The following is a 144,179-nucleotide window of genomic DNA, read 5'->3' as shown; positions in this document are numbered from 1 at the left end:
TCGATAAGACTCATACTTGGCTCATCTATCATCACCTCGTGTATACGAGTCATATATAATTTAGATTGACAAAACGTTCGGTTGGGTGGCTCTGCCCCAAGTCCACAACCAGACAAGGAACAGGAGATAGGGAGAAATTACACATCCTAAATCTTGTTAAGTTTAAATTATATACCACTCTCGTGTATATACTTAGCAGCGATAGATTAACCTAACGAGTTCTTATTCTCTATTCTTGAACTTGACCTACGGTACAGTGATTTTCCTATGAGATCTATTGGGGTACTGCGGTGGTTACTGACTTCTAAGACTACTTCGGTGCCTTTCGTTTCAAGTTTCCTGTCTACTGAGTAGGCTAGAAGGGCGTGGTACTTTCGCATGGGTACTTCTGAAGTTTTGAAATGAGAGATGACATAAGGGTTTGCGTTATGGATTGGAAGAATTTCATCTTATGGATGATTAAGGAAAAAGTTCTTTTACACAGCATAATAATTTTGCATGGTAAGGACCAAGCCAAACCATGTCAGATGAAGATGTCAGAACTTTTTCGACGAAACAGATATTAAGTCGTTCTGGGAGGAATGATTACTAGGATGATGAACTATCCTATGTACATAAGTTTTCAACACTTCTTGTTTTATTCTGTTATTATCGCTACGAACCCCTTTTTGATTTGAAATTGGCAGGTACTACCAATACGAGGGTTCTGATAATTTGAAATTATGAACTTTCATGAAATGATCCTTACTAGGTCTCTCTATAATCACTTGGTGTATACAAGTCATGTATAATTAAGATTGGTAAGACCTTTGATTGAGCAACCCTGCCTTAAATCCACAACCAAACAAGGAACAGGAAATGAGGCGGGATTACTCACTCTAAGTCTACAAATCTTAATTATAAATGACCCTTATGTATACACTAAGTCATCATAGCTTACCTGTTAGGGTTTCAAATTTTATATGAATGCTGTGATTTAATTTGAACGGAAGAGTAATCATAATTATAGATCATTATTGGGGTTTGGAAGCGTACCAAAAATACAGCAGGGTTCTTTGATGCTTTCCCATGCATTGGGGTCAAACTCCTCCTGCTCCCCCATCGTTCTTCTCTGTTGGACAATCCCTCTTGTAATGTCCTATTTCACCACAAAGGTGACATATTGGAATGGTTCCAACATTGGTAGTTGAAGTGATGAACTCAACCGGAGTTCTATAGATGCGGGTGGTGTGCCCCTTCATGTTGCATCTATTGCAATACAGCTCTTGATAAACTCCATGATGATGGTAGTTGCACATGCTGCAGTGTGGGAGGTTTCCTAAGTACGACGTGTTCGGTGCTGGAATAACAGGGCTGATGGGGTATTGACTGCCCCAGTTCGTTGCCCTCTGTTAGGTTTTTGAGTTGAACAACCCTCTTTCTTGTTCTTGAACTTTCGTTTCAGGATATTAGGCTTAAGGTTCGAAGTGTCCTTACAAATAGGTACTCGTTGCTGTACTTGGTCCGATAGCATTACCACTAACATTTGCGTTGTTAGCATTAAGGTGTGCCATGACAGCTGCTACAACTGCTGTGACTGCAGCTTGAAACGTAGCCGCATCTATTTGAAGGATTGGTGTTTTGCTGGTGGGTTGGTTATGTTTCTTCGGAGGGCATGATTCTGTTACATGATAAGAAAATGAGCTCGTGAGCGACTATCGTTGGCTCTAGATGCATTCTAATCATTTGTATCTACATATAAATCTTTCGTTTTGTTATACTGTTCTCAATGATTCGACCTGCATCCCTATGATGCAGTCCTGGTAAGGAGCAGAAATAAGTTTCTAGAATAAACCGAGTGTCATCCGAACTAAGTTACCTTCGATTGGTGGATATCGTTTTCCAACTTTCAAAAAGATTTGAAAACAATTCATAACAGTGTCTACATAAAATAGACTTATGAATTTGAGAAGTAATCACTTTCAATTGAGATTTCGTGATCCGATTTATTGTTATTAGCCGTGACAGGAAAAGAAGATAAGCTCAAAACCTATCGTGAGTGGTATAAATACTAACTCACTAGGTTGTATCATTTATTAGTTATTACTTAGATGAAAAGGCGCTCGAACACTTCACATGAATCACACGTGGTTTTCCTCTGTTCTCTGTTCTATTCTGGGCGGTAATGATTTGTTCTCTCCTGGTATTTATATGATGTCCTTCTCCTCCGTAGGTATATTGAATTCCTGAGCTATCTTACTTCCGATTCTGACACTGATCCCCATTACTTCGTAATGAAGATTTTGAATCTCAGAAGTTCATGCGAATCTCTCATTGGTGTCCTTAATAGGGTAAGGACACTAAATGATTTCTATAGTTTCTTTATTTCTCATCTGTTCCTTTCTCAAAATTCTCCTAATGAAATTCTGTTGGATCCTCCTTGACTCTTCTATTGATTGCTGGAGTGATTACATCTATCTAAGGGGTTTATACGAGAATGGGAATGTCTAAAGAATCTATGAGAAAATTTAAATTTTTACGAAGGTGATCCTTTCTAGTCCTTCTATAATCACATGGTGTGTACCGATTATATATAATCCAGATCAAATAGACCTTCGAATAAGTAATCCTACTCTAAAACCACATCCAAACAAAAGTAGAGTGAAAATCACATATTCTAAGTCTGTAAAATCTCAACTATATATAACCTTAACGTATTCACTTAGTAATTATAGACTTACCAGAAAAGATTTTTTTAACATTTCCCCAAAGTTATTTATGTTATCTAAAATACTTCCATGGTATTTTAATTATAAGTTTGATTCTTGGACTTCTAGATATAAGAAGTTGATAAGTTTTCAGTTTTCTTGTTATAGCATCCTAAAATACTCCTATAGTACTTTAACCTTTATGTTTGGTTCTAGAATTCTTCTGGTACCTAGGTAAGTTTTAGACTTGTTGCAAAACTGCAATCACTCCCAAACACATGTTGGTCATATCTCAAATGAATATAGTTGATCAGGCTATATTGATCCCATATATGATTACATAACTGTCCAGGTTTAACTGTAATGTCCAACATCCAAATACTTTTGTTTTGTTCTTCTTGTGATTCTAGTATATATATTCTGCATGTACTTATACTTTTATAAAATATTGTTATATTTTTAAAGTATAACTCTTGGTCAGAGTGTTTTTATCCCAATGGGTTTATAGTTGTATATCTTTTATGACTGATATACTGAGTTCACTATAAACACTACTCTGATACCAATCTATCACACCCCCAAACCAGAACGGCGGAAACGTTCGGGGGCGGAGGACTTCATGTAAGTATCACAACACATGCAATATAGTAATCAAAGTACAAACAACCATTGCATTAATACGTATAAGTTTTACATAAGTGTTTAAACATTACATATTCAAACATCAAAGTAGATACAGTAGAAGACAAGAGTCGTAGTACGGTACTAGGTAGTCTTCTCAAAAGCTTCGGGAATGTACCTGTCTACTGGATTCCTGAGAATACGAGTTATTTTGAAAGAGTAGATTAACATTTAAGCTGGTGAGTTCATAAGTATTTTAGTTATATAAAGTATACTCTAAGTTCTTGGAAAAGTTCGCTGGTTCCTCCAGAAAATCCTATATTTCCTGATGTGATAAAATGATAACCTCAACAGTTCCCTCTGCAATTACTTAGTTTATACTAGTTATATATAACCTAATATCGAATGGACAGTTAAATGGGTGTATCTGCCCTAAGCCCACAACCAAACAAGGAACAGGAAGTAAGGCGGAAGTCACACATTTCACTGTCAATCAGATATTACTTATATATAACTCTGATGTATAAACCAAGGAATTATAGAATTAGCCACTAAAGGTCCTTTATGTTATACTAGTTTAAAGAGAGTGAATGATTAAGTTCCATCTGATAAGTAGTTTTAAATCCCCATAAAACCGTTTCTGAATAGTAGTTTTAAATCCCCATAAAACCGTTTCGAAATAGTAGTTTTAAATCCCCATAAAACCGTTCCATTTGTAAAAGTAGTTTAATCCCATAAACCGTTCCTTTTGTAAAAGTATTCTTAGTTATATCCGTTCTACAGTTTCTATTTCAGTTTGTATTATTACCCCGTGATTGCTAACCCTGGTACGTTGTATTTGTACCCCTGTTAATGCAAACCCGGTATGATGTATTATTACCCCGTGATTTGCTAACCCTGGTACGTTGTATTTGTACCCCTATTAATGCAAACCCGGTATGATGTATTATTACCCCGTGATTTGCTAACCCTGGTACGTTGTATTTGTACCCCTGTTAATGCAAACCCGGTATGATGTATTATCTTTTCTTACTGTTTTAAAAAAAGTATATTACTACGTAGATTAATCGTTGTTTTCTCCATGTGAGTTCTATTAACCATACTAATATGACTGATGTGCCTGATGCGACGTTCTTCAGGCGTCGGAAACGATATGACATTTGTCACCCTAGGCCTGCCGGCCAAACTCTAGCGAACAGTTAAGGTGCGGGATTGTCAGTCCCGTATAGATCTATACACAAATTCACGCTCTTCCTCCAGGAGATTCTGGTTAATAAGTCGGGGCTTAAGGTCGTACTTAGATAAGTACACCATGAAGTGTCTCACAAATTTATTGCTTCAACAAGATTACGAGTAATACAGTGGAAAAAGCCTTTTAACAGTAATGATGAAACTTTTCCATATATAAGTTTAAGATGATTGATATTGAGAATTGACCCATAAATTATACCTATTACAATTTATATGTTCTATCTGATTAGCATGATTTCTCATGGATGAACACCTTTGCTCAGCATGATACAAAGGTAACGATACGGAATGTAGTAACCTTTTATATTCCCATATGTATAACGTATATAATTAAGAAGGAAACGACCGTCGGACAATTAACCTCACCTCAAATCCACATCCAAATTAGGAAAAGGAGATAAGGCAACTCTTTAGTCGTAAGCCCTTTAAGTTTTATTTATATACTTATACATATATGAATATGATATTGATAATTATCATTTGAAACAGTTTATAAAACCTTTTTTCAAAGAATTTAACAGGATTAAAAGAGTTTACATGACTTTAAAGATTTAACATGGCTTTAAGTTATTTTGGAAGTATTTGGTAATCCTTAAAAGCATAAGGAAACCCTTTGTGTGATTATTATCACATAAAATTATTAACACAATTTAGACTGTGTTCAACTTGTATCCCCCCCTAAAAAGCATTTAAAACCATTTAAAAAGGTATATTATAGGGGTATGAACTCACTTGATAAGTGGTGATTTGGGCAGCGTTTCGTTTCTATAAATGATCTTTCTCGAAGAAACCGCGAGTTTTTGAGTAAAAACCGGGCTTTAAGCGGGCAACACTTCGACTGGAAAGAAGTTAGCTTCTCGAGAATTTTGGGGCCTCGGGGCTTGCTTCGGGTTTTAGATATGATACCGGGGCTTTGGGGGGTTGTAAGAAAGTTTAGGGAGGTGAAAGAAGTGAAAAAGGAGCAAAAATGGTGTAAAAATGGTGAAGGAACCGGAGAGTCTCGCACCCTTTATATAGGTGCGAGGGTTCGGCCGAGGAGATGAGTCACCGGACACGCGGCAGTCAGCAGCGAAATTTCCCGGTTTTCAATATTTTTCGATTTTTGTGCCCAAAACTTGCAAAATTCATAACTTTTGCATACGAGCTCCGTTTTCGACGTTCTTTATATGCACGCGTAGGTAAAATTATACTCTACGACTTTCGTTTAGACTTCATCGGCTAATTTTGACTTTATTTTTAATATTATTATTTTTAACAGGCCGGGACAGGAAATCCGTTAAAAATTCATAACTTTTTTATTCGAAGTCCGTTTTCATCTGTCTTTTTACCGTTCTACTACTATTGACGAGACCTTCGATTCTCTATATAGGTGCGAGGGTTCAGCCGAGGAGATGAGTCACCGGACACGCGGTAGTCAGCAGCGAAGGCCACGAGGCCGAAGTTCGGACGCGAGACAGGTAGGCGAGGCGTGTGTCGGATCCGGGTGTGGCGGTTACTGTTCATGCGAAGGATGTCGGATGACCATTGGACCGCGACTTCGGTCTAATCAGAAGGTGACACGGGGCATTACCGGGGAAGCCTCGCATGCGAGGTGATGTGGCCGAAGGGTGACCATGCGAAATTTCCCGGTTTTCAATATTTTTCGATTTTTGTGCCCAAAACTTGCGAAATTCATAACTTTTGCATACGAGCTCCGTTTTCGACGTTCTTTATATGCACGCGTAGGTAAAATTATACTCTACGACTTTCGTTTAGACTTTCGTTTAGACTTCGTCGACGTTCTTTATTTCGAGTTTTTAGTTGTATATTGCTATACTGAAACTTAGAAAAATCATAACTTCCTCATACGAAGTCAGTTTTTGACGTTCTTTTTATGAAAGTTCTCGGTTTAACATATTCTATAACTTTCATTTAGATTGTTATGGCTAAAAAGCCTTTTATTGAAAAGTCACTTTTTACACTGAACAATGTTTTGCCGGTTTTGTCGCGGATCTTCGATTGGTCATAACTTCTTCGTTATAACTCGAATTTCAGTGTTCTTTATATTTTTGGAAACCTTGTTACAATCTCTACCACTTTGTTCATCCCAATTACGATTATTGATCAGTTTATTTTTGACCTAAATTTGACTGGTGTTACAAAAGGGACCAAAAAAATTCTTGTAATGTTGTTGTATAAGCTCCCACTTGAGTAAACACTCATTGCTTGCAAAAATATGAAAAATTCTCGAAGGCTAAAATTCAGCAACTGTCGCTAAAAGTCCAACAACCCTTTGTAAACAACATTAGCGACACTTTTTAGAAAATGTCACTGAAAATCCTGCACACCTTTTAGACTTGAAAATTGCTCTTTTGTCTTCAAAAATGGTTCCAACTTGATTTCTTGTTACATTTTTGTACAAATATATAAATTCTAAAAACTAATCTATTACTTTACAAAAATAACCAAGAAAAGCTAATCTATTTAATTATTACATACCATATGAATAAATAAATTATTACAACCATTTTATAAAAAAATAACCAACACAACAACATAACAACACATTGGTCCTTGGCTAGTTTATGCACATCATATACATCAACATACACATAAAACAACCTTTATTTTTCTAACACAACTTTAAATGACAAAAGATGCATGAAACTTTTGTCACATAAAAAAAATAACAATTATAAAGTTGTCATAGAAAATATGTATGAACTTATTTTTATACTAAAACAAGCTATCCATATTCTCCAAAAACTAAGATTTCGAAAAATCAAAAATCTAGCCAAACTTGCAAGGCGGCTCTGATACCAATTGTTGGGTTTTAGTTCAAAAAATAGTTTCATAAACTTGCAAAATATGGCAACGGAAGATTTTAATTTTTGAGATAACATAAACATTTTATAACCACCAAGGATCTTCTTGAAAGTTATAAAAATATTAAACACCAACCAAAGGAAGGATGAAGAAATAACAACCTTTGTAGTTCTTTGGGTCCTCTTGGAAGGCTTGGAAGTTGATGAAGAATGTGGAACCTTTGAGTCACCAAAAATGACTCAACTTGATGTAGATGCTAATCCAAAACTCTTAAACCCTTAAGCTTTAAGTTCATAACCAATATGAACTTAAAGAGGGCATGAAGATGCAAATGTTATTCAAGTTTTCTAACCAAAAATAAGAGAAAGAGAGGGAGATAAGAGGTTTCTGCCATATACCTCAAGGAAGGAATGAGAGAAGAAGCCAAGTGCAATCCCTCTTATTTATATGCATAAAGTGAAGTTAATAACCATTATTTCCTTCAACTTTAGACAAACTTGTCCCCATGTCATAATACTGTCCATGCATGCTTCTAAAGCATGATTTCTTTTGATTAAACAAATCAAAACCCATCACTAGCATGCTTGTAAGCATGCTCACGTTTTTTTGTATAAAAAAGAAGTCAAAATGGTAAAGTTTATAAACTCTTTTATAAAATATAAACCTTAACTTTTTTGTAAAAGACAAAAAGTCCTTATGGTCCAAAATGTTGTACATGACTTAATAAATCATACCATATGATATATTATGTGACTTGCTAATGAAAATTAACTATTTCCTAGAAATAAATAATTACCAATTTAATTATATGAGTTTTATTGAATATTTATTAAAATCAATTTCCAATAAATAATCAATTGTATCAAGTTGTTGTTAGTGTGACCCATTAGTATCATATGTTATTTAGCAATATCACTTTAATATGACTCTTGAGCATACTAGATCTTTCACTAGGATCGGGATGCTGACCTCGTACGCTCAACGTACCCTTCGGTACGCCCTATGTACGAGGCTGCTTGCCAACCTCTTAAATAAGTGCTTAATCCCTTAAGCACCTACGTCCAAACTTCAGATCTAGGTCACATAAGATGCTCTAAACCATAAAGTTTCCAAATTTATGGTCTAGCATGGCCATTAAGTCCTTAACACCAAAAACCCTAGTCTCTTAACGCATTAAGACCATCTAGCACTTGCATGGAGGGAAACTAGTGACCAAGAACCCAACTTTAAGACTCAACTCCCCTTAAAACCTCTGAAAGGATAACTCAAATGCATTGGAGTACCTTCTACTCACAAAGACTTAGTTTGGGACCAAAAAGGAAACAACTTGAGAAAAAACTAGATCCAAGAGATTTCTTCATCAAGTTAGAAACTTTTTACATCCACAAGGTGCACAAGGGGGACTAAATGGTAGATCCAAAGCCTTGAGCGAAACACCACCACTTCAATGTTCTTCCTTCTAATCCTAAAGCTCCAAATGGCACCAAAAATGGCTCAGCAAGCTTCATAATGCACAAACACTCTTTAGGGTTTCAAAATGTGGAGGGAGGCTGAAGGTAAGAAGGTGCATGGGGCCATAAATGTGTTTAAAAAGAACGCCTAAAAATAGATGTTACAACTCTCCCCCACTTGAAGTGGACTTCATCCTCGAAGTCTGCCACCGCAACTAGATCTCGGTAGTGCTCCCGCATCTCCGCCTCCTGCTCCCACGTCCATTCGGAACCCATCCGATGTTGCCACTGGACCTTAACCAGTGACACTTCCTTGTTGTGCATAAACTTCTTCTCCCGATCTAAAATCGCAACCGGTCTCTCCACATAATTCTGGCGATCATCAACCTGAATGTCATCCAGAGGGATAATTGCGGACTAATCGGCCACACACTTCCGAAGCTGAGACACATGGAAGGTGTTATGAATCTGACTGATCTCATCGGGCAAATCCAACCAATATATGACCTTGACCTCCCAGGCTAAAATCCTGAAAGGCCCAATGAATCTGGGGCCCAGCTTGCCCCGCTTCCTGAATCAGATGACACCTTTGCAAGATGACACCTTCAGAAGCACCAAGTCTCCCACCTAAAACTCGAGATCCGAACGCCGCCGATATGCATAACTCTTCTGCCGGCTCTGCGCGAACCACAACCTATCGTGCACCTTCTGAATCAACTCCATAGTCTTGACTACAACCTCTCTACTACCCATGACTCGATGCCCGACCTCCCCGTAGCAAACCGGATCCCTACACTTCCTTCCATACAACATCTCAAATGGTGGCCGATTAATACTGGCATGATAACAATTGTTGTAGGAGAACTCGGCCAATGGGAGGTAAGTATCCCAACTCCCTCCAAAATCCAACACACAAGCCCGAAGCATATCTTCGAGCAACTGAATCGTCTGCTCGCTTTGGCCATCGGTCTGAGGGTAGTATGTTGTACTAAAATGCAACTGAGTACCCAACTCATCATAGTCATTCCTCCAAAACCTGGATGTGAAACGAACATCCCAGTCCGAGACCACTGAAACTGGCACCCCGTGCCGAACTACAACCTCCCGGACGTAAATATCAGCTAGCTTCTCTGTGGATATGCTCTCGACAATCGGTATGAAATGTTTACTCTTGGTCAAACTATCAACAATGACCCAGATGGAATCAAAACCCCATGCCGTCATTGTAAAATTTTTAATGAATTCCATGGTGATCTCCTCCCACTTCCACATGGGAATGAGTAAAGGATGCATCTTGCCGTGGGGTCTCTGATGCTCGGCCTTGACCTTCCGGCAGGTCAAACACTGCTCAACAAACGAATCTGTCTCCCTTTTCATACATGGCTACCAATAGCTCAACCTCAGATCCCTGTACATCTTCGTGGCCCCTGGGTGAATAGAAAAATTTGACTTATGCGCCTCCTCTAGAACCGTCTGCCTCACCCAACCCGAAGCCAAAACCCAAAACCTACCACACTGAGTCAACAATCCTCGACTGTCCCTGAAAAATAAGGGAATCTATCCTCTGATCCACCCGGTTTTCCAATTTTCCTTTCTCAATCTCTCCGCCCGAGCCTTCTTAATCAAGTCTATCAAAGGCGAAGTGACAGTCATCCGCAAATAGATATCATGGATAGACGAACACACGACTTTGCGGCTCAATGCATCAGCCACCACATTGGCCTTCCCGCGGTGGTACAGGATCTCGCAATCGTAATCCTTTACCACATCCAACTATCTCCGCTGCCGCATATTCAGATTTGGCTGGTCCATCAAATACCTCAAGATTTTGTGGTCAGTGTAGATAGTGCATCGAACCCCATAGAAAGAGTGTCTCTAAATCTTGAGGGTAAAAACCATAGCCCCAACTCCAAATCATGTGTAGGGTAGTTCGCCTCATGAGGCTTCAACTACCTTGAGGCGTAAGCAATCACTTGACTCCTCAACATAAGAACCGCTCCCAGTCCTGAAATAAAGGAATCACAATAAACCATGAAGTCATCCAGGCCCTCTGGGAGCGCACGAATCGAGGCCTCACACAGTCTCTGCCTCAGAGTCTCAAAAGCCAACTGCTGATCAGGCCCCCACTGAAAAGTCACGTTCTTCTTTGTCAAACAAGTCAAAGGCACTGCGATCTTGGAGAAATCCTAGATAAATCTCTGGTAGTACCCAACGATACCTAAGAAACTCCGAATCTTAGATGCGGTACTTGGAACCTCCCATCGCATCACGAACTCGATCTTGTCCGGGTCTACTACTATACCCTTTTGATTGATGATGTGCCCCAAAAATTACATCTCGCGCAACCAGAACTCGCACTTGGAGAACTTGGCATAAAGCGTCTCCCTCCTCAGGGTCTCCAGTACCTCTCTCAAGTGCTCCTCATGCTGCTTCCTGGTATTGGAGTAGACCAGGATATCATCGATAAATACAATCACAGACCGATCCAGTATCAGCCTGCATACCCAGTTCATGAGGTTCATGAATGCTGCTGGTGCATTGGTGATCCTGAATGACATCACCACAAACTCATAATGACCATAATGAATTTTGCAGGCTATCTTTTGCAGATCATCCTCCCTGACCCTCATCTGATGGTACCCTGATCACAAATCAATCTTGGAGAACCAAGATGCACCCCGAAGTTAGTCGAAAAAATTGTCAATCCTCGGGAGTGGGTAACGGTTCATCACTATTAGATTTTTCAACTCCCGGTAGTCGATGCACATTCTGTGTGAACCGTCCTTCTTTTTTCACAAACAGAATTGGGGCTCCCCACAGAGAACTGATTAGATGAATAAAACCATTGTCTAGTAGCTCCTGAGGCTGCCTAGACAACTCCTTCATCTAAGGTGGCGCCAAGAGAGACGGTGCCCTGGCTATCGGAGCCGCACCAGGTACCAGATCAATCCGAAACTCAATTTGCCTCTCGGGAGGCACTCATGGTACTCCTCAGGAAACACATTGGGGGAAATCTCGAACAATGGGCACCCCACTGAAATCTGTTGTCTCCTCACCCCAAGTGTCCGCAACATATGCTATAAACCCATAACCACCCTGCTGCAAATACCTCCTGGCCCTTGTAGCTAAACAGAGAGTTGGACCATACGAAGCTCTCTCGCCATGAATGACGAGTTGTCCCCTACTTGGGGTTCAAACTATCATCAACTACTGCTTGCAATAAATTATGGCCCCATTAGGGCCCAATCAATCCATCCCGATGATAACCTTCGATCCTCTCAAGGGAATCGACACTAAATCGATAGAGAACCTATCGCTGAACAGATTTAGGACACATCCATGGAAAACCCTCGAAGCACTCACAGTATGGTCATCCGTGATCTCAACCTCTAGAGGACAATCCAAAGCCTCGGAAGCATCACAAAACTTCTTGCTGAGTGCAAGAGACACAAAGGATCGGGTATCCCTTGAATCACAAAACATGGGAAAACAAACCATTTACCAAAAATGTCCCTATACAGAATCAAGCATAAATATGAGCATGAAATAAAGAAAGAAATAGAAGGTAGAGATAAGATACATACCCGTACCCACATCTGGTGTTGCACGGGCCTCAGCGGTGGTCAGCTGAAATCCCCTGCTCTTCACCATAGAGGTCCCCACGTTGCCCTGGCGGCCATTAGTAATCCTCAATGTGGCTGGCGCAGGCACCTCCACAGCCTCCCTGTCATTCTCGAGTAATCAGCCTTTTTATGGCCGGTCTGATTGCAATGGAAGCAAATCAGTGTGCTCCTGGAGCAATCCTTACTAATATGACCAGTCAGCCCACACCTGTAACAACACTAACCCGCTGACCGAAACGCCCCACTATGTTGCTGGCCACATTTTCCGCAGCGACCCTGGACCTATTGGCCCCTAGAATGTGAATAAGAAACCTTGGGCTTCTTGCTATGGACTACCACAGTCTGCACCAACTCCGACTTGCGCTTCATTCAGAGCTCCAGCTCAATCTCTCACTCACGGGCCCTCTCAATCATTTCATTTAGGGTCTTGCACCATGACAAGCTCACAAACTCCCTGATGTCATCTCTCAACATGTCATGATACCTCGTCTTCTTCATCTCCTCATCCGCAGCGTACTGCAGAACAAACAAAGCCTTATCTCGGAACATGGCGGTGATCTCCGCCACAGTCTCGGTGGTCTGGCAAAGGTCCTGGAACTCCCTCGCCAACTGCTGCACCTCGATAGGCGGTGCAAACTCCCTCTGAAATCTCTGGACAAAGTCCTCCCCGGTCATCACTGCCACTGCCGCTGTCCCAACAGCGCGACTAACCTCCTCCCACCAGTCTAATGCCCTGTCCCTCAACAGGTAGGATGGAAATCCCACCTTTGCCCCCTTAGGGCAAAAGCTCTTCTGCTGAGCATTCTCCATGTCAGCGATCCAGCGACAGCTAGCGATGGGGTCCTTAGCCCCAAAAAACTCAGGAGCTCCACAGACCTTGAACTCCCAGAATGAGGGAACCCGAGCTCCAATTTGTCTGGCATAAATCTTGACTCAAAAAGTCTTGAGCCTTCTATCTATAAGTTCCATAATCCCCTCCTTGATGGTACCAAACAACACAGGGGTTTCATTTAGGATACCATGAGTGACCTAAGCCGAAATGAATTCGTGTAGAAGCTTATCAATTGGTTCTGTGCCAGTGCCAGAACCTGATCCAGAACTAGAGCCACAATCTCCTTGAGTGATCATCACCATCCTCTAACTGAAACACACCATAAAACAATCATAAAAGGACTCGAGGGGACTCCTCTACACAGGCATTTTTAGAGTTTCTAGAGCTGCACTAATCTCAGATACAGGTCCCGTGCTTCTAGTAGTATGATCCTAATACTACCTTTCACACCTACCTATACCTTCCTCAAGGTCAGTCCTGATTCCTCTAAGTCACCATATTGAAACCATAAACTAGACCTATGCCATACGACAAACCTTGATGGGTTTTGAGCATTCTAAAACTCCTATGGTGTACATGCAACCCTAGAAACCTTGGATCTATGTTTTCTCTAATATTCATGAAAATTTATTTTTCCAAGGTTCTCATCCTATAGCATGGCATGGGGTACTTGTAATATAAAAACTAGTAGAATGACATACCTTTCTTGTAGCTTGGATTCCTCAAGACCTTGTGAGCCTAGCACCCCAAATGTGATGCCTCAAATGTTTCACATAACACCACAACTCTTGGAATAACTTGAGAGAAGAACACTTTGATCACAAAATCGGCTAGCCCTCCTTGTCTTGTAATAGTGGCCGATTTTGCTCCATATGAGATTGCTTATATAGTGTGTCACATTTAGGGTTACTCCATGTAAACCCTAATGTGCATGGCTTTTCATTTCCCCCATGATCCATGGGTTTTAACCTCCATGGAGTATCCATGGAGCATCCAATGGGTCCTAGCCCAATCTAGTGAATCATGAACCATAAGCCCACTATATAAGAATGAATGATTTACATAATCAATCCTCATATATTTAATTAATCTCTTTTGATCACAAAATTAATTCCAAATTAATTCTTGATCAATACTAATTAAATAATACTATTTCATATTAATATATTAGAACTTATAATATATTAACAAACCATAAGTGTCATTTTCTCATTATGTCTATCCAATTGTTGAGATGCCGAGCAACCCAAATGGAGCATGCCAAGCCGGGTCAAGTACATACCAAATATAGTTATGGACTTAGACACCTTATCAAAGAGTCTCCCACTTGGATAAGTCTATTAACTATACTTGCAAGTATGACTTCAGGAACCGACCAGCAATCGTAGCTCTTTCAAAGCCTCGCGGAACTAAGATGATGATGCGCCATTTAAAATAAATGATCATATAATCCTCTGTTCTAGATATCAGCCGGAAAAATACATGGAACAATGTCGTACTTGTTGTCCAGCAGTTAGTTTCCTGATTTCCGATTTGTTTGACATAGAACTAAACTGAACACATCAATTTGGTTCTGACCGGGCCCGATACATAGGTCAAAACAGTATCATCGAGGGGCCCAGATCGCTTCTAATCCTCTAAGGACTAGAAGGAACAGATAAACTTTGACTCATATGCTTGTACTAACTACTTGTTGAATCATACACAAAAGCACGTTTTATAACATCAAGTTACCGATGCGTTTTCGTACAATCAATGCACAACCAACTCATAATCAACAACTCATATATCTAGGTTTGAAGACTTATATGATATTACTGTCTCACGATCACTCGAGATAAATTCCATGAAGTGATATAAGTGAGTGTGGGTTGAATCCAATACTCAGAACTTAAGAGCACTCATGAATGTTGTAGCAACTTTTGCTATGTCTAACATCTTAGACATCTACAAGCCCAGTTCATGACAATCTTGATTCATATCTACTTCCAACATATGACTGACTGTGGAGAGTTTGAATAAAGTAACTATTCTGGAAGTCAACACATGCAAAATTGAAACAATAGTAAACAATTGACACAAGATAGCAACACTTTACTTATAAAAAAAACAACTTTTACTTAATCATCAAATGTCAATTACATTTTACAAGTTTCAGAAAAACTATCTAATATGTAAAACCAATATCATCCTTTAGCCCGATGCACCTCGCATGCTGCAAATGCTTAGCCCTACACAGTCCCTTCGTGAGGGGATCCGCTGGGTTCTCATCCGATGATACCCTCCTCACCACGAGGAGTCCTTCTTGTATCTGATGTCTAATGAAATGTTATTTTCTGTCGATGTGCCTGGATCTGTTGTGATCCCTTGGTTCCTTAGCTAAGGCAACTACACCCTCGTTATCACAGAAAATCTCCATAGGCTCCTTAATAGCTGGTACAACTCCAAGGTCTCCAATGAAGTTCTTTAGCCATATTGCCTCCTTTGCTGCCTCGCTTGCCGCTATATACTCTGATTCACAAGTTGAATCAGCCACTGTTTCCTGTTTGGAACTTTTCCTAGTGATTGCTCCTCCATTTAGGGTAAAGACCCAGCCCGACTGAGAGCGAAAATTATCCCTATTAGTCTGGAAGCCAGCATCACTATACCCCACTACTCTCAAGTCATCACTCCCACCAAGGGTAAGGACCCAGTCCCTAGTCCTTCGTAGGTACTTAAGAATATTCTTCACCTCAGTCCAGTGAGCCTTGCCCGGATTCCCTTGATATCTGCTGACCATGCTCAAAGCAAAAGCCACATCAGGGCGAGTACAAGTCATAGCATACATGATCGAGCCTACAGCGGAAGCATATGGTACTCGACTCATCTCAGCTATCTCAGCCTCTGTACTCAGCTCTGAGTCTTACTCAGTTTGGCGTTATTCTGGATCGGTAAGTCACCTTTCTTGAAATCCTGCATGCTAAACCTTTTTAGCACCTTATCCAAGTAGGTACTCTGACTAAGTCCAATTAGTCTCTTACTCATTTCTCTCAATATCCTTATCCCTAGGATATAGGCAGCTTCTCTAAGGTCCTTCATAGCAAAACACTTCCCAAGCCAGGATTTAACCTCCTGCAAGGTTGGGATGTCATTTCCTATGAGTAGTATGTCATCCACATACAATACCAAAAAGCTAACTATACTCCCACTAGCCTTAACATATACACAGGACTCATCTTCGCTCCTCGAAAAACCAAACGCTTTGACTTTCTCATTGAAACAAAGATTCCATCTGCGAGATGTTTGTTACAATCCATAGATGGATTTCTCAAGATTACACACTCTATTAGGGTGCTTTGCATCGAAAAAACCCTCTGGCTGACTCATGTAAACATCCTCAGCCAACTTTCCATTAAGGAAAGCGGTTTTGACATCCATTTGCCATATTTCGTAATCATGAAATGCAACTATGGTTAGCAAAACCCTAATATACTTAATCTTTGCTACTGGTGAGAACGTCTCATCATAGTCAACTCCCGGAGTTTGAGTAAAGCCCTTCGCAACCAGTCGCGCTTTAGAAGTGTGTACATTTCCATCCATGCCGGTCTTCTTCTTGAAGATCCATTTGCACCCGACCGTCTTACGACCCGGTACATTGTCAACCAAGTTCCAAACTTGATTGTCATTAACGGACTGAATCTTGCTGCCCATGGCCTCTTTCCATTTGGCGGACTCAGGGCCTGCCATGGCTTCCTCAAAATTTGTTAGGCTCATCCAAATTTACCAGTGTCCTATCACTGATAAATTCATCACCTTCCGCAGTAATATGAAAACCATAGTAATGCTCATGTGGATTCCTAACTCTTGTGGAACGCCTCAGAGGTACGAACTCATCAACAGGAGTTTCCTCCTCAGGTTGATTGCTAGGGTTTGAGGTTCCTTCACCGCTTGACTCTTGAAGTTCTTCAAGGTCAATTTTGATGGGTTTTGAGCACTACATCATTCCTATGGTGTACATGCAAACCCTAAAGCTTTGGACCTAGTTTGTCTAATGAACATGCAATTGAATTTATCCAAAGCTATAAACCCTAGATCTATCATACTATGAACTGAATTAAGGGTTTAGAAATTACCTTTTGATTGTTATGTAGTAATAACAATCTATTCCTCCTTGTAATTGGCTTCTAAAAGTTTAGTGTCACAAATGTCACACCTCTAATGGCTCACAAACACCAAGAGCAAGAGGATGAAGAAGGAGAAGAGGAGAGGCACCCAAAAACGTCTAGAAACCCTAAGGAGTCAGTTAGCCACGTTTTTTGGTGCCCTAGGGGTGCTTAAATATGTGAGGCTATTAGGGTTATCTAACAAGGAAACCCTAATTTGACTGCTTAGGCCCTAAGCAGCCCATGGACTCCCTACTTAGAGTCCTTGGACGATTTCTAATGGGTTTCACCATAGAATTCGTCCACTCCTCTAATATGGAGTCCATTAGCCCAATATTCAACTATCACACAATTGATAGTTCTAGTCCCCTAAGTTTAATTAATCTCTTTTAGCCACAAAATTAATTCTTAATTAATTATTGACTAATATTAATTAAACAATATGATTTCTACTTTAATATATTATTCTCATAATATATAAATAAATCATAATTAATCCTCTCTTTCCATAATTCATCCTATCAAGTTGCTTTGGTGAAGACAACCCAAAAGGACCATGCAACATCGGGTCAAGTACATACCAAAATAGTTATGGACTTAGACACTAATCCAACAGTCTCCCACTTGGATAAGTCTAATAACTATTCTGCGTATGACTTCAGATCCTGATCCGCAATCGTAGCTTTCAAAAACCGCTGTCAACTCTGATCTTATCAGAAGTGTGTCCTTTAGATAAGAGATCATATATTCCTCCATTCTAGATATCGTATAGACTGACACATGGATTTAAATCATTCTCTCTGTCTATATATTGTTTCCCGACTTCCGATTTATGACGACTGGCAACAGACTACAATTGAACACATCAACTTAGTCCTGGCTTGGCCAAGCGCTTAGGGTGTCATCACTAAATCATAGAGGGGCCCACAAATATCGCTTTTATCCCACTTTGGGTAAAAGGAACAGATAAACTTCGACTCAATGCTCGCTTGCACTCACTCACCGAATGACACACAACAATACGTTTTATAACACCAAGTTACTGGTGCGTTTACGTATTATCAATGTGCAACCGACTCGCAAGATACAACTCACACATCTCGGTTTTAAGAATATAAGATATTTATCGTCTCACCAATCACTCGTGATAAAATCCATGAAGCGATCCAAGTGAGCATGGGTTTATTCCAATACTCTAATCTTATAGCAGCACTCATGAACCCTGCAACAAACTTTTGCTATGTCTAAAATACTTTAGACAATCTACAGTCAGATTCATGACAGTCTTCTTTCATTCATACTTCCAAAGAATGAGCGACTGTGGAGGGTTTGAATAATCTTATTATTCGGGAAGTCAAAACATGCAAAGTGAAACACAAGAATAATACTAATCCTATATGGCCTCTAACCTTTGAGTATAAATAAAACATTTTATTTAATCACCATATTGATTACTCATCATTTGTTGTTTCGGGTAATCAACTTCTTACTTGAATTATAACTACAATTGTCCCATGCTCTTAGCATGCACACTATGTTTACCTATGGTCCTTACTTTGTGAAATAGTATAATTAAATAACATTTTCAATCACACTCATTTCACAATTCCTAATCCATTAGTGTAAGAATAAAAAATTCTCGCCACTACTAGAATATGTTAGATTCTAACATTTTATGCAACAGTCCTTTCGTAATGTCACGGCACAAAAGTCACAAAGACTCGGCCAATGAAATTACAAAATACTCTATTGGAAATTGTTACAAGACAGTTCGATAGTCATGAAGTCTCATATTCAAAGTACATTCCTTTAAACATCCTTATTGCATAAAAGTTTCTAATCTAGACATTTATTCTCGATATCCAACTCCCAATATGGAAACATTTCCATATTTTCTATATGACAACTCATTCTAAATAGAATCTTATCTATTCATAATAATGTCAATATGGTCCATCTATGACTATACTTTCAACTGTCCACAAGCGACCAATCCTTGGCAAACCTTAGATTGTCCTTGGCAGTTGTTTAATTATTTTAGTAAAAAACGGTTCTATTTCCTTTTTCCCTCTAAATGCCCTAGGCATTTGGAAATTTTAGAACGGTCGAATATAACAGCATATGCAATTGATTCTATACTCAAAGCGTATGGGATACAATTCATAATGAAAAACGTGATACATTACCAGTTTCTTACTATAATATTGTCATAATATTTCTATTTGCCGTGTTCTCGAAATTCGAACTATGAAGAGGGATGCCGTAATCATAATCGAACTTTGAGAATGCAAATAATAAATATACGCTTGACTAAATTCAATTAAAATTTCTCGATCTAAGCTTTTAGATTGGAAACGAAGTATAACATTCTCTCCCTTAATTATAGCAAAAACAAATTTTCAACCCCTGCAACTTTGCAAAGTGAAACTTTTTGTTTTTCTATAATTAATATTGCCAACTTGCAATACTTAAATAATAATCATGCTCCCACTAACATGATGATTATATCCATTCCAGCACAACATTTATGCTCCCACTAGCTTTGACATGTATTTAGAAACCAGCTAAACTTCTAGAAAACAATACTTAGTGACTTCCAAAGTTTATTGTTTCTAATACGATATGCTTCCATAAGCCTTTATCTAAGCTTCTCAAAATCACACACCTTTCCTTAGATATCTCACATGTGTGTCCAAACTAATTCAGAACTTATTTTACTAAGTCCCAAATGTTCATACTAATTGCCAAATCTCACAATTCGAACTATGAACAGGGATGCCGTAATCATAATCGAATTTGAGAATGCAATTTACATAATCGCTATCTTCTTAAAATCTCTCTTAGTGAAAGCGTTTCCTCACAATCATTTTCATGAAGGAGAGAAACCTTATGACACTTAGATTTTATGGTGTATGTGTTCCTATCCATGTGAATTTGCCATAACCATAATCGAAAGATAATGTTTGTGACAAATTTAAACTCTTATGGACAGAACTTGTTCATTCTTAATTTCTTGCCATCAAGGGTCCCACCATTGCTTCCAAGTTATCTAGTAGCTCACCTATGCCAGTCAATGTAATTTCATTGAACAAGGTGCTTGCCTTATGCAGTCTATTGAGAACTCGTAGAACTCATATGCATAATCACTCAACAGGATTGGCACAGAAAAAGAATTTTGTCAACACGATAGGTTACAAACCTCAAGTCGTGTGCTAGTGTTTAATAGGTTTACTCTTGATTAGTTCTTCAATCTTTTCAAGATTTTCAGACTCCCACTGACCTCTTGACATATTAGATTCTCTTATCAAGAAACATTTCTTGATAAACAAATATCCAAGAGTTAGTGTGTGTCTATATCAAGACAAAACATTACACACATTTGGTCTTAGTTGGTCCTTGTCTTCTCCAAGACATCACAACTTACCAATTCAAACGTGCAAGAGTAAGAAAAACAATTTTCTACTTCACATTTGATGAGTGTGTTAAAAATTCTTAAGATGTGTCACTCAATTCACAATCTTGGAGTACGACTCTAAGACTTGATTTTTGGAACGAAGTATGACTCATCGTTTTGATTTAACCATTTCAACAATTTCCGATTCCTCTTCTTAGCCATACTAGTGCACTAAGATGTCTGTAACACCGAGTTCATGGTATGATTTTATTTAAGTTTTTATCCTAATTTTGCCACGAACTCGGCGAGTCTGCGTCCCGACTCGCCGAGTAGCAGCAGGGTGGACACGGGATTTGAGCGGTGAACTCGGCGAGTCGATGCATGGACTCGGCGAGTCCACCTGTCTAATGAACTCTATTTCAGACATTGCACCCTATTTTACCCATTCTAAAACACCCATTTCGTCCCATTCTCTTCCAGAAGAACTGTAGAGCGAACCCTAGCCCATTTTGATCCTTGTGAGTGATTTTGGCTTGGTGAAGGAAGTTTGAAGCTTAAGAGAAGAAGGAGGAAGTTGGAGGGTGCAAGGAAGTGTGGTAGATCCGAAATCTACCCTGGGAGAAGCTCCTAACCAGGTAAGAAAGCTCCTTCTTGATCTTTAGTATAATAGATTCCCTTTTTGTCCCTTATATGTGGATTGCAAGACCTTAAACCTCTCAAACTCCGTGTGTTTATGCCCTAGGAGCTTAGATTTATGGTTTGGAACCATTGCATGTCTCAGAATTGGCCAGAATGGGTGAAGAGTCGAAGGGTACTCGGTGAGTGCCAAAGTGCACTCGGCGAGTTCCATGAAGATGGCCTTAGACTCGGCGAGTTGGATAAACAACTCGGCGAGTCCTATGAAGATTGCCTGGTACTCGGCGAGTCGTTCTTCAAACTCGGCGAGTCCCTTGAATATAGCCTTGAACTCGGCGAGTGTTCTTCAAACTCGGCGAGTCATATGAACTGTCACTAGGATAAGAAGGGTTTAAGTGTAGGAGGTCCAACCCTTCGTAGTCGCACGTGGAATTAGCAATTTAACGTGTAGCTATAGTCCCATAATCTCCAAATCTCCAAGGTTGATGTTCTGATGGAAGATTGGAGCGAATTGTGAGATCTGTTCGTCGGACTCGGCGAGTCCCCCCTTGGACTCGGCGAGTCCAGTCGCGGGTTTGTTAGTTGTCCCCGTTTAGCGAGTCAGGCTGACTCAGTGAGTGGGAACAGGGACCCGATGAGTCAGAGTCGGGCTAGACGTAGAAGGACTCGGCGAGTCGCTATATGGACTCGGCGAGTCCAGTCAATCAGAGAGTTGACTTTGACCAAGAAGTTGACTTTGACCAGTCATTTGACCTAAGGGGTATTTATGAGTACCTAATCCATGATTACAGATTTATTGCCGGAGGGTTACCGGTGCGGCAGCCAGGCATAGGTTGAGCGGGTTTTCAGCAGCTACCCTCGAGGTGAGTTACCTTCCAGTAGCGGTGGGTCTACGGCCACAATGCCGGCCCACCAGTAGGAGTTGTATGTTGGATGATTGTCTTTGTGATATCATCTAGGTTTGCTACTACCAGATATGTTATGTGCTAGTATGATATGATGTTATATGCTAGTAGCAGTAGGGGAGATAGTCCCCAGGGTTTCCGGTCGATAGGGCCGAAAGGGGTAGTCATACCCAGTCATGTTAGACAGATTATGGTTATGTGATATATGTTATGTGGGAGTAGTAGAGGGGTGAAATAGTCCCCAGTATCCGGTCGAAAGGACCGAAGGGGAGGCCAGCACCCAGATATGCTGGGCAGTATCCGGTCGAAAGGACCGAAGGGGTAGGTCGGGCACCTAGATATGCCTGACAGAATCTGTATGTTATGTGATTGTATGGTGTGTGGTACGATGGGGGGAACTCACTAAGCTTCATGCTTACGTTTTATAGTTTTGTTTTCAGGTACTTCTTCAGCTAGGGGAAAGGAGCCGGCGCGGTAGCGGCATATCACACACTTCTCATGTTTTCCGCACTATGGATTTTCTGGGATGTACTCTGAATATTTTACTATGATGTTACCGGTTCTCAGACATAAATTAATATTATGAATGTTTTGTAACGATGTTTTTATGAATTAACCTAATTTAAAAATGAAAATTTTTAGCTGGTATTTTTGGGATGTTACAATGTCCTTAGAGGATCAATTGTGATATGGTTCTTAATCAATAAGATGATCAAAAAATTTGATACAAAAGTACTCTCCCTTCTTCTTAGATTTGAGAAACCTTTTATCTTTTTGCCTTCATTGATTCTTCTTATTCGTTCTGCTATTCATTGAAACGTTTCAATGATTCAGAATTACACTTAATCTTGTAAGTATAACCACATTTACTAGACTTTTAGTAAATTATGACGAATAGTCTTATTGTTATTTGTGGTGGACTTGACTAGTGCACAACATTATGTAATTAGTCCTTTAGTCCTTCGCTTGACTCACATACTTGTGTGATCAAGGAATTAGTCTTAATTTCCTAAGTACCAAGATTTCCAAACATCACATGATTCAAATCATATGATTCCAAGTTTCTATCCAATTGAAACTTAGGTGATGGGAATCTTTTCTTACTTAGAAAATTTTGACATTACCATAAATAACATAACTAAGAATCACATCCATTTATAGAAATACACAAACATCAATTTTTTCACAACGATTTCATTGCAAGGATATATATAATAAGACAAATCAAAATTTATTTTATTCATAAAGGCAGCGGAAAACATGTCCTTACAATGCAAAATCAACTGAAAAACTATGTAATCAAATATTCCTAACAACTCTATCATAACTTTCTAAGCTCAAAATCTGATCTTTGAATACATGCGATCGTGATCCATTTCTTCGTGATCAGACTCATCTTCCTCTTCCATCAAGCTTCCTCTCTTTTCTCTAATCCTGCAAAACATTAAAATGTAATCTTATCACATTATGTGTTAAGAATCAATGAATAGGAACTTAATGGAGTTAGATTGTGGATATTACCTGAGGTAGAGCCATACTTCTTGACTCTCCCATATCTTATATTCTTTAGGTCCTCTGCGCAGCTTCGTAGCCAAAGCCCCTTCTCTTGGCAGCAGAAACAAGTGGCTTCTTCTGGAGTGACCACGGAAGCATGGTTGGTTGAATTACCAGACAAATATGCTCCATTACTTTGCCAAATCATTTCTGATTCAGCAGCAATAAGCATGTAAGTTAGGTCAATGAGGGTCGCGTCAAAATCCATCATATAATACTCTCTTACGAACTTATCATATGATTTAGGGAGTGATTGAAGAACCCAGTCTACAACCAACTTCTTTGGAAAAAATGCACCCAATATTGTCAACCTATCGATGTGTGATTTCATCCCTAGGACGTGAGCACACACGGATTTTCCATCTTCATGTTTCATTGCCAACAGGGCTTGAGTGATTTTGAACTTTTCAATTCTTCGATCTTGTGGGTTTGGGAGAACAACAGGAGGAGGTGGAGGAAGTGAAACCAAGCTAGTCCACAATGCAGGGATTGATCTTTCACCTTCATTGTGTAACAGACTTTCACTTTGAGCAGGAAAACCTTTTCCATGGGATTCGGGAAGACCACGGTTAGATTCAGACATCTACAAAACGGGAGAAAAAAAACAAGTTAGTTGATCGATTGAGTCCTTAATAAATCACCCAAATGAGATATTAAGGATAGGACCCAACACAATATTCTACAACTTGGGAGAGGGATGCCGTAACCCAAATTGCATAACATTTGAAGGTAAGTGAATGACGATTCACTAATTTTCCACCATGAAAAACGAAAAAGAGATTAGATTTTAAATGTATTGAAAAAACTCCTAGATCCTTTGAGATTCATCGAACTTTTCAATGGCATGTTTAAATCTCGATATGCCCCTCGATTTGTGACTGGGATGCCGAGGATCACAAAACAGGGTGCGAATAACCATGCAAATATACATGGTGCCCCCAATGTTATAGTCACCTATTCGATGTGCCGGTTAACCACACACGCTCCACCGAACTATGACAAACATTGAGTCACCCTTTGCTACCTTTGCTCAGAACCATTTAGTGTGCCGGTTAACCACACACCCTCCACTAACGTCTTCGCAAGGGTACAAAGTGTAATTTCATGGAATTGCATCAATTCACTTTTACCTAAAGCAACTAAGATTGGGAATTTTGTAAAAACATTTAGTTACTTTATACTTCATATACTTTTAATGGAAAGGGTTTGCCCTATCCTACCCATTCGGCTAACGACCCTCCACCAATCAAGGAAGCGGTGGGTGAGAGTAGACACCCATTAAACGGCCATTTTATAGGCCATAACCTTATACCCCTCTTATAGATCGGCTTTATGAATGAGGCCTACTAACGGTAAGACTAGCAGTTTAAGTTATACATATATAATATTAGACTTTTAATGTTATATATAGTATAAGGGTGTATTTTACACTTTTAAAATACTAGGTGGTCTAATTTAATAAATTATACTTTTAATTAAATTAAATGTAAACCATATCACTATGGATTTATTAACTCTCTTTTAATTATATACTTAATTAATTTAATAAAAACCATAAGGGTGCAATTTGAATTTTTTCAAATATTAGGGTTTTAGAATTTAAAATTTCAAAAATTAAACTTTTAATCAAACAATTTTAAATTCCAAAACTTGAGGACAAGTCTTGAAACATTTCAAAACATTAGGGTTTAGAATTTAAATATTTCAAAATTAAACTTTTAATCAAAAATTTAAATTCCAAAACTTGAGGGCAAGTTTTGAAACTTTTCAAAACATTATCAAGAATATTCTAGATCAACAATTCAAATAAGGCAATTAACAATTAATTATGGTTATCTAATTTTGACCTAGTCCAATTACTTGCAAGATAATTCACCAAATAACTTAAATAATTAAACCTTATCTTATAAGGCAACAAATATTTGATTAATTGGCAATTATCTACTATTTTTGGCAAGGATAATCACCCAATATCATAAAAATCCGAATATTATCAATAAAAATCGTTTTGGTAAGTATCCCATAGCAAAAAGAGCACAAAATCCCGATTTTCCCTGTGTCTGACCCTTGGACTCGCCGAGTCAGGGACTGGACTCGCCGAGTTGACCTGACTCGCCGAGTTCATCCACTGACTCGCCGAGTCAGTCAGGCAGAGAGCAAAAAATTCGATTTTCAGGCAATAAATGATCAAATATGCATCAAATTCATTAACAAACAGCCCTAGGCTCTGATACCACTGATGGGTTTTGAGCACTACATCATTCCTATGGTGTACATGCAAACCCTAAAGCTTTGGACCTAGTTTGTCTAATGAACATGCAATTGAATTTATCTAAAGCTATAAACCCTAGATCTATCATACAATGAACTGAATTAAGGGTTTAGAAATTACCTTTTGATTGTTATGTAGTAATAACAATCTATTCCTCCTTGTAATTGGCTTCTGAAAGCTTAGTGACAAATGTCACACCTCTAATGGCTCACAAACACCAAGAGCAAGAGGATGAAGAAGGAGAAGAGGAGAGGCACCCAAAAACGTCTAGAAACCCTAAGGAGTCAGTTAGCCACGTTTTTTGGTGCCCTAGGGGTCCTTAAATATGTGAGGCTATTAGGGTTATCTAACAAGGAAACCCTAATTTGACTGCTTAGGCCCTAAGCAGCCCATGGACTCCCTCCTTAGAGGCCTTGGACGATTTCTAATGGGTTTCCCCATAGAATTCGTCCACTCCTCTAATATGGAGTCCATTAGCCCAACATTCAACTATCACACAATTGATAGTTCTAGTCCCCTAAGTTTAATTAATCTCTTTTAGCCACAAAATTAATTCTTAATGAATTATTGACTAATATTAATTAAACAATATGATTTCTCATTTAATATATTATTCTCATAATATATAAATAAATCATAATTAATCCTTTCTTTCCATAATTCATCCTATCAAGTTGCTTTGGTGAAGGCAACCCAAAAGGACCATGCAACATCGGGTCAAGTACATACCAAAATAGTTATGGACTTAGACACTAATCCAACAAATTTGCCTCCCACTGTTTCCTTGGCTTATGAACTCTCTCTCTCTCTCTATCTCTCTCTCTCTCTCTCTCTCTCTCTCAAAAGACCCCTCTCCTTGCCACAAAGACCACATTCTCATTGGGTCTGTAGAAGAGATAACCAAAAGATTTCTGTAGGTAGCCGATGAAAATACACCACTCACTACGATGTTCGAGCTTGTCCTGAGTCTCACGTCTCACGAAAGCCTCGCAACCCCAAATCTTGATGTGGTCTAAATTGGGAACTTTCCCAGTCCACTTCTCGTGAGGTGTTTTGGCAACCTTCTTGGTAGGGACTAGATTAAGGATATGGGCGGCAGTCTCCAAGTGTTACCCCTAGGATGAGATTGGTAACGAAGCTCGACTCATCATGGAATGAACCGTGTCCAACAAGGTTCGATCGCGCCTCTCAGCCACATCATTAAGCTGTGGTGTTCTAGGAGGTGTCAATTGTGAAACAATTCTACATTCCTTAAGATGGTCAAGGAACTCTGTATTAAGATACTCTCCTCCTCGATCGGATCGGAGCATCTTAATGTTCCTGCCCAACTGATTCTCCACTTCCTTTTTAAACTCTTTGAACTTTTCATAGGTTTCCTACTTATGCTTGATTAAGTAGACATAACCATATCTACTGTAATCATCAGTAAAAGTCACATAGAAGCGGTTAGCATCCCTAGTGGCGGTTCTGAAGGGTCCACATACATCTGTGTGTATGAGGTCCAATAAACGTTCACCCCTAGCACAAGTACCAGTGAAGGGTGACTTTGTCATTTTTCCAAGAAAACAAGACTCACAACTATCATCTGACTTTAAGTCAAATGACTCCAAGACTCCAACCTTCTGGAGTTGGCCTATTCACTTCTTGTTAACATGTCCAAGACGACAATGCCACAAGGATGACTTATCCAAACTAGTGGAAGAATCGATATACAACACATTATTTCCTAAGTTATCTACAACCGACACAGTTTCATATACACCATCACAAGATAATGCTTGAAAATAAAGACCATTATTATAAAAAGCATTAATACCACCACATTCATTATCAAATGAAAAAGTAAACCCTTGTTTGTTCAAACCGTGAAAAGAAATAATATTTCTCGCCATTTTTGACGAGTAACAACACTTATTCAAATCTAACACTAACCCACTACTTAGCAACAAAGAATAAACTCCAATCTTGGTGACAAGTGAAGCTTTCCTATTCCCCATGATCAAGTTTATCTTTCCGTGCTCCACATCCTCACTTCTTCTTAGGCCATGCAAATCAGAACATATATGAATACCGCAACTTGTATCAAGAACCCAAGACGTAGTATGTGGTGAGTTATTAAACAATATAGTGTAAATACCTGCATGGGTAGGCTTGACCTTCCCATCCTTAAAATCTTGCAGGTACTTGGGGCAGTTTCGTTTCTAGCGCCCCTTTTCCTAACAATAGAAGCATTGAGCTTCCTTTGGGTTGGAAGAAGGAGTGACAGAACCACCTTTGGTTCCACTTGAAGAGGAGCCATCAAGAGACTTTCCCTTGTACCCTTCGAAGGGGTCTTCCTCTTCTTACCTCTACTTTTTCCGATTGCCAGAACAGGGGCGGCGGTAAAAGTAGGAGTGGTAACAACCGATTTGCCTTTAAGACCAGTTTCAGCGGTCTTCAAACGCCCTTTATGTTTGCTAAGTGTGACCTCCTCCTTGTTCATGTGATAGGTCATTCGGAACTGATCATAACAAGTAGGTAAGGAGTGCAATATGATATCAATAGCCAACTCCTCGGGGAAGTTCACATTCAACTTCAGCAAACGGTCCACAAACCTTTGCATTTTCTGCATGTGGCCCGTGATGGGTTCACCATCCTTCATTCAGGTTGTTATCATGGAAGAGATGATTTCATACCTCTCTTAACGAGCACTCTGATGGTATCTGTCCATCAGGTCCATGTGCATCTCAAAAGGGTAAAAGTCCTCATAGGACTTCTGGAGTTCAGCTGTCCTTGTGGCCAACATGATACATGCCACCTTGGTGGCATCTCTCTCATGAGTCCTAAAGTCACCGATCTCTTGTGGAGTAGCAGTAGACTCATCAATTTCTTTCAGCTCCTTGTTGAGGACATATTCCTTGTCCTCGTAATGCGTGACCATCCTGATGTTCCTGATCCAATCATTAAAATTTGAACCATCAAAGATGACTCTCCCATAAAGCTTCATGAGAGAGAAGGAGCCGGTAGGGTTTGATCCAGAAGCAGCATTGTTGGAAGACATCTGAAAAGAAGAAAGACAAGTTTAGATTAGATATAGAATCCTTAATAAGACACCCAAATGTAATATTAAGGCTAGGACCCAACACAATACTTCATAACTTCAAAGAGGGATGCCGTAATCCAAGCTATGAAATATTTGAAGGTATGTGAATCACGATTCACCAATTTCCACCATGAAAAACGAAATAAATTATTAGGTTTTAATTGGATTGAAACTCCTAGATTCTTTTGAGATTCATTGAACTTTTCAATGGCATGTTTAAATCTCGATTGTGCCCTCTCAAGTTTATGACTGGGATGCCGAGGATCACAAACAAGGTGTGAATAATCATGCAAATTTACTTGGTACCCTTAATCTTTATCACCTAATCAATGTGCCGGTTACGAACACGCGCTCCACCGATCTATGATAAACATTAAGTCACCCTTTTCCACTCTTACTAGTCCATGTTAGTTTGCCGGTTACCCACACACGCTCCACCAACGACTTGGTAAGGTATAAAGTGTAATTTCATGGGATAGCACCAATTTCACAATTTACTAAAGTAACTAAGATTGGGAATTTATAAAGGTTTAGTTACTTTATATATTTCATTATACTTTTAATGAGAATTACAGACCTTGTCTTACCCGTTCGGCTAACGACCCTCCACCAGTCAAGGAAGCGATGGGTGAGAGTGGACACCCATTAAGCTGCCATTTTATAGGCAACAACCTTATACCCCCCTTATAGACCGGCTTCGTGAATGAGATCTACTAACGGTAAGATTGACTTGATCTTATACATATATATATATATATATATATATATATATATATATATATATATATTATTAACTTATAATACTATAAAGTATAAGGGTTGAATTTTAACTTTTAAAACTCTAGGGTTTGGAATTAAAGTTTTCTAAAGTAACTTTACAAATTCCAAAACTTGAGAGCAAGTTTTGAAACTATTCAAAACCTTTCATATTCATAACTTATGAGTTTAATGGTTTATTGAAATGAAGACTCTTCACTTTATGTAACCTATGGCTCTTTAATGACAATTTAAAGAAGTGACTTTTGGTAATCCATAACTTGAGGACAAATTATGGACTCCATCAATATCATTTAGATCAAGAATTACATCATCAAACAAATTGCAAATAATTCCTATGATCTTCCTAAAACTCATAAGCATGAACATTCATATCAAATATTTCAAGAATCACATAAACATATATAAAAATTGAAAAATTGATAATAACCATTGAAAATGGATTAGCATAATCATTACACCAACAAAAACAGGTTTTATAAGTCCAAAACAGTTTAGGGTAATGATTCTAGTCCATTTCCAACAGCAAAACTCGAAATTCTGCATACAGGGGCTCCTACTCGCCTAGTGCAAGAAGCTATTCGACAAGTAGGATGCATTTTCACTTGGAATCGTCGAGTCCCCCCATGGACTCGGCGAGTTCACTGAACAGTGAGCAGAAAATCGATTTTCCAAGCAGTTTGCATCAAATAGAAAGAAAACAAGCCTAGGCTCTGATACCACTGATGGGTTTTGAGCATTCTAACATTCCTATGGTGTACATGCAACCCTAGAAACCTTGGATCTATGTTTTCTCTAATATTCATGCAAATTTGATTTTCCAAGGTTCTCATCCTAACTAGCATGGCATGGGGTACTTGTAATATAAAAACTAGTAGAATGGCATACCTTTTTTGTAGCTTGGATTTCTTAAGACCTCGTGAGGCTAGCACCCTAAATGTGATTCCTCAAATGTTTCACACAACACCACAACTCTTGGAATAACTTGAGAGAAGAACACTTTGATCATAAAATCAGCTAGCCCTCCTTGTCTTGTAATAGTGGCCGATTTTGCTCCATATGAGGTTGCTTATATAGTGTGCACATGTAGGGTTACACCATGTAAACCCTAATGTGCATGGATTTTCATTTCCCCCATGATCCATGGGTTTTAACCTCCATGGAGTATCCATGGAGCACCCAATGGGTCCTAGCCCAATCTAGTTAATCATGAACCATAAGCCTACTATATAAGAATGAATGATTTACATAATCAATCCTCATATATTTAATTAGTCTCTTTTGATCACAAAATTAATTCCAAATTAATTCTTGATCAATACTAATTAAATAATACGATTTCATATTAATATATTAGAACTTATAATATATTAACAAACCATAAGTGTCCTTTTCTCATTATGTCTATCCAATTGTTGAGATGCCGAGCAACCCAAATGGACCATGCCAAGCCGGGTCAAGTACATACCAAATATAGTTATGGACTTAGACACCTTGTCCAACAAACCTATCCTAGACTCCCCTAGGAATCCTCAACTCCCACTACTCGCAATAAGAAAAACCATAATCAACTCTACTGGTTGCCCTATGCATGTAAGTTATACACAAAGTAGGATCACATAGACTGTCAAATAATGATTCTACCCTAAGTCCACAACCAAACAAGGAACAGTAAATGAGGTCAAATCGATCATCCAAGGGCTATACAATCCTAATTGTATACAACTTTGAAATCATACACTTAGAAAATAACTAAGCCGATATTAATTCCAAATAATACATAGTATCAAGTTCCACTAGGCTATAAGGCATCATACAAATCAGGTAATTCTATCATATGATTCGTGAAGGTATCCTTATGTCACACCCCAAAACCGGAACGACGGAAACGTTCTGGGGCGGAGGACGTCATACGTAGTATCACAACAATTGTATCATAGCAAGTATAGTAAACACAACCAGACATTGAATACTTATGTGAAAAAGGTTTACATTGTTCATTACATAGTTTTGTTCATAATAAAAGTACAATAGTAAAGACGTGACTCTAACACTCCAACTTCTCCGAACTCCTGGAAGTACCTGTCTACTAATGCCCTGAGAATACAAGCAATTTAAAATATCAGCATAAAGCTGGTGAGTTCATAAGCGTTTAAATTCTGGTGAAAGAAATGTTTCTTTGATCCTTTGAAAAGTGTTTCCCAAGAAAATCCTATATTTTCTTATAAAAGATATTTGATTATCCGTTAGTTGTATGTTAAACAGTCTGTTTATGTAAGGTTGAGTTATCCCAGGAAAATCCTATATTTTCCTTGAAAGTTGATAGTTGGTTATCTGTTCTTGTCTGAGGTGTACAAGTATCTACAATACTTGTATTCGTTAGATATAGTTTCCTTGAAAAACCCTGTTTCTTCTCTGTGAGGTGTATTAGCCTTATTACATAAATAAAACTAATAAATAAGTGGTGAACTAAATCCTAAGGGTATTATTAATACTTTCTAGTAATCAAATCGGTTATTACTTTGAGGTTAGTTCACTCGTTTCCTTATTACAAAAGTAAGTTCTGTTATCTAGGTTGTGAGTGTCATAACCGTACTTAGACTTGATATGGCACGTAACGGGGCCAATATCTTTTTATAACTTTTGTCACCCTTGACCTGACGGTTCTGCTGTAGCTAGCAGCGAGGTGAAGGATAGTCAGTCCCGTATAGATCTATACACAACAGTCACGGTCTCCCTACAAGAGATTCTGGTTACAAGTGGTAGTCCTACACTCTCGAATACGGGGGAGTGTTACCAAGGACGTGTCTCCAACTTTAGACTAACAATTTGCATGTAATAATACCGAAAATCCTGTTTATGTTTTGTATAAATCCTTTATAAAATATCACATTTTATGATAAAATTCACAAGTTCATTGCTTTAGTTTTGAAAACTGTTTCTATGAGTTGATTTCTTAATCGTTTGGTAAAACTGTTTTCTGTGTTAAAAGCATACAGAACATATAATTATTTTAAACAAATAATATACTTTGAGCACAAGTTTCCTTGTACTTTTGCTTGTATTCCCCCCTTAAAACATGAAAACCTCGGAAAAAGCGTACGAGTATGAACTCACTGTTTGACGTGGGATTCGAGTGTAAGTTGCTAGGAATTGCTGAGTGTCAAATAAAGCCTTGGGCACAAACGGATCCTATTTAGCATGTAAAAGTACATATATGCATTAGGTGAGGGCTTAATACTATTAGTTATGGAAGGAAATCATCCTAGGGACCAGAAAACACTTAAAACTAAGTGTTAGAATCACATATGATTTGAAAATGGGGAGTTTGCGGTCGTAAAAGGAGTGTACGGTCAAGGCTTTGCGGCCCAATAGGGTTTACGGCCCATATGTTTACGGCCCAAGTGTTTACGGTCCATGGGTTTACGGCCCATGGGTTTACGGTCCATGGGTTTACGGCCCATGGGTTTACGGCCGTAAACACTTGGCGAAAAGTGTGATTTTCTGTGTTTCAAGGTCCTGTCTAGCCTTCTGGAAGTGTTCTAAGCCTCGTGCCCAGCTCAAGGAAGAGTTTAAAGGTCAGTAATCGACCAAAAATAGAGTTTACGGCCATTGAAGGGTGTACGGCCGTAAACACTCAGTTCATGCGTTTCAGGTCGATTTTTAGGCGAAAATCGATGGTTTCTAGTAGATAATAAGTACATATGGTAGTTACTTACTGTTAAGAAGCTTGGAATGAGGTTTTTAGCCACCAAGAACTAGTGTGTGTTCTTGGTGTTCTTGGTGAGAGAGAAAATCTAGTAAAAGATGAGATTTAGGAGATGAGACATGGATTCATCACTAGAATAAGGATAGAAACACAATCAAAGTGAAGAATTACTTACATTCTTGAGGATCCTTGAGCAAATTCGAAGTTTGTCGAGTGAGAGAGAGAGAGAGAGAGTAGAGAGAGAAAGCTCCTGGAGTGTGTAAAGTGAGAAATGAAGGCCACTCATCCCTTATATAGGGGTGAGTTTACGGGCAAGGGGTGAGGTGGAGGGTTTACGACCGTGAATAGGGTTTACGGTCGTAAACAGAGTTTACGGTCGTAAACAGAGTTTGCGGCCGTAAACTCCTCTCGAAGGGTTGTTTGGCCCGGATGCTATGATTTGAATTAGAAAACCTCGTTTTTGAATCCAAAACTCGATTGAACTGAGCTTAGAAAATTGCGTTAGACCAAAAATAATACTAACGTGAACGGAAATAAATCCGAATTGATTTATTTAAAACGTGAAGTCCTTCCCAAACTAAGGAATTTGACGGAATTAAATAAAACCCAAGTTTTATTAACGGAAACTGGGTAAGGATAACGGAAAAAGTATCGGATTATCACATCATCCGCCCATTAGAGGGAATTTCGTCCCGAAATTCGAACATAGAATACAAATCATGGATTAGGAAAGAGATGCGGATACTTCTGTTTCATCTGATCTTCGCGCTCCCAAGTGAATTCAGGTTCTCGTTTGGTATCCCAGTGAACTTTCACTATCCGGATACGACTTTCGTTTCGTGCGCTTGAACTTTCTGGTCCATGAGTTCAAATTATTCCTACACGAAGTGTAGACTCTCGTTTAAATCGATATTGTCGAGGGGAATCGCAAGTGTCTCATCGGACATACACTTATCTAGGTTCGACACGTGAAAGACGGGATGTATGTTGCTAAGTTCTCTAAGTAAACTAGCTATCCCGGTCGGAGGTAATGATTTCAGGTATACCATGAAAACGGATTACTTCTTGAAGGTAGACATAGGTGAGTCTCTCCTTCTTGTATTCGGGCTCTCGCCATATGTTTCAGCGGATCTTCACTATTGTACCTGCTGGTTCTGATTCATACTCTTCGTATGGATACCCTCGGATTTCGAAGACAGATGAATTTTCGAACTTCGCATCTAGTTTGCTGTTACGAGCGACGAGAGTTTTGCGATCAAACGATTTAAGACAACAGGGTTTGGTATAATATAGACTCAGTCGGACTAAACAGGACGACGTCGTAGAATCGCGTGTTAAGTTGGAAGGATCGCTTTGTTAGAACATTGATGCCCTTGGGTGAATGTCTATGGTGTTTTCTGTGTTTGACTCGCAGTTAACAGGTACTACCAACACGAGGGTTATGATGTTTTGAAGCTATGAACTTTCATGTAATGGTTCTTACTAGATCTCTCTATGATTGTTTGGTGTACACAAGCCAAGTATAACTACAACTGAACCTAACGTATTCACTAAGCTATCATAATTTACTCATTAGAGCTTTAAATCTTATAAGAACATCGTGATTCAATTTGGACGAGGAAGTAATCACGATTATGCGTAATTATTGGGGTTTGTGAAAACATACCAAAACATAGAAGGGTTCTTTGATGTTTCCTCATTCCCTGAGGTTAGACTCCTCCCGTTTCCTTATTGTTCTTCTCTGTTGGGCAGTCTCTATTGAAATGTCCCGTTTCGCCACATGCACCGCACACTCGAACTATGCTAGCATTGGTAGTGCAAGTGATGTGTTGAGTTGGGGTCTGTACGGAACAAGTTTCCTGGCCATCCTTAATCCTTGGACAATTTCTTTTGTAATGTCCGGGTTCACCACAATTGTAGCAAACCTGGCCCATCTGTATGCCAGGAATCGAGGTGTTTGGCTATGCAGGTGCCCTGCAGCATCGCGTGGTGTGTCCTTGCCTATTGCAGTTCTCACATCGAAGTTCGCAGCACTTTCCTACGTGGTGGAAGTTGCATATCTCGCAATATGGAAGTTTTCCAGCATATTGCCGCGCTGGCATTGACATTGGTTGTGCGGATGTGGCGGTTGTAGAAGTTATCTCGAGTTGTTGTTTCTTGGCAAGTTTCTGAGACGACTTGTTCGTCCTCTCGGACCAAAATTTCTGTTTGGCGCCCTTAGGTTTGGGGGTTGGAATGTTCTCTTGGACAAGCCGTTGTTTATTTCCTGGTGTGTTGTTACAGCTTGAGGCGTGGAAATCGTTCCCATTCCCATTTAGGTTGTTAGTGTTAATAACAGCTAAGGCGGCTGCTACGGCTGTTGTGACAGCAACTTGAAACGTGACCGAGTCCATTTGGAGGGCTGGTGTCTTACTGGTGGGTTGGTTATGTTTCTTCGGAGGCATGATCTGCTACATGTCAAGAGAAGAAGTTTGTGAGCCATAATGGTTGTCTCTGGATGTATCCTAAATGTTTATCTATGCATTAAGATTTCCCGCTTTTGCTATCTGACTCTCATTGATTCGACCTACATCCCCATGATATGGTCCTAGTAAGAATAGAAAATGATTTGAACACAATAAAGTTTACATACAATAAACTTACTAACTCCTTGTTGTTCAGATCATTGCGCTGGCTGGATAACTTTCACATTTTCATCGGCTCTAGACGATATGGAGATTTAGCTATAAGGGTAGTTACGGGGATCAAGTCGATACGGGATTCAACTTGACACTCGGAAGAAATCCCTGGAATATCTTTGGGGAAGTTATCAGGAAGGTTGAAGACTTCGGGGATGCTCTCGAGGTCTTTAACTTTTTGTGCCTCATCAACCACATGAGCCAGGAATGCATGGCACCCCTTTTGCAGATACTTTTAGGCCTTGGCGTAGGAAATGATACAAAGGTTTGAACAAATTTTTTTTATCACTATAACCAGGAAGGATCTCGTTAGAGGGAAAGATTGAGACGAATTGCTTCCTCGAAGCAAATGATATCAGCACAATTTGGGGCTCAACCATCCCGTGCTGACTAGGACATCGAAGTTTTTCATGAAAACTGATATGAAATTGATGGGGAAAAGGAATGATCGTCTAAGTACATCTTATGATACATGCTTTGAGGACAAAACAGTGATAGGACCTTGATAAGGTTGCTTAATTTTCATGCTATCGATCTAAGGTATACTTTTGACAAAGATCATCTCTAACTGAAATATGGTTGTTGCCATCTTGACCGAAACTGAGATTGCACATATTTCGGAACTCTTGACCTAAAATAGGCCTAAGTTACTCCAACAGGGAAAGAATCTTAGCAACATGAAGGACATAGATGTTTACAGGGAAGATCTATTTAGAATATAGACATGAAAGTCATTCCTTAGGCCAAAAAGGAAGAACGAGTAGAGCATTCTGCTATTAGCGACGAGTACTCCTCGAGCGAAACCTTAATTCGGCCAGCTGGCGTTCCACACCAAGAAGGCGTCTCCCGTATTCTGACTGGCATGCTCGGAGCTCTATGACTTCGGCTCGGGTTGTAGATAACTCCCGCTGCAGAGCTTCATTGTTCCTTGCAGCTCTCGCATGAGAATTCTCAAGGCGACGAATGCGGTCCGTGTTGGCGTTCGAATCCGCTTCGAGCTCCATAGTTCGCTGAAGGGTTGCCACGCCCAGTTCCTCATTGCGAGCCACTCGGCGTATCAGGATTAGAAGGGCCCTGTCCGTGGGGCCTCCTTCGTTCAAATTATAGAAGTTGTGGTTTCTGTCGTATGGGAGGGGTTGGTCTTGCTCGTGGCTCCACCTATTCAAACTCCCGACCCATATAGGAGTTGGACCTTGGAATCCAACTTGAGGGTTAGGATTTGGTATTGGGGTCACTTGAGGTAGGTTCTCGACTTCGGGTTCCGAGTCAGCCTCTTTAGAAAATGGTTCGGCAAAGTCATCGTCCAAAGGAATTTTATGGTTTCCTTCTGACTCTGGCTCGATCCATCCGCCATCTCCTTGGTTGGGAAAGTACGGGTCGCTAGGGAGATGGAACCCAGTCATGCTATCTACGTGAGGTGATGGTAAAGAGATAGTTAATAGGCAGGGAATCTATAATACTTCCAATGTATTATAGTTACATGATTGATTCTCCTGGGTAAGTTTCTGGTTCGGTCGTTTTTGCATCCTAAAATACTCCTATAGTATTTTAATCATTATGTTCGGTTCTAGAACTCTTCTTGTATTTAGGTAAGTTTTAGGCTTGTTGTAACACTACAGTCACTCCCAAGCACATGTTGGTCATGTCTCGAATGAATATAGTTGATCAGGCTATATTGACCCTAGACATGATTACATAACTGCCCAGGTTTAACCGCAACGTCCCAACATCCAAATACTTTTGTTTTGTTCTACCTATGACACGAATTCTGGTACTCGGGTATACTTGTATTCTTTTTGTAAAAAATACTTGTATTTTAAAAGTATACTTTTAGTTCAGAGAACTTCGGCCCCTTTGTGTTTATAGTTGTATACCATGTAAGGTTCGGTATACTTAGTTCACTATAAACAATAGCTCTGATACCAATCTGTCACACCTTAAAACCGGAACGGCAGAAACGTTCTGGGGCGGAGGACGTCATACGTAGTATCACAACAATTGTATCATAGCAAGTATAGTAAACACAACCATACATTGAATACATATGTGAAAAAGGTTTACATTGTTTATTACATAGTTTTGTTCATAATAAAAGTACAATTGTAAAGACGTGACTCTAACACTCCAACTTCTCCGAACTCTTGGAAGTACCTGTCTACTAATGCCCTGAGAATACAAGCAGTTTAAAATATCATCATAAAGCTGGTGAGTTCATAAGCGTTTAAATTCTGGTGAAAGAAATGTTTCTTTGATCCTTTGAAAAGTGTTTCCCAAGAAAATCCTATATTTTCTTATAAAAGATGTTTGATTATCCGTTAGTTGTATGTTAAATAGTCTGTTTATGTAAGGTTGAGTTATCCCAGGAAAATCCTATATTTTCCTTAAAAGTTGATAGTTGTTTATCTGTTATTGTCTGAGGTGTACAAGTATCTACCATACTTGTATTCGTTAGATATAGTTTCCTTGAAAAACCCAGTTTGTTCTCTGTAAGGTGTATTAGCCTTATTACATAAATAAAACTAATAAATTAGTGGTGAACTAAATCCTAAGGGTATTATTAATACTTTCTAGTAATCAAATCGGTTATTACTTTGAGGTTAGTTCACTCGTTTCCTTATTACAAAAGTAAGTTCTGTTATCTAGGTTGTGAGTGTCATAACCGTACTTAGACTTGATATGACACGTAACGGGGCCAATATCTTTTTATGACTTTTGTCACCCTTGACCTGACGGTTCCGCTGTAGCTAGCAGCGAGGTGCAGGATAGTAAGTCCCGTATAGATCTATACACAACAGTCACGCTCTCCCTACAAGAGATTCTGGTAACAAGTGGTAGTCCTACACTCTCGAATACGGGGGAGTGTTACCAAGGACGTGTCTCCAACTTTAGACTAACAATTTGCATGTAATAATACCGAAAATCCTGTTTATGTTTTGTATAAATCCTTTATAAAATATCACATTTTAGGATAAAATTCACAAGTTCATTGCTTTAGTTTTGAAAACTGTTTCTATGAGTTGATTTCTTAATCGTTTGGTAAAACTGTTTTCTGTGTTAAAAGCATACAAAACATATAATTATTTTAAACAAATAATATACTTTGAGCACAAGTTTCCTTGTAGTTTTGCTTATATTCCCCCCTGAAAACATGAAAAACTTAGAAAACGCGTAGGGGTAAGAACTCACTGTTTGACGTGGGATTCGAGTGTAAGTTGCTAGGAATTGCTGAGTGTCAAATAAAGCCTTGGGCACAAACGAATCCTATTTAGCATGTAAAAGTACATATATGCATTAGGTGAGGGCTTAACACTATTAGTTATGGAAGGAAATCATCCTAGGGACCAGAAAACACTTAAAACTAAGTGTTAGAATCACATATGATTTGAAAATGGGGAGGTTGCGGTCGTAAAAGGAGTGTACGGTCAAGGGTTTGCGGCCCAATAGGGTTTACGGCCCATATGTTTACGGCCCAAGTGTTTACGGTCCATGGGTTTACGGCCCATGGGTTTACGGTCCATGGGTTTACGGCCCATGGGTTTACGGCCGTAAACACTTGGCGAAAAGTGCGATTTTCGATGTTTCAAGGTCCTTTCTAGCCTTCTGGAAGTGTTCTAAGCCTCGTGCCCAGCTCAAGGAAGAGTTTAAAGGTCAGTAATCGACCAAAAATAGAGTTTACGGCCATTGAAGGGTGTACGGCCGTAAACACTCAGTTCATGCGTTTCAGGTCGATTTTTAGGCGAAAATCGATGGTTTCTAGTAGATAATAAGTACAGATGGTAGTTACTTACTGTTAAGAAGCTTGGAATGAGGTTTTTAGCCACCAAGAACTAGTGTGTTCTTGGTGTTCTTGGTGAGAGAGAAAATCTAGTAAAAGATGAGATTTAGGAGATGAGACATGGATTCATCACTAGAATAAGGATAGAAACACAATCAAAGTGAAGAATTACTTACATTCTTGAGGATCCTTGAGCAAATTCGAAGTTTGTCGAGTGAGAGAGAGAGAGAGAGAGAGTAGAGAGAGAAAGCTCCTGGAGTGTGTAAAGTGAGATATGAAGGCCACTCATCCCTTATATAGGGGTGAGTTTACGGCCAAGAGGTGAGGTGGAGGGTTTACGGCCGTGAATAGGGTTTACGGTCGTAAACAGAGTTTACGGTCGTAAACTGAGTTTGCGACCGTAAACTCCTCTCGAAGGGTTGTTTGGCCCGGATGCTATGATTTGAACTAGAAAATCTCGTTTTTGAATCCAAAACTCGATTGAACTGAACTTAGAAAATTCCGTTAGACCAAAAATAATACTAATGTGAACGGAAATAAATCTGAATTAATTTATTTAAAACGTGAAGTCCTTCCCAAACTAAGGAATTTGACGGAATTAAATAAAACCCAAGTTTTATTAACGGAAACTGGGTAAGGATAACGGAAAAAGTTTCAGGTTGTCACACCTTAGCCCTACTCTAGCATACAACTCTTATATCAAACGTACTACTCAGAAAACATAAATTGGGTAATTTGGGAACCACTTACTTGAGCTCGATCGATCGCACGCATCACACCCCTATTTTCTTAAATAAAACCCTTTTTAAAATTTTAAATTCATTATTATTAAAGAAAACTATCATTTCCTCAGTTTGAGTTCTGACACACCCGAAAGTGTGCCCGAGTCCCTCAAACCAAGGCTCTGATACCAACTTGTAACATCCCAAAAATACCAAGTAAAATTTACATTTTTAATTAGGTCAAAGCCATTAGTTTTCATTCATTGATTACATCAAAACCATCATTCATTACAGTATTCCAAAACATCAGAGTACAAATACATCAAGTGCGGAAATCATGTGGGGAGGATGTTGTGCCATCACGCCGGGCCCTTCCCTTTTGAACTGGAAGTACCTAAAACCATAAAAATAATCTGTAAGCATAAACCTTAGTGAGCTTCCCAAATTACCACATACATCATACATATCTTATAACAACATGTTGTTGTGTCAGGTCCGTATCAACCCCTGGGTCCGTATTAACCCAAAATAACAACATATAGCTGTGTCGGGTCCGAATCAACCCCTGGGTCCGTATCAACCACGAGTCCGTAATGACTCCGACCCCATGTTGCTCAATACATAAATATTGAAAACACACAAATGGAATCATACGATAACATACACTTCTACTCATACGATATAATGAGTCGGACTTGGTGCCTTTGGCCTACTTAAGGTGGTAGGAAGACTCACCTCACAAAAAGATGAAAAGCTAAACTGACACGCTGCTCTGAAATCCTCACTACCGGTCACCTTTATGAACAACAGTAACCAAAACTCAGACTACCATTCGAATACCTAAAATACCCTTAGGTCAAACCCTAGTCAAAATCCAGGTCAAAGTCAACCGATTCAAGCGGGCTGACTCAGCCAGTATGCGGGGCGTACTCCTCGTGTACACGGGGCGTACCTCGCAGTTGACTGAGGATCGGGGCGCTAACCGCATACGCTCAGCGTACTTTTCGGTACGCCCTGTGTACGAGGCTGCTTGCCAGCCTCCTAAATAAGTGCTTAATCCCTAAAGCACCTACGTCCAAACTTCAGATCTAGGTCACATAAGATGCTCTAAACCATAAAGTTTCCAACTTTATGGTCTAGCATGACCATTAAGTCCTTAAAACCAATAATCCTAGTCTCTTAACCCATTAAGACCATTTAGCACTTGCATCGAGGGAAAGTAGTGACCACAAACCCAACTTTCTGACTCAACTTCCCTTAAAACCTCCGAAAAGACAACTCAAATGCATTGGAGTACCTTCTACTCACAAAGACTAAGTTTGGAACCAAAAAGGAAACAACTTGATCAAAAACTAGATCCAAGATATTTCTTCATCAAGTTTGAAACTTTTTACCTCCACAAGGTGCACAAGGGGGACTAAATGCTAGATCCAAAGCCTTGAGTGAAACACCACCACTTCCATGCTCTTTATTCTACTCCAAAAGCTCCAAATGACACCAAAAATGGATCAACAAGCTTCAAAATGCACAAAAACTCTTTAGGGTTTCGAAATGAGGCGGGAGGCTAAGGGTAAGAAGGTGCATGAGGCCATAAATGTGTTTAAATAGGGTTAAAACCCTAAAACTTAGGGGTTTCACCCTGGCTTCGTATGCCCTGTGTACCCGCGCATGCATGTTGTTCTAAGGCGTTCTGGAGTATGCTTAGCGTATGAGGGTGTACGCCCCGCGTACTCCAACAACTCCGAAATTACGAATTTACTATCGGGGACTAAATTGCAATTAGGGCATAACTCAAGGGTTAAAACGAATGCCTAAAAAAATAGATGTTACAGTAATTTATGTATGTTGTTTAGCATAGGATTTATGAGAGTTTCCCTAGTGGAATGACTTAGAGGATTCATGATGATTTTTGAGGAAAGTACAGACAGGTGTGGAAGGTAGTATTGGGACCGTACTACTGGAAGCACATAATTTATACTTGAATCAAGGAGAGTCATGGAAATTCTAAGGAGCTTATAACATGAGGGATTTTATCAAGTATGTTCTAATCTTTTGTATGGTTGCCTTTCAGTATGGTGGTGATTACATGAGTTTTTGGTACTAGTTCCGGCTCAGGTGTGGATGCCGAACTAATTGATGCGACCCATGTGATTACGGATGGGACTTAGAACCGGAAAACTGGACCGGAACCGGAACCGGAACTGGAACCGGAACCGGAACCGGAACCGTTAGAACCGAAATATGTAGAACTGGTCCGGGTCCTGGGTTTAAAGAATGGATTTATCCGAGTTCCGGGTAATCCAGGTTTTGGGTCCTTCGGTTCCGGGTAAACCCGGTTTAAGAACCGGAACCGTGTTAGGAATCGGAACCGGTTTTAGGGGCCGGAGCCGGTTTCTATGAAAAGTTTAAAACATGCATATCTCATCCGTTTGAAGTCGGATTGACATGAAGTTTTTTTCCAGAGTGTAGTTTATAGTTTGTACATGATTTTAGACTATAATTGTGTCATTTTTCGTTTCATATTAATTGACTAACAATCCTCCAAAGTCGGGATATCAAAGCTGTGAATTTTCTATTTTCAGCTTTATTTTTATATTTTGTGAAATTTTAAAAATGCATATTTAATTCGTTTGAAGTTGGATTATCATGAGGTTTATTGAAAAGTGTAGATTAGAGTTTGTACATGATTTTAGACTATAATTTTGTTATTTTTGGTTTAATATTCATTGACTTACAGTCCCCCAAAGTCGGGATATCAATGCTGTGAATTTTCTATTTTTCAACATTATTTTTATATTTTTTGAAAGTTTAAAAGTGCATATCTAATTCGTTTGAAGTCGGATTATCATGAGGTTTTTTTGCAATGTGTAGTTTAGAGTTTGTACATGATTTTAGACTATAATTTTGTTATTTTTGGTTTAATATTCAATGACTTAAAGTCCCCAGAATTTGGGATATCAAAGTTGAAAATTTGCAAAGTTCAACCACTAAGTAATTACCAAAAAATTTCGGATTTCCCGGGTTTTTTGGTTCAAGACCCACTTTACCTAGTTCCACCCGACCCACTTTAATGATTCTGGGTTTTCCGGTTCTAGACCCACTTTACCCGGTACCTTACCCGGAACCGAACCGGAACCCGTTCCTATATACCGGTCCGCTTTCCGGTCCTACAATATCCCATTAACCGGTTCTCGAGTTTTCCGGGTCTGGATCTATTGGTCCGTGTTTGGACCCACTCTCATCCCTACCTGTGATGTTCGGTACCATCAATGAGGGGATTATGGAGTTGCTGGATGAGCGCTTATGGGCCTTTCATGCAGAGATAGTAGCATGTCATTTTGGGGCAAACGCTCTCACCTTTAAGGAGGTTAAAGCTCATGGGGCCCCAAATTTCTTTGAGAAGAAGGACCCTATTGCCAGCAGATGGTGGATTGCAAACATGGAGAGCACTTAGCAGACGAGTTTCAGCCCTGAGGGATCGAGGGTAAGGTTTACATCTTGCCTTTTGAGGGATGGAGCTCGTGACTGGTGGGACGAGGTTGGTCATGCTTTTGGAACGGAGGCCGTAGAGGCCCTGAACTAGACATATTTTGTTACCAGGTTTAGATTTGCGTTTGCGCCAGCTATCGAGGTGCAAAAGCTGGCGAGAGAGTTTCAGGATCTACGTCTGACGACGAAGACTGTGGCGGAGATCACCGCCAAGTCAAGGGAGAGAGCTTTGCTGGTTCCGCAGTATGTTGCAGATGGAGAGATGAAGAAGATGATATACCATGATATGCTTGAAGGGATTTTGGTAAACAAACAAAAATAAAACCCTTAACTTTTCATGCAACCTAAATAGAATCTATGTTTTCTCTATTGAACCTATAGCTAAGAACATCAAAAGGAACCCTAGAAACCCTAGGATATTTTCAAAAAATAGAGGAGAGAATTTTAGGATTACATACATTTTATTTGTTATAGCAAACAACTAGCACTACTAGAAAAACAGCCTTTTACGACACGCAATGCGTGTCATAAAACGCTCAGACGACATGCAAATGCGTGTCAAGGAAGGCCCTGTCATAACGAGAGACGACACGCTTTTGCGCGTCGTCTATTTATGACGCGCATTTACGACACATAAAGGAAGGCCCTGTCATAAAGGAAGATGACACGCATTTGAGTGTCGTAACCTTACGACGCGCGTTTAGGACACGCATTGCGTATCATTAAAGCCCCTGTCATAAATGAAAATGACACGTATTTGCGTGTCATAATTTTAAATGTTTTAAATATATATATATATATATATATATATATATATATATATATATATATATATATATATATATATTTGATAGAATTACTAATTTTCAAATTAAACAACAGATTGAAATTATCATAATACAAAATAAAATACCATACATAAGAATGTTAATTTATTTTAAAAAAATATCACATGTCAAACAAATTACCTAACATTACATGTCAAACAACACTGCATGTCAACACTAATAACACTTAAAAAGATGCTTTTCCTGCATTTGGAGCACCCACTATTCCTATATCAGCAACCAACTTTAGGTCCAATTCCAACCATCGGTAAAAGAACAACATTGTAAAAGAACAACATTAGAAGATCAACATTTGCTTGATTTGATGATTCAACATTAGTTGCCCTTGGACCTATTCCTGTTAAAAAGATACATATGAGAATATATAGATAGCTTATGTGAAGGCAAATTGAGTTAACTTACCATCATGAATATGTATATTAATGTGCCTTGGGATACTTCCAATTCTAATAGGACTAGATGCCCCAAGATGTGCATTTGCATGACTATCAAAAAGAGAATTGGTTTGTAGAGGAAAAGGCTGCAAGGAGATTGTGGATTCATTATTCATTAAAGAAACAAACATATTGTTACCTTCTCCACTTAACCTCTTTAAAAAGCTTCTTTTATAAAACTACAAACAACATATAATAAGTTAGTTGCAATCATTGAAAAAAGAAAAAAACAGAAATTGTGAATGATGACCTGAATGGCATATTATAAGCAGTTTTACTCCACCTATGGAGTCCAACAACTCTTTAACTTTGCTTGCATGCTCTAAACAGAATATTCTAGGTCTTAAATACCCATTACTCATGTTCCATCCATTGTCAACATTCACTTTAGATGAACATGTTGAAGCTTCAAGAGACTCATCCTTGGCATCATCCTTCATTGGCATGTTATCAAACAACACTTCTGGTGATGGTTGTATAACAGACATGAAAGGATAACCAAGAACACCACAAGCTACACATGGTAATGTCTCTGCCATTGAAATACATTTAAAGAATATTACCAATTTACCCTTCCTGTTATATTTGGAATAACTCTTTCTAGCTTCATATGTCAAAAGACTTGTACAGATTTCTAGCTGACCTTGGAATAAATGACATGGTAAGCAGGTAAAGCAGCTGTTGATGTGAAAGCATAGGAAGAAAATTCATGGTAGCTCTGCGCACTGCAGCCTCTTTAGCCATTGAAAGCCACTTTGGGGTTCCAAAATTACCAGCTTCCCCACAATTAAAACCTTCAAAGACAGTGATTTGATATTAGAGTCTATAAAAGTATAAATGTTTATCGAATAACCAAACATTTTATTTTAAAATGTAGCAAATTAAATGTTACAATTTCCATAACACGAAACAAACTACAAGGTCTTTATCCACTAAAATCAACAAAACATACAAATTGCAAACAAGAAATAAAACCTCAAATTTTGTTGCATCAATGTTCAAACACTTACCCACAAAGAACACTAGTTGTCCATCAAACAGCCTTGCGATATTCTGCCCACACCTCTTTGTAAATCTGTGCACATCTGGATTCGTCTCTTCTCTCTCGCCAGATCAGCAGAATCAGAAGATAAATTGGATAAAAATATGGAACTGGAGAACTGCAATCACATGCTTCATATTATAATATCATATACAGTAGTTGACTTTTCAAGTCAAAACAAATAAATTTAAATTTAAGTAGAATGGTATAATAAAGAAATAAACTTAAATTGTTGCAAATTTACCTAATCCCATAGGGTAAGCTGAAGGATTGTGCCAATAACAGATCTCCAAGGTAATTGCAGTGCCTTGCTATTCCCCTTCATAAATAATAATTAAAAAAATATATTATTGTGCATTTAAAAAGGTAGTAGGAATGAAACAACTAATGATTAGAAACTAAAATACTGATGAAATTGAAAACACATAAACATGAAGCATTATTTCATAAAAGTCGAAGAAATTTCTTCAAACATTTTTATGAATCAACTCAAACTGCAAATAATCTCTGTAGGGGTATTTTCAAAGATATGGTATTAATGTCTATAAAAGTATAAATATACCATGGCTGAATCCTATGTGATAAGCCCTTGGAAAGGTCACTACAAATTCACCAGGGTTCTGTACTAACCTGCAAGCATGAAACTGAAGAAATTTCTTCAAACATTTTTATGAATCAACTCAAACTGCAATGATATAATCAATGAATAACTTGTATATAATCAAAGAAAAAACTGAGTGTCGACCTAAATTTCCACCTCTTCCTAGTTTCTACTCTATTCTTTTCTTCCTCCTCCAATATCATTAGTCTCTGCAACAAACTGGATATACATGAACACTCGAGTAAAGTGGGTAAAATCAGAAAGCAGAAGGACCAATTTTGTAATTTATATAAATGAAAAAAAGTATAAACAACCAATTTTGTAATTTAATCTTTATGATTGAAGTCATTGAGATTCAAATTCATTAACATTTCATCTAGATACTCTTTCTTTCTCATGTAACACCCTTGTTTCCAAAGTAGACTTTAAAAGCTTGTTCAGTAGACTTTTCTTTTTGGAAACCTGTAACTCAACTCTATTAGGTCTGTTTCTTCTCTAGATTGAATAAACAGTCTCAAAGAGACTAAAATGACCATTTTACCCTTAAATACTTAATTCTTACCAAAATGACATAAAATGCATTCGATTAAAGGGTAAAAACTTACGTGTGGAAGGTCTTTTTTCATCATCTCTGCAAAATATGTTTCATTTTCACCCTCATTAATATAGTCAAGCTCCTCAAAGAAACGTGCAGCCCATTCATCAACTAACCCAACAACATCCAAAGATATCTTTAAATTGAAAGAAACAAATAGTCAAATAACATTAAGCACTTGTTTTCTAGCCTCAGATAATCAAGAAAAATAGAACATGTTATGTGGAGCTGAATTTTGACAAATATTACCTGAGGAAAACGTCGAAGAGCCAATCCTAAGTTCCTTATGATGAATAACTCAACAGTTACTGTTTCAAGTACATAAGGCCTTTGTACCTTAACAGCAACCAAATCCCCCATTTTCATTTAATCTACCCTTATACACCTTTCCAAGTGAGGTTGCTGCTATAGGAGAAGTTGTGAGCTCTGAACTAATTGAATTCTCTTGATCACCTGATAAATATGCCTCAGAAATTGACCCTTCAGATGGTAGCACAAAGAACTTTGGTGAAAAGGGGCATAGAATCAAAGGGAACTGATGAACATAAGCCATCAATTTAGGTCCTCCATCATAACTATCTTTAGAACTAGAAAAAGGTTAGGATTTAGGGGTATCAGCTTCACGGGGGGTAAGCTGCAACCACCCTTCATCTTCAAAGATGGGATTCTCCTTAGGTTTGTTGCTATTTTTGTGTATAGAGTTTTGATTTTTTTTATTCTTGAGTTCCTCGTAATCTTGGACAAGTAAGATTTGATATTCATGATAACCATCTGGTCCTAAAGGTGAATCCAGGTAAGCTGAGTGACCTGTCTGCAATAGCAAGAGAAAAGATTGAAATTGAAGTCCATTCAACAATAAGAAATAAAAGCAGAAAGGATGATGATCAGGTGAAGTTATCAAAAGTTGTGAAATATCTAATATTTGGGATCATTGAAGAAAGAAACTTAAGGGTTTGCTTAGTTGGATGGGATTCTGGTACTCTAAGGTTGCATTTGTTACACTACACGTGATGGAACAAGTTTAATAATGAGGGTGAGGAGGGAATTCACGTCTTTATCAAAAAGATATCAGAGCAAGCATCAATAAGTTCAAATAATTACAATAGCAAGGAAAGATATAATGATAGAATAGCGCCTCTGAGATAGATATGTATATAGTGCACTGGGAAGCACATTGAAGTGTGGTTAGACAGCGTAAAATGTATCGATGTGCATCACTTAGAAAGCGACAAGTGAAGAATACTACTTTTGTGAGGTCATCATTCTTCTGATTCCAATCAATCGCCTAAAAACAGAAAGCAAAAAGAGTCATGGAATTATTCTTCATGTCCAAAAGTATTACCATAATGAAGAAAGAGAAGGAAAAGAAAGCATGATAAGAGTTCCAACATTAGTCAGGGCATTAGCACCATAGCCTCTTCTAGAAGTGCCATGGCAATGTCTGGCCTAATGCTCAATGCTTGCCCACGTTTGACGTATGCAGGACCCAAAGAGGTTACAATTTTCCTCAACTCAATTGCCCGAGAAACTTCATTCTGATCAACATAACAAAAAAAAAACAAAGAAGTAAGAATAAAGGAAGCAGAAAAAACTCACAATCTATACATGTACATATCGATTGACAGTTCTAACTTCTTATTTATAAAAATTAAGAACTGATTGAAATGAAGAAAAAGGGATGGATTGCGAATAAGACCTCTACAAGGGGAGATTCAACATCGTCGGCAGCAAAATTAGAATCATTTAGATTTTGAAATGAAGAAAAAGTGATTTTGACGGCTCTTGACGTTCTAGGATCGGCTTCCTTGGGCTTTGGTTCAGTTGCGAGAGCACGAGTCACACCATTCCATCACTTAACCCTAACAATGCTCAGAAAGGAATGGTGACTGGCGGTGAATATGGTACTGCAATCGTTAGAAGCTAACGAGCGAGCAGCTGCTTCCATGGCAGAATTTGTGAGACTTGCCATGGGCATAGTGAAATCGTTACGCTCTTACCAAAATGCCCAAATAGTGAATTAAATACAGCCGATTAGGGAAGGAAAGATGTGAAAGCGTAAAAGGCAAGACTTAGGGTTCCGTTGGGTTTGCTAAAATTAAAGGGTCGGAAAAATTATAAAACGGTGACAAGGTGCACCAGAGCACCGACACCAACACGCTCGACAATGTGGCATTTTCTAATTTTTTGGGTTTCTAATCAAAGCAGGGAGGTCGATAGATGTTTTCAGACTGAAATCGTAGATTAGAGAGCCAAAGAGGAGAGAATCACAGAAGACGTGAAGTGTGGATTGAGTTTTTAGGGTTCAATGGTGGTGGCGATGGCTTAGGGTTTACAGAGAGAAGGAAGAGAGATACAGAGAAGAGAGTATAGAAGCAGAAGCGGGGTAGTTCAAAATTTTAGAATTTGAGAGGATTTTATTTTCCCCCGTTAAAAACGCGGGTTCCAGTACAAAAATTATAAAGCGACACTTGTAGATGACACATATTTAAAGATAAGCGCCTTCCGTGTTTGTATTTTTTTTTTCTTTTGGACATTAATTTTAGGGCACGCAAAAATGCGTGTCCTCTATCCTTCAAATTTTGCGAAACTGACATTATTTTTTAGGGCACGCACAAATGCGCGTCCTCTATAAGCGAGTGTCATTGTTTGTGCGTCATTAAATGGCTGTTTTCTAGTAGTGTAGAAATTCACTTTGAAAATCTTCTGGAAGCTATCACCACAAATGTTGTGCCTCTAATGGAATCACACCCAAGCTAGCAAGAGGATAACATAAGAGAGAGGAGAAGAGAGAAGCAATTTTCATCCAAGGCTTGTAGAGGGGAGGAGTGGACGAAATCAAAGGGATATGGGTTTCTTATATAGTTGAAGATACTTGAGGCCAAAGCTAGGGTTTAAAGGATAAGCCCTAGATTCCCTTGCTTGGTGACCAAGGAGCCCAACCCCCCTTATCCAAGGGGCCTTGGACGAAATCATCTAGGCCTTACCCTAGATGATTTTCGTCCACCTCATTCCATGAGGTTCTAGAGCCTTCCTTCCTCAACTATCAATAAATAACCAAACAGTCCCTATACTTTTAATTAATCCAATTAATCCCAAAATTAATTCCAATTATTTTTTGATTAATTATTAATTAAATAATATGATTTCTAATTAATATATAATTTTCATAACACATTAATAAACCATTTATGTAATTTATTATTCACATAATAAATTAATCTCTCTCTCTAAAAGTCATCATATCCAATTGCTAGGTTTGAGGGTAACCCAAAAGGATTGTGCTACTATCAACTCAAGTATATACCAATTTTAGTTATGGGCTTAGACACCAAATCCAACAATGTTGAGGGTTGACATCAGGGAGTTTGTTAGAATTTTGGGATGCAAGACTTTTGAGGATATGACAGACAAGGCTCAGGAGCGGGATATTGAGTTGTAGCTTCAGGCAGCTGAGGGCCCAGGGAAGAGGCCCAAGACTTTTGATTCGCGATCTAGAAGCTAGCAGGGCCGTGCCGTTGTGGAAAGTCTGGTAAATCGCACGATGGATTCTGTCAATCAGTGGGTTCGAGCTGCTACAGGTGCGGTAAGACCAATCATATTAGCCGAGATTGTCCTCAGGGATTGGATCTGATTTTCTTTCATTGCAATCAGACGGGCCACAAAAGGCGACTATCCGAGGTTATCAGGAGGAGTGGTGGTGGAAACCGCTCCAGGTACCTTGAGGATCACATATGTCCGCCATGGTAAGGCGGAGGCTCCGGTGGCGAAGAACCGAGATTTTCAGTTCACGGCCGAGGAGGCCCGAGCAACACTAGATGTTATCACTGGTATGCATCCCTCTTATATTTTTCTTTCTCTAATTAATTGTGGTTATGTATTATTTCTTTATAATTAGGGATGTTTCTAGTTAATGGTCTGTCTGCTCAAGTTCTTTTCGATTAAGGTGTTACTCGATCTTTTGTATCTCTTGCGCTTAACAAGAAGTCTGGTGACGCTTCAGGAGAATTGGATTCCCCATTGGGGGTGGAGATTTTTTATGACAATAGTGTGCGAGCTCCGGGATTTCATCGGGGTTGCCTTATAGAGTTATTCCACGAGAAGTATCTGATAGATCTGGTCCTTATTCCTCTGCGAGGGACAAATAATATTGTGGGCATGGATTGGTTAACACAGAATGGGCTATGATTGATTCTAAGCATCAGTTGGTGAGATTTCGAACCATAAGTGGGGGACAACTGGTTATTCATGGTGAGGGAACTCATCGAGGACCAACTATTTGCTCAGCTGCGAGGGCTAGGAGGTATCTTCTGTAGGGATGCTTTGGATTTTTGGTATATGTTATGGATACTCGGGTTATGGAGAAGAATACTATGGATGATGAATTTATTGTTCGGGAGTTCTCTTATGTGTTTCCTAAGGATTTGCTGGTAGTTCCTCCTAAGAGGTATGTGGAGTTCCAGATTGATTTGGTTCCGGGTGTGGCCCCGATAGCCAAGTCACCGCTTAGCACCACTGGAGATGCAGGAGTCATCCATACAGTTGTAAGAGCTGTTTTACAAAGGGATTTATTAGGTTGAGTAGTTCACCTTGGGGATCACCAATTCTATTTGTGATGAAAAAGGATGGGTCTCATCGCATGTTTATCGATTATCAGGATTTGAACAAGGTGACGATGAAGAGCCGTTATCCACTCTTGATGACTGACAATTTCTTTCATCAGCTACAGGGTGCATATGGGTTTTCCAAGATTTATTTGAGGTATGGTTATCAGCAGATAATGGTCAGGGATCAAGATGTGAAGAAGATGACCTTCAGGATTTGTTATGGCATCTACAAGTTTTTGGTGATGCCTTTTGGGCTCACCAATGCACCGACATCGTTAATGGATCTCATGAACTGGGTGTGCAGGCCGATGTTGGACCGATCATTGATTGTGTTTATTGATGACATTTTGATCTACTCTAAGACAAAGGAGCAACCTGATGAGCATATGATAGAGGTTCTCGAGACTTTAAGGAGAGAGATACTTTTTGCAAAGTTCTCTATATGTGAGTTCTGGTGGCGCGAGGTTTAGTTCTTGGGTCATCTCATTAACCAATCCGACATCTTAGTCGACCCGGCCAAGATTGATGAAGTGGGAGGTTCTGATGTCTCCATTCGAGATTTGAAGTTTCATGGGGTTAGCAGGGTATTATCAGAGATTTATTCAGGATTTCTCCAAGATTATGGTCCCTTTGACCCAACTGATAAAGAAGAATGTCACTTTTCGGCGGAGGCCTGAGAAACATGCGACATTTGATCAAGGAGGCTCAGGTTGAGGGTTTGAAGAAGGAGAATTGGAAGAAGGAAAAGATCAGGGGTTAGATTCCTTTATTTGTCAAAGATATTCTAGGCTTATTGACTCGGTGAGGTAGGGTTTGGGTTCCTTTTTCTAGTGGGGTTAGGTAGACTTTGTTGGAGGAAGCACACAAGTCAAAATTTTCGATCCATCCAAGCGCCACAAAGATACATAGTGACATGAAACTTAGCTATTGGTGGCCCTGTATGAAGAGAGAGATAACATGGTACGTAGAGCGGTGCTTGACTTGCAGGAAAGTCAACGCCGAACATTAGAGACCCCACAGAAGGATGAAACCATTACCCATTCCCATGTGGAAATGGGAGGAGTTCAATATGGATGTCATCACGGAGTTTCAAAGGATGGTACACGGGGTTGATTCTATATGGGTTATTATTGACCGGTTGACCAAGCACGCCCGTTTCATTTCGATTCAGGAGAGTTCGTCCCCTGAATAGTTATATGAGATCTACATAACGGAGTTCGTCCGATGAGCTTTGGAGCTCTTGGGATTAGGAGTTAAGAGCTTCATCCATTAAGTTTTCCCTGTATAGTTTGCACGGTGTGGTGACTTGCTTGCCATGGAGTGGAGATTGGTCCAGTCACGACTATGTTGTCTGGGTTCTACCACAACATGGTAAACGGTTTTTGATCGGGATCAAGTTGAATGACCATGGCATGGCCATTGGTTGGCCACGACATGGAAGCTAGCTAGAGTTGACTTTGACTGTTGACTTTTGATATGGGTTGATTTTAGTCAAATGGCTAGTTTTAGAAGGTAGACTAAGAGTTTACCTTATATGATTCATTAGGAGGTGTGTATCATCCACATTTCGACCGTGTGAGCCTGTTAGCTGTTGACTGTGTTTGTGAGGTGAGTCTCCTTAGTATACTATGTAGGATGCTAGTTGTATTTGTGACTTTTGCATGGAAGATCAAGGTTTGGCCCCTGTTATTTGTATGAAAGAATAGGTTTTGGCCCCTAGAATTTGCATGGAAGACCATGGTTTAGCTCTTCAGTTGTATGTAAGACCAGGATTTGCCCCTAGCACTTATACATGTAAAGACAATGAGTAGGCCCATGACAGGAAGTGATGGTAAGACTAAGATTTAGCCCGTAGCATTCACTTGGGATGACATAGACTCGTTATGTTATGTAATAGGTATGTGGTATTTTGGGGAACTCACTAAGGTTTGTGCTTACGGTTGTATTTTTTAAATGTTTTAGGTACTTCTGGTTCTAAGGGAAAGGGCCCGACCTGAACGCACTGCATCCTCCAGAGATTTATTCCACACTACTTATTTGATACACTATGATGTTTTTGAGAATTTTATATACATTGGTTGGTATTGATTAAATGGTTGTATGGTTTGGATATTTGAAATAAAAAAAACTTTGCTTCGTATTTTATGGACGTTACAAGTCTGAACTTCCCTTGGTAATGCATGGAGTTCTGCATTACATCTTTAGAATGCCTATCATGAAATGACGCACCAGAATCAAAGACCCATGTTTCAATTGCGTTTTCAGCTGAACAAATAAGTGTGTCACCTTGAAAATCGGATACCATATTTCTCTCCATTTGGCCTTTATCTGCCATGAAGTTTGGGCACTGGTTTTTTAGATGACCACTCTCTTTGTAGTTCCAACAGGTAATGTCCTTCCTGTTATTCTGTCTACCTCTCCTTCTCGACTTCGATCTTCCACTACACTCACCTGCTCTGTTGGACTCCCTTCCTTCTTTCTTTAGTACTCCGAAGACTACTGGAAGCTTCTCTGATACTCCGTCTGTGCACATCCTCACCAAGGATTAAACTGAGAATGCCTTCGAATGTCATCTTAACACCTCTTGCTGAGCTGCTAATGGTCATCACTGTACCAGACCAACTATCAGGAAAATATGATAATAGTAACAAGTTCTTGACTTCATCTTCAAATTTAATCTCAACCGACATCATCATTGATAGGATTGAATTAAATTCATTAACATGATTAGTCATAGAGGCACCCTTATTCATCTTCAGATTTACTAACTATCGAATCAAGTGAATCTTATTCGCCGCTGAAGGTTTTTCATACATGTTAAATAATGCACTGATCAACCCAAGAGTAGTCTTCACATTGACAATATTCTAAGCTACATTCTGTCACACCCCAAAACTGGAACGGCGACATCGTTCGGGGGTGGAGGACGTCATGTACAGTATCACAACAATGCAAAGTAGTAAACAAGCAACAACATCATCCATTGCCTTAATAATATAATTTTAATACAAGTGTGTTCTGTCAAGTTAAATAGACACCAAAATATGAATCAAAATAAAAGATGAGTCTTAAACGAGCTCCATCTTCTCAAAACCTGGCATCGGTACCTGTCTACTGGTGACCTGAGAATACAAGTTATTTTGAAAGAGTTTATCAGCTTTAAAGCTGGTGAGATCATAAGTATTTTAGTGTCTGTATTTGTATGAAAGTGCTTGTAAGTATGTGATGTGTAAGTATGTAAAAGCTCGTGAATGTTTGAAAAAGGTTTGAATCTCCTAGAAAACCCTATGTTTCCTACTAAAAGTAGCCCTCTACCAAGGCATCAAGTAACTGTGGGTGTGTCTCTTGTAAGAGCGTGTATTTTCCCAAATCTGACTATCATTTACCAAAAATATAGTTTTTACATTATTGTATATTGTGAAGATCACAAAGTGAATGCAATGGTAAAATGAAATAGTACTGTAGTATTGTATTAAGTAACTACTGCTGTACTAACTACCTTAAACCAATTGTAATTTAAAGTACTTATGTGATCGGCCTGTATCCTGCTACCGACTATAGAACGCGACGATGTAAGACGTCGGAAGAAATGACATTTGGCACCCGTAGACTTGCAAGTCCCACTGTAGCGAGCAACAAGGTGTAGGATAATCAATCCAGTATAGATCTATACACAAACTCATACGCTCTCCATTTAAGGAGATTCTGGATACAAAACGGGCCATGACAGGTGATGCCATGGCCCGTTACGTGGCTCACATAACTGTAATCGTATTCCTGTATATGTAATGGATGTACTACCTGTATTGTGTTTTCTCTCCCTGTCTAGCATGTATTGTAATGTACTGTGTGTACTAGCTGTATTGTGTGTTCTCTATCTGTCTAGCATGTATTGTAATGTACTGTGTGTACTAGCTGTATTATGTGTTCTCTCTCGGTCTAGCATGTATTGACTCATGTATGAACTGACTCATTGTAACGATTCATTGTTCTAGTAATAGTATTAGTAACTTCCTAAACTACGCCTATTGTAGTTTACTAGTAATAATGTCTAACTGTATGAGCATGTGTGTATACCCTTGCTACCCAAAGGTATTGAACTGAATGAAATAAGGAACCTTTATATCTATATACATATACATAATATATAACTAGGATTCAAACGACCTTCGGACAAATAATCGATACCCTAAGTCCACAACCAAACGAGGAACAGGAGGTAAGGTGAGTTATCAGTTCTAAGTCCTTTCAATCCTACTTATATAACCATATCTATAAAGATATACATTTAGCGGGATATAAGTGTAAAAGAGTTTAAGTAAAAGTGTTTGACATGTAAAACTGTTTGGTAAAACAGTTTGGAAAGTAAGAATTCCACTTGTTTGGTAGTTATTACTCACATGTGATTGATATAATAACTATAATAGATCAACTTGTATCCCCCCATAAAAGCATTTAAAAACATTTAAAAGGTTAATTAAGGGGTATGAACTCACCTATAGTGAGTGGTTTGGATGAACGGAATGTATAGGATGCTAGGTGTCAAGTGAAGACTTGAGCACACACAAGGATCCTAGTTAACATATAATGACACATATATGTATCCAATTAGTTATAAAACAAGTAATTAACCAAGTTAAGACATCCTAAGACATGTAAAACACTTGATTTAAGTGCTATAAGTCCTAAGGATTGCATCTAAGAGTGGTAGGACCTTGCATTTGAGTTTAGGGTTCAAGGGTGAACTTTCTTGGAGTTTACGGTTTTGTGACCATCACCCTTTGAGTTTACGGTCGTAAACCCATGAGTTTACGGCCGTAAACTCATGGTACTTGACTATTTTGTGTTTTGAAGCCATTAAGATCGTAAGAAGCATTCCTACTTCATGTTTAAGCCTTAGGAAGAGATTAGGGCACCATTTCACTCCTTTAGGGAGTTTACGGTCCTTGGACCACTTCTCTTTGGGTTTACGGCCGTAAACCCAAATGGTTTATGGTCTTTTGATGTTTTCAAGTACTAAGCACATCAAGGAAGGGGTATAGGCTAGTTTCCAAGGCTTGGTAAGGGACTAGGGCCACTTTGGCCCCTTTGTTAGGGTTTACGGTCCAAGAACATCTTGGACTGTAAACACCTTTGATCTTGATTCTTGGGTGCTTTCTTGATGATTAGAAGTGTAACAAGTCTTATAATACACTAGGGTAAGAGTACTTACTAGGTAGAAGCTTGAAAAGGTGCTAAAAGTCCAAGAACACTAGTGTGTGTTCTTGGTGTTCTTGGTGAAACTTGAAGATCTACACTTTTGGAATGATTTCACGGATGGAATCATGTAAGATCACTAGATTAAGTAATATATCAACTTTTTAGGGATAGAAACACTTACAAAGTTGAAGATCTTGAAGAAAAGTCGGATGATACTTGAGAGAGAAATGGGTTTTGGATCTTGAAAATGTGAAAAGTGGTAAATAATGACTAAGTGTCATATTTATACCCCCTTTTAGGGTTTACGGCCGTAAACACCTTTGTTTAGGCCGTAAACTCCAAACTCTTGGAGTTTTAGAATATTATTGTTGCACAATAAACCCTAGGGCATCCTCTCTCATGTTATCTCCTAAAGTACTAACTTTAAAACACTCAAGCTTTTTCCAAAAACCTTGAAAGTTAGTAGAAACTGTTCTGACTTCTATTGAATCGAATGGTTGTACAGAATAGAAATTTCGGGTTGTCACATCATCCCCCCGTTAGAAGGAATTTCGTCCCGAAATTAGAATTTAAGGAAATAAGTAGTTACAAATAACTAAGTAAAAAGACGAGGATATTTCAGTTTCATCTGATCCTCTCGCTCCCAAGTGAATTCAGGTCCTCGCTTAGCGTTCCAGCGAACCTTCACTATCGGGATACGACTTTGTTTCATTTGCTTGACCTCCTGGTCCATGATCTCTACTGGTTCTTCCACGAAGTTGAGGCTCTCGTTGATCTCGATCTCGTCGAGTGGGATTACAAGAGTCTCGTCGGACAGACACTTTTTCAAGTTCGAGACGTGGAAAGTAGAATGTACGTTACTGAGTTCGCGTGGTAAGTTAAGTTTGTAAGCTACAGGGCCGAGTCTTGCGAGAATCTCGAAAGGCCCTATGTACCTTGGATTTAGCTTTCCACGCTTTCCGAAGCGGATCAAGCCCTTCCATTGTGAGACCTTCAATAGAACACAGTCGCTCACCTGGAATTCCAAAGGTTTCCTTTGTTTATCAACGTAGCTTTTCTGTCGGTCTCTAGAGGCTTTCAATCGTTCACGAATCTGAACGATCTTCTCTGTCGTTTCCCGAATGATCTCCGGACCTGTGAGAGTGCTTTCAGGAACTCGTCCTTTAGCTAACTGGGTATCACCCACCTCAGCCCAGCACAGAGGGGATCTGCACTTTCGGCCATAGAGGGCCTTGAATGGAGCAACCTTTATGCTCGTGTGATAACTGTTGTCGTAGGAAAATTCGACAAGGGGTAAATGAGTATCCCATGCTTTCCCAAAGTCGATCACACAGGCTCGCAACATATCTTCCAAGTTTTGGATAGTCCTCTCACTTTGCCCGTCTGTCTGTGGATGGTAGGCTGTACTCATGTCTAGCCTAGTTCCTAGGGAACTTTGTAGCGACTGCCAGAACCTTGAAATGAATCTACTATCTCTGTCCGAGATAATGGATATGGGAACACCGTGCAGTCGTACAATCTCCCTAATGTAAGTTCTTGTAAGCTTCTCCATCTTGTCTGTTTCCTTGAATATACTATTCTCAAAAGACTATCCATATAAATTGTGTCGGTGAAGTGCAACCCAAATCGACCATGCCGGGTCGGGTCAAGTACATACCAAATATAGTTGTGGACTTAGACATTAATCCAACATGCTCCCACTTGGATAAGTCTAAAACTATTATTAAGTATGACTTCAAAAACCAACTGGCAATCGTAGCTCTTAAAGCTGCTGTCGAACTCTGATCTTGTCAATGAACTCTGACCTTTGTCAATGACTTGTTCATTAGATAAGGGATCATATATTCCTCCATTCTAGATATCATATGGAATGAGACATGGATTATAATCATTCTCTCTATCCATTTGTTGTTTCCCGATTTTCGATTTATGATGACTGACTGATTGAACAAATCAAGTCAGTCCTGGCTTGGCCAAGCACTCACATGTGTCATCGCTAAATCATTGAGGGGCCCACAGATATCGCTTTTATCCCGAAGGTAAAAGGAATGGATAAAGTTCGACTCATATGGCTTGTTCTACTACTTGTTGAATCATACACAAATGCACGTTTTATAACCTCGAGTTACCAATGCGTTTTCGTGCAATCAATGTATAACCAACTCATAGTAACAACTCATATCTCTAGGTTTGAAGAATATAAGATATTATCGTCTCATGATCACTCGTGATAAAATCCATGAAGTGATTCAAATGAGCGTGGGTTGAATCCAATACTCAGAACTTATGAGCACTCATGAGTGTTGTAGCACCACTTTGTCCACTAACTTGGACCTCTACAAACCAACCCATGACAGTCTTGATTCATATCTACTTCCAACATATGACCGACTGTTGATGGTTTGAATAACTTAATCATTCAGGAAGAGTGACTTAGTTATTCTGGAAGTCAAAACATGCAAAGTGAAACACAAGAATAAATGAATCAAATATGGTATCAAACCCTATGAATATAAATAAACATTTTTATTTATCACCATACTGATTACTCATTATTCATTGTTTCGGTTTTATCAACTTTATACTTGAATTAAAAACACTAGTTGTCCCATGCTCCAAGCATGTACACTATGTTTTTCTTAAACAATAGCTTTGCCATACACCAAGTATGCACTCTATGTTTGTCTATGATCCTTACTTTGTGAAATAAACCAATTGAACATAATTTCAATGATTCTAATTTCACACTCCCAAATCCTTATCGAAAAATGTGAGAATTTCAAATTCCTATCATTTATCGAAATCTGTTTAGATTTTAAACTTATATGCACTGACCCTCCTGTAATGAATATGTACAAAGGCATAAAGACTTGTCAACAGTCATTATAAGGTATTCCAATGGAGATCAACTCCATGGAAACTAAGTCTCATATTCAAAGTACATTGCTTTGGACATGCTTCTTGCATTAAGTTTTCTAATCTTACACATATAACTTCCACCTATGGAGACAACTCCATATTCTCATTTTGACTATCACTTCTGAATAAGAGATGCCTCTTTTCAGAATATGTCAATATGGTCCTTCCAAAATTAGCACTATACTTCCAACTGTCCCTGAGCAACCAATCTTTGGTAAACCTCAGATTGTCCTTGACAATTGCTTAATCATTTTAGTCATATCCAATTCTAGACCTTTTCCCTTCTTAATGCCTCTGGGCATTTGGAAAAATTTAGAAATGACAAATATTATAGCACATGCAATCGATCCTGTACCCAAATCAAATGGTACACGATTCATGATGTCTCACATAAAGACATGATTCTAGACCAGTCTTTTGCTACAGTATTTTTATTTGCCATGTTTTCAAAATTTGACTATGAAGAGGGATGCCGTAATCATAATCGAATTTTGAGAACGCAATATATAGAATTTCCTTAAGTTGAACCAATCCAACATGAAATTCATATATATATTCTTGACTAAGGATGATTAAGGTCTCAATCTAAGCCTTTAGAACTGAAATGAAGTATATCCTCTCCCTTAATTATAGCAAAACAACTTTTTCAATCCCTGCAGCCTCACGAATTGAAAGTTTTGTTTTCTATAATTAACATTGCTAACTTGCAACACTAACAATAATTATCATGCTCCCACTAACATGATGATTATTAGCATAACACTTATGCTCCCACTAGCTTTGACATGTACTCAGAAATCAGCTGGACTTCTAGAAATCAATACTTTATTGACTTTCTTACCAAAGTTCAGATTTTTGATACGAGATGCTTTGATAAAACTTTATCAAAATCATACACCTTTCCTTAGATAGCATGCATGTGTGTCTAAACAATTTCAGAACTATGAAAAGGGATGCCGTAATCATAGTCTCAATTGTTTAGACCTTTTGCCATCTGCTTCAAATCTACTTGGTGGAAGTGTTTCCTCACCATCATTTTCATGAATCGGAGAGAAACCTTATGACCCTTAGATTTTATGGTGTATGTGTTCTTATCCATGTGAATCGTCAAAACCATAGTCACAAGACAAGGATAATGACAAATCCAAACTCATATGGACTGCACTTATGCAATCTTAACTTCTTGCCACTTGGCAGTACAGGGTCTGCCATTGCTTCCAAGTTGTTATGCAACCAATTGAGAACTTTCAAAACTCCTATGCAAAGCCAACTTTAACTGGAATGGGCACAGAATATGTCAACACGATAGGTTATAAACCTCAAGTTGTGTGCTAGTGAAGAACCTCAGGTTTTATTCTTGATTAGTTCTTGAAATTCTTTTTAGGATCTTTAAGACTCCCACTATCCTCTTGACATATAAGACTATCTTGCCAAATATTCAAGAGATAGTGCAGATTCTTTATCAAGACAAACACTTCACACAATTGGCCTTAGTTGGTCTTTGTTTTATCCAAAACATTACAACTTACCAATTTCAAATGTACAAGAGTAGGACACTTTTACTCTTACATTTGACAATTGTTTTAAACCTTTCTTTAAGATATGTCACTCAAGTTACAATCTTGGAGTATGACTCTAAGAAGTGTTTTGGAACGAAGTATGACTCATCTTCCTGATCTAACTTTTTCAACAATTCATGACTCCTCTTCTTAGTCATAATAATGCACTAAGATGACCTTTAGAGGACTAATTGTGATATGATTTCTAAATCATTAAGATGATCACAAACATGATACTAAAGTACTCTCCCATCTTTTCAGATTTGAGAAACTTTTATCTTTCTGCCTAATTTGATTCTTCCCATTCGTTTTGCCATACATTGAGACTTTTCCAATGTTTCAGAATTATACTTAAACTTGTAAGTATAACCATATTTACTAAACTTTAGTAAATCAAATAGTCTTAACGAGCTTTGTGGTGGACATGACCAGTGCACAAGAATGTGTACTCGATCCCTTTAGTCCTTCACTTGACTCACACATCCATGTGAACAAGTAATTAGTCTTGATTTTCCAATGCTTGAAAGTTCTCATTCATCATACTATTCAACTTGCATGATTCCAAGTTTCGGTCCAATTGAAACTTGGGTGATGAGGAACTTTCCTGATTTGGTAAATTTAGACACTACCACAAATGAAAGAATCAAATCCATTTTCCAATATTGCTGTCAGTGGAATCATATAAGCAACAATTTTCCACAAATACCATTGTAAGGATACTTCAAATAAATAAAATTAAACAATTTTCTTTTATTTTAAAACTTTGCGAAAAAACTTATCCTTACAATCCACATGGAAAATTGTTGTTATCTATTCCTTAGCAATATATCATAACTTCTTAAGCAACTGCTCAAAATTCTGATGCGATCGAAATCCACCTTCGCGATCAGAATCAGCATATACTTCCTTTAAAATTTCTCTCTATTCTTTGATTCTTAAAACATCAACATGTGACCCAGTCACATCATGTAATGAGGATCTCAGAATAGAACTTAACAGAGTTAGATAATGGGCTCTACCTGATGTAGAGTCAAACTTATTGACTTTAACATCCTTAGGTAAATTTGGCAGCTTTGCAATCAACGCCCCTTCCATTGACAAACTAAACATATGGACCCTTTGGTAATGGGACTATCTCAGACTTCGCCTTTCTCTTTACCATTTGGTAAACCAGGTTGACTATGGTCAATCCCTTTCCATTGGGAAGAGAATGCTTTTTCTGGATTTCCAGTGTCACCATTGTCACTGTCCATAAAGTTTTTGGGAAGTTGATCTTCTAATCAAATTTGCTTTACTATCGTTCCAAATCATTGCTGATTCAGCAGCACCAAGCAAATAGATATGATCATTAAGGTTCATGTCATAGTCTGTTTCATAGTAGTCCCAAAGGAACTCACTATGTGACTTAGAAAGTGATTGAACATCCAACTAACTCAAGACTTTGACACCCAACTCTCCCGGCTTGTCAATATGTGACTTCATCTCTAAGATGTGATCACACATAGACCTTGCTTGCCATTAGGGCTTGAGTGACCTTGAACTTGTGGGTTAGGGAGAATAATTGGAGGAGGTGGAGGAAGAGAAGTATGACTTCCATGCGCCAAACTCGGGAAGTCATATTCATTAAGAAAGCTTGGTTTGGGAAGATCATTGTTGTCTAAACCAGACATCAACAATGGGAGAAATTCACGTAAAGTTGATTTAAGTCCTTAATATAACACCCAATATGATATATTAAGGCTAGGACCCAACAAACTATTTTATAACTTGGAAGAGGGATGCCGTAATCGAAGCTATAAAATATTTGAAGGTAGGTGAATGACGATTCACCAATTTCCACCAAGATAAACGAAATGTATTATTAGGTTTTAATTGGTTTTCAAACTCCTAGATTCTTTTGAGATTCATTGAACTTTTCAATGGCATGTTTCAATCTCGAGTGTGCCCTTCAGGTTTTGTGACTGGGATGCCGAGGATCACAAAACAAGGTGTGAAGTAACCATGCAAATATACTTGGTACCCTTAATATTTACCTCTCAATCGATGTGCCGGTTAACCACACACGCTCCAACGATACTATGATAAACATTAAGTTACCCTTTGCCTACCTATTAAGTCCAGGTTAGTGTGCCGGTTAACCACACACGCTCCACTAACAGCTTAGACAAAGTGCAAAGTGTAATTTCATGGATTAACACCTTATTCACATTTTCCTAAGTAACTAAGATTGGGAATTTATAAAAGGTTTAGTTACTTAGTATTTATCATTAATACTTTTAATGAAGGGAGAATTATAGTCCTTGTCCTACCTGTTCGGCTAACGACCCTCCACCAGTCAAGGAAGCGGTGGGTGAGAGTGGACACCCATTAAACTGCCATTTTATAGGCAGTAACCTTATACCCCCTTATAGACCGGCTTCGTGAATGAGGCCTACTAATGGTAAGACGACTTGCTCTTATACATATAATATATTAAACTTTTAATATTATAATAGTATAAGGGTGTATTTTAGACATTTAAAATACTTGGTGGTTTAATCTATTAATTAAACTATACTCTTAATTTAATTAAATTTAAACCATGTCATTATGGAATTATTAATTCTCTTTTAATTAAACACTTTAATTATCTATTAATAAAGTCCATAAGAGTTAATTGAATTATTCAATAAAAACATCATAATTCCAATTATTAAATTCAAAATTCAAACCATTTAATTAATTGTTTAAGTTATGAACCAAAGAGTTTTAGAATTCAATTATTTTTTTTTATCATAAAAAAACTTTTTCCAAATTCCAAAACTTGAGGGCAAGTTTTGTAACTCTTGAAAACTTTTGGATTTCATAACTTATGGAGTTAAATACTTGTTTTATGATGAAACTTTTCATGTTCCATAACTTAAGAACAAGTTATGGAATTCTTTAAAACATTAAGACTAAGTTTTGTAACTCCATAAAAAACTTTGAATCAATTTTTTTAAAAACCTTTTCATATCCATAACTTATGGAGGTTTCAAAAAACTCTTAAGATCAAACTTTTAAAACTAATAAAATAATCATATCATTTTATCTTTTACTAAATTTGACCTAATTCAACTCATATAGCAAATGATTCAAATTTTACAAATAATTAGTTTTTCTCAAAAACAAGTAATTATCTTAAAATTTGACAAACGTCATGTTTTTTTCCTTTTTTTTTTCCAACTTTGAAAATAAAACATTTGCATCAATATAACAGAAAACAACCCATGGCTCTGATACCACTGTTGGGTTTTGAGCATTCTAACACTCCTATGGTGTACATGCAACCCTATAAACCTTGGATCTATGTTTTCTCTATTATACATGCAAATATTAAATATTCCAAGGTTTCATCCTAACTAGCATATTATGAAGCACCTATACTACAAAGTTCTAGTTAGATGACATACCTATTGATGTAGCTTGCTGTCTTCAAGCTTTAAGAGCTTAGCCCCAATAGTGTGGAAGCCTCAAGTGGAATCACAAATCACCAAAACACCATGGAAAACCTTTAGAGAATACAGATACTTGGCTCACACTATGAAATAGGTTATTGCCCTCTTTAGTGTATCCACACTAACCACTAGCCTAATTTCATGAACCATAAGACCCTTTATATAGTGTGGAGGATTAGGGTTAAACCCTAATACCCATGACCTTTCATTTCCTAGGATCCATGGGTTAAAGCTCCATGGACTATCCATGAAGACTTAGCCCAACCTAAATGAACTTGGCCCACTACACATATATATATATATATATATATATCTAAGAGTCCATATTTAATTAGTTCATTTTGATCACTTAATTAATTATAAATTAATTCTTGATCAATACTAATTAAATAATATGATTATATATTAATATATTAGAACTTATAATATATTAATATAAATCATAAATATACTATTCTCAAAAGACTATCCATATAAATTGTGTCGGTGAAGTGCAACCCAAATCGACCATGCCGGGTCGGGTCAAGTACATACCAAATATAGTTGTGGACTTAGACATTAATCCAACAGTCTCCCACTTGGATAAGTCTAAAACTATTATTAAGTATGACTTCAAAAACCAACTGGCAATCGTAGCTCTTAAAGCCGCTATCGAACTCTGATCTTGTCCATGAACTCTGACCTTTGTCAATGACTTGTCCATTAGATAAGGGATCATATATTCCTCCATTCTAGATATCATATGGACTGAGACATGGATTATAATCATTCTCTTTATCCATTTGTTGTTTCCCGATTTTTGATTTATGATGACTGACTGATTGAAGAAATCAAGTCAGTCCTGGCTTGGCCAAGCACTCACATGTGTCATCGCTAAATCATTGAGGGGCCCACAGATATCGCTTTTATCCCGAAGGTAAAAGGAATGGATAAACTTCGACTCATATGGCTTGTTCTACTACTTGTTGAATCATACACAAATGCACGTTTTATAACATCGAGTTACCAATGCGTTTTCGTGCAATCAATGTATAACCAACTCATAGTAACAACTCATATCTCTAGGTTTGAAGAATATAAGATATTATCGTCTCATGATCACTCGTAAACAAGCAACAACATCATCCATTGCATTAATAATATAATTTTAATACAAGTGTGTTCTGTCAAGTTAAATAGACACCAAAATATGAATCAAAATAAAAGATGAGTCTTGAACGAGCTCCATCTTCTCAAAACCTGGCATCGGTACCTGTCTACTGGTGACCTGAGAATACAAGTTATTTTGAAAGAGTTTATCAGCTTTAAAGCTGGTGAGATCATAAGTATTTTAGTGTCTATATTTGTATGAAAGTGCTTGTAAGTCTGTGATGTGTAAGTATGTAAAAGCTCGTGAATGTTTGAAAATGGTTTGAATCTCCTAGAAAACCCTATGTTTCCTACTAAAAGTAGCGCTCTACCAAGGCATCAAGTAACTGTGGGTGTGTCTCTTGTAAGAGCGTGTATTTTCCCAAATCTGACTATCATTTACCAAAAATATAGTTTTTACATTACTGTATATTGTGAAGATCACAAAGTGAATGCAATGGTAAAATGAAATAGTACTGTAGTATTGTATTAAGTAACTACTGCTGTACTAACTACCTTAAACCAATTGTAATTTAAAGTACTTATGTGATCGACCTGTATCCTGCTACCGACTATAGAACGCGACGATGTAAGACGTCGGAAGAAATGAAATTTGGCACCCGTAGACTTGCAAGTCCCACTGTAGCGAGCTGCAAGGTGTAGGATAGTCAATCCAGTATAGATCTATACACAAACTCATACGCTCTCCATTTAAGGAGATTCTGGATACAAAACGGGCCATGACAGGTGATGCCATGGCCCGTTACGTGGCTCACATAACTGTAATCGTATTCCTGTATATGTAATGGATGTACTACCTGTATTGTGTGTTCTCTCCCTGTCTAGCATGTATTGTAATGTACTGTGTGTACTAACTGTATTGTGTGTTCTCCCTCTGTCTAGCATGTATTGTAATGTACTGTGTGTACTAGCTGTATTGTGTGTTCTCTCTCGGTCTAGCATGTATTGACTCATGTATGAACTGACTCATTGTAATGATTCATTGTTCTAGTAATAGTATTAGTAACTTCCTAAACTACGCCTATTGTAGTTTACTAGTAATAATGTCTAACTGTATGAGCATGTGTGTATACCCTTGCTACCCAAAGGTATTGAACTGAATGAAATAAGGAACCTTTATATCTATATACATATACATAATATATAACTAGGATTCAAACGACCTTCGGACAAATAACCGATACCCTAAGTCCACAACCAAACGAGGAACATGAGGTAAGGTGACTTATCAGTTCTAAGTCCTTTCAATCCTACTTATATAACCATATCTATAAAGATATACATTTAACGGGATATAAGTGTAAAAGAGTTTAAGTAAATGTATTTGACATGTAAAACAGTTTGAAGTAAAACAGTTTGGAAAGTAAGAAATCCACTTGTTTGGTAGTTATTACTCACATGTGATTGATATAATAACTATAATAGATCAACTTGTATCCCCCCCATAAAAGCATTTAAAAACATTTAAAAGGTTAATTAAGGGGTATGAACTTACCTATAGTGAGTGGTTTGGATGAACGAAATGTATAGGATGCTAGGTGTCAAGTGAAGACTTGAGCACACACAAGGATCCTAGTTAACATATAATGACACATATATGTATCCAATTAGTTATAAAACAACTAATTAACCAAGTTAAGACATCCTAAGACATGTAAAACACTTGATTTAAGTGCTATAAGTCCTAAGGATTGCATCTAAGAGTGGTAGGACCTTGCATTTGAGTTTAGGGTTCAAGGGTGAACTTTCTTGGAGTTTACGGTTTTGTGACCATCACCCTTTGAGTTTACGGTCATAAACCCATGAGTTTACGGCCGTAAACTCATGGTACTTGACCATTTTGTGTTTTGAAGCCATTAAGATCATAAGAAGCATTCCTGCTTCATGTTTAAGCCTTAGGAAGAGATTAGGGCACCATTTCACTCCTTTAGGGAGTTTACGGTCCTTGGACCACTTCTCTTTGGGTTTACGGCCGTAAACCCAAATGGTTTATGGTCTTTTGATGTTTTTAAGTACTAAGCACATCAAGGAAGGGGTCTAGGCTAGTTTCCAAGGCTTGGTAAGGGACTAGGGCCACTTTGGCCCCTTTGTTAGGGTTTACGGTCCAAGAACATCTTGGACCGTAAACACCTTTGATCTTGATTCTTGGGTGTTTTCTTGATGATTAGAAGTGTAACAAGTCTTATAATACACTAGGGTAAGAGTACTTACTAGGTAGAAGCTTGAAAAGGTGCTAAAAGTCCAAGAACACTAGTGTGCGTTCTTGGTGAAACTTGAAGATCTACACTTTTGGAATGATTTCACGGATGGAATCATGTAAGATCAATAGATTAAGTAAGATATCAAATTTTTAGGGATAGAAACACTTACAAAGTTGAAGATCTTGAAGAAAAGTCGGATGATACTTGAGAGAGAAATGGGTTTTGGATCTTGAAAATGTGAAAAGTGGTAAATAATGACTAAGTGTCATATTTATACCCCCTTTTAGGGTTTACGGCCGTAAACACCTTTGTTTAGGCTGTAAACTCCAAATTCTTGGAGTTTTGGAATATTATTGTTGCACAATAAACCCTAGGGCATCCTCTCTCCTATTATCTCCTGAAGTACTAACTTTAAAACACTCAAGTTTTTTCCAAAAAGCTTGAAAGTTAGTAGAAACTGTTCTGACTTCTATTGAATCGAATGGTTGTACAGAATAGAAATTTCGGGTTGTCACACATTCTTTGCCAAAGATAATCACATCACACAAAGTGCCTTCAGAAAAAAGGTTCATATAAATTCTTCTAGTAGAGATAGTCTTGGATTTACATTTTCCAGTAACCGAATTCATGACCATCGAATTTTCCAATCTTAACTCTCATATCTTCATCCATAACTCTAAGACTAGTTGTTGGGAATCATATATCACTTTCCAAGAATCATAAGAGCTCTGATACCAATTGTTTGGAATCAAATATCACTTGCCAAGAATCAGAAGTGCTTTGATACCACTTGTCAAGCTATGATATCAGTATGTTGTAAATACAACAAACACAAGTTAAACACTTCAGAAAAAACAATAAATGAACTTCGAAAAACTTACAAAATAAAAACTCTAAAAAACTACAAATGAAAAACTATAAAATCAGAACACGATATTTAATGTGGTTCGGCCAAAGTGACCTACGTCCACGGACAAACGAGAGAGAGAGAGAGAGAGAGAGAGAGAGAGAGAGAGAGAGAGATATGACTTTATTAAACTTCCAAGAACAATTAGAATCACTGACAAAGGTGGCACCTCACTTGAGCTCTTAAAACGAATCAATCTCTCTTTCTTATAAATTGTTCTAAAGGATGTGCACTCAACCTCTCAATGATTTTCTCTCTTGAAATTTTTATGCACAAAATATTAATGGACATGTGTTCCTATTTATAGCCAAAATGGGAAATACTAATTACGATGGTCCATGCCCATCTATAATTAGCTCATAAAGGGGATGTCCTAATTGTTAGCCAATCACAGAATGCCATGCATCAACTTCGTCCTTCCTGACAGAGCTTCCAACGACCAAACATAGCTTTCAACCACTAAACAGAGCTTTCTCTCACCAGTAGAGCTTTCAGCCACCAAACAAAGATTTCTCTTACTAGCAAAGCTTTCACTCACTAACAGAGCTTTCTGCCACCAATAGACCTTTCTATATCAAGGCTTCACACCCCAACAATTTATAACGAATGTTAAACTCATTATTCGAACCGACGACACTATATAATACATGCCAAAACCATAAATCTTAGGTACTCATGATCACCTCTCATGAATTGGCCTTGTAATTTAGTTGGGTAATTCATCCAATTCCAATGTGTGTAGTTAATGCTAGAAAAAAAATCCTGGAAATCCATGTTTGACTTCATGTGTAGCGTACAAAAATTAAATGTCGGTAGATATTTGTTGGAGTAAACATCTGACTCTATATAGTTGGAAAACACTATAACATAAGTTTCAAAGTCTTTCACATGAATTTCTTTCTGACATATTCAAGTACTCATCTAAAATGTCTATCGTGTTCCTATATGCTAGTTGTTGTATTGCTGAAGTGCATGCAACTTTTCTGAAACATGTTGTGTGAAAATAAGGATAGTTTATTTCTAGATTACCAACATTATGCATGAACAAGTGTTTGATCATACAAATCGTTTTATGGAATTGCTCGTCACCAAAGATGGCATTATTCACAAAGTAATCTCAGATGTTGTTTCTTTGCCGCTTCTTCATTGTCCGTAGAACAGTTCTCGAATCCCAAACCATGCTTGAACTTGCAGGATTATGAAGAAACTCTTGTGTAGTTTGAGATAATATCGAAAAAAGATGAATATTAGTGGTTTCATCGTCGGATGAAGATGAAAAATAAAGCTTTTCTTTTGTAACATATTTTTTGACAGATGGATCTATTCAATTTAAGAACTTGGTTGATCCATTCACCAAGCTGTTTCCCTTCGCGAAACATAAATCTCAAACTAGGTTTATATTTATTAGACATGTAAATGACCTAACTTAATTTATTATTTTATATTAATGTTTTGAAATGATACAATATGAAATATTAAATGATGAATAATTATTAAGTTGAGATCTGAATATATTCTAGTGAGCAATATTATTATTGATAAATTTTTGTGTTCTATTTTTCGTGTTTTATACTTCATTGAATCTCCATAGTCAATTATACTTCATGGGAAGGAAGTATTCAACTAAGACTGATGTGTGGTGTTAGTAGATTATCGATCGTTACGTATATAACATATAGATTCGATTAACATCCACATGTACTTGATATTGATAATGTGTTGGAGTAACCCACACTTAGAGAACTACTTCATTGAGATTTTGTCACGAGTAATACTAAGATGGTAATATCAAATGGTCATGAAACATATATATATATATATATATATATATATATATATATATATATATATATATATATATATATTTCCGGTAAGGACTCTTTTTAAAGTGAGGACTCGTAAGGACACCATAAAAAAATTAAAAAAAATCTAAAAAAAATACAAATCATAAAATCGAGCATAATACTATATCCGGGAGAAAAAAAATGAATTTTTTTTTGCATCATTAAAATTGAATCATGGATCATAATTATAGTTGATTTGTTCATTCTAACCATTGGTAGAAGTGATACGATTGGCCCCTTATTCACTTTATGCTAACAGTAAATTTATAGCTATAGTAGGACCGGATTGAAATTCAATCATACAGTCCGTCATTGAGTCACTACGAATCTGTATTAAGAAACAAATTATTAACGTTATAATTAGACAAGAATTCGATGTCATACATTATACTATACTGATATCCAAAACAAAATGACACTTGATCACTTACCTAGGGTTAGATCGAATCTAAGAGTTCAGAAGATCTAATTAATTGTCAAGAAGACAAAACCTATGTAATTTTGTAGATATTGTGACATGTATAAGCATGAGTCTTTTGAGATATGTCAACATACACAACATGTTAGTGACATAATTAATTATATAAGCTTGTGTTGGTTACACATTTGGTTCAAAAATGAGTGGCAAAACATTTAACTAAATGAATTAATTTATTATTTATTGAAAATATCAAAAAATAATAAAATTTAATTATACTCATTTAATATTTATTAAAGTGCAGATAAATAATTTGTGGGAAAACGTTGTCAAACTTTTTTTTTTTTTTTTTGGAAGGGGAGAGAGACTGATAGAATAGGTTAGCTTTTATTTTAAATAAAAATAAAAATATTAACAAATGAGACCGTAACTTTTATCAACATATTACAATAGGGTTAAATACTTAATAGTTCGTCGCTAAATTTTATAAGTTGAAACCACTAATCCGATTTTTAGCAACATATTTAGTTGTAGATAAATCCATTGATGATATTCAATTATCTAGTGGTGACCGTTACCATGCATGTGTTACGCCCTAAGCATGGCTCCAAAAATCTATCATCATCCCAACTTACTAATAGTTTTATTAAAGAAATCAGGACAATTATTGCAAATAAAAAGCCAAAAAAATATGTTATAATATTGCTTAGATAAGGGTTGGATACTCTATGTTAAAAACCTTAATACAAGGCCAAGCTAGAGTCCAAATGACTTTCATCACACAATTGCAGCATTCATATGGGGATTTAAGGTTTTGACTTTGATGTATTAATATTTTTTGTGGGACAATGCATGCCTCATTTTGGTCCTACGCACATCGATGACGAATATAATGCTTGCAGCATGCCCCCACATCGAAAAATTTCTCACCTACGTTTTTTGTTTATATTATGTCTTACAACATGGATTTTAAAAGTATAGGCAAATTATTGTATATTCTTTGTAACTTACTTTTGATTTATAAGCTTTATTGGTATTTATCATATTGCAAATTTAATCGATTCATAAATATTTTTATATAAGTATGTAAAAAGTAAAAAAATAAAAATTTCTTGGGGGAGGAGGGGTAATATATAGCACAAGGTCAACCAAGATAACAAAAGCTTCTGCCATTCAATTTTCTAATTTGTCAATTTTATACCAAACTAGACGAATCTCCGTATGTTGTGATGACATGGTCCGCCCAGGCGTAAGGCAAAGAAACATATAAAATAGGGGCATCATTTTTCGAATAGGTCTACTGTATGTATTAGTTTTTTAGTCCCTAAGTTTGATCCATATTTGTCTTTTTCCGGTTTAGATGCGAACTAAAACAAAGGGGGGAATTGTTTGGTTAATCGGTTTGATCCATACGGTTCAAAAAGCAAGTTTTAAGTCTATGGGCAAAATTGGAAAATTTCATTATTTTAATCTAAGTCTTTGTTTTTCCATGCATTTTAATATCTGAGATTCTAATTTGTCTAGTACAAATAGGATCCAACGTGTGGTATTTATGGATTATAGAACTAAGTTTTCAGAGTTAATACTTAGGCTCCAAGTTATATTATCCTATGTTTCCAGTTTTTTCTTTATTCATCTGTTCGTTCTTTCTACTTACATGTTCTTCTTCCGTGTCTTTCAAATTGGTGCACAAAGTATAAACCGAAAGCAACCTTAGTTTCTTCATGTTAGTACCTTTGTAAATAAGGTTAATCCTTACACTTTGTACCAGAGCCTAAGGCTCATGAAAACGTAGAAGGCTGGTTTGAGAGTCACTTTATATAAAATGTCTAGTCTTTCACTGCAGGGCAGCCACAACGGGAATCAGGTTCGGATGAAGAGGGTGTGAGTCGTTTTTTCATAAGTTGAGGCATCTTAATAGCAGTCCCGATTTCTCTTGATCGGGCTTGTTCTAACGATTGCAAGAGACTAACTGGAAGTGTGTGATAAAAGAACGGGACGACATCAAAGCAGGTGGCTTTGATTCGGTTTGTTTTTAAATCAAATCATTCAATGGTTTGTAAATCAATCAATTAATGGTTTTCATAATTGATGAAGCCGCCGGTTTACCATAAACTGAATTAATTGTAGCCATTTAACTGAATTAATTGTAGTCATTTAATGGTTGACAAAACCGACAGTTTACTATAAATTTCTTACTAAATACAATTCGAATTCAAACTGATCTTACATAATTGTGCACCCCACACCATCCAACTTATATTTGAAACTGTTAATAAACCCCTTTGGCACTTGTATTAATTTCAGTTACACTTAAATGCCTGGTGATACTAAAAATCGCCAACATTATGTACTACCAGATAAATTAACCTTTAATGACACACGGGTTATGATATACACTGCTTTTATGATAGGCAAAAGTGTGGGTCATCAAATAAATTCCATTTATTGTGAAAACTGTAAGATTCACGACATCCAAAAAATATGTCATGTTTTAGTGTCATAATCGAAAAAAAACATGAGATATGCTTCTTTTATGCGTTCCATATTGAAACGTCGCCTTTTAATTTTATGGGTTATATATATGCTACTCATTCGGTCAGATCCTAGTTATTGCTTTCTCTCCAGTTCTCTCTCACGCTCATCAGAACCCTAACTCCCACCTCCTTCGTTTATACATCTCTATTATCCACTCTTCATTGTTTGTTTATCCATCCAATCACCACACCATGTAGCGGCACCACCATTTGACGGTGTCATAACGTCTGTAAATCCGACTCTATTTCGATGGACGGTGGCATGACTTCAATTAACGTAGCAATAGAGGGAACATGTGATTCCGTCTATGTTGAGTCGAAGACGAAAATTCAGGGAGACATAATGAAAAGTCATGGGTAGAATAAGCATTACTAGCACTTGTCTATATCAACTCATCAACCACCAAAATCATCTAAAAAAGGAACGAGCAAGGAGCGTAGCTTCCTAGGAGAAGGATATGAAAGAACTCTTCAAGATTCCTTCACACAATTCTAGATTCTTGAAAGTGGCAACATAAGGTGTACTTTGCCCTCATTTAAATCCTTTTTAATTAACGTTTTTACCATGTGAGCTTATTAAGGGCATATTTGGATGTATAAAGGTTTTCTTTTGTTTTTATGGAGTAACTGCTGCATCAATTTAAATTTGCTTTCTCTGCAAGTTTGCTCAACTATAATTAGGCCCTCTCGACCTTCATTAATTTCGTCCCTTCCTGCTTGCACTTTGAGATTTTCGAGATTTGCAAGTCTCATCTCCCCTCTCCTTATTTTTTTGGTGTTTAGTCTTTTGAGTGTGATCCTTTAGAGGCATTCTCTTTTGGGTGTTATATCATTCCAGAAGCTTCAAGGTTTTCGAGATCTACAAGTGTTCAAGAAGTAAATTTGATTTTTCTTAAAGGTTAGTAATACCTGATGGGTTTTACATGTATTAACACGGATAAATCCTTAACACTTAAGGGTACATGCAACCTAAGGGTCTATGTCATAACTCTATTGAAGTAATATTCTATTGAACAAGAAAAACTATAAACCCTTGGTAATTTCGAATATAACAAAACAAAAGTAGGGTTTTCATACCTTTTAGTTATTGTAGTAAATAACTAATCAAAAACCTTCTTGAAAAACTCTTGGAGGCAAGCACCACAAGTGTCGTGCTTCTAATGGTTCACACCCAAACCCTAGCAACCAAGGAACTTGAAGAGAGAGATGATAGAGGTAAAATTTTGGCCTAACCACCTTGTAGAAGTCATGGCCGAAATATGTATCCCATGGGTCCTTTTTATAGTGTAACAAGGAAACCCTAGATAACCCTAAAGAAATAAAATAATATTATTTCCTTTTGGTAATTATCCAGCTTCCTAATTATCCTCCAATGATAATTCTAGAATCCCTAGATCCTCCTAAAACTATCCAAGGCAATATCATGGCTCTAGAATGCCTCTTTCTCAACTATTGGACAATTACACTTTAACCCATACACTTTTAATTAATCCAATTAATCCCAAAAATTAATTCCAATTAATTTATGATTAATTGTTAATTAAATATTACTATTTCTAATTAATATATTATTCTCATAATTTATTAAAAAATTATTTATTTTTATTTCTAATTAATTTATTAACCATGTAATAAATTAATAAACCAGTATCTCTCTCTAAAAGTTATCATATTCAATTGCGAGGTTTGAGGTAATCCCGAAAGGACTGTGCTACCATCAATTCAAGTTTATACAAATTATAGTTATGGGCTTAGATACCCAATCGAACATTCTCCCACTTGCATAAGTCTATAACTATAATTGCCTGATCAGCAAACTGTAGCTTCCAAAATCCGCTGTCGAACTCTGACCCAGTCAGTTATGTGTCCTAAGATAAGTGACCAAATATCCCTCCGTTCTACAAGATATCGTACGAACATGAGACATGGATTATTATCAGTCTCATTGTCCAAGATTTTGTTTCCCGATTTTTAATTTGTGACGACGACATAACACTTCTAATCGAACACATCAATTTAGTCTCGGCTAGGCCTATCACTTACAAGTCAACACCAAATCATTGAGGGGCCCAAAGATATCGCTTTTCCCGTTAGGGTAAAAAGGAACGAATAAACTTGACTTATATGTTTGTATCTTTTACTCATCAAATCGTACACATCGGTGCATTTTATAACATCAAGTTACTGATGCGTTTACGCATTACCAATGTACAACCGACTTGTAAATTACAATTCATATATCTTAGTTTCAAGAATATAAGATATTATCGCCTCAAAATCCCAATTTTCTAAGTACTCATGAAAATTGTAGCAAAACTATTGCTATGTCTAAAACTCTTTAGACAATCCACAATCCTGTTCATGAAAGTCTTAATTCACTACTTACTTCCAAAAGTACGAGTGACTGTGGAATTTCAAATAATCAAATTATTCAGGAAGTAAATCATGCAAAGTGAAACACAATGATAACCTAATTAACTATGACCGTTTGTGGAATTTTGAATAATGCAATTATTCGGGAAGTAAAACATGCAAAGTGAAACACAATAATAACCTAATTAACTATGGTCCCAAAACTATTGAATATAAATAAAACTCTTATTATTTAATCACCATATTAATTATGACTTTATTCAACAATGTTTCGAGTAATTAACTAACCACTTGAATTGAACACCAGTCATACAATGTTATGAACATGCATACTATGTCTCTATACGGTCCTTTCTTTGTGAACAAATCAACTCGACATTATTCCAATGATGCTCATTTCACAATTCTAAATTCTTGTTACTATCTTAAATGTATTGGAATTCCAACTTTTCATGCATTGTCCTTCTGTGATGTCGAGGCTTCAAAGTCACAGAGACTTAGCCAATGACATTACAAAATGTTCCATTGGAACTTTGTTACTAAAAACAATTCCATGGTAATGAAGTCTCAAATTAAAGGTATACTCCTTGAACACATTTCTTACATTAAAGTTTCCAACTCACATATAGATTTTAATAATCAACTCCCACTATGGAAACATTTCCATATACCCATATGACCATCAATTCTGATCAAGAATCATCCCAATCTAGAACAGGTCACTATGGTCCTTCTAACTAATACCATACTTCCAACTGTCTACAAGCAACCAATCTTTTGGTATAACCTCATAATGTTCTTGACAGTTGTTTAACAACTTTAGTCACACAAAGTTCTAGTCCTTTTCCTTCTCAATGCCCAAGGCATTTGGAAAAATCAAAACAAGTGAATATTATAGCATATCTAGTCGATCCTATATTCGAAGCATATGGGACTCGATTCATTATGTATTACATGAGGACATGATATTTGTTCTGTCTCTTGCTATAATATTTCTATATATTGAATTTCCTATGTTGAATCATTTCAACACGATATTCATATATGTTTATGACTAAGGTTTTGTTTGTTTTTTTGAAGCAAAAAGTCATGAAGTCTGCTGACTACTTCTGCAACCCTCTACAGCAGAAGAGGTGGACCAAACGGCTGCATATAGTAATAAGAAGCGTGTTTGTTTTGTAACATCTGCATGCTGCTGTAGATATTAAAAAAATAAAATAAATTGATTTTATATAACGAAAATAGTTTTTTAATACCGAAAATTTAATAATGTAAGAAATTTCAGCAAAAAATAATGATATTTCAACAAAAACTAATTATATTTCAACAAAAAATAATGATATTTCAGCAAGAAATTATCACTATTCAACATAAAAAAAACGAAAAAAAAATCATTTAGCAAGAATAAAAAAAAACGAAAAAAAAATAAGGTGAAACAAGAATTCAACAAGATTTCAACAACATATAATACAAATTCATCAAGATTTTAGCAAGAAAAAAAGAAGAAAAGGTTGGAAGAGGCAATACAAGTGCTACCCCATGCAGAACACACGTAAATGTTTTTTACTCCGAAGACTTCTAGAAAACAAACAACTGCGAGATGAAAAGTGGTGCGCATGTGCTGCGCCGTGCAACAATAAGAAGTCTGAAGAGTTTTTTTTACAAAAAACAAACAACACCTAAGTTTCTATTAAATTATGGAATCTAAACTTTTAGATTCGAAACGAAGTATGAGTGCCCTCTCCCTTAAGTCTATCATAGAGAAATAATTTCCAAAATTTGCAATTTGGAAATTGAAAACCTTGTTCCCTACGAATAATATTTCCAAGTTACAATACTAGCAAAACAATTATGCTCCCACTATCACAACAATTATGCTCCTACTAGCTTTGACATGTACCCAGAAATCAACTGGACTTCTAGAAATCAATACTCCTGACCTTCTTATTAAAGTGCAGATTTCTGATATGTGATGCTTCGGTAAGTCTCCAAGTAGACTTCTTAAGCTTATACACCTTCATTGGATAGCTTACATGTATTTTTAAACCCTTTCAAAACTTATAGCTATATGTCTTGAAAGTTCAAACAACTCCTTGCCATTTCTCACAATTCAAAATATGAAAAGAAATGTCGTAATCATATTAGGAATTCGAGAATGAAATTAACACAAGCAATATCCATGTTGATCTTTATTAGATCTTTAAAACCTACTGGTGGAAAGTGTTTCCTCATAATCAATCTTATGAGTTAGAGCGAAACCTTTTTCCACCTAGATTTTATGGTGTATATGTTCCCATCCATGTGAATCCTATCATTTCCATCCAACAATCATAAAATAAGGTTTAGGACAAAACCAAACTCAAATTTAGCTTTCCTTTCATGGACTGAATTTCATTTATTCTTAATTTCTTTCCCTTTGGTAGCATAAGGCCTACTAGTGCTTCTGTGTTGTTAAGCAGCTCACCCATATTGATCAATGTACTTTCACTAACCAACGTGCTTTGCAATCTGCAGTCAAATGAGAACCATAAAACTAATAAGCATTGCCAACTTAACTGGAAAGTGCACAAAAACAAGAATGTGTCAACTTAACATGACAGGTTATCAACCTCAGTTCATGTGTTAGTGATAACTAAAAGGTTTATTCTCGACCGATTCCTGAAATTCTCAAGATCAATAAGACTCCCACTGATTTCTTGACATATAAGTATGTCGCTCAAGAAACAATTCCCGACGAGCTAAAACAAATATTCAAAAGTTAGTGTGGATTTCCGACAAGAAACACTTCATGAAATTGGTCTTAGTTCATCCTTTGTTTTAACAAAAACATCACAACTTCCAATTCTAAATGTGTTAGAGTAAGAAAACATTATTACTCCACATTTCATGAGGTGTCATAAACTTACTTAGCACGAAATAAGTTTTTCAAGATACGATATGTAGTAACTACAGCATGGCTCTAAAACTTGACTGGAAACAAAGTATGAATCATCTCTCAATTTGAAGCATTTCAACAATATTCAATTCCTCTTGTTAGTCATACAATTACACTAAGATGTTTTTCGAGGATCAATTGTGTAATGCTCGAGTTGCCAGGTATCTTCTTTTGTTGCTCATAAAAATTGATAGATAAATTTAATATGGGAAAGGGTCGTACGCTAGGCGTACATAGTGTACGCATGACGTACATTGGTGAGGCGCGAATCGGGGAAGCCCCTGCGTACGCTGGGCGTACCCATGCGTACCCTGGGCATAGTCTGGCTAGAAGAAAACCCTAAATTTTATGGTTTGCACCCTATTTAAAGACCTTATGTCCCTCCTAACCCTCATTCTCTCAGCCTCCATCACCCTTAGAGTGTTATTTGGTGGTGTTGAAGAAGAACGAGTTTAGAGAAGAAGCGGATGTGAAGAGGGCTTGTAGATCAAAATGTTTGGCATAATTTCTGACCTATTAGAGGTATAAAGCTTAAACCTTGACCATTGCATGTTTATATCTAGTTTTGGGGTCTTTTATGGTATATTTTGGTCCCATAGTTGAGGTCCTTTGAGTAAATGAGTTTTCAGCCCATGTGAGCTGTCCTTTTTGGCTCTTGGAAGTGTTAAGATCCATAAAATCGGACCTTGATGGTTTAGCCTCATCCATGCAAGTGCTAGGTACCAACTAAGTGTGTATAAGGACTTAATCTATATCTTAATCCCCATCCATGCATGTAAAAGCATAAAGTTTATGACTTTATGGCTTAGGATATTTTTAGGGACCTGGATCTACATTCTGGATGTGAGGACTTAATGGATTAACTCACAAGAGGGTTCTTGTGTTGGCTGGCCAGTACGCTAGGTGTACTCCCTGGTACGCTGCGTGTACTGGGTCAACCACCCGAGTCAGGTCAAGACCAGCGTACGCTGGACGTACATGAAGAGTACGCCACGCGTACGCATGTAGAATGCAAAAATGATTGTTGGGCCTTGATTTGTTGGGGCTTGGCTTGTTGGGCCCCAAGCCTATCTATGGATGAAGACCTTTGGGCCTTATTGGGCCTTGGAATTTAATTGTTTGGGCTTGGGCACTTTTAGGTTGTTCAAAATTGGGCCTTAGGAGGAAAAGGCCCAATAAGGCAAGAATTAGGGAATCTTTGCCTTAAGACGTGAATTAGGGTTGGAGTCATATTTTGTTAGCTAATTAGAAATTTATGATGTGTGTTAGGGGAGGAGTTCACGAGTCATTCGCCGAGCATGTTATTACACCCACAGTTGTAACATCCCAAAATTCAAGACCAAAAATTTTGTTTTTAGTTTAACAATTTATAAACCAACAGTATAAAAGCAACCATAATAATATCTCATCTCAAAACCAAAGTGTTAGTAATCAAAACATATTATCATAAAACCATATCAAAGTAGAATCCCAAAGATCTCATGTGCGGAAAACATAGTGTGATGCGCTGCGATCGAGCTAACTCCTTTCCTTTGAAAACGAAGTACCTGAAACCAAAACTGTAAACCGTAAGCACGAAGCTTAGTGAGTTCCCCCATCATACCACATACCATATAACAAACATACTGCCAGGAAATTCTGGGGTGCCTGACCTACCCATGTTAAGCCATTCTGGGGTGCTCGACCTACCCTGCCAGGTAATTCTGGGGTGCCTGACCTTCCCATGTCAAGCCATTCTGGGGTGCTCGACCTACCCTCCAGTTCATCTGAACCGGCTACGAGGACTATATCACCCCTACTACTACTACTACTACTACTACTACTACTACTACTACTACTACTACTACTACTACTACCACCACCACCACCATATAATAACATAGCATAACCATACTGCCAGACAATTCTGGGGTGCCCGACCTACCCTTCGATCCTTACGACCGTGACACGGGGACTATTCCCCCTACTACTACAATCACATAACATCATATCATGATAGCACATAAAACATATCAGGTAGTAGCAAACCTAGATAATTATCACAAAGACAATCATTTAGCAAACAACTCCTACTAGTGGGCTGGCATTGTGGCCGTAGACCCACTTCTACTGGAAGGTAACTCACTCCACACTGTTGAAGTCCCGTAGACAAAACTCTAGCTACTGGATGACAAGTTTGTTGGATTAATGTCTAAGTCCATAACTATAATTGGTAAGACTTGACCCGGCCCGGCATGGTCCATTTGGGTTGCATGGCATCGGGACAATTGGATAGACAAGATGAGGAAAAAGGATACTAGTGATTTATATTAATATATTATAAGTTCTAATATATTAATATATAATCATATTATTTAATTAGTATTGATCAAGAATTAATTTATAATTAATTAAGTGATCAAAAGGAACTAATTAAATATGGACTCTAAGATATATGTGTGTGATGGGCCAAGTTCATTCAGGTTGGGCTAAGCTTTCATGGATAGTCCATGGAGTGTTTAACCCATGGATCATATGAAATGAAAGGTCATGGGTATTAGGGTTTAACCCTAATCTCCACACTATATAAAGATGTACTTGGTTGGTGAAATGGGCACTAGTGTGTGTACACAAAAGGGCAAGGCCGATTTCACTAGAGAGAACCAAAGTATCCTTATTCTCAAGGTTATTCCAAGTGTTCATGGTGTTGTGTGAACCATTTGAGGTGTCACACTTGGGGCACTAGGCACTCAAGCTTCATGAAGACAAGTTACATAAAAAAAAGGTATGTATTCTATCTATTTTATTACCCAAGTATATGATATTTGAATGTTAGTATAGGGTAATATCTTGGAAACTTCATATTTGCATGTATAATAGAGAAAACATAGATCCAAGGTATTTAGGGTTGTATGTGCACCATAGGATGTTGTAGTATACTAAAACCAACAGTGGTATCAGAGCCATGGGTTGTTTTCTGTTATATTCATGCAAATGTTTGATTTTCAAAGTTGAAAAAAAAAGAAAAAAAAACATGAAGTTTGTCAAATTTTAAGATAATTACTTGTTTTGTGAAAAACTAATTATTTGTAAAATTTGAATCATTTGCTATATGAGTTGAATTAGGTCAAATTTAGTAAAAGATAAAATGATATGATTATTTTATTAGTTTTAAAAGTTTGATCCAAATGTTTTAAGGAGTTACAAATTTTGTCATAAAATTTTGGAGCTCAAAACGTTTTTTTTAAAGTTGTGATCTTATGTGTTTTGAAACCTCCATAAGTTATGGATATGAAAAGGTTTTAAAAAAAATTGTTTTTATGGAGTTACAAAATTTGGTGTTAATGTTTTAAAGAATTCCATAACTTATTCTTAAGTTATGGAACATGAAAAGTTTCATCATAAAACAAGCATTTAACTGCATAAGTTATGGATTACCAAAAGTTCTAAGTTTCCTTGATTTATGAATTAGTTTAGATTAATGGAAAAAAAATTGTGTTTTAGTTGTTTTCAATCCTAATTAATCTAAAAGTTGTTCATAAAATGTGTTTTTTTGTAACTTGTCCTAAAGTTATATGAAAAGTCACATTTATGAATCTTAAAAAACTCTTAAATATGCCTTAGGTTACAAAAAAAATGAAGAGTCTTTTCTTATAAATAATTTTTATGGCTCTATAACTTGTCCTCAAGTTATGGATGTCCAAGAGTCTCTTCATTAAAAGTTTTAAAGCTTTACTTAAAACTCATAAGTTATGAAAATCCAAGAGTTTTGAATAGTTTCAAAACTTGCCCTCAAGTTTTGGAATTTGAAAAGTTTTCTCTAATGAATACTTTAATTTCAAGTTAAGCCCTTAGAATTTTAAAAGTTAAAATTCAACCCTTATACTTTATAATATTATAAGTTAATAATATATATATATGTGTATAAGAGCAAGCCAGTCTTACCATTAGTAGGCCTCATTCACGAAGTCGGTCTATAAGGGGGGTATAAGGTTGTTGCCTATAAAATGGCAGCTTAATGGGTGTCCACTCTCACCCACCGCTTCCTTGACTGGTGGAGGGTCGTTAGCCGAACAGGTAGGACAAGGACTATAATTCTCCCTTCATTAAAAGTATTAATGATAAATACTAAGTAACTAAACCTTTTATTAATTCACAATCTTAGTTACTTAGGAAAATGTGAATAAAGTGCTAATCCATTAAATTACACTTCGCACTTTATTTAAACCGTTAGTGGAGCGTGTGTGGTTAACCGACACACTAACCTGGATTTAACAAAGTAGGCAAAGGGTAACTTAATATTTATCATAGTATCGGTGGAGCTCGTGTGGTTAACCGACACATCGATTGAGGGGTAAATATTAAGGGTACCAAGTATATTTGCATGGTTACTTCACACCTTGTTTTGTGATCCTCGACATCCCAGTCACAAAACCTGAAGGGCACACTCGAGATTGAAACATGCCATTGAAAAGTTCAATGAATCTCAAAAGAATCTAGGAGTTTCAAAACCAATTAAAACCTAATAATACATTTCGTTTATCTTGGTGGAAATTGGTGAATCGTCATTCACCTACCTTCAAATATTTTATAGCTTGGATTACGACATCCCTCTTCCAAGTTATAAAATAGTTTGTTGGGTCCTAGTCTTAATATTTCATATTGGGTGTTATATTAAGGACTTTAGATCAACGATCTTGAATATCTCCCAAAAAGATGTCTGGTTCAGACATCTATGATCCTCCCAAATCTCTTGGAACTTCACTTCCTACACCTCCTCCAATTATTCTCCCTAACCCACAAGTTCAAGGTCACTCAAGCCCTATTGGCAAGCAAGGTCTATGTGTGATCGCATCTTGGAGATGAAGTCACATATTGACAAGCCGGGAGAGTTGGGTGTCAAAGTCTTGAGAAAGTTGGATGTTCAATCACTTTCTAAGTCACATAGTGAGTTCCTTTGGGACTACTATGAAACAGACTATGACATGAACCTTAATGATCATATCTATTTACTTGGTGCTGCTGAATCAGCAATGATTTGGAACGATAGTAAACCAAATTTGATTAGTAGATCAACTTCCCAAAAACTTTATGGACAATGACAATGGTGACACTGGAAATCCAGAAAAAGCATTCTCTTCCCAATGGAAAGGGATTGGCCATAGACAACCCGGTTGACCAAATGGTAAAGAGAAAGGCTAAGTATGAGATAGTCCCATTACCAAAGGTTCCATATGTTTATTTTTCCAAAGGAAGGGGCGTTGTTGCAAAGCTGCCAAATTTAACTAAGGATGTGTAAAGTCAATAAGTTTGACTCTACATCAGGTAGAGCCCATTATCTAACTCTTTTAAGTTCTATTATGAGATCCTCATTACATGATGTGACTGGGTCACATGTTGATGTTTTAAGAATCAAAGAATAGAGAGAAATCTTAAAGGAAGTATATGTTGATTCTGATCGCGAAGGTGGATTTCGATCGCATCAGAATTTTGAGCAGTTGCTTAAGAAGTTATGATATATTGCTAAGGAATAGATAACAACAATTTTCCATGTGGATTGTAAGGATAAGTTTTTCCGCAAAGTTTTAAAATAAAAGAAAATTGTTTAATTTTATTTATTTGAAGTATCCTTACAATGGAATTTGTGGAAAATTGTTGCTTATATGATTCCACTGACAGCAATATTGGAAAATGGATTTGATTCTTTCATTTGTGGTAGTGTCTAAATTTACTAAATCAGGAAAGTTCCTCATCGCCCAAGTTTCAATTGGACCGAAACTTGGAATCATGCAAGTTGAATAGTATGATGAATGAGAACTTTCAAGCATTGGGAAATCAAGACTAATTACTTGTTCACATGGATGTGTGAGTCAAGTGAAGGACTAAAGGGATCGAGTACACATTCTTGTGCACTGGTCATGTCCACCAAAAAGCTCGTTAAGACTATTAGATTTACTAAAGTTTAGTAAATATGGTTATACTTACAAGTTTAAGTATAATTCTGAAACATTGGAAAAGTCTCAATGTATGGCAGAACGAATGGGAAGAATCAAATTAGGCAGAAAGATAAAAGTTTCTCAAATCTGAAAAGATGGGAGAGTACTTTAGTATCATGTTTGTGATCATCTTAATGATTTAGAAATCATATCACAATTAGTCCTCTAAAGGTCATCTTAGTGCATTCTTATGACTAAGAAGAGGAGTCATGAATTATTGAAATGGTTAGATCAGGAAGATGAGTCATACTTCGTTCCAAAACACTTCTTAGAGTCATACTCCAAGATTGTAACTTGAGTGACATATCTTAAAGAAAGGTTTAAAACACTTGTCAAATGTAAGAGTAAAAGTGTCCTACTCTTGTACATTTGAAATTGGTAAGTTGTGATGTTTTGGATAAAACAAAGACCAACTAAGGCCAATTGTGTGAAGTGTTTGTCTTGATAAAGAATCCGCACTATCTCTTGAATATTTGGCAAGATAGTCTTATATGTCAAGAGGACAGTGGGAGTCTTAAAGATCCTAAAAAGAATTTCAAGAACTAATCAAAAATAAAACCTGAGGTTCTTCACTAGCACACGACTTGAGGTTTATAACCTATCGTGTTGACATATTCTGTGCCCATTCCAGTTAAAGTTGGCTTTGCATAGGAGTCCCGAAAGTTCTCAATTGGTTGCATAACAACTTGGAAGCAATGGCAGGCCCTGTACTGCCAGGTGGCAAGAAGTTAAGATTGCATAAGTTCAGTCCATATGAGTTTGGATTTGTCATTATCCTTGTCTTGTGACTATGGTTTTGACAATTCACATGGATAAGAACACATACACCATAAAATCTAAGGGTCATAAGGTTTCTCTCCGATTCATGAAAATGATGGTGAGGAAACACTTCCACCAAGTAGATTTGTAGCAGATGGCACAAGGTCTAAACAATTGAGACTATGATTACGGCATCCCTTTTCATAGTTCTGAAATTGTTTAGACACACATGCATGCTATCTAAGGAAAGGTGTATGATTTTGATAAAGTTTTATCAAAGCATCTCGTATCAGAAATCTGAACTTTGGTAAGAAAGTCAATAAAGTATTGATTTCTAGAAGTCTAGCTGATTTCTGAGTACATGTCAAAGCTAGTGGGAGGATAAGTGTTATGCTAATAATCATCATGTTAGTGGGAGCATGATAATTATTGTTAGTGTTGCAAGTTAGCAATGTTAATTATAGAAAACAAAAGTTTCAATTCGTGAGGCTGCAGGGATTGAAAAAGTTGTTTTGCTATAATTAAGGGAGAGGATATACTTCATTTCAGTTCTAAAGGCTTAGATTGAGACCTTAATCATCTTTAGTCAAGAATATATATATGAATTTCTGAAAAGAGGCATCTCTTGTTCAGAAGTGATAGTCAAAATGAGAATATGGAGTTGTCTCCATAGGTGGAAGTTATCTGTGTAAGATTAGAAAACTTAATGCAAGAAGCATGTCCAAAGCAATGTACTTTGAATATGAGACTTAGTTTCCATGGAGTTGATCTCCATTGGAATACCTTATAGTGACTGTTGACAAGTCTTTGTGACTATGTACATATTCATTACAGGAGGGTCAGTGCATATAAGTTTAAAATCTAAACAGATTTCGATAAATGATAGGAATTTGAAATTCTCACATTTTTCGATAAGGATTTGGGAGTGTGAAATTAGAATCATTGAAATTATGTTCAATTGGTTTATTTCACAAAGTAAGGATCATAGACAAACATAGAGTGCATACTTGGTGTATGGTAAAGCTATTGTTTAGAAAAAACATAGTGTACATGCTTGGAGCACGGGACAACTAGTGTTTTTAATTCAGGTATAAAGTTGATAAAACTGAAACAATGAAATAATGAGTAATCAGTATGGTGATAAATAAAAGTGGTCTATTTATATTCATAGGGTTTGATACCATATTTGATTCATTTATTCTTGTGTTTCATTTTGCATGTTTTGACTTCCAGAATAAACTAGGTCATTCTTCCTGAATTTCTACGTTATTCAAACTACCCACAGTCGGTCATATGTTGGAAGTAGATATGAATCAAGACTGTCATGGGTTGGCTTGTAGAGGTATAAGATGTTGGAAAAAGCGGTACTACAACACTCATGAGTGCTCATAAGTTCGGAGTATTGGATTCAACCCACGCTCATTTGAATCACTTTATGGATTTTATCACGAGTGATCATGAGACGATAATATCTTATATTCTTAAAACCTAGAGATATGAGTTGTTACTATGATTTGGTTATACATTGATTGCACGAAAACGCATTGGTAACTCGATGTTATAAAACGTGCCTTTGTGTATGATTCAACAAGTAGTAGAACAAGCCATATGAGTCGAAGTTTATCCATTCCTTTTTACCTTCGGGATAAAAACGATATCTGTGGGCCCCTCGACGATTTAGCGATGACACATGTGAGTATTTGGCCAAGCCAGGACTGATTTGATTTGTTCAATCAGTCAGTCATCATAAATCGGAAATCGGGAAACAACAAATAGACAGAGAGAATGATTAATAATCCATGTCTCAGTCCATATGATATCTAGAATGGAGGAATATATGATCCCTTATCTAATGGACAAGTCATTGACAAAGGTCAGAGTTCATCGGCAAGGTCAGAGTTGGTTTTATAATAGTTGGTTTTTGAGAGCTACGATTGCCAGTTGGTTTTTGAAGTCATACTCAATAATAGTTTTTGACTTATCCAAGTGGGAGACTGTTGGATTAATGTCTAAGTCCATAACTATAATTGGTAAGACTTGACCCGACCCGGCATGGTCCATTTGGGTTGCATGGCATCGGGACAATTGGATAGACAAGATGAGGAAAAAGGATACTAGTGATTTATATTAATATATTATAAGTTCTAATATATTAATATATAATCATATTATTTAATTAGTATTGATCAAGAATTAATTTATAATTAATTAAGTGATCAAAAGGAACTAATTAAATATGGACTCTAAGATATATGTGTGTGATGGGCCAAGTTCATTTAGGTTGGGCTAAGCTTTCATGGATAGTCCATGGAGTGTTTAACCCATGGATCGTATGAAATGAAAGGTCATGGGTATTAGGGTTTAACCCTAATCTCCACACTATATTAGGGTTAAGTGTTTCTCACTTAACCCATTAAGGACTTAATCCATTAAGTCCATCACTCTACTAGACAAATCATATGGTGTGGTCGGGCTTAATAGATAATCCAATTCCAATGGCCCAAAATATGGGTCCCGATAACTCCAAGCCCATAATTCCAAAATTAGTGTTTTCTAAACCCTAATTAGGGTTTCCAACCCAATCATAGCCCAATAGGCCCAAAACTAAATCTTTAGATCAACTAGGGTTTCAATAGGCCCATTAGGGTTTCACTAGGCCCGTTATATTTTCGCTAGTTGGGCACCACCCACTACCACCTCGGGTAGTGGTGGTCAACGACGGCTCACGGCGGCGGCTACCACCTCACGGTGGTTGTTACGGTTCTAGACCGTTTTGTCCAAGCATCCCAAACGAATCAAAACACAAACAAGGCACACCGCCACCCAACGTGGCGGCTGGTGGCGGCAGGAGGCGGCAGCCCACCACCTCACGGTGGTGGTTTTGAGTTTTCTTATTATTATTCCAACACGATGGTGGAGGCGTTTCCTCTTAATCCTCTACCCAACAACCCTTCAACCCATACGAAATCACGCCGGGAATGCGTCCAAACACAGCCGCCCTCGTGGTGGTGCATGGCAATCGGAGAACAACCTCCCAGATGGCAGCAGTCATGGTTTAATTAAATCGATTTTGTTGCGGACGTCCGTTGATCAACCAAGTGTTGGATAGAGTGTCTAAGTCCGTAACTATATTTGGTATGTACTTGACCCGACCCGGCATGGTCCATTTGGGTTGCACTTCACCGAAACAATTTGTATGGATAATCTTTTGAGAATAGTATATTTATGATTTATTAATATATTATAAGTTATAATATATTAATATGAAATCATATTATTTAATTAGTATTGATCAATAATTAATTTAGAATTAATTTAGTGATCAAAAGAAACTAATTAAATATGGACTCTTGTATATATAGAATGGGCCAATGTTCATTTAGGATGGGCTAAGCTTGCATGGATAGTCCATGGAGTTTTTAACCCATGGATCCTATGGAAATGAAAGGTCATGGGTATTAGGGTTTACATGGATGTAACCCTAATCCACCATACTATATAAAGAGGTCTTTGGCACATGAAATGACACTAGTGTGTGAGTGAACAAGAGTGGGCCGATTTCTACAAGTGCTTTCTATTCTCTCAAGCTTTCGTAGGTGTTTTGGTGATTTGTGATTCCACTTGAGGCATCCACATTATTGGTGCTAGGCTCTCAAGGCTCCAAGCAATCAACCACAAGAAAGGTATGTTATTCTACTAAGTTTTATATTACAAGTACCCCATAACATGCTAGTTAGGTTGAGAACCTTGGAAAATGAATATTTTCATGTATAATAGAGAAAACATAGATCCAAGCTTTGTAGGGTTGCATGTACACCATAGGAGTGTTAGAATGCTAAAAAAACCATCAGTGGTATCAGAGACTAGGCTTGTTTTCATTATACTTGATGCAAAATGCTTGAAAAAGTCGAAAAATTGTTCACTGTTCAGTGGACTCGCCGAGTCCATGGGGGGACTCGACGAGTCTAAGTGTAAACTCATCCTACTCGTCGAGTAGGTTCTTGCACTCGAGTTATGGAATTCCAAAAGTCTTTTCTTTAAAACCATTAAAACTCATAAGTTATAGAAATGAAAAGTTTTTGAATAGTTTCAAAACTTGCCCTCAAGTTTTGGAATTTGTAAAGTCTCACACACACTTTAATTCCAAACCCTAGAGTCTTAAAAATTAAAATTCAACCCTTATACTTTATAGTATTATAAGTTAATAATATATATATATATATATATATATATATATATATATATATATATATATATATATATATATATATATATATATATATATGTATAAGATCAAGTCAGTCTTACCGTTAGTAGGCCTCATTCACAAAGCCGGTCTATAAGGGGGGTATAAGGTTGTTGCCTATAAAATGGCAGCTTAATGGGTGTCCACTCTCACCCACTGCTTCCTTGACTGGTGGAGGGTCGTTAGCCGAACGGGTAGGACAAAGACTATAATCCTCATTAAAAGTATAATGATTATAAAGTAACTAAATGTTTTATAAATTCCCAATCTTAGTTACTTTAGGAAAATGTGAAAATGGTGCTAACCCATGAAATTACACTTTGTACCTTACCAAGTCGTTGGTGGAGCGTGTGTGGGTAACCGGCACACCAACATGGACTAGTAAGAGTGGCAAAGGGTGACTTAATGTTTATCATAGATCGGTGGAGCGCGTGTGGGTAACCGACACATTGATTAGGTGATAAAGATTAAGGGTACCAAGTTAATTTGCATGGTTATTCACATCTTGTTTGTGATCCTCAGCATCCCAGTCACAAACTTGAGAGGGCACAATAGAGATTTAAACATGCCATTGAAAAGTTCAATGAATCTCAAAAGATCTAGGAGTTTCAATCCAATTAAAACCTAATAATTTATTTCGTTTTTCATGGTGGAAATTGGTGAATCGTGATTCACATACCTTCAAATATTTCATAGCTTGGATTACGGCATCCCTCTTCGAAGTTATGAAGTATTGTGTTGGGTCCTAGCCTTAATATTACATTTGGGTGTCTTATTAAGGATTCTATATCTAATCTAAACTTGTCTTTCTTCTTTTTAGATGTCTTCCAACAATGCTGCTTCTGGCTCAAACCCTACCGACTCCTTCTCTCTCATGAAGCTTAGTGGGAGAGTCATCTTTGATGGTTCAAATTTTAATGATTGGACCAGGAACATCAGGATGGTCACGCATTACGAGGACAAGGAATATGTCCTCAAAAAGGAGCTGAAAGAAATTGATGAGTCTACTGCTACTCCACAGGAGATCGCTGACTTTAGGACTCGTAAGAGAGATGCCACCAAGGTGGCATGTATCATGTTGGCCACAAGGACAGCTGAACTCCAGAAGTCCTATGAGGACTTTTACCCTTTTGAGATGCACATGGACCTGATGGACAGATACCATCAGAGTGCTCGTTAAGAGAGGTATGAAATCATCTCTTCCATGATAACAACCCGAATGAAGGATGGTGAACCCATCACGGGCCACATGCAGAAAATGCAAAGGTTTGTGGACCGTTTGCTGAAGTTGAATGTGAACTTCCTCGAGGAGTTGGCTATTGATATCATATTGCACTCCTTACCTACTTGTTATGATCAGTTCCGAATGACCTATCACATGAACAAGGAGGAGGTTACACTCAACAAGCTTCAAGGACTTTTGAAGACCGCCGAAAGTGGTCTCAAAGGTAAATCGGTTGTTACTACTCCTACTCTGAACTCCGCCCCTGTTCTGGCAATCGGGAAAAGTAGAGGGAAAAAAAGGAAAACCCCTTCGAAGGGTACCAAGGGAAAGTCTCTTGATGGCTCCTCTTCGAGTGGAACCAAAGGTGGTTCTGTCACTCCTTCTTCCAACCCAAAGGAAGCTGAATGCTTCTATTGTCATGATAAGGGGCACTGGAAACGAAACTGCCCCAAGTACCTGCAAGATGTTAAGGATGGGAAGGTCAAACCTACCCATGCAGGTATTTACACAATATTGTCTAATAAATCACCGCATACTAATTCTTGGGTTCTTGATACGGGTTGTGGTATTCATATATGTTCTGATTTGCAGGGCCTAAGAAGAAGTGAGGATGTGGAGCACGAAAAGATAAACTTGATCATGGGGAATAGGAAAGCTTCACCTGTCACCAAGATTGAAGTTTATTCTTTGTTGCTAAGTAGTGGGTTAATGTTAGATTTGAATAAGTGTTGTTACTCGTCTGAAATGGCGAGAAATATTATTTGTTTTTGACGTTTTGTACAAACAATGGTTTACTTTTTCATTTGATAATGAATGTGGTGGTATTAATGCTTTTTATAATAATGTTCTTTATTTTAAAGCATTACCTTGTGATGGTGTATATGAAACTGTGTTGGTTGTAGACAACTTAGGAAATAACGTGTTGCATATCGATTCTTCCACTAGTTTGGACAAAGCATCCTTGTGGCATTGTCGGCTTAGACATGTCAACAAGAAGCGCATAGTCCAACTCCAAAAGGATGGAGTCTTGGAGTCATTTGAATTAAAGTCAGATGATAGTTGCGAGTCTTGTTTGCTTGGAAAAATGACAAAGTCACCCTTTACTGGTACTTGTGCTAGGGGTGAAGGTTTTTTGGACCTCATACACACAGATGTGTGTGGACCCTTCAGAACCGCCACAAGGGATGCTAACCGCTTCTATGTGACTTTTACTGATGATTATAGTAGATATGGTTATGTCTACTTAATCAAGCATAAGTCGGAAACCTTTGAAAAGTTCAAAGAGTTTAAATAGGAAATGGAGAATCAGCTGGGCAGGAACATTAAGATGCTCCGATCCGATCGAGGAGGAGAGTATCTTAGTACAGAGTTCCTTGACTATCTTAAGGAATGTGGAATTGTTTCACAATTGACACCTCCTAGAACACCACAACTTAATGGTGTGGCTGAGAGGCGTAATCGAACCTTGTTGGACATGGTTCGTTCCATGATGAGTCGAGCTTCGTTACCAATCTCATTCTGGGGGTATGCCTTAGAGATTGCCACCCATATCCTTAATCTAGTCCTTACCAAGAAGGTTGCCAAAACACCTCACGAGATGTGGACTGGGAAAGTTCCCAATTTAGACCACATCAAGAGTTTGGGTTGCGAGGCTTTCGTGAGACGTGAGACTCAGGACAATCTCGAACCTCATAGTGAGCGGTGTATTTTCGTCGGCTACCCACATAAATCTTTTCGTTACCTCTTCTACAGACCCAGTGAGAATGTGGTCTTTGTGGCAAGGAGATGGGTCTTTCGAGAGAGAGAGAGAATTTATAAGCCAAGGAAACAGTGGGAGGCAAATTGACCTTGAAGAGCTTCAAGAGTCAAGTGGTGAAGGAACCTCAAACCCTAGCAATCAACCTGAGGAGGAAACTCATGTTGAACCTGTTAGATAAGATGTCTAAGTCCATAACTTATATGGTATATACTTGACCCGACCCGGCATGGTCCATTTGGGTTGCACTTCACCCAAACTAGTTATGGATAATTTTATGAGAGTTGTATACTTACGATTTATTAATATATTATAAGTTATAATATATTAATATAAAGTCATGTTACTTAATTAGTTTTAATCTTAAATTAATTATGAATTAATTTAGTGATTAAAAGGAAGACTAATTAAATCATGGGCTATTATATTTATATGGTGTGGGCTAACACTCATTTGGGAATGGGCTAAGCTTATATGGAAGTCCATGGATGATCCATGGAGCTTTTACACATGGATCCTTGGAAGAGGAAAAGACATGGGTTATTAGGGTTTCACCCTAACCATGTACACTATATAAACAAGCTTATGTTGCATGAAAAACACACTAAGGTGTGTGTAAGTGTGGTGGCCAAAATCAAGAGTTAGTATACTCTCTCATACATTTTCCAAGTTTGTGGTGATTTGTGATTTCCATTTGAGGCATTCACATTATTGGTGCTTGGCTCTCAAACTCCAAGGAATCAACAAACAACAAAAGGTATGTAATTCATCTAGTTCTTTTATGGTTAAAAGTACCCCATGCCATGCTAGATAGGTTATAAACCTTGGAAAATAATATTTTGCATGTATCTTAGACAAACATAGATCCAAGGTTTAATAGGGTTGCATGTACACTTAGGAAGTGTTAGAATGCTCATAACCCAACAGTGGTATCAGAGCCTAGGCTTGTTTGTTTGATACTTGATGCAAAATAGTGATAAAAAGTCAATTTTTTGCTGTCTGACTGATGAACTCGCCGAGTAGGTTCGTGCACTCGGCGAGTAGGAGCCTCAGAATGCAGATTTTCGACTTTTGCTGCTGGAAATAGACTAGAAACATTACCCTAAACTGTTTTGGTGTTTTAAAACTTGTTTTAGTTGGTGTAATGGTTGTTCTAATACATTTACAATAGCTTATATCAAAATTTCATGCTTTGTATGTGTTCATATAATTCTTGAAACTTTGATGATCATGTTCATGTTCTTATGAATTTAGAAGATGATAGGAATTATTTGCTGAATTGTTTAGGATTAATTCTTGATCATTTATGTGTTTTAATGGAGTCCATAATTTGTCCTCAAGTTATGGATATCCAAAGGTCACTTCTTTTAAACACACACTTAAAACACATAAGTTACATGGAAATGAAGAGTCTTCATTTTTATGAACCTTTAATTCATAAGTTATGAAATGAAAATTTTTGAATAGTTTCAAAACTTGTCCTAAAGTTTTGGAATTTGTAAAGTTACACACACTTTAATATACTTTAATTCCAAACCCTTAGAGTTTTAAAAGTTAAAATTCAACCCTTATACTATTTATAACATTAATGGTTAATTATTATATATATGTATAAGATCAAAGTCGTCTTACCGCTAGTACGCCTCGTTCACGAAGCCAGTCTATAAGGTGGGTATAAGGTTGTTGCCTATAAAATGGCAACTTAATGGGTGTCCACTCTCACCCACCGCTTGCTTGACTGGTGGAGGGTCGTTAGCCGAATGGGTAGGACAAGGACTTATAAATTCTCATTAAAAGTATGATGAATATTATAAAGTAACTAAACCTTTTATAAATTCCCAATCTAAGTTACTTTAGGAAAATGTGAATATGGTGCTAACCCATGAAATTCACACTTTGTACCTTACCAAGTCGTTGGTGGAGCGTGTGTGGTTAACCGGCACACTAACTTGGACTAGTAAGGATCACGAAGGGTGACTTAATGTTTATCATAGATCGGTGGAGCGTGTGTGGTTAACCGGCACATTGATTAGGTGATAATATTAAGGGTACCAAGTGAATTTGCAAGGTTATTCACACCTTGCTTTGTGATCCTCGGCATCCCAGTCACAAAACTTGAAGGGCACAATCGAGATTGAAACATGCCATTGAAAAGTTCAATGAATCTCAAAGGAATCTAGGAATTTCAAAAACCAATTAAACCTAATAATTCATTTCGTTTTCATTGTGGAAATTGGTGAATCGTCATTCACCTACCTTCAAATATATTATAGCTTAGATTACGGCATCCCTCTTCTAAGTTATAATATATTGTGTTGGATCCTAGCCTTAATATTACATTTGGGTGTATTATTAAGGATTCGATATATCTAATCTAAACTTGTTTTCTTCTTTTCAGATGTCTTCCAACAACAAAGCTTCGGGCTCTAACCCTACTGGCTACTTTTCCCTCATGAACCTTTGTGGGAGGGTCATCTTTGATGGTTCCAACTTCATGGATTGGATCCGGAACATCAGGATGGTTACTCGTTACGAGGACAAGGAATATGTCCTCGATAAGGAGCTAAAGGAGCTTGATGAGTCCACTGCTACTCCTGAGGAGGTCGCTGAGTATCAGGCACATGAAAGAGATGCCACCAAGGTGGCATGCATCATGATGGCCACCATGACAGCTGAACTCCAAAAGTCCTATGAGGACTATTACCCTTTTGAGATGCATCAGGATCTGATGGAAAGGTACCATCAGAGTGCTCGTCAAGAGCGGTATGAAATAATCTCCTCCATGATCACTACCCGTATGAAGGATAGCGAACCAATCACGAGCCACATGCAGAAAATGCAAAGGTATGTGGACCGTCTAATGAAACTGAATGTGAACTTCCCTGAGGAGTTGGCAATTGATATCATTTTGCACTCCTTGCCATCGTGTTATGATCAATTTCGTATGACATACCACATGAACAAGGAGGAAGTCACACTCAGTAAGCTTCAAGGACTTCTGAAGACTGCCGAAAGTGGTCTTAAGAGTAAGTCGGTTGCTACTCCTACTCCTACTACTACCCCTGTTTTGGCTATCGGGCAAGGCAAAGGGAAGAAGAGGAAGCACCCTTCGAAGGGTACCAAGGGAAAGTCCCTTGAAGGCTCCTCATCTTGAACCAAAGGTGGTTCTATCACTCCTTCTGCCATCCCTAAGGATGCTGAATGCTTGTACTGTCAAAATAAGGGGCACTGGAAGCGAAACTGCCCAAAGTACTTGCAGGATGTCAAGGATGGGAAAGTGAAACCATCCCATGCAGGTATGAACACTATATTGTCTAATAACTCACCATATTCTAATTCTTGGGTTCTTGATACAGGTTGTGGTATTCACATCTGTTGTGACTTGCAGGGCCTAAGAAGAAGTGAGGATGTGGAGCACGGAAAGATAAACTTAATCATGGGGAACAAGAAGGTTGCACCTGTTACCAAGATTGGAGTTTATACTTTGTTGCTAGATAGTGGGTTAAAGTTAGATTTGAATAAATGTGTGTACTCGTCTGAAATGGCGAGGAATATTATTTCCTTTCATGCGTTGTACAAACAAGGTTTTACCTTTTCTTTTGATAATAAAGTTGGTAGTATTAATGCTTTCTTTAATAATGTTCTTTATTTTAAAGCATTACCTTGTGATGGTGTGTATGAAGCTGTATCGGTTGTAGATAATTTAGGAAATAATGTATTATATATTGATTCTTCTACTAGCTTGGATAAAGCATCTTTGTGGCATTGTCGTCTTGGACATGTAAGCAAGAAATGCATAGGCCAGCTCCAAAATGATGGAGTCTTGGAGTCGTTCGACCTCAAGTCGGATGATAGTTGTGAGTCTTGTCTACTTGGAAAAATGACAAAATCACCCTTCACTGGTACTTGTGCAAGGGGTGAGGGTTTGTTGGACCTTATACATACTGATGTATGTTGACCATTCAAAACCGCCACAAGGGATGCTAATCGCTATTATGTGACTTTTATTGATGATTTTAGTAGATACGATTATGTCTACTTAATCAAACATAAGTCAGAAACTTTTGAAAGGTTTAAAGAGCTTAAACAGGAAGTAGAAAATCAATTGGGTAGGAATATTAAGATGCTTCGATCCGATCGAGGTGGTGAGTATCTTAGTACTGAGTTCCTCGACTATCTTAAGGAGTGTGGGATTGTCTCACAATTGACACCTCCCAGGACACCACAGCTGAATGGTGTGGCAGAGAGGCGTAATCGAACTTTGTTGGACATGGTTCGCTCTATGATGAGTCGAGCTTCGCTACCAATCTCTTTTTGGGGGTACGCCTTAGAGACTGCCGCCCACATCCTTAATCTAGTCCCTACAAAGAAGGTTGCCAAAACACCTCATGAGATGTGGACTGGGAAAGTTCCCAATTTGGACCACATCAAGATTTGGGGTTGCGAGGCTTTCGTGAGGTGCGAGACTCATGACAAACTCGAACCTCGAAGTGAAAGGTGTATTTTCATCGGCTACCCATAAAAATCCTTTGGTTACCTCTTCTACAGACCCATTGAGAATGTGGTCTTTATGGCTAGGAGAGGGGTCTTTTGAGAGAGAGAATTTATAAACCAAGGAGATAGTGGGAGGCAAATTGACCTTGAAGAAATTCAAGACTCAATTGGTGAAGGAACCTCAGACACTAGCAATCAACTTGAGGAGGAAATTCCTGTTGATCCAGCTGACGAGTCTATACTTCCGAGGCGTTCCACAAGGGTTAGGAACACACCTGAGTTTTATTATGGATCTCATATTACTACGGAAGGTGATACATTTATCAGTGACAGTACACTGGTAAATCTGGATGAACCTAACAATGTTAAGGAAGCCATGGCAGGCCCAGAGTCTGCTAAATGGAAGGAGGCTATGGACAGCGAGATACAGTCCATGTATGACAATCAAGTTTGGAACTTGGTTGACAATGTACCAGGCCGTAAGACAGTCGGGTGCAAATGGATCTTCAATAGAGTGTGCAAGCTTGTAAGGCTCGACTGGTTGCGAAGGGGTTTACTCAGACTTAGGGAATTGATTATGATGAAACCTTTTCACCAGTAGCAAAGATTAAGTCTATTAGGGTTATGCTAGCCATTGCTGCATTTCATGATTATGAAATATGGCAAATGGATGTCAAAACCGCTTTCCTTAACGGAAAGTTGGCTGAGGATGTTTACATGAATCAGCCAGAAGGTTTTGTCAGTGCAGAGTACCCCAATAGAGTGTGCAAGCTTGAGAAATCCATTTATGGATTGAAACAAGCATCTCGAAGTTGGAATCTTTGTTTCGATGAGAAGGTCAAAGAGTTTGGTTTCTCAAGAAGTGAAGATGAGTCCTGCGTGTATGTCAGAGCTAGTGGGAGTATAGTTAGTTTTTTGGTACTGTATGTGGATGACATACTACTCATAGGAAATGACATCCCAACCTTGCAGGAGGTTAAGTCCTGGCTTGGGAAGTGCTTTGCTATGAAGGACCTTGGAGAAGCTACCTATATCCTAGGGATAAGGATATTAAGAGAAAGGAGTAAAAGTCTAATTGGACTTAGTCAGAGTATCTACTTGGATAAGGTGTTGAAAAGGTTCAACATGCAGAATTCCAAGAAAGGAGAATTACCGATCCAAAGCAATGCCAAACTGAGCAAGGCTCAGAACCCGAGTACAGAAGATGTGATAGCTGAGATGAGTCGATTACCTTATGCTTCCGCTGTTGGTTCGATCATGTATGCTATGACTTGTACTCGTCCTGAGGTGGCCTTCGCTTTGAGCATGGTCAACAGATATCAGGGGAACCCTGGCAAGGCTCATTGGACTGCGATAAAGAATATTCTCAAGTACCTGCGGAGGACTAAGGATTGGATCCTTACACTTGGTGGGAGTGATGACTTGAGAGTAGTAGGTTATAGTGATGCTAGCTTTCAGACTGATAGGGATAACTTCCGCTCTCAGTCGGGCTGGGTCTTTACCTTAAATGGAGGGGCAATCACTTGGAAGAGTTCCAAACAGGAGACTGTAGCTGATTCGACTTGTGAATTAGAGTAAATAGCAGCGAGTGAAGCGGCAAAGGAGGCGATATGGCTGAGGAACTTCATCGGAGACCTTGGAGTTGTACCAGCTATTAAGGAGCCTATGGAGATTTTCTGTGACAGCAATAGTGCGGTTGCCTTAGCCAAGGAACCAAGAGATCATGGCAGATCCCGACACATTGACAGAAAATATCACTTCATAAGACACAAGATAGAAGAGGGACTCCTCGTGGCAAATAGGGTATCGTCAGATGAGAACCCTGCGGATCCCCTTACGAAGGGACTGACGAGGGTGAAGCATTTGCAGCATGCGAGGCGCATCGGGCTGAGGGACGATATTAGTTTTACAGATTAGATAGCCTTTTCTGAAACTTGTAAAATGTAATCGACGTTTGATGATGAATAAAATTTGTGATTTATTTATGAGTAAAGTGTTGCTATCATTGTCAATTATTTACTATTGTTTCAGTTTTGCATGTTTTGACTTCCAGAATAATTAATTTATTCAAACTCTCCACAGTCGGTCATATGTCGGAAGTAGGTATGAATCAAGACTGTCATGAATTGGGATTGTAGATGACTAAAGGTGTTTAGCCATAGCAATGGTTGCTACAACATTCATGAGTACTCATAAGTTATGAGTATTGGAGTAAACCCACGCTCACTTGTATCACTTCATGGAATTTATCTCGAGTGATCGTGAGACGGTAATATCATATAAGTCTTCAAACCTAGAGATATGAGTTGTTACCTATGAGTTGGTTGTGCATTGATTGCACGTAAACGCATCAGTAACTTGATGTTATAAAACGTGCCTTTGTGTGCAATTCAATAAGTAGTAGAACAAGCATATGAGTCGAAGTTTATCTGTTCCTTCTAGAAATAGAAGCGATATCAGGGCCCCTCGATGATTTTGTGTTGACCCATGTACCGGGCCCGGTCAGAACTAAATTGATGTGTTCAGTTAAGTTCTTTGTCAAACAAATCGGAAATCGAGAAACAACTGCTAGACAATAAGTAAGACATTGTTCCATGTATTTGTCCGGCTGATATCATGAGAGCAGAGGATTATATGATCACTTATCTAAAATGGCGCTTCATAGTTCACAAGAGTTTTCGAGAGCTACGATTGCCGGTTGGTTCCTGAAGTAATATAGGCAAATACAGTTATTAGACTTATCCAAGTGGGAGTCTGTTGGATAAGATGTCTAAGTCCATAACTTATTTGGTATATACTTGACCCGACCCGGCATGGTCCATTTGGGTTGCACTTCACCCAAACTAGTTATGGATAATTTTATGAGAGTTGTATACTTACGATTTATTAATATATTATAAGTTATAATATATTAATATAAAGTCATGTTACTTAATTAGTTTTAATCTTGAACTAATTATGAATTAATTTAGTGATTAAAAGGAAGACTAATTAAATCATGGGCTATTATATTTATATGGTGTGGGCTAACACTCATTTGGGAATGGGCTAAGCTTATATGGAAGTCCATGGATGATCCATGGAGCTTTTACCCATGGATCCTTGGAAGAGGAAAAGACATGGGTTATTAGGGTTTCACCCTAACCATGTACACTATATAAACAAGCTTATGTTGCATGAAAAACACACTAAGGTGTGTGTAAGTGTGGTGGCCAAAATCAAGAGTTAGTATACTCTCTCATACATTTTCCAAGTTTGTGGTGATTTGTGATTTCCATTTGAGGCATTCACATTATTGGTGCTTGGCTCTCAAACTCCAAGGAATCAACAATCAACAAAAGGTATGTAATTCATCTAGTTCTTTTATGGTTAAAAGTACCCCATGCCATGCTAGATAGGTTATAAACCTTGGAAAATAATATTTTGCATGTATCTTAGACAAACATAGATCCAAGGTTTAATAGGGTTGCATGTACACTTAGGAAGTGTTAGAATGCTCATAACCCAACAGAACCAACTGACGAGTCTGTACCTCTGAGGCGTTCCACTAGAGTTAGGAATGTACCTTAGCATTATTATGGTTTCCATATTACTTCGTAAGGTGATACATTTATCAATGATAGTACACTGGTAAATTTGGATGAACCTAACAGCTATAGGGAAGCCATGGCAGGCTCCGAATCTGCTAAATGGAAAGAGGCTATGGACAGCGAGATACAGTCCATGTATGACAATCAAGTTTGGAACTTGGTTGACAATGTATCGGGCCGTAAGACAGTCGGGTGCAAATGGATCTTCAAGAAGAAGACCGACATGGATGGAAAGTGCACACTTATAAGGCGCGAATGGTTGCGAAGGGTTTCACTCAAAGTCAGGGAGTTGACTATGATGAAACCTTCTCACCAGTAGCAAAGATTAAGTCTATTAGGATTATGTTAGCCATTGTTGCATTTCATGATTATGAAATATGGCAAATGGATGTCAAAACCGCTTTCTTTATGGAAAGTTGGCTGGGGATGTTTAAATGAGTCAGCCAGAGGGTTTTGTTAGTGCAGAGTATCTTGATAGAGTGTGCAAGCTTGAGAAATCCATTTATGGATTGAAACAAGCATCTCACAGCTGGAATCTTTGTTTTGATGAGTCCTGTGTATATGTCAGAGCTAGTGGGAGTATAGTTAGCTTTTTGGTACTGTATGTGGATGACATACTACTCATAGGAAATGACCTCCCAACCTTGCAGGAGGTTAAGTCCTGGCTTGGGAAGTGTTTTTCTATGAAGGACCTTGGAGAAGCTACCTATATCCTAGGGATAAGGATATTGAGAGAAAGGAGTAAGAGACTAATTGGACTTAGTCAAAGCACCTATGTGGACAAAGTGTTGAAAAGGTTCAACATGCATAATTCCAAGAAAGGTAACGTACCAATCCAGCATAATGCCAAACTGAGCAAGGCTTATAGTCCTAGTACAGAGGCTGAGATAGCTGAGATGAGCTGAATACCATATGCTTCCGCTGTTGGCTAGATCATGTATGCTATGACTTGTACCCGCCCTCATGTGGCCTTTGCTTTGACCATGGTCAGTAGATATCAGGGGAATCCTGGCAAGGCTCAGTGGACTGCAGTGAAGAATATTCTCAAGTACCTACGGAGGACTAAAGACTGGGTCCTTACCCTTGGTGGGAGTGATGACTTGAGAGTAGTGGGGTATAGTGACGCTAGCTTTCAGACTGATAGGGATAATTTCCGCTCTCACTCGGGCTGGATCTTTACCATGAATGGAGGAGCAATTACCTGGAAAAGTTCCAAGCAGGAGACAATAGCTGATTCAACATGTGAGGAAGAGTACATAGCATCGAGTGAAGCGGCGAAGGAGGCGATATGGCTGAGGAACTTCATCGGAGACCTTGGAGTTGTACCAGCTATAAAGGAGCCTATGGAGATTTTTTGTGACAGCAATAGTGCGGCTGCCTTAGCCAAGGAACCGAGAGATCATGGCAGATCCAGACACACTGATAGAAAATATCACTTCATAAGACACAAGATAGAAGAAGGACTCCTCGTGGCAAAGAGGGTATCGTCAGAAGAGAACCCAGCAGATCCCCTCACGAAGGGACTGAACAGGGTTAGGCATTTGCAGCATGCGAGGCGTATCGGGCTGAAGGACGATATTAGTTTTACAGATTAGATAGTTTTACAGATTAGATAGCTATTTATGAAACTTGTAAAATGTAATTGACATTCGATGATTAAATAAAAGTTGTTGCTTATTTATAAGTAAGGTGTTCCTATCTTGTGTCAATCGTTTACTATTGTTTCAACTTTGCATGTTTTGACTTCCAGAATAATTACTTTATTCAAACTCACCACAGTCAGTCATATGTTGGAAGTAGGTATGAATCAAGACTATCATGAATTGGGCTTGTAGATGTCTAAGGTGTTGGATATAGCAAGAGTTGCTATAACATTCATGAGTGCTCATAAGTTCTTTGTATCGGATTAAACCCACACTCACTTGTATCACTTCATGGAATTTATCGCGAGTGATCGTGAGACGGTAATATCATATAAGTCTTCTAACCTAGAGATATGAGTTGTTGCCTATGAGTTGGTTGTGCATTGATTGCACTAAAACACATCAGTAACTTGATGTTATAAAACATGCATTTGTGTATGATTTAACAAGTAGTAGAACAAGCATATGAGTCGAAGTTTATTTGTTCCTTTTAGTCCTTGGAGGATTAAAAGCGATATCTGGGCCCCTTGATGATTTTGTTTTGACCTATGTGCCAGGCCCGGTCAGAACCAAACTGATGTGTTCAGTTTAGTTCTATGTCAAACAAATCAGAAATCGGGAAACAAACTACTGGACAATAAGTATGACATTGTTCCATGTATTTGTCCGGCTGATATCTAGAACAGAGAATTATATGATCACTTATCTAAAATGGCACTTCATAGTTCAACAGAGTTTTAAGAGCTACGATTGTTGGTCGGTTCCTGAAGTCATACTTGCAGCTATAGTTATCAGACTTATCCAAGTGGGAGACTATTGGATAAGGTGTCTAAGTCCGTAACTATATTTGGTATGTACTTGACCCGACCCGGCATGGTCCATTTGGGTTGCACTTCACCGAAACAATTTGTATGGATAATCTTTTGAGAATAGTATGTTTATGATTTATTAATATATTATAAGTTATAATATTTTAATATGAAATCATATTATTCAATTAGTATTGATCAAGAATTAATTTAGTAATAAAAAAAAACTAATTAAATATGGACTCTTGTATATATAGAATGGGCCAATGTTCATTTAGGATGGACTAATCTTGCATGGATAGTCCATGGAGTTTATAACCCATGGATCCTATGGAAATGAAAGGTCATGGGTATTAGGGTTTACATGGATGCAACCCTAATCCGCCATACTATATAAAGAGGTCTTTGGCACATGAAATGACACTAGTGTGTGAGTGAACAAGAATGGGCCAATTTCTACAAGTGCTTTCTATTCTCTCAAGATTTCCAAGGTGTTTTGGTGATTTATGATTCCACTTGAGGCATCCACATTATTGGTGCTAGGCTCTCAAGACTCCAAGCAATCAACCACAAGAAAGGTATGTTATTCTACTAAGTTTTATATTACAAGTACCCCATAACATGCTAGTTAGGTTGAGAACCTTGGAAAATGAATATTTGCATGTATAATAGAGAAAACATAGATCTAAGGTTTCTAGGGTTGCATGTACACCATAGGAGTCTTAGAATGCTCAAAAACCATCACCAAGATGGTGGTGGTTGAGTTCAGCGATGACAGTTGCAGAACTAACTGGCGGTGGTGGAGGAGAAGGAGGGTGGCAGCGGACGTTCGAAGCTTCACTGACGGTCTTCAATGGCTCCTTCCCGATGGCCCTCATTGTCGCCGGTAGCAGATGCTCGGTGGTGGCTGCGACTCGACAGCAGGAGGGGTAGCTGTGCCGGCCGGGGATAGGGAGTGTGAGGATGGTGGCTGGAAGATGGGAGGTATAAGGGTGGTGCGGATGATACCTTCCTTTAGGGTTAGGGTTTGAACCGGGGGTGACGGATTATATACCCCGATCCCTCTTAAACTTAATTCCGTAATGACAAGTTTAATCTCTCCCTTCCCTTTTTCTTTCAATCTTAGCCCAAAATTGACCATGTAAACCCTGCCTCCTGAAAACCTTTACAAATTAAGCCCAACTTTTTACCAAGTAGCCCCTCTCTCTATAATTATTTTTAAATGCAGTCCAGAATTTACTCTTTAGCCCCTGCTTCCATAAATCTTTTCATAATAAGTCCCATACTTACCAAACACCCCCTGTTTCTAAAAATCTTTACAAATAAATCCCGGAACTTACCCTTCTAGCCCCCAACTTCTAAATCATGTCATTCGAGTCCCCGAAACCAACACTCCGATAAATATTATGGATTTTAGGGCTACTATTCATCCATTAATTTTATTTATTTATTTATTTAATAAACGGGGTGTTACAACTTTCCCCCACTTAAATTAGATTTCATCCTCGAAATCATTCCTTACCATTCCTTACACGCCATACCACTCAAGTAACATGGCCATAATCCTGGGTAAAGCCTAGCCTTCCTAAGGTAACCGTGACCAACCTTTGCAAGCCCCTCAAATCCGCAGATGAACGAATTCCTTGCAACAAGATCACATCTATTCCGTCTGAAATCCGCAGTCTCGAGGTGGTCTGACTCCCCGACAGACCGCTCATACAGAATCATTATTGTTGAACCCAGTCCACTTATCCCTCAACTGTCTACTAAACTTTTGATAACTCGAGGTTCCCACTATAAACAGGATCACAAACCCAATTATCCTTGCAGGTCACTTAGCATAACCCAAGCAATCTGTTATTCCGTCCGTACTTGCAACCTAAAACGCAAATACTAACACTGTCCAAACGTTGAAACTGCCCGAACACTGAACTACCTGAAGCAGTATGTTGCCACTAGTTATCATGCCACTATGGCTCTAACACCCTTCTGATCTAACCGATCGGGTCCATGCGTCGAATCCTGTTGTAATCAAATTCAAGGCTAATAGTGATTGCTACCTGACCAATGGTAGCCTTATATCACAAGAAATCTTGTACAATCCATTGCTTCCCTGATCCCATAACTGTAATGGCGTTCCTATAGTCTTATCACTGGCTCAACCAGGTCTAATTCCTCTGGGGGAATCCATAAACCAATCTGTGGAATTGCCACGCCCACACTTCTACACCCGAACTGGTGAGTAATACTTTTCCTTCCGCATCCTAACAACATGCTCATTCTATCTACCAACCTAGTGAATGCTACGGCTACGCCCGCAAACTTACAACATTCTATCACTATCTGACTGCTAGTGAATGCTACGGCTACCCCCGCAATCTTACAACACTTTCCATGCTAACTGTCTGTTAATGAAAGCTACGGCTTCCCCCATAGTCTCACAACATTTCCCATACTATCTGACTGTTAGTGAATGCTACATCTACCCCCGTAGTCTTACAACACTTTACATACTATCTGACTGTAGAGAATGCTACGGTTACCCCCGTAGTCTTACAACACTTTGCATACTATCTGACTGTTAGTGAATGCTACGGCCACCCCCGTAGTCTTACAACACTTTCCATACTATCTGAATGTTAGTGAATGCTACGGCTACCCCCGTAGTCTTACAACACTTTCCCTACTATCTGACTGTTAATGAATGATATGGCTACCCCCGTAGTCTTACAACACTTTCCGTACTGGGTCGAACACGCACTCGACCTAACAATCAACTGAACTTGAGTCCTAACGGGAGCCCTAACATGGTTTCTAAAACCTGCTATCTGTTGCCAAGGAAAAACATGAACCAAAATTTGGAACGTTTTCTAAACTCCCAACTTACCCAATCCTCAACCTAGACGGCCACTCGACCGCCTTCCTTCCTGACGAGGATGCGAAACTCATCCTAGTTTCACACCTATTACTGCGCCTAAGTACCTGGTCGATTCCCCCCACTTAGACTCAACTAAGTCTTCACGACACGTGATAATTGAAGGATTCCCAATCCTTTTTGCTTTCTAATAATCCAACGATGACAACCTATTCTTACCAATGCTAGTGATCAATCACCGGTTAAACCCTAAGATCGCCCATCCTCCGAAATCCTGAAGAGTACTCTTGAAATCTGGTCCAGTCTGACACCTCAGTCCACCTCTCATGCTGACTACTGGAGGTCTAAATCTTCACCCTGGCTGACGAATCCTCTTTCCCACTTCCAATCATGCAGCACCACTAAACTCTATCCAAACACAACTCATGCGAGAATTACAATTCTCTTGAATATTCAATTACCAAACACCCATGCGTCTACACTCGCAACTGACTCCACTATCTTCATACTACCAGTCCTTTCCTAGCAATGGTAGTGCCTTGAACTCCAAGGTTCTTCCCTAGGTAATTGTCAACCATGCCCGAACAAATGATAACACCATTTAACTCTGACTTCACTGGAGAAGTATCGCTCTAACGCTGACCTAATATCCTCTAAATAACACTCCTGTGTAGATCTCGACAAATATCCGGAATGATAACGGTACACGCGGAACCCACTTCGGAAGATACATCCCTCTGTAGGTTCATAAAGGAATTTCCGGCATGCAGATTGGAATATAAAAATCCTTTATAACCCAGAAAGTAGCAGAGAACCGACCCGAGATCTGACTTGTCCAAACTCAATCAAAAATCCCAGGTGGTACAATTTCTAGATATCTACTTGGAAGCAGCAGCAAATAACACATCCGCAATATCCGAAGGAATCCTGTTCACCTTCTCCAGAGATACTCCGACCATCCTGAGAGCATGGTGCAAAACTTCCTTCTGATCTCGATGACATGAACTAACAATAGGATCCTCCTTCCTGAAGGACTCGAAGGATACATGGGCTTTGGGCTCCAGATGAGCCCCTAATTGCCCCGCGACAAATCTGTATTATGCACCGAGAGAACACTGAACACCCCGAACCAACAAAAGGAAAAGATCTTACACTAACGTATAGTAATTCACGGTATGCAATTGGCATATGACGATATTTGATGATCTAACCCAACAGAAGCAAAGAAATAAACCAGGATACACTTACTCGTCCTGCTACAGTATCCCAAACCACAACACTATTCCCACAATAATGTGCAGATAAAACCGAAAGAAGGCAATGTTACATACCCGCAACATCGCCTGCTGGAGTTCTGACTTCTCCGGTCTCACACTGCAGGGTCTGACTCCTTCTGCTGACATGACCAACCCCGCTACACTTGTAGTAGCCTAAACCCCTGGAATGTCAAACTCCCTTGTGTACTTTCGACACGTGCTGTACTGACCCCGACCCTGTTGGTCCTTCACCGATGATTAGAAGTTTTGGGTCTCTTCCCGGGACCCTCTACTATATGCACCTGGTACGACCCTCTCTTCTCAAAGTGCTCCAAATCGATCTCGCATCCTCGGACTTTGGAAGTCATATCCTCCAGGGTCTGACACCCTGTCACGCTCACTAGCTCACCTGCCAATGGCTAAGCTGCAACAGCTGGAACATACTCTGCCCCCAAACTGGGTCACCAACTCCTCCCCGAAGCTTCTCATATTCTCCAAGACTCTCACCGATTCGATTATGGATCCTGTGCTTTCAGTAGTACGGGCCCAATACTACCTTCCACACCTATCCATACTTTCCTCAACAATCCTCCCGAATCCTCCAAGTCACTTCCTCACACTAATACATCCAAGCCTCACTAAAACGCACTACTAACCCACTGAAACATATCCTAGGCTTTCCTAGGTTCCCGAACCCACCCAGTATTCAGCTGCTGAAAGAATCCTAGTAATGTCAACCAGCTACCTCATGAATATATCCACATGCAACATAGATCAGATAATCCTTCGAGTAAAAGACCCATCACTAGAACGGTTGGACTCAAACAAGATCTGTGCAATAGGGTCAAGTCCATCACTCTGAGATTATCCGACCCGTGTCCCATGTGACTTAGCATATTCACTTAGTAAATAACTCACACCACTAAGAATCCCACAAAGCACAAAGAAAACAACATTCAGACAATGGAAAATCTAACCATCATACTCCAATCAAACCATCTATCCTTTAATCAGGAATCTGTACATGCAATTCAAAGGCTCATACAATAAGGCATAACCTAAACAGGCTATCCTATCACTGGCTAATTAGTACTAACATGCAGATATATAAGCACATATAGTAGGCATATAAGGCATCCTTCCTAGATCCTTAGCCCTAATCTAGCATGCAGTTCTCATAATCATATCATATCATAACATAACATGTATCGGTATCTTGGGGAAAACTTACTTGAGCTCGGCTGATTGCACACATCACACATCTTGTTCTTTTTCAAAGTTCCTTTTTCTCTTTTTAAATTCTTTTGAAACTTCTTTTTATGAAATGATTTTAGTTTTGAAAATTTTCATACCAACTCCTTAGTTTGAGTTCAGACACACCCGAGAGTGTGCCTGAATCCCTCAAACCAAGGCTCTGATACCAACTTGTAACATCCTAAAATTCAAGATAAAAAATTTCGTTTTTAGTTTAACAATTCTTAAACCAAGAGTATAAAAACAACCATAATAATATATCATGTCAAAACCAAAGTGTCAGTAATCAAAACATATTATCATAAAACCATATCAGAGTAGAATCCCAAAGATCTCATGTGCAGAAAACATAGTGTGATGCGCTGCGATCGAGCCGACTCCATTCCTTTGAAAACGAAGCACCTGAAACCAAAACTATAAACCGTAAGCACGAAGCTTAGTGAGTTCCTCCATCATACCAAATACCATATAACAAACATACTGCCAGACATTTCTGGGGTGCCTGACCTACCCATGTCAAGCCATTCTGGGGTGCTCCACCTACCCTGCCAGACAATTTTTGGGTGCCTGACCTACCCATGTCAAGCAATTCTGGGGTGCTCGACCTACCCTCCAGTTCATCTGAACCAGCTACGGGGACTATGTCACCCCTACTACTACTGCTACTACCACCATATAATAACATAGCATAACCATACTGCCAGGCAATTCTGGGGTGCCCGACCTACCCTTCGGTCCTTACGACCGTGACACGGGGACTATTCCCCCTACTACTACTATCACATAACATCATATCATACTAGCACATAAAACATATCAGGTAGTAGCAACCTAGATAATTATCACAAAGACAATCATCTAGCAAACAACTCCTACTAGTGGGCCGGCATTGTGGCCGTAGATCTACTTCTACAGGAAGGTAACTCACCTCACACTGCTGATGTCCTGTAGACAAAACTCTAGGTGCTGGATGACAGGTTCTCGAACTGTTAATCATCAAAATAACACCCAATCAACAATTTGGTCCCAACATATACCCATAAGTCCATGGTTGGGGTAAAAGACTGCTTTACCCCTATCTTAGCTTGATTCAAGCCCAAGGCCCAATCCGAAGGCCCAGAAGTCAACTAAGAGTCAAAGCCCAACATATGGCCCAATTTTCCAAATTGGGCCCAAACCTTTACATGGTCTTATTCTAAGGCCCATCCATTTAGTCCAGTCCAAACATTTGGCATTTCTAATGGCCCAATATCTCATAATCATAAAGGCCCAATTATAGACCATCTATGGCCCAATTTTCCAAATTGGGCCCAAACCCCTCACATGGGCCTTACCCTAAAGATTGTTCTTGGATGGCCCATCAATATCCCAATCACCAAATCCCAATAGAAAGGCCCAACTTAAGGCCCAAGTGAAATTAGGGTTTTCACATAAAATGACGATTAGGGTTAAGTGTTTCTCACTTAACCCATTAAGGACTTAATCCATTAAGTCCATCACTCTACTAGACAAATCTGTAACGATTCAAAAATCAAGGGTAAAATTTCATTTTTAATATAGCTAAAACATTGATACCATTTATTCCAAACATTTCAATTCATCATTAAGTAAGACATTTATCAGAGTTTATCCCAGAATCATTCATTGCGGAAATCATAGGTGTGTGCACTGCGATCAATCCGAGCCCTTCTTTTCCAAATCAATGATACCTGAAACAATAAAATGTAAACTGTAAGCACGAAGCTTAGTGAGTCCCCCAGAGCTTACCCCACACACAATCTGTTGGGTTTTATACAAACAATCCTATGTGTGCATGCAACCCTAATTTGGATATATGTTTTCACTATTAGACATACAACAAATGAATACAAATGGAAACCCTATCGTGCATCTAATATTTCGAAAATCACAAACAAAAGATTACAATACATACCTTTGTTGTTATATAGTAATAACTACTAAATCTTGAAGTTCCTTTGCTCTTGAGAACAAGTACCACACATGTAGTACCTTTAATGGCTCATAAACACACTTGAGTGAGAGGATGAATATGAGAGAGAGGAGAAAGGGTAGCTTACTCCAAAAACGGATCTTCTAGGGTTTCTCCAAGGGTTGGACGTAATCTAGAGCCTAGGGGGTCTATTTATACTTGAGGCTAGCTATGGTTTCAGGGTAGAAACCCTAATTCCTTAGCTTAGGGCCTAAGCAAGTCCATGAACCTCCTTACATTAGGCCCTTGGACGAAAACTCCTAGATCCTTCTAGGATTTTCAACCTAGCCCTAATAAAGGTGATCCAATGGCCCAAAGCCTCAACTATCAAATAATTACAAAACAGACCCTGTACTTTTAATCAGTTCCTTTAATCCCAAAATTAATTCCAAATTAAATTCGGATTAAATATTAATTAATAATATGAGTCCAAATTAATATATTATTCATATAATATATTAATAAATCATATTTATGCCCCAATTTATTATTCTTAATAATAAATCAGCCTTTCTCCTCAACAGTCATCCTGTCTAGTCAACAGTGTGAAGGCAACCCAAAAGGACCATGCTACAATCAGGTCAAGTACATACCAAATATAGTTATGGGCTTAGACACCTAATCCAACAGTCTCCCACTTGGATAAGTCTAGTAACTATAATTGCAAGTACGACTTCAAAATCCGATTAGCAATCGTAGCTCTCAAAAGCCGTTGTCGAACTCTGACACGTCCTTTAGATAAGGGATCCTATATTCCTCCATTCTAGATATCGTATAGACATGAGACATTGATTATAATGATTCTCTCTGTCTATGTATTGTTTCCTGATTTCTGATTTATGACGACTGGCTAATTGAACAGATGAAATCAGTCCAGGCTTGGCCAAGCGCTTTGGGGTGTCATCACTAAATCATCGAGGGGCCCACATATATCGCTTTTATCCCTCTTAGGGTAAAAGGAACGAATAAACTTTGAATCAAATCATCGCTTGTACTTACTCATCAAATCATACACAACAATATGTTTTATAACACCAAGTTACTGGTGCGTTTACATATATCAATGTGCAACCGACTTGTAAACTACAACTCACATGTCTCGGCTTCAAGAATATAAGATATTATCGTCTCACAATCACCCGTGATAAAATCCATGAAGTGATTCACATGAGTGTGGGTTTAATCCAATACTCAAATCTTATTTCATGAGAACTCATGAACACTGCAACAGACTTTTGCTATGTCTAAAACGCTTCAGACAATCTACAGTCGGATTCATGACAGTCTTGCCTCAATACCTACTTCCAAAGTATGATCGACTGTGGATGGTTTGAATAATCTTATTATTCGGGAAGTCAAAACATGCGAAGTGAAACACAAGAATAATCGAATTCAATATGGCCTCAACACTTTGAGTATAAATAAAACACCTTTTATTTAATCACCATATTGATTACACATTAATCATTGTATAATGTTTCAGATAATCAACTTAATACTTGCATTGAAAAACAATAGTTATCCCATGCTCCAAGCATGCACACCATGTTTATCTATGGTCCTTACTTTGTGAAATAGATCAATTGAACACATTTCCAATGATGCTCATTTCACAATTCCCAATCCTTATCACAAGTGTAAGAATACCAAATTCTTGCTATGTGTTAGATTCTAACATTTTACGCAATGATCCTTTTGTAATGACATAGCACCAAAGTCACCAAGACTTTGCCAATGATATTACAAAGTGCTCTATTGGAGATTGTTACAAGACAACTCCATAGACATGAAGTCTCAAATTCAAAGTACATTCCTTTGAACATCTTTTTTGCATAAAAGTTTCTAATCTACATAAATCCTTAATATCCAACTCGCATTATGGAAACATTTCCATATTTTCCATGTGACAACACATTCTAAATAGAACCCTATCTATTCATAATAATGTCAATATGGTCCATCCATTACTATACTTCCAACTGCCCACACGTGATCAATATTTGGCGAACCTTATATCGTACTTGACAGTTGTTTAATTATTTTAGTCATATCCGGTTCTGTTCCTTTTTCCCTCTTAATGCCCTAGGCATTTGGAAAATAAGAACGGCCATTACAGTACATGTAATCGATCCTATACCCGAAGCGTATAGGATACGATACATAATGTCTTACATAAAGACATGATACTTTACCAGTGTCTTGCTATAATATTGTTATATATATATATATATATATATATATATATATATATATATATATATATATATATATATATATATATATATATATATAGAATTCCCTTATTTTGAATCTTTTCAACATACCATTCATATATGCCTTTTGATTAAAATTTCTCGATCTAAGCTTTTAGATTTGAAAAGAAGTATAAATTCCTCTCCCTTATTTATAGCAAAACAACTATTCAACCTCTGCAACTTTACAAATTGAAACTTTTGTTTCTATAATTAATACTGCTAGCTCGCAATGCTTAACATAATAATCATGCTCCCACTAACATGATGATTATATCCTTACCAGCATAATACTTATGCTCCCACTAGCTTTGACACGTATTAAGAAATCAGCTGGACTTCTAAAAATCAATACTTATTGACTTTCTTACCAAAGTTCATATTTATGATACGTGATGCTTCGATAAGACTTTATCTAAGCTTCTCAAACTCATGCACATTTCCTTAGATAACTCATATGTGTGTCTAAACAATTCTAGAACTTACAGCAATAAGTCTTAAATGTTCAAACTATTTGCCTTTTCTCACAATTCGAACTATGAAGAGGGATGCCGTAATCATAATCAAATTCGAGAATGCAAATACCACAATTGCTATCTCCTTAAAATCTTCTTAGCAAAAGCGTTTCCTCACAATCATTTTCATGAAGCGGAGAGACATCTTATGACACTTAGATATTATGGTGCATGTGTTCCTATCCATGTGAATTTGTCATAACCATAATCACAAGACAAGGTTAGTGACAAATATAAATTTATATGGACTTAACTTGTTCAATCTTTGTTTCTTCCCATCTGACAGCACAGGGGCCTACCATGTCTTCCAAGTAGTTAAACAGATCACCCATACAGATCATTGAACTTTTCATTGATTAAGATGTTTTGTCGTATGCAGTCAAATGAGAACTCGTAGAACTCACATGCATAATCAACATTAAATGGAATGGGCACAGAAACAAGAATGTGTCAACACGATAGGTTACAAACCTCAAGTCGTGTGCTAGTGTTTAACAATAGGTTTACTCTTGATTAGTTCTTGAAACTTTTCAAGATCATTTAGACTCCCACTGACATCTTGACATATAAGATTCTCTTGTCAAGAAACATTCCTTGACAAATAAATACTCAAGAGTTAGTGCGGGTTCTCATCAAGACAAACACTTCACACAATTGGTCTTAGTTGGTCTTTGTCTTATCCAAGACAACACAACTTACCAATTTCAAATGCGCAAGAGTAAAACATTTTCTACTCCACATTTGATAAGTGTTATAAACCTACTAAAGTTATGTCACTCAAGTCACAATCTTGGAGTACGTCTTTAAGACTCGATTCTGGAATGAAGTATGACTCATCTTCGTGATTTAAACCATTTCAACAATTCACGATTCCTCCTCTTAGTCATACTAATGCACTAAGGTGTCCTTAGAGGATCATGTGTCATATGGTTTCATAATCATTAAGATGATCATAAAACATGATACTCAAGTACTCTCCCTTCTTTTCAGATTGGAGAAACTTTTATCTTTCTGCCTAGTTGATTCTTCTTATACGTTCTGCTTTACATTGAAAACTTTTCAACGATTCAGAATTACACTTAATCTTGTAAGCATAACCATATTTACTAAACTTTTAGCAAATCATAAGGAATATTCTTATCGTTCTTTGTGGTGGAGTTGTCCAATGCACAAAAATGTGTATTAGATCTCCTAGTCCTTTACTTGACTCACATACTTATGTGAACAATGAATTAGTCTTAATTTCCCAAATACGAAGGTTCTCATCCATTATACAATACAAGTCACATGATTCCAACTTTCTGTCCAATTGAAACTTGGGTGATGAGAATCTTCCTTATTTGGTAAATTTCTGACACTACTACAAATAAGATAACTAAGAATCACATCCATTTTAAATATTGCTAACAATAGAAACATACAAACATCAATTTTCACAAAAGTCATTGCAAGGATATATACAAATAAGACAAAAATCAAAATTTATTTTATAAAAATGCGGAAAAGCTTGTCCTTACAATGCAATTACAAATGAAAACTATGTTACTAAATGTTTCTAAGCAATCTATCCTAACTCTTAAACAGCAGCTCAAAAATCCGATATTCGAACCATGCGACCGAAATCCATTTCTTCGTGATCAGACTCAGCTCACTCTTCCTTTAAGCTTCCTTTCTTTTCTTCGATCCTACAAAACATCAAAATGCAATCTTATCACATCATGTATTAAGAATCTACAAATAGGAACTTAATAGAGTTAGATAGTTAATTTTACCTTAAGCAGAGTCATACATATTGACTTTCCCATCTTCGCGATCCTTCAGGTAGATAAGGCAGCTTCACATCCAATGCCCCTTCTCTTGGCAGTAGAAACAAACAGACTCTTTCGGAATAACACATGGGACAATCTCAGATTCAGCCTTTCTCTTTACCATTCGGTCAAATGGTTTGACCTTCGCCAATCCCTTTCCATTGGGGAGAGAAGACTTTTCTGGACTTCCAATGTTGCCCTCGTCGATATCCATGGAAGTTTGGGAAGTTGACTTACCAGTCAAATTTGCTTTACTAGTGCCCCAAATCATTTCTGCTTCAGCAACAATAAGCAAATAGGTAAGATCAATGAGGGTCACGTCGTGGTCCATCATATAGTAATCTTTAATGAACTCACTATATGAGTCAGGAAGTGATTGAAGAACCAAGTCAACAACCAACTTCCTTGAGACTTTGACACCCAACATTCCCAACTTGTCAATATGCAACTTCATGTCCAAGACGTGAGCATATACATACTTTCCATCATCGTGTTTTCTTGCCAATAGGGCTTGAGTGACCTTGAACTTTTCAAGTCGACGAACACGTAGTTCAGGGAGAATTATTGGAGGAGGTGGAGGAAGTGAAGCATGATTTCCATTTCTATGATCCAATCGTGGAACATCATCTTCGTGTGGAAATCTTTTTCCAAAGGGTTTGGGAAAACCATAGTTGTTAGATTTTGACATATATAAAACGGGAGAAATTCAAGTTAGTTGATTCAATCCTTAATATAACACCCAAATGAAATATTAAGGCTAGGACCCAACACAATATTCTACAACTCGGAAGAGGGATGCCGTAATCCAGCTGCAAAATATTTGAAGGTACGTAAATGACGATTTACCAATTTCCACCATGAACAACGAAAATGAAGATTAGGTTTTAAATGAATTAAAACTCCTAGATCTTTTGAGATTCATTGAACTTTTCAGTGGCATGTTTAATCTCGATTATGCCGTTCAATTTTGAGACTGGGATGCCAAGGATCACAAACAAGATGTGAATAACCATGCAAATTAGCTTGGTACTCTCGAAGACGTATATCACTTAATCAATGTGTCGGTTAACCACACACGCTCCATTGATCTATGATAATCTACGAGTTACCCATTGCCATCCTTCATTGGTCCCATATTAGTGTGTCAGTTAACCACACACGCTCCACTAACGACCAACAAGGTGCAATGTGCAATTTCATTGATTAACATCAAATTCACATTTTTTCCTTAAGTAACTAAGATTTGGGAATTTATAAAGGTGTTTAGTTACTTCGTATTTCATTATACTTATAATGGAAGGTTGTGTCCTATCCTACCTGTTCGGTTAACGACCCTCCATTAGTCAAGGGTGCGGTGGGTAAGAGTGGATACCAAATGGCGGTCATTTTATAGGCCGCTTCCTTAAACACCCCTTATAGACCAGCTTCGTGAATGAGGCCTACTAAAGGTAAGACTGACATTTACTTATACATATATAATATTAAACTTTTAATTATAGATAGTATAAGGGTGTATTTTAAACATTTCAAAATACTAGGATTTTAATCAAATTTAAAATTTTTGAAAATTAATACTTTTTAATTTTAAAATCTTAAATATCAAAACTTTTATATAATAATTATCCCAAATTAAAAAATTAATTTAAATTATTAAATCTTGAAGGATTATCCATTAAATTAAACAATTAATTTAACCTAATCCCTTTATCCCCTAAAATTCGAAAATTTGGGATGGGATAATTCAAAGATATTTAATTATCTATTTAAACAATTAAAGGGATAATTACAAAAGATGACATTATCCTAATCCCTAAAATCTTGGAAACTTATATTGGGGAATAAGGCATTTTCAAAAACCCTAGGGTTAGACAACCCTAATTTCGAAATCTTGATGCTAAAGGAAAAGGGTTCATGAAAACCCAACAAATTTCGAAAACTAGGGTTTTGAAACCCTAATTTCGAAAATCCAAGCCCTAGGGTTTATTTGCCATAAACCCTAATTTGTCAAATTCATAATTTTGTATGAAATCTAATTGAAAACAACAACCAAAGGCTCTGATACCACTATTGGGTTTTATACAAACAATCCTATGTGTGCATGCAACCCTAATTTGGATCTATGTTTTCACTATTAGACATACAACAAATGAACACAAATGGAAACCCTAGCATGCATCTAATATTTCGAAAATCACAAACAAAAGATTAGAATACATACCATTGTTGTTATATAGTAATAACTACTAAATCTTGACGTTCCTTTTCTCTTGAGAACAAGTACCACAAATGTAGTACCTCTAATAGCTCACAAACACACTTGAGTGAGAGGATGAATATGAGAGAGAGGAGAAAGGGAAGCTTAGCTCCAAAAATGGCTCTTCTAGGGTTTCTCCAAGGGTTGGACGAAATCTAGAGCTTAGGGGGTCTATTTATACTTGAGGCTAGCTAGAGTTTCAGGGTAGAAACCCTAATTCCTTAGCTTAGGGACTAAGCAAGTCCATGTACCTCCTTACATTAGGCCCTTGGCCGAAAACTCCTAGATCCTTCTATGATTTTCCGCCTAGCCCTAATAAAGGTGATCTAATGGCCCAAAGCCACAACTATCAAATAATTACAAAACAACCCCTGTACTTTTAATCAGTTCCTTTAATCCCAAAATTAATTCCAAATTAATTTCTGATTAAATACTAATTAAAAATTGTCACACCCCCGAACCAGAAGGCTGAAACGTCCGAGGGCTCGCGTGACTCAAATTGAATATCATCACAATGATTATACATGAAACACAACATAAACTGCACCATGCATTAATACATAACGATTGACATTGTTCACATCCAGTACATTGTTTAAATATTACATATCCATAGCATCAATTGTTTGAGAGTTTTCAAAACATAACATCCTAACGTACTTGATACTACCCTTCAGCTTTACTGTTACCTGAGAATACAACTTATTTTGAAAACGTCAACATATGAAACGTTGGTGAGTTCATAAGCAGGGTTGTGGTAAAAATGATTTGTGTAGTTTATAAAACCTAGAAAATCCGATATTTTCTGAAAAGACAATTGTTTATACCGAAGTGTGAAGATCCATAAGTTGGTGCATGAATGATTTCAAAACGTGTATAAATGGGAAGTTTTGCATTATAGTTATTGAAAATACAAGCAAGTGGTGTTGATTTTCTCGAAAAACCCGATGTTTTCCGATAGCATAATATAATTGTTTCAAATTGTTATACCTCCACACGAGTGATTTTTGATTACTCTCCCTTGATTACTCGGATAGTATTGGATTTATTTAATTACGTGAGTCGTTATAACCATGCATAATAATGACTAGTTCGTCTGTCTTGGCATCCTAATGAACGCCGGAATTGATCTTAAGATTTTGTCACCCTAGACTGGCCGAGTCTAACTGTAGCGAACAGCTGAGGTGTGGGGGAGTCACCCCCGTATAGATCTATACACAAACTCTCGCTCTCCTTCCAGGAGACTTTGATTATAACTACAGACTACGAACGACACTTAGAGGTGTCGCCCGTTATTACTCACTTAATCCAATCAAAATTGATTACTATTGATTAACGACCTGAATTTGTTTACTTTGATTGCAAGTAAGCCTAACAAACGAGGAGAAGAGGATTACAAAATCCTGCTAATTACGTGAGTTATTTTAGGCTGTTGATTAAACGAAGAACGCGTTGGCCCATTTCAAATATGATTTAATTGGACCTTACTAGCAACGCTAATGGGCCACTGGGGTCCAATAGCACATAGAAGCCATTGAGGGTCCATTAAACATGTAATTTGGGTCACAGGAGGCTTAATTGACATGTATTATTATCGTTAGACCCAAAAGTCATGCCAATGGGTCACGAAGGCCCAATAAGCATGATTAAGATCTTTCAAGCCCAATTATTTGAATATTTACTTGTTTTAGGTATAGTATAATGGTCGGAAGTTTGATTGAACAATTGTTAAATTCTCAACGGCACGAAACTTGTCGGTTGTTTATAACGATATTTGAAAATATATGTATATTCTTCATTCTATTTTCATAAGTTGTAATTTGGTATTCTTTTGACCCAAATATCTTAAAACCAAAATAATTGACTCAAAATATTGGTTTGACCCATTCAGCCCTTCTTTAATAAAAATGACAATTTTAGTCCCTTACATAAAGAAAAAGACATTTTTGGCCCTTAACTCATTTTCGTGACATTTTTGACCCATAGACTTGTTTAAATAAATGTTATTAGCTCAAAATTTACTCTTTGGTAGTTTCAGCCCTTCCAGCAAAGAGTATTTCGGTTAAAGTCCAACTTTTTTGCAACTTTTACAATTTTGGCCCAAATTCCAAAAACTTTACATTTTTGATCCTTTTTGGAAAAGAAAAGCATTTTAACCCTTGAAATAGTTTTGTTTACCCCTTTTACTCCCTGTTTAGAGAATTGTACCATTTCAGCCCTTTAAAATCGTATTTTTGCAATTTTTGGGCATATGGGCCGAAAAAGCCCAAAAATTAGCCCATTAAGCTACAAATTACATTTCTAGTCCTTTAAAGAGTATAATATTCATAAAAACATTTATTTTTACTGTTTTGACTCGTTTAGTCCTTAAGAAAACCGTAAATGACAAATTTCAACCCAAGTTTTGTTTATTTGACAATTATAGGCCAAAAATGAGTTTTATGTTACATTATGTTTATTATGACTTTAGATAGAAACTTTTCTTGACTTGTTCAATGAAAAGTATATTAGATCATGTTTGTTTCCCCTCTTGTGCCATAGATCTCGAGATTTCTTCCCTTTTTGTTACATATTTACCACATAAACACATAAAATCACACATACATACATGACATCACACATAACATACACATACACATAGATCTACACATTTTTACTTGTATTCTCCCCCATAAAACTTGTGAAAACCGAAAATAGAGGGGTATGAACTCACCTTTGCTTGTTGTTTTCGATTTTGAAGGAAGAAATGAAGAAAATTTGGTCCTAGCAAGCCTTCTTGGGTGGATCTCGATCTTAGAGGTTTCTAGGATGATGATCATGAGTTTATATAAGGTAAGAAGAGATTTTTGATAAAACAAAGAATCTAGATCATGGATCCAAGCATCAACTTACCTAAGATGATGATTTTTGTGGAATACCCTCCTTGAAAAGCTCTTAATCTCGAAAATTTTGAAGGAGAAGTGAAAGTGTTCTTGAGAGAATTTGGAAAGAGTTGAAATGAATTATGTGTGTGTGTGTGTGTGTCCTCTCGGCCGAAGGTAAGAAGAGAGGGAGAGAGAGAAGTGAAATGATGATGTGTATGGAAGACCAAAATGTAATAAAGAGGTGGCTAACCCTCCTTATTTCACTAGTTTCTATTTTTTTTGTTATCCTCTTGGGCCGAGAAAGGGAGAAGAAAAGAATAGTTTGGGCCTTTGTGTTCTTGAGTCCATATTATGGGCCCATTTTAATGATTTTCGACCCATTTGGTCTTTGGAGATGGTTCACGACCCAATATTAATCAAAGTATGAGTTTTATGGCCCTTTAGGGCTAATTAAATTTGTTATGGCCTAATAAGAGTATTTTATTTCATTCTAGGCCCATTATGGCCCAAAATGTTAAAATAAAAGAAAGTGGGTCCAATTAGATCCCATACCAGAGTTCTAAGCCCAAAATAGTCAAATTGGAAGCTTATTGGTCGATTAGGCCCAATAAGAAAATCCTAGTCTAAAATGGACTTGAACCGGGATTTTTAAGGTTTCCAACCTTTGTTGACTACTTGAATGTTTGTGTAGAGTATTTGATGGAAATTTTGTGATCATTGAACAAGCATCATACATGTTTTCCAAGTTTTAACTACAATGTTATCTTTGTTAAGGGTTTTACAAGGTATCAAAATTCCTGGTTGTGACATCATCCCCCCGTTAGAGGGAATTTCGTCCCGAAAATCTTTTTAAAGCTAGATTTGAGAATGCGAGAATAGGTGAGGGTACTTCTGCTTCATTTGGTCTTCGCGTTCCCATGTGAATTCTGGTCTGCGTCTCGCGTTCCATTGAACTTTCACAATCGGAATGCGACTTTGCTTAGTACGCTTCACTTCCCTGTCCATGATTTCGACTGGTTCTTCGATGAACAAGAGATTCTCGTTGATTTCGATTTCTTCTAATGGAATGACGAGAGTCACGTCGGATAAGCACTTCTTTAAATTGGAAACATGGAACACGGGGTGTACACTGCTGAGCTCAGCGGGTAGCTGCAGTCTATAAGCCACTCGACCGATTCGGGCAAGAATCTCGAAGGGTCCAATGTATCGAGGGTTTAGTTTTCCCTGCTTCCCAAAACGAATCACCCCTTTCCAGGGAGAAACCTTTAATAACATCCGATCCCCGACTTTAAATTCCAAGGGCTTTCGCCGCTTATCGGCATAGCTCTTCTGTCTGTCTCGTGATGATTGCAGTCGGGCTCTGATCTGAATTATCTTCTCGGTCGTTTCGTGTATGATTTCTGGTCCCTTTAATGCATTGCCTAGTGTTTGTCCTCTTTCCAGCTGTGTGTCACCTACCTTAGCCCAACACAACGGTGATCTACATTTACGCCCATACAACGCCTCGAAAGGAGCAACTTTGATGCTTGAGTGATAACTGTTGTTGTATGAGAATTCGATCAAAGGCAAGTGGGTATCCCATGACCTTCCAAAGTCTATTACACATGCGCGAAGCATGTATTCTAGCGTTTGAATGGTTCGCTCGCTTTGACCATCCGTTTGCGGGAGGTAGGCAGTGCTCATGTCAAGTTGTGTTCCCATAGCCTTCTGAAGCGATTGCCAAAAGCGTGAAGTAAACCTACTATCTCTATCTGAGATGATAGATATTGGCACTCCGTGGAGTCTCACGATTTCCTTGATATAGATCCTTGTCAATCGTTCCATCTTGTATGATTCTTTTATTGGCAGGAAATGAGCGGATTTTGTCAACCTATCGACTATTACCCATATGGTATCCAAACCATCAGTCGTCTTGGGTAGTTTGGTCACAAAGTCCATAGTAATCCTTTCCCATTTCCACTCGGGAATTAATGGTTGTTGTAGCAATCCCGAGGGCTTCTGATATTCCACCTTTACTTTAGCACACGTGAGGCACTTGCCAACGTAAGTGGCAATTTCTGCCTTCATGTTAGGCCACCAATAATGTTGCTTGACATCCAAGTACATTTTATCTGAACCCGGATGGATGGAGTATCGTGTCTTGTGGGCTCCATTCATGACTACTTCTCTGAATCCCCCAAGTTTAGGGACCCAAATGCGGTTCATGAAGTAATATGCTCCGTCCTCCTTCGCTTCGAAATTCTTTTCCATTCCACGTAAAGCTTCGCTTGTTTTGTTTTCTGCCTTCATGGCATCGAACTGGGCTGCTCTGATTTGCGAGGTTAGGTGGGATTGGATGGTTATAGAGAGAGTCTTCAAACGACGATTCGAGTATTCTTTTCGACTCAAGGCATCAGCTACTACGTTAGCTTTACCTGGGTGGTACTTGATTTCACACTCATAATCGTTCAGCAGCTGAACCCATCTTCGTTGCCTCATGTTTAACTCTTTTTGATTTAAAATGTGTTGGAGACTCTTGTGGTCAGTGAAAATGGTGCACTTGGTACCATAAAGGTAGTGCCTCAAAATCTTCAAGGCGAAGACCACAGCTCCCAATTCGAGATCTTGGGTGGTATACTTCACCCCGTGGGTCTTTAGTTGTCGGGACGCATAAGCTATCACCTTTCCACGCTGCATGAGTACACAGCCTAAACCCTGATTCGACGCATCACAGTAAACTACAAGGTCCTCTGTTCCCTCTGGTAGTGATAGTACCGGTGCACTGCAGAGTGCTTGCTTCAGAGTTCGGAATGCAGTTTCTTGCTTATCCGTCCATTCAAAGGGTACACCTTTTTGTGTAAGAATGGTAAGTGGCTTGGCTGTTTTGGAGAAGTTCTGAATGAACCTCCTGTAGTAGCCTGCGAGGCCTAAAAATTGGTGAATTTCTGTGGGTGTTGTTGGGATCGACCATCCTTCAACGGCTTTGACCTTAGAAGGATCCACATGTATCCCTTCCTGACTAACAACATGACCCAAAAAGTTCACACTACGAAGCCATAACTCACACTTAGAGAGTTTTACGTATAACTTTTCGGTTCGCAGGGTTTCCAGGATTTGTCAGAGATGTCGGCCGTGTTCCTCTTCGCTTCGAGAATAGACTAGGATATCGTCGATGAAAACAATGACAAAGTTGTCGAGGAATAGTCGGCATATTCGATTCATTAGGTCCATGAATGCGGCAGGGGCATTCGTTAGACCAAAGGGCATTACGACAAATTCATAATGTCCATAACGAGTTCGGAAGGCGGTTTTGGGGATATCCTCCTCCCGGACTTTGAGTTGATGGTATCCGGATCGCAGATCTATCTTAGAGAAGTAACTTGCTCCTTGGAGTTGGTCAAATAGATCGTAGATTCTCGGAAGTGGATAGCGATTTTTGATAGTGAGCTTATTAAGTTCCCTGTAGTTAATACACATCCTAAACGTACCGTCTTTCTTCTTAACAAAGAGAACCGGAGCTCCCCAAGGTGAGAAACTGGGTCGGATGAATCCTTTGTCCAAAAGTTCGCTGAGTTGACTGGACAATTCTTGCATTTCCACAGGAGCCAATCTGTAGGGCGATTTGGCGATGGGTGTAGCTCCTGGCACGAGGTCAATTCGGAACTCGACTTGTCTTTCTGGGGGTATCCCCGGAAGATCTTCAGGAAAGACATCCGGGAAATCGCAAGCCACTGGGATGTCTTGAATATGGACCTCTTCTTTGGACTTATCCACTATATGAGCCAGAAACGTCAAGTCCTTCTTTCGTAGATACTTCTGTGCCTTAATGCACGAGATAAGATGAAGATTCATGATGGGTTTGTCTCCGTATATAATTAGGGTTTCGCGATTTGGGAGGTGAAGGCGAACGGCCTTCTCGTGACACATAATTTCAGCATGGTGAGGGCTTAACCAGTCCATGCCGATAATCACATCAAAACTCCTAATGAATACATGCATTAAGTTTATTTGAAATACGTGATGGTTCAAGGTCAGGGTACATCCGATGTAGATTTCCCCAGTGGATTCTGTTTTACCATTAGCCATTTCCACCGTAAAGGTTTCATTAAGCTTCTGGGGTTGTTGTTTTAACAAGTGTTTGAATTTATTACTCACAAAGCTTCATTCTGCCCCGGTATCAAATAGGATGCATGCATAAGTGTGGTTTAGGAGAAACGTACCGGTGACAACAATGGGATCCTGAACCGCTTCTCCCTGTCCCATGGTCAGCACTCTTCCTGCTCCTCCATTCCAAGGGTTGTTGATGTTGGGGCAGTTTCGACGGAAATGCCCAGTCTTTCCACATCCATAGCAGGTGTGGCTTGGTCCCGCATTATTGCCGCTGTTGTTGGTGTTGTTGTTGTTTTTGTTTCCTTGCTGCTGGTTCTGGGGAGGATAGGTCCTGTAATATTTTGCCGTGTGACCCTTCCGATTGCAACTGGTACAATGCATCTCCCTGCATTCGCCATTATGATGGAGAGTGCACTTGTTGCACTTTCGGAGATTCCCAGAATACTGCCTAGGGGCACTTGGAGTAACTGAGACTGGAGCATGTGGTGTGGAGGGTACTTGGGTGGTTGCAGCATTGACTGTCACTCTTTGTTGCTTCTTTGACGACTCTGAGCCTTGTCGCCCCTTTCTCTTGTTATTCTTTCCATTCTTGTTGTCACTCTCCTTCTTGCCTTCAGTTTCCCCTGGCTTCTCGCCCTTCTTGTTGTTGTGGTCGTACAGTTTCTTGGCCAACCTCTTGGCACTGTCGAAGGTTTCGAGATTTGCAGCTATCACATTTCCTTGAATTGGGGAGGTTAATCCCCAGATGAATCGTTCGATTTTCTTTCCCTCTGAAGTAATCATGCCAGGGAACAACAGTGACAGTTCGCTAAACCTTGATATGTATGCATCTATATCAGAGTTTCGGACGGTGAGATTCCATAACTCTTGCTCTATTTTCTAAATTTCGCCTCGCGGGCAGTACTCAGCCATCAGCATTTCTTTCAACTCCGCCCACGACATGGCGTTGGCTATGGGGAGAGTCATGGCCTCCACATATCCATTGCACCAGGTGAGAGCTTGGTCAACGAATGTGCATGCGGTGAACTTCACTTTCATCTCCTCGGGGCATTCACATATCTCAAATACCGATTCCACCTTTTCCATCCATCTCTTTAGGGTTATCATTCCACCCGTGCCATTAAAGGTTCGTGGCTTGGCGTTGGTGAAATCCTTGTAAGAGCATGTCTTGGCAGGTCCTTGATTTATTCCGTTGTTCGAACTTCCAGCCCCTTGTCCATTGCCTCCACCATTGTTCCCTTGGTGGATTTGCGCCATAGCTGCGGTGACCGCAGCAGATACAACTTCTTAATATGCAGCCGAGTTGATTTCCGGTGGGGTTGGCTCAGGGTTTCCACGGGTTGGTCGATGGGGAATCTTTCTGTCATTGAACGGAAAGATGTTGAGTGCCTATGATTTTTGTGAGTTTGTGGTCCTATAAACTAGGTGTATTGCGTGTACTTAAGTAGTTTCACATGTTAACATACAATCATGGATACATAACACATAACAGATAACAACATCACAATAGAACACATATATTTTTCCATTAATAATATCCGTACTTTGATACATGAAAATTTGCTCGAAAGAGCATACATAAGTGGTGCAAGTTCGGCAGCGTAACGACTCTATGAGTAGTGTAATCACTTAAACATAGAGTCGATGGTACATAGCATAGATCATACAAGCATAAATCTAAAGACGGATATGACTAGTCCTAGTCATGATGGGATGTGCTAGGGGGTGGTGCTGAGGAAGTGGACGCTCCCTGAAGGCGAGACACCTGTCGTTCCGCATCTCGGAGTCGAGTCTCCCACCTCACCTGCCTCATGTGGAACTCTCGCATAACCTCTCGCGTCTCCTGTTCTGCACGCTCAACTCTAGTCCGCATCTGGTGCATCTGATTGGTGGTGCTCTGAGCTAGGTCGCCAGTGTTCCGCAATCGTCTCACCATGACCGGAAGCGCGCGATCAGCTGGTCCTCCCTCCCTCAAGTCGTAGAACTCGCGTGCCATGCCAAACGGGGGTCGCTGTCCCTGTTGCCTGCTCCACCTCCAAAGGTCGATACCCCAGGGGGGTGTAGGGCCAGTCGGGCCCATCCGATGAACGGGCACCCTAGTCGGGTAAGGGGGGTTGATGACTTCGGACTCCGCATCTGAATCACCGTCATCGCTGGGTTCCTCCTCGAGGTCTTCTTCAGGTTCCTCCTCCAACCATCCGTTATTCCCCTGATTAGGGAAATACGGATCTTCGGGGAGATGGAAGCTGGCCATACTGTCTGCAAGAGTATATGAATGTACTAATATTATTCCTAAGATGTTTTAATTATTATGTAAATTGAGTTGATGTTCTTTTCTTGGTAACAAAGGGGTATGTTTTTAGATTTACCGGCCATCGAGGTTTCCCGGGGCATGTGATAGTTGTACCTTGGAGAAAATGTAGTTGATCAGGCTACATTCATCCCCCTGATACAACTAGGAACAGTCCCGACTTAACCGAGATGTCGGTATTATCTTATTTGATTTGGTATTATGTTCTTTTTCCTATAACGCACAAGTAAAGATGATTTATCGTTGTGTTTTATTTGTTTTGTTCAGAGTTGTTTTAATCCCTCTTTGGTTTATAGTTGCATATCAATGTGTGGTTAGATATGCCAGTTCACTATAAACAGAGCTCTGATACCAACCTGTCACACCCCCGAACCAGACTGCGGAAACGTCCTAGGGCTCGTGTGACTCAAATTGAATATCATCACAATGATTATACATGAAACACAACATAAACTTCACCATGCATTAATACATAACGATTGACATTGTTCACATCCAGTACATTGTTTAAATATTACATATCCATAGCATCAATTGTTTGAGAGTTTTCAAAACATAACATCCTAACGTACTTGATACTACCCTTCAGCTTACCTGTTACCTGAGAATACAACTTATTTTGAAAACGTCAACATATGAAATGTTGGTGAGTTCATAAGCAGGGTTGTGGTAAAAATGATTTGTGTAGTTTATAAAACCCAGAAAATCCGATATTTTCTGAAAAGACAATTGTTTATACCGAAGTGTGAAGATCCATACGTTGGTGCATGAATGATTTCAAAACGCGTATAAATGGGAAGTTTTGCATTATAGTTATTGAAAATACAAGCAAATGGTGTTGATTTCCTCGAAAAACCCGATGTTTTCCGATAGCATAATATAATTGTTTCAAATTGTTATACCGCCACACGAGTGATTTTTGATTACTCTCCCTTGATTACTCGGATAGTATTGGATTTATTTAATTACGTGAGTTGTTATAACCATGCATAATAACGACTAGTTCGTCTGTCTTGGCATCCTAATGAACGCCGGAATTGATCTTAAGATTTTGTCACCCTAGACTGGCCGAGTCTAACTGTAGCGAACAGCTGAGGTGTGGGGGAGTCACCCCCGTATAGATCTATACACAAACTCTCGCTCTCTCCTTCCAGGAGACTTTGATTATAACTACAGACTACGAACGACACTTAGAGGTGTCGCCCGTTATTACTCCCTTAATCCAAACAAAATTGATTACTATTGATTAACGACCTGAATTTGTTTACTTTGATTGCAAGTAAGCCTAACAAACGAGGAGAAGAGGATTACAAAGTACTGCTAATTACGTGAGTTATTTTAGGCTGTTGTTTAAACGAAGAACGCGTTGGCCCATTTTACATATGATTTAATTGGACCTTACTAGCAACGCTAATGGGCCACTGGGGTCCAATAGCACATAGAAGCCATTGAGGGTCCATTAAACATGTAATTTGGGTCACAGGAGGCTTAATTGACATGTATTATTATCGTTAGACCCAAAAGTCATGCCAATGGGTCACGAAGGCCCAATAAGCATGATTAAGATCTTTCAAGCCCAATTATTTGAATATTTACTTGTTTTAGGTATAGTATAATGGTCGGAAGTTTGATTGAACAATTATTAAATTCTCAACGGCACGAAACTTGTCGGTTGTTTATAACGATATTTGAAAATATATGTATATTCTTCATTCTATTTTCATAAGTTGTAATTTGGTATTCTTTTGACCCAAATATCTTAAAACCAAAATAATTGACTCAAAATATTGGTTTGACCCATTCAGCCCTTCTTTAATAAAAATGACAATTTTAGTCCCTTACATAAAGAAAAAGACATTTTTGGCCCTTAACTCATTTTCTTGACATTTTTGACCCATAGACTTGTTTAAATAAATGTTTTTAGCTCAAAATTTACTCTTTGGTAGTTTCAGCCCTTCCAGCAAAGAGTATTTCGGTTAAAGTCCAACTTTTTTGCAACTTTTACAATTTTGGCCCAAATTCCAAAAACTTTACATTTTTGATCCTTTTTGGAAAAGAAAAGCATTTTAACCCTTGAAATAGTTTTGTTTACCCCTTTTACTCCCTGTTTCGAGAATTGTACCATTTCAGCCCTTTAAAATCGTATTTTTGCAATTTTTGGGCATATGGGCCGAAAAAGCCCAAAAATTAGCCCATTAAGCTACAAATTACATTTCTAGTCCTTTAAAGAGTATAATATTCATAAAAACATTTATATTTACTGTTTTGACTCGTTTAGTCCTTAAGAAAACCGTAAATGACAAATTTCAACCCAACTTTTGTTTATTTGACAATTATAGACCAAAAATGAGTTTTATGTTGCATTATGTTTATTATGACTTTAGATAGAAACTTTTCTTGACTTGTTCAATGAAAAGTATATTAGATCATGTTTGTTTCCTCTCTTGTGCCATAGATCTCGAGATTTCTTCCCTTTTTGTTACATATTTACCACATAAACACATAAAATCACACATACATACATGAAATCACACATAACATACACATACACATAGATCTACACATTTTTACTTGTATTCTCCCCCATAAAACTTGTGAAAACTGAAAATAGAGGGGTATGAACTCACCTTTGCTTGTTTTCGATTTTGAAGGAAGAAATGAAGAAAATTTGGTCCTAGCAAGCCTTCTTGGGTGGATCTCGATCTTAGAGGTTTCTAGGATGATGATCATGAGTTTATATAAGTTAAGAAGAGATTTTTTATAAAACAAAGAATCTAGATCATGGATCCAAGCATCAACTTACCTAAGATGATGATTTTTGTGGAATACCCTCCTTGAAAAGCTCTTAATCTCGAAAATTTTGAAGGAGAAGTGAAAGTGTTCTTGAGAGAATTTGGAAAGAGTTGGAATGAATTATGTGTGTGTGTGTGTCCTCTCGGCCGAAGGTAAGAAGAGAGGGAGAGAGAGAAGTGGAATGATGGTGTGCATGGAAGTATGTGATGGTGCATGGAAGACCAAAATGTAATAAGGAGGTGGCTAACCCTCCTTATTTCACTAGTTTCTACTTTTTTTTGTTATCCTCTTGGGCCGAGAAAGGGAGAAGAAAAGAATAGTTTGGGCCTTTGTGTTCTTGAGTCCATATTATGGGCCCATTTTGATGATTTTCGACCCATTTGGTCTTTGGAGATGGTTCACGGCCCAATATTAATCAAAGTATGAGTTTTATGGCCCTTTAGGGCTAATTAAATTTGTTATGGCCCAATAAGAGTATTTTATTTCATTCTAGGCCCATTATGGCCCAAAATGTTAAAATAAAAGAAAGTGGGTCCAATTAGAGCCCATACCAGAGTTCTAAGCCCAAAATAGTCAAATTGGAAGCTTATTGGTCCATTAGGCCCAATAGGAAAATCCTAGTCCAAAATGGACTTGAACCGGGATTTTTAAGGTTTCCAACCTTTGTTGACTACTTGAATGTTTGTGTAGAGTATTTGATGGAAATTTTGTGATCATTGAACAAGCATCATACATGTTTTCCAAGTTTTAACTACAATGTTATCTTTGTTAAGGGTTTTACAAGGTATCAAAATTCCTGGTTGTGACAAAAATATGATTCCAAATTTATATATTATTCATATAATATGTTAATAAATCATATTTTTGCCCCAATTTATTATTCTTAATAATAAATCAGCCTCTCTCCTCAACACAATCCACGTAACACATATCAGATTAGCTATACAAGATATCTCAACCACATATCACATATCATATTAGCTATACAAGCTATCTCTACCACATACCACATATCATATTAGCTATACAAGCTATCTCTACCACATATCGCATATCTTGTTAGCTATACAAGCTATCTCTACCACATATCATTAGCTATAAAAGCTATCTCTACCACATAACATTAGCTCTAAAAGCTATCTCTACCACATATCATGCATAAGGACGTCATGGGCTCCCCCACATGGTCTTACACCTAAGTGTCATGGGCTCCCCCATGGTCTTTCCCTGCCGGACATCCATGGGCTCCCCCACATGGTCTTACATCCAAGTGTCATGGGCTCCCCCATGGTCATTCATGAAAATATCACAGAATCACTAGCATACAACTTAGCATAAAGCTAACTATCATACCACATATCTCTACTACAGCTAGTGTACCACATATCATAAAATGGGCCGGCCTTGGTGCCTTAGACCCATTGGTATGGTGAGATGACTGACCTCGAATGCAGAAGCTTCCCGAATGACATCCTTAGCTGCTGCCCTGCCAGCTTCCCGAGCTGTCACTACCAATCAATATACCTAATTAGCAACTGGGTTCTAATCCATAACTATAACTTCATACCTAGGGTAAAAGACCATGATACCCCCATTCTATCCCTTGACCAAAACTTTGGCCTAAGCTATAATCTGAAAGGCCCCAATGGACAATTAATCCACTAATGGCACAATTTTCCAAATTGGGCCTAAACGTAATAGTCCACAAGGCCCAATACCAAACACTCCCCAAGACCCAATCCATGGCCCAATTTTCCAAATTGTGCTCAAAACCCGATGGACCAATAGGGCCCAAAACACCCAGTCCAAAACCATAAGATCGATAAAGGCCGATTAATGGCCCAATTTTCCAAATTGGGCCCATACTCCTTATTGGGCCTCATCCTAAGATCCAATCCTTCAATTAGTCCCGAACATAACTACTCAACAGATGGCCCAAACCCTAAGCCCAAAGTCCAAAATCCAACCTGACCTAGTATGCAGTACGTCCTCAGCAGTACGTTGCGCGTACTTGCTTAATGGCTTGTACGTTGCGCGTACTTGCTTGTACGCCCAGCATACTACCCTCCAGACCCACTTCTGCCATTAAGCACTTAATTGTTTAAGCCATAAGTCCAAACCACAGATCTGAGTTCCTCCTAACGTCTAAATCCATAATGTCACGGACTTGGTGACTTTGCATGTCTCACATAAGCTCAAACTCCAAAAATGATAACCTAGTTCCATGAAAATGGTCTTAACTCGTGCATGAACCCATTAAGACCTCCAAGATGGAAACTTTCTGCCTTAGGGAATCATTTAACACTGAGAGTGGAAACTCTAAGCTTAAGAAACGGATTTTGACCATAAAGTTTCATCCTTGGGAGCAAAACCATAACAATGTACCACTTAGCTAGATCTACATGAAAAAGTTGTCAAGGTTAAGACTTTATACCTCGAGGAGATAGATCTAGGTGCACAAAGCTTGGATCCAAAAGCTCCAAGTCAAAGAATGACTCTTCAAGAAGTTCCTTCTTCCTCCTCAAGCACCAAAACACACAAAAATCCCGTTGAAGCTCTACAATCACTCAAATGGGGGCTAAGGGTCAATTTCTAGGGTTTAGAGGGATGGAGGCTGAAGATATTAGGGTTAGGTTATGAGATAAGGAGCTTAAATAGGGTCCAAGACCCTAAAATAGAGTTATAATCTGACTTGCGTATGCCAAGTGTACATATGGTACGCCCAACGTCCTCCGAAGAACATTCTCGACCATCCTGGTCAGTACGCCCAACGTACTCCAAGGTACGCCCCGCGTACTCTTTGTGTACGCCCGTGTAGTCGGCTAAGCCTGAAAACCACGAAACTTCCTAAGGCCATAACTTCTTCGTTATAAACCAGATTCCGACGATCCTTATATCCACGGAAAGGTGACGAGAAGCCCTACACTTCTATAAACTCATACCTTCCATAGGACATTCCAAACAAAAGTCCATTTTCCACAAAAGCCCAAACTGCCACTTTACCGAAATACCCGTAGACCTTAAAACACGAACCGAACACCCATATCAGTTCTAATACATCACCCGCACCCAAATTAGATTTTACCTTCTCAATAGCCATAATCCTGATGATGACCGATCTTCGGTCCATAGCCTCAGACTTGGAATCGATTCGGAACAGAGCGTTACAACTCTCTCCCACTTAAATTAGATTTCGTCCTCGAAATCATGCATCACCAGCCCCGACATACCAGACAACCTGAGCACCACGACCACAAACCCGAGATTACCACAACCTTCCTAAGGAAACTAAGACCAACCCCGCAGGGTTCTAAAACCCGAAGATGAAACGAATTCCTTGAAACATAATTACATTTACTCAATTTGAGACCCGAAGTCTCGAGATGGCCTGTCACCCTTGACAGACACCCATACTGAACCCAAGCTGAATCTATCCCATAAATGTCCCAACTGACTACTCAGCTTCTGATATTAGGGATTTCCTGTTAGGAGCAGAATCACTGACCAACTATCCCTGCAGATCACTAAACTTGTCAGTAGGCTCAGATAATCGTTCGAGTAGGAGACCCACCCCTGCAACAGTTAGACTCAGACGAGAGCTGCGCAACAGGGTCAGATCAACCACTCTGAGATTATTTAATCCAACTGCAAACAACTTAGTGTACGCCCCGTATGACAGGTAACTTCACACCCGGAATCCAAATCACTAAAATCACTCCAGCTCATCTTGCTGCCACATATCTGCCTTCCTGAGGAACAACCGTGACCTCCTTGGTCCAAACATGTCTGCCAATTGTCCGGAACACCGGACACCTACCCGATTGCTGAGCTAGCATCACACGCACAACAGTCCCATACGATCTCCAAAAGATACATCGTCTAACAATATCTGCCCTATCTATACTGTAACTCATGGCTCCTTCAATCCTTTGATCCATCCGATCATAATAGGCTGACAACCTGTCTCCACTGAATCCGACGCAAAAAGGTGAATGCTACCAGAATAACTGTAGTCTTGCATCATACCTGGTCTCCTTCGACCTACCGTTTCCTGATTCCAATTATGTTGTGAGATACTCACAACCTTGCGAACTAGCCCACCCTGGCCTAAGTGATCCGAATGAATCCGTGAATGCCACGGCTACCCTGCAGTCTTTCTGCACTTCCCGCACTATCTGACCGCTTGTGAATGCTACGGCTCCTCCGCAGTCTTACAACACTCTCCACACTATCTGACTACTAGTGAACGCTATGGCTCCCCCATAGTCTTACAACACTTTCACCCTACTGAACATGAGTGAATGCTATGGCTCCCCCGTAGTCCTACAACACTTTCATCCTACTAACCATGAGTGAGTGCTACGGATCCCCCGTAGTCTTACAACACTTTCATCCTAACACAACCGCAACCCAATGCCTTACCCCTAATCTATCGATTCAAAACGCATAGAGAGTCGAGCACTCGCTCGACTGAACACCCGAACTGGACTTAATCCATGACTGGTGCCCCAACCTGCTTCCCCAAATTCTGCTATCAAGCCCCCAAGAAGACGCGATTAACATGCTGGGGAGTTTTACCGAACTCCAAACCCACACAACCCTCAAACAAAATAGCCACTTGGGCCGCCATTTTCCTCGATGAGGATGAGAAACTCATCCCAGTCTCATACCTGCTCCTGTCCTAAATTCCTGCGCGATTCTCCCACACTTAGATTCGACTAAGTCCGCTTGGCATATGAAAATTGAAGGATTTCCAATCCTTCTTATGTTACAATGATTAGTCTGTCGACATAAGGTGATTACCAAACTAGTGCACCCTATGTAACCCTTCTCAAAGCAACACAACTCCTGAAAACAAGCTAACACTTCTTGAATCCCAACCACATCAATGACTCCCGATGCTTAATAAATGATATCACGCTAAAATCTCGAAGTCCAAAGGACGGATGGTCTAACCAAAACTTCAACAACAACTCTCTCTTCCCTCGGCACTCATGATGGCTCTTCCAAGCACAAATACTAAGGCTACTAAAAACTAGTCATAACTCCCTCGTTCAAGCCCTTGAACCAACCCCGAAAATGACTGGAGCAGGTGCACTCACTGCTCCTCCCTGATCGTCAGAAAGTCGACCTCCTGGTTGCGCACCTGATCACAACGACAATATAACAGACTTGCCCCCTATGGGCAATCCCTCATGACGTGGCCAAACCTGCTACACCTGTAGCAACCCATATCACTGAACAGATTCCGACAACGACTCAGAGCAATCGCGATACACGTGGAACCCGCTTTGCGAGATACGTCCGTGTGAAGAATCCTCAAAGATTCCTCAGCATGCTAACTGGCATCTGACAACCCTTGCTTACTCAGACTATAGCAGAGAACCGACCCGAGATCCAACTTATCACAATTCCAAAGTGATGCAAATTCCCGAAATCCACCTGAAGTGGCAGAAGATAACATATCCGCAAACGTATGAAGGAATCCTGACCACCTCCTCCTGTGTTACCTCGACCACCCTGAGAACATGATGTAACACTTCATTCCAATCCCAATGACAATCCAAACCCTTGGAACGAAACTCCATCGTGTAGTTTCCCCAAGCGTTGCACTGGATCCGTCTTGCTGGCCTCTCAAAAGCTGATCCGAACTCTTGGGTCTCCGCCCGAGATCCTCCACTAAGTTCATCTGACCTGAACCTCTCTCATTGAGGTACTCCTAATCAATATTTCGTCCTCGGCTCTGGGATCCATATCATTCGGGGTCTCAAACCCTGACACACTCACCAGATCAATCGTCAACGACTGAACTGCAGTAGTTGGAGCTACCTCTGCTCTAAACCGGCTACAACTATTCCCAATACATAGTTTCAAATCCTAAAGCGCAATAAATCGCAAAATCAATCCTTGCCACCTGATACAAGAGATCCAAGGCGAACTCGAAATCCTGGCAGTCCTTCCGCTAACTGGCTCACCACCGGAGCCGGGACCAAACCCTGGTCCTACCCATGCGTGCTTATCGTCATCTGGCAAAGCAGCTACCCTCGCTATCAGAGCATAACCAATTATTCTCCTTCCCATAAGCTTCTTAGATTCTCCAAGACTCTCACCGATTCGAGTATGGATCTTGTGCTTTCAGTAGTACGGGTCCATACTACCTTCTACACCTATCCATACTTTCCTCAGCAATCCTCCCAAATCCTCTAAGTCGCCTACCCCACTGATGCACCAAATATCCACTAGACAGCGGCATGATACTCACCGAAGAAACTCCTAGGCTCCCCCTAGGTTCCCAATCCTCAACGAACCGCCCCACTAAACTCACTGGGGTATATCCTAGGCTTTCCTAGGTTTCCAACCTCGCCCTGCCATCAGCCGCTGAAGAACTCCACATGATGCCGACCATCCACCTCCTGGATATCGTCATATCCACTTAGTAGCTGACTCCCATCACTCAAGAGTTCCACAAAGCACAAAGAAAGAAGCATTCGTGCAGTAGCACTCCGATCCAAAGGACTATCATAGAACATTCCACCCACATATCGCAACTCGCGCTGTCTTATGCATGCAAATTATACACAGAACAAGATCTAATAGACTGTCGAATAATAGACTCTACCCTAGGACCACAACCAGACGAGGAACAGGAAATAAGTCCAAATAAATTATTCAAAGGCTATAAGATCCTAACCATATATAATTTTGAAAGCATACACGTAGCAGTTACTAATACCCATAATCATTCTCATTCTAGCATGGCATCCAATATTCCCAAGGCTACAAGCACCACATATCAGGCTAATCTATTGCTGACTACTCAGCACTAGCAGGCAAGTCTACCAGCTCACACAACATATACAGGCATCTCCCCTAGCCCTAACTAGCATGCGATACACAAATTCATAATCAAATCATAACATATAACAAATGTGGGTATTCTAGGGAAACTTACTTGAGCTCGGCTGATTGCATGCACCACACCCTTTCTTTTCTTAGAAAACTTTTCCTTGAAAACATTTTTCCTTTAAAAACCTTACTGATCCTCAGTTTGAGTTCAGACACACCCGAAAATATGTCTGAATCCCTCAAACCAAGGCTCTGATACCAACTTGTAACGACTCAAAAATCAAGGGTAAAAATTTCATTTTTAATATAGCTAAAACATTGATACCATTTATTCCAAACATTTCAATTCATCATTAAGTAAGACATTTATCAGAGTTTATCCCAAAATCATTCATTGTGGAAATCATAGGTGTGCACTGCGATCAATCCGAGCCCTTCTTTTCCAAATCAATGATACCTGAAACAATAAACTGTAAACCGTAAGCACGAAGCTTGGTGAGTCCCCCAGAGCATACCCCACACACAATGCACATAACACATATCACATTTTCTATACAAGCTATCTCTACCACATATCACACATCATATTAGCTATACAAGCTATCTCTACCATATACCGCATATCATATTAGCTATACAAGCTATCTCTACCATATATCGCATATCATGTTAGCTATGCAAGCTATCTCTACCACATATCATTAGCTATAAAAGCTATCTCTACCACATAACATTAGCTATAAAAGCTATCTCTACCACATATCCCTGCATAAGGATGCCATGGGCTCCTCCACATGGTCTTACACCTAAGAGCCATGGGCTCCCCCTATGGTCTTTCCCTGCCGGACAGCCATGGGCTCCCCCACATGTCTTACATCCAAGTGCCATGGGCTCCCCTCATGGTCTTTCATGCAAATATCACATAATCACTAGCATACAACTTATCATAAAGCTAACTATCATACCGCATATCTCTACAACAGCTAGTGTACCAAATATCATAAAATGGGCCGACCTTGGTGCCTTAGAACCATTGGTATGGTGAGAAGACTCACCTCAAATGCAGAAGCTTCCCGAATGACATCCTTAGCTGCTGCCCCGCCAGCTTCCCGAGCTGTCACTACCAATCAATATACCCACTTACCAACTGGGTTCTAATCCATAACTATAACTTCATACCCGGGGTAAAAGACCATTATACCCCCATTCTATCCCTTGACCAAAACTTTGGCCAAAGCTATAATCTGAAAGGCCCTAAAGGCCAATTAATCCACTAATGGCCCAATTTTCCAAATTAGGCCCAAACCTAATAGTCCATAAGGCCCAATATCAAAAACTCCCCAAGACCCAATCCATGGCCCAATTTTCCAAATTTGGCACAAAACCATAATGGGCCTCCACAAATATCAACCCCAAAACCTGATGGCCAAATAGGGCCCAAAACACCCAGTCCAAAACCATAAGATCCATAAAGGCCGATTAATGGCCCAATTTTCCAAATTGGGCCCATACTCCTTATTGGGCCTCATCCTAAGATCCAATCCTTCAATTAGTCCAGAACATAACTACTCAAATAGTCCATTAGGGCCCAAGAATCTAGGCTCAACAGATGGACCACACCCTAAGCCTAAGGTCCAAAATCGAACCTGACTGAGTACGCAGGGCATACTCAGCAGTACGCTGCGCGTACTCGCTTAATGGCTTGTACGCTGCACGTACTTTCTTGTACGCCCAGAGTACTACCCTCCAAACCCACTTCTACCATTAATCACTTAATTCTTTAAGCCATAAGTCCAAACCATAGATCTGAGTTCCTCCTAACGTCTAAATCCATAAAGTTACGGACTTGGTGACTTTGCATGTCGCACATAAGCTCAAACTCCAAAAATGATAACATACTTCCATGAAAATGGTTTTACCTCGTGCATGAACCCATTAAGACCTCCAAGATGGCAACTTTCTACCTTAGGGATTCATTTAACACTGAGAGTGGCAACTCTAAGCTTAAGAATCAGATTATAACCATAAAGTTTCGTCCTTGGGACCAAAACCATAACAATGTACCACTTAGCTAGATCTACATGAAAAAGTTGTTAAGGTTAAGAATTTATACCTCTAGGAGATAGATCTAGGTGTACAAAGCTTGGATCCAAAAGCTCCAAGTCAAACAATGACTCTTCAAGAAGTTCCTTCTTCCTCCTCAAGCACCAAAACACACAAAAATCCCTTTGAAGCTCTACAATCACTCAAATGGGGGCTAAGGGTCGATTTCTAGGGTTCATAGGGATGGAGGCTGAAGATATTAGGGTTAGATTATGAGATAAGGAGCTTAAATAGGGTCCAAGACCCTAAAATAAGGTTCTGATCTGACTTGCGTACGCCCAACGTACATATGGTACGCCCAGCGTACTCCGAAGAACATTCGCGATAATCCTAGTCAGTACACCAAACGTATTCCAGCGTACGCCCCGCGTACTGCCTTCTTCACTAGTACACCCCGCGTACTCTTTGTGTATGCCCTGTGTACTCGGTTAAGCCTTAAAACCACGAAACTTCCGAAGGCCATAACTTGTTCGTTATAAACCCGATTCCGACGATCCTTATATCCAAGGAAAGGTGATGAGAAGCCCTACACTTCTATCAATTCATACCTTCCTTAAGACCTTCCGAACAAAAGTCCATTTTCCACAGAAGCCCAAACTACCACTTTACTGAAATTACCCTAGGCCTCAAAACACGAACCGAACACCCGAGTCACTTCTAATACATCACCCGCAACCAAATGGGACTAGATCTTACCTTCTCAATAGCCCTAATCCTGATGATGACCGATCTTCAGGCCACAGCCTCAGATTAGGAATCGATTTGGAACAGAGCGTTACGAAATCATATGGTGTGGTTGGGCTTAATACATAATCCAATTCCAATGGCCCAAAATGCGGGTCCCGATAAGTCCAAGCCCATAATTCTAAAATTAGGGTTGTCTAAACCCTAATTAGGGTTTCCAACCCAATCATAGCCCAATAGGCCCAAAACTAAATCTTTAGATCAATTAGGGTTTCAATAGGCCCATTAGGGTTTCACTAGGCCCGTTAGGGTTTCACTAGTTGGGCACCACCCACTACCACCTCGCGTAGTGGTGGTCAACGGCGGCTCACGGCGGCGACCACCACCTCATGGTGGTGGTTACGGTTCTAGACCATTTTGTCGAAGCATCCTAAACGAGTCAAAACACACGCGACAGATGGTGGGGGCAGGAGGCGGAAACCACCACCTCACGGTGGTGGTTTTGAGTTTTCCTATTATTATTCCGACACGATTACAGTTTTAAAATGCTTAATCCCTAACAATAAACACACACACTATAGATACACACACACAACTACCCTTGTGGTGGCCGGCGGTGGTACGTGGTGGCAGCCACCACCTCAAGGTGGTGGTGGTGGCTTTTCTGGCCAAATAAACACCCACACACAACACACACTACCGCATAAATACACACACGCACATGATTTCTATTTGCAAAACGAAGCCAGCCACCCACCTGGTGGCGCACGGCAGCGACAACAACACAAAACGGCAGTAGCAGCGACGGTTGCGATGATAGCCACCACCTCGCGGTGGTGGGGGTGTTTCCTCTTGATCCTCTGCCCAACAACCCTTCAACCCACACAAAATCATGCCGGGAATGCGTCCAAAGATAGACGCCCTCGCGGTGGCGCATGGCAATCGGAGAACAGCCCCCCGGGCGGCAGCGGCGGACGTCCGTTGATCAACAAAGATGGTGGCGGTTGAGTTCGGCGGTGACAGTGGCAGAACTAACTGGCGGTGGTGGAGGAGAAGGAAGGTGGAAACGGACGTTCGAAGCTTCGTCGGCGGTCTTCAATGGCTCCTTCCCGATGGCCCTTGTTGTCGCCGACAGCAGAAGCTCGGCGGTGGCTGCGACTCGACAGTAGGAGGGTTATTAGTGCCAGCCGGAGATAGGGAGTGTGAGGATGGCGGCTGGACGATGGGATGTATAAGGGTGGTGCGGCTGATACCTTCCCTTCGGTTTGAGTTTGTACCGGGGGTGACGGGTTATATACCCCGATCCCCCTTAAACTTAATTCCATAATGACAATTTTAATCCCTCCCTTCCCCTTTTCTTTCAATCTTAGCCCAAAATTTACCATTTAAACCCTGCCACCTAAAAACCTTTACAAATTAAGTCCAACTTTTTACCAAGTAGCCCCTCTCTCTATAATTATTTTCAAATGTAGTCCAAAATTTACTCTTTAGCCCCTGCTTCCATAAATCTTTTCATCATAAGTCCCATACTTACCAAACACCCCCTGTTTCTAAAAATCTTTACAAATAAATCCGGAACTTACCCTTCTAGCCCGCAACTTCTAAATCATGTCATTCGACTCCCCGAAACCAACACCCTGATAAATATTATGGATTTTAGGGCTACTATTCATCCAATAATTTTATTTATTTATTTATGTAATAAACGGGGTGTTACAACAGTTTGAGGTGAGTCTCCTTTCGTAGAATTTATGGGTCGAAGGCAGTAAGGCCGACCCACTAGTTATGATATGGCATGATGATTGTATTCGTGATATTTATCGGTTGTGCATGTAATGTTTTATGATTTTGTGATTTATGTGGGATATTATATGTTAGTGGTAGGGGTGGAATAGACCTGTTATCCGGTTGGAATAGAACGAAGGGGCAGGTCGAGCACCCAGATATATTCGACATTATCCGATTGAAATAGACCGAAGGGGTAGGTCGAGCACCCAGATATGCTCGGTAGTATCTAGTTGAAATAGACCAAAGGGGGTAGGTCAACACCCGGATATGCTTTGCAGTATGTTTATTGTGTATGTGGTATGGTGGGGGAACTCACTATGCTTTGTGCTTACATTTTCAGTTTGTGTTTCAGGTACTTCTAGCTCGAAGGGAAAAGGGTCGACATGATTGCATCGCATCACACCATGATTTTCCGCAGTAGAGATTTTGAGACTTAAACTCTGCTAATACTTTTCTGTATCTGCTTTTGCCAAAATACTATAATCACTGTATGTATAGATTGCTGTTGAAACTCTTGATGTTTTGGTTTATGAATTTAGTAACTTTAAAAATGAAATTTTTGGGTTGTAATTTTTGGGATGTAACAAGTTGGTATCAGAGCCTTGGTTTGAGGGATTCAGACACACTCTCGGGCGTCCCCAAACTCAAATCGAGGGTTTGATAGGTTTTTATAAGAAAACTTTTTATTACTAAGGGATTAATAAAGGGCAAAGAGTGTGATGCGTGCAATCGGCCGAGCTCAAGTAAGTTTCACCAAGATACCCATACCTATTATCTGCTATGAATTAATTTATGAATATGTGGATTGCATGCTAAGTAAGGCTAGCGATCTGTTCAAATTTTGCATGATAAGGTGCTAGGAGAGATGCCTTGAATGCCTACTGTATGAGCTTGTAGACTTGCATGCTAGTGCTTATCTTGCAGTAATAGGATGACCTGATTGGGGTATGTTTGCTTTGTTTCCCAAAGCCCGAATGCTGCTTGCTTTGTGCTTCTAGGAGTTCTAACTAACTTCGGTTAACTAGTGGGTGAATACGCCAAGTTACATGTTATGTGAAACAAATAATTTTAGAAGGTTAGGTTTGGCTTAACTGCGCAACTCTTGTTTGAGTCCAACCGTTGTAAATTAAAACCTCTCATTCGAAGAATTATATGGTTTAGTAATATGTAACTGTATTCGTGCGCTAGTTAGAGGAGGTTCGTGGAAGTCCTTTAGGCAGCTGAGGGAAGTTAGTGGGGAGAGTTGTGTCTTAGAGGATGTCTAGGAAGAGATTAGTGCCATGAGCCTTATCTGATTTCAATTGTATGTTGGGGTAGGAAGTGACCTGGAAGATTCAAACAAATCCTCGAGAAAATTACGGATAGATGTGGAAGGTAGTATGGGCCCGTACTACTGAAAGAAGAGGATCTGTACTAGATTCGGGGAGGGCCACGAGGAAACCAGGAGGGCTTGTAGAATGTGAAATCTCGCGATTTGTATTCATGATCCTGATATATGTATGGTTTGGTTCAGAATGGTGATGACGCGTCAGGGAGCAGGAGGTTCTGGATCTGGGTCTGGTTCGGGTATGGGTTCCGAGCCAAATGATGATGGTCTGCGGGAGTTCATTGCATTTGAGATTACTAGAGGCATCCTTGACACGACCCCAGTGATTTTTGGGTCGATCAAGGAGGACATTATCGAGTTGATGGAGGATCGCCTTAGGGCTTTCAGGTGTGATATGACATCTAGTTAGTCTGGGAGTCGCACGCTCTCCTTCAAGGATTTTATATGATGTGGAGCACCAAACTTCTTCGAGGTGAAGGACCCCATCGCAGATACATAGTGGATAGCAGACATCGAGTCTGCTCAGCTGACCAACTTTTGTCCTGAGGGGTCGAAGGTGAGGTTTGCTGTGGGTTGTTTGCGGGAGCGGGCTAGGGACTGGTGGGAGGAGGTCGGTTATGCTTTGGG

The sequence above is a fragment of the Lactuca virosa genome, chromosome 4 (assembly GCF_052849685.1).
Source record: "Lactuca virosa cultivar CGN04683 chromosome 4, Lactuca_virosa_CGN04683_v6, whole genome shotgun sequence".
In the NCBI taxonomy this organism is placed as follows: domain Eukaryota; kingdom Viridiplantae; phylum Streptophyta; class Magnoliopsida; order Asterales; family Asteraceae; genus Lactuca; species Lactuca virosa.
Note: the sequence above shows the minus strand (reverse complement) of the source record.